Source organism: Filicampus tigris, chromosome 14 (genome assembly GCF_054856515.1).
Source record: "Filicampus tigris isolate MCC_2025a chromosome 14, RoL_Ftig_1.0, whole genome shotgun sequence".
Taxonomy (NCBI): Eukaryota; Metazoa; Chordata; class Actinopteri; order Syngnathiformes; family Syngnathidae; genus Filicampus; species Filicampus tigris.
Window position 1 is genome coordinate 15,350,588 of NC_141230.1, and position 102,434 is coordinate 15,453,021.

General features: G+C 40.8%; 7 protein-coding genes and 1 long non-coding RNA gene across 15 annotated transcripts; 3 read left to right on the plus strand and 5 right to left on the minus strand.

The window, feature by feature from the left end:
* Nucleotides 1-294: 294 nt before the first annotated feature.
* On the plus strand, nt 295-26,702 carry LOC147136512 (general transcription factor IIF subunit 2-like). Its single transcript, XM_086051298.1, has 8 exons — nt 295-440; nt 642-715; nt 828-846; nt 1,623-1,767; nt 22,746-22,827; nt 24,359-24,458; nt 24,549-24,692; nt 26,410-26,702. Exons 1-8 carry the CDS (start codon nt 366-368, stop codon nt 26,545-26,547), a joined length of 777 nt encoding a protein of 258 aa, XP_085907424.1. The 5' UTR covers nt 295-365; the 3' UTR covers nt 26,548-26,702.
* Nucleotides 13,847-14,934, minus strand: kctd4 (potassium channel tetramerization domain containing 4). The gene has a single exon (XM_086051299.1). It carries the CDS (start codon nt 14,673-14,675, stop codon nt 13,899-13,901), a length of 777 nt encoding a protein of 258 aa, XP_085907425.1. The 5' UTR covers nt 14,676-14,934; the 3' UTR covers nt 13,847-13,898.
* Nucleotides 26,703-28,712: 2,010 nt separating the features above from the next.
* Nucleotides 28,713-34,176, minus strand: tpt1 (tumor protein, translationally-controlled 1). Its single transcript, XM_086050717.1, has 6 exons — nt 34,016-34,176; nt 32,125-32,192; nt 30,924-31,108; nt 30,719-30,824; nt 29,109-29,225; nt 28,713-29,014 (listed from the first exon to the last, which is right to left on the minus strand). The coding sequence occupies exons 1-6, from the start codon at nt 34,140-34,142 to the stop codon at nt 29,012-29,014; spliced, it is 606 nt and encodes a 201-aa protein (XP_085906843.1). The 5' UTR covers nt 34,143-34,176; the 3' UTR covers nt 28,713-29,011.
* Nucleotides 34,177-34,813: 637 nt separating this feature from the next.
* Nucleotides 34,814-54,170, minus strand: ranbp2 (RAN binding protein 2). 3 transcript variants are annotated; one of them, XM_086050715.1, is made up of 30 exons: nt 53,961-54,170; nt 52,335-52,402; nt 52,144-52,255; nt 51,844-51,996; nt 50,325-50,555; nt 49,642-49,784; nt 49,214-49,409; nt 48,782-48,916; nt 48,488-48,647; nt 47,828-48,009; nt 47,519-47,715; nt 47,187-47,310; nt 46,904-47,065; nt 46,619-46,756; nt 46,205-46,336; nt 45,899-46,111; nt 45,722-45,805; nt 45,333-45,474; nt 45,121-45,215; nt 40,781-45,041; nt 40,312-40,389; nt 39,107-39,268; nt 38,687-38,773; nt 38,440-38,615; nt 37,434-37,686; nt 36,984-37,073; nt 36,745-36,902; nt 36,231-36,504; nt 35,734-36,083; nt 34,814-35,594 (listed from the first exon to the last, which is right to left on the minus strand). In XM_086050715.1, the coding sequence occupies exons 1-30, from the start codon at nt 54,030-54,032 to the stop codon at nt 35,289-35,291; spliced, it is 8,934 nt and encodes a 2,977-aa protein (XP_085906841.1). In that variant the 5' UTR covers nt 54,033-54,170; the 3' UTR covers nt 34,814-35,288. The 3 variants fall into 3 exon arrangements, with proteins under 3 accessions (XP_085906841.1, XP_085906840.1, XP_085906839.1); XM_086050714.1 differs by lacking the exon at nt 40,312-40,389 and having other exon boundaries at nt 45,121-45,203; XM_086050713.1 differs by lacking the exon at nt 40,312-40,389.
* Nucleotides 54,171-54,567: 397 nt separating this feature from the next.
* On the minus strand, nt 54,568-74,750 carry lims2 (LIM and senescent cell antigen-like domains 2). Of its 6 annotated transcripts, none has more exons than XM_086052068.1 (11): nt 74,596-74,750; nt 62,141-62,300; nt 61,262-61,328; nt 60,990-61,110; nt 60,748-60,897; nt 60,398-60,548; nt 59,174-59,266; nt 58,050-58,098; nt 57,864-57,939; nt 57,430-57,618; nt 54,568-55,794 (listed from the first exon to the last, which is right to left on the minus strand). In XM_086052068.1, exons 1-10 carry the CDS (start codon nt 74,622-74,624, stop codon nt 57,474-57,476), a joined length of 1,041 nt encoding a protein of 346 aa, XP_085908194.1. In that variant the 5' UTR covers nt 74,625-74,750; the 3' UTR covers nt 54,568-55,794; nt 57,430-57,473. The 6 variants fall into 6 exon arrangements, with proteins under 6 accessions (XP_085908194.1, XP_085908195.1, XP_085908192.1 ...); XM_086052069.1 differs by lacking the exon at nt 74,596-74,750 and adding an exon at nt 72,380-72,627; XM_086052066.1 differs by lacking the exon at nt 74,596-74,750 and adding an exon at nt 70,164-70,504.
* A 1,125-nt stretch (nt 74,751-75,875) lies between these two features.
* gcc2 (GRIP and coiled-coil domain containing 2) lies at nt 75,876-93,762 on the minus strand. Its single transcript, XM_086051873.1, has 24 exons — nt 93,531-93,762; nt 91,750-91,812; nt 91,540-91,624; nt 91,388-91,467; nt 91,189-91,293; nt 90,530-91,022; nt 87,340-89,153; nt 87,169-87,229; nt 86,427-86,527; nt 86,193-86,291; nt 85,125-85,244; nt 84,098-84,262; nt 83,637-83,741; nt 83,105-83,267; nt 82,851-82,951; nt 82,427-82,504; nt 82,209-82,346; nt 81,673-81,794; nt 81,340-81,516; nt 80,977-81,185; nt 79,605-79,820; nt 79,228-79,367; nt 77,251-77,452; nt 75,876-77,153 (listed from the first exon to the last, which is right to left on the minus strand). The coding sequence occupies exons 1-24, from the start codon at nt 93,534-93,536 to the stop codon at nt 77,080-77,082; spliced, it is 4,917 nt and encodes a 1,638-aa protein (XP_085907999.1). The 5' UTR covers nt 93,537-93,762; the 3' UTR covers nt 75,876-77,079.
* On the plus strand, nt 77,800-78,825 carry tmem223 (transmembrane protein 223). The gene has a single exon (XM_086051874.1). It carries the CDS (start codon nt 77,992-77,994, stop codon nt 78,733-78,735), a length of 744 nt encoding a protein of 247 aa, XP_085908000.1. The 5' UTR covers nt 77,800-77,991; the 3' UTR covers nt 78,736-78,825.
* A 6,844-nt stretch (nt 93,763-100,606) lies between the features above and the next one.
* On the plus strand, nt 100,607-101,684 carry LOC147136519 (uncharacterized). The gene is made up of 3 exons (XR_015089447.1): nt 100,607-100,741; nt 100,848-101,261; nt 101,340-101,684. It is a non-coding gene; the product is annotated as an uncharacterized LOC147136519 (long non-coding RNA).
* Nucleotides 101,685-102,434: the final 750 nt, after the last annotated feature.

Genomic DNA, 102,434 nt, shown 5'->3' on the forward strand with positions numbered 1-102,434 from the left:
TGACACTATAGACACGGAGACCTAGTTGCAAGTCAAGTGTCCAATGATTCATTGGTATGTGCATGTTTGTGTTTGTTTATTTTGTTGTTGAATTTCTGTAGTGTTTTCTATTTTCTAATATTTTATGATTCGGAATTACGCGAGTTGAGCAAATTAATATATTCTAGCACTTTATAAAGATTTTTTTAATGTGAATGATTTGGAAATGTATTATCATTAAAAAAAAAAATTCTAGTCGATATTCGGGAAACACTTGTTATCTTTTATTTTGAAAGAAACAACCGGTTATTTTAAATTGCAAGTTCCGGTTAGATTAAAACCCACCTGTATGGTATATTTTTCTTTCACCGAATTGTTGATATTACATGACAAATATGTCCGAAAAGGGGGAAGTTAATCTCACAGGAGCTAAACAAAGTAAAGGCGTGTGGCTTGTCAAGGTTTGTTTACCTGCATATTATCACAATAGTAAAAGGTTCTCTACTTCACATACTGAACCATCATTAGGCTACAGTTAGCAAACTGTCGATACCTAAGCCAATATACAGGTATAAGTAGCTGTACAATTAATGTATTGGTAGGCATGTTTTAAAATGATCAAAACTGACTTGAAGGGGGAGCTGAATACTATGTCTTTCTAGGTTCCAAAGTATTTAGCTCAACAGTGGGACAAAGCAACAGAGAAGGGAGAGGTGGGGAAGATTACCATTGGAAAGTATGGAAGGCTTAATTGAGTCATTATTTTATTTGCATTGTTTTTATTCATTATTATCATCTGTCTTTGTTCTCCACTGACTCTTGTCTGTTTCTCCTTGTCACCTTTCTAGGAAGCAAGGCAAAACTCAGGTGAGACATATCCAGTGAAAGTACTGGGCTCAAATTCAATTTTTACAATATTCACACATATTATTAAGAAATAAATAAGACTTTTTAGTATGTAGCATAATACTCAATGTTTTTTTCAATTGGATTTATATGCTGCAGTGCCAATTTGAGCAGGTTTAGGCCAGGCTTTTGGCACAAAAAGTAGACCCAGATTAGTCAGCACGTGGCCGACAAAGACAAGGAGAAACTCTGGAGGACACCAGACACAACACTAAAGGGTGCTTTCGGAAATTCAGTCTTGACGCCCTAAATGCCAATACCATGAGAGTGCAGTGTTCTAAGAGGCAAGAGTGTGATTCTTTTCTTTGGATTCACGAATGCCTGCCTTGCTGGAATGACTTGCTTGAACAGCTTCCATGCTTGTCCTGCTTGACACACTGTCTCGCCATTCAGAACGGCCAGAGTGCACTTGGGCACTGCCATTGTCTGAATATGTGAACAGCACATTCCAACAACGCTCTCAATTTCCGAAGGTCCAGACTGTAGCAGAGGGTGCTCCGAGTGGATTCCAAACACACCCCCTCTCTGTGAGGCGGCTATTTGCCTCGACTATTTCTTATGTGGCACCTGAGCACAAATGTTTGCCCACCGTTGCCCTGCTCTGTATTTGAACCCCCCATAATGTGTTGTTTTGTACCAAACTAAAAATGTATGCATTGCAGCTGCATTTTTTTCCATGCTGGTGAATTTCATATTCTCATATTTTACTTATGTATGTATTTTGTTGTTTTGGTCAGGTTTGTTTCAGCCTGAATGAAGAACTTACAGCTATCGGTGCTGTTGGGGAAAGTGAGTCTCCTCTACAGGTCCCCAGAGAGCATCCCTTCACCATGAACTCATTGGGTGGACAGACCATAGCTGTTTTCAGCCAGGGTGATAAAGGTCAGATTTGGTTTTGGGAACAGATGTTACATGACCCCAAAGTCAACCCCCAACTTTCCTTGACAATAATATGTTTTATGTGCCTCCACTAGTCTAAACACAGATTAATATTGCATTTGTGGAATATGAGTTAAGCAGCAAAATCCACCTGTTTTTCGTCATTTCAGGGGGTGGCCCTTTTTGCCACTATCTGTCAACTGAAGATGACATCACAGTTGCTCAGGGCTGAGCTAACAACCAATCACGGCTCACCTGTTTTCTGAAGCTGAGCCAATCATAGCAGGTGACTGTGATTGGTTGTTACCTGAGCCCTGAGCAACTGTGATGTCCTTTTCAGTCAGAAAGCAAGTAACAAAATGGCCGTCCCCAGAGATGGACAAAACCAGGTGGATTTTACGACTTAACTCATATTCCACAAACACAATATCAATCTGAATGCTATGTTTAGACTAGTGGGGTTATTGTAAAGATTTTGGGGGGGTTAACTTCATCTTTAAATGTTTCATGAACACTTTTTAAAATCTTTTTACACACATAAGACGAGACACACAATAGAGAAATGTCTGTTTTGAAACATTGTAATTGACTCATGTTTTTTTTCTCCTGTTGAATCTGTTGGTGATACGAAGTATACACAATCTCGAATCTGGTTCACTTACGAAAAGTGTTTGTTTTAGATAATTAGTTATTTATTTTTAGAGAAAACTACTTAACATATTCAGCTGTGATTTCACTGTAAAATCAATGAGAAAACTGTGAGGGTATTCTGATTTACATTTGTAGGCTGCTTGCTGGCAGGCGTATTGTGTCCTACTGCTGAGAGATTGGCAGGAATTTGCATCTGAGCATTAAAATAGCTGCAATTATATTGTGAGGTTTTAGGTTATTTCGATGAGTCACTACATTTTCTTGTTTTGTTTGACCACTTATAAGATACATTTTTAAAACACCTTTATTTGGAAATAGGCATTTTTTATGACACTATTTTCTTGGCAATTTGACAACACCAGGTAACACAAACACATTTTATTAGGTTTACTTTACAAATCTCAATTATGTTTTTACAAATTGCATAATATAATGTAACAAACAACTGTCTGAGCCTTTCGAAAATACATTAGAATAATTTCAAAATTTGTAGGATTTGTTGCTGACTCACAATAAAGGTTTTGGGGTGGTAATTTTTTTTTTTTATCTTAAAGGAATGCTGATGGGTTTCAGATAATAATTGAATTTCTGGTAGGCTACACTACCAGGTAGAAAACAGAACAGAATCCTTGTTATGCTTGTAAAGCTTTTTCATCTGTAGGAGCATGGTTGTTGATACATGACCTTATAAATAACCAAGCAGATTAAATTTAAATAAACTGAGTGAAAGTGGAAGACATTTCTATAATTTCCTCATTTAGCCGCAGCGCAGATGGGAAGAAGAAGTTAGAGACAAACAAAGGCCCTTGTAAATTAAATTATGTTCTGTGCTCTGCTAGAAGACACAGCAAGAGATACGCTAACCCAGGCGTAAAGTGCAGCATAGACTTGTTTTGCTCAAGAATGAGGCTCCCATCTGTATTTTCACTACAGCTCAGTCCAGATGGCCATTAAACTGCCACCAAATTTTGAAGCACTGAATATTAGAAAACCAAAACAACAAATCATTAAAATGATTACGAAAAAGAAAATTAAACATAGGGTGATTATGCTTGAGACTTTCAAATCCACCATTTATGAGATTAAATGAGAGCAAACAGTAACAGTAAAACACACAGAAAGCAGACACCCAAGAGCTTATGTCAATTTCTGTACGCGACTGCCTTCATTCCTCTTCAGTCCTATTTCTGCCCAACTCGCCAAATGTTACCGCTAAACTGCTGAAAATTGAATTAAAGCCTTCACCAGGAAGCATTATGCGCCAGAAGATTTATGCTTTCAGCGCCCCCAAGCACTTTAAATGCACCCACATGCTGCATTAATACCACCTACATGTGATAATGGATCGCTGTTCCTGTTTTGCAAGTTTTTTTCGACACTTACTAATTTGTATGATGTTGATTAACACATTAAAAAACATTACACAGGCCATTTAAAACAAAAAAACAATCCAACACAGACTTATGCAGATATGTGTCTCTGAATGTGTAAAAAAAAAAGTCTTTTCAAGTCGTCACAGGATTGTGAGTATACAACTTGGATTATTTCCTCTGAGATGTAATTTTTTTTTAGCGTTTTCCTAGCCACTGTTTAGCTACGACATCACTCGCCTCAAGTAAAGTATGCAGTATGTCACTGCTCTCCCACTCACTTTACAAGTCTCGCTCTTGTTCTCTTTCTCGCACACATACTCACCTCTTACACCATGCACCTTACTCGTGTTTAACTGATTCTTCATATCTTTGTCAAAGTGGATACATATATTTTGTTTAAGTCCTGATTTGCTCCAATTTCCATTCCACTCGAGAGCCATTGCTATTTTTTTGTCAGTACCGACGCTGTAGGCCAGGGGTCTGCAATCCTATTCCTCGAGGGCCGGTTTCCTGGATGTTTTCCAACTCTGCCTGATGCAACACACCTGATCAGGATTATCTAGCTTCCAGCTTCTGCAGACCTTGCTGATTATCTGAGCATTTGAATCAGGTGTGTTGCAACAGGCAGAAATGGAAAATCGACAGGAAACTGGAGGAACAGGATTGAAGACCCCTCCTGTAGGCTATAATTTAAGAAGGCTTTTTTCATGTGAATGTTGTGGGCTTTTCAATGCTTGTCACCAACAATATTTTTTGGGGGGTGGATGATACTCTTGTCACGATACCAAAATTCCATCATCATTACATCAAAAGACTTTGAGAACACAAGTTATTGATTATTTTTTTAGGAACAGCCTAGTCTCAGACTGAGATTTTACAAATACTGTGAATTTTGCAGCGTCACTACTATTTATAAGACGACAAAAGGATTTAAATCTTTTTTTTTTTCCCCACAATGCAAACTTTTCCCATCATGATCAGTCGCATTTTCGCCAATGTTTCCCCTTCGTCCATGCCGCTCTCGTGATTGTTTACAGTTTCCTTTTTCTGGTTTTGTGAGAGCTCATCTATTGATCGTTGGTTTTGTCATGTCACTGTGGTGACTGAAAGCCACTAGCAACCCCCAAATTATTTGTTTCAATGTACATAAACACCAATCTGGCAAATGTACGTGTAGCTCACTGTCACTATGACAGCAACCTGAGTTGGACGTGCGCCGGTGACACTACGTTTAAAGGCTGAAATTTCACTCGGTCATAGGCACGATTCAATGCCTGTTCCACAGTGTGAGCATCCATCAAACTTATGACATCATTACATTTCCATTCACCATAGCCTAGAGGAAATGTTTTAATATAAAATTGACATTTTAAAACAGTAAAGCAAGAGTTACTGGTTTGATGGGAAGGCATGTTTTGCCTGGAAATTTCTCTCAAATGCCAAATTCTCTGACCATCTGATTTCTCAGTGGTTTTGTGGCCCCATTGTACGCATATATGTGATATGCTGGCATGTGGTCAGCAAATATTTGCAGACGAAAATGCTGACTTGAAACCTAGATGTTACCTGCTTTGATATTGAAGCCTAACAAATGACACTTTTACCCCTTTCTTCCCAACTCGAACCCAATGCCTGTTATCTCCAAGCCTAGAACATTCAGTCAACCTCATGCCTTTGCACAATAATCCCCACATTTCACACTGCACGCCACCGCCCTTGTAATGCAAGTGTTCAGTCAGGCAACAATGGCGAGAGGTTGCCAACGACAACCATCAGTGACGGATAAATACATGTTTGGTTTCTGACTTGGCTTTTGTACTTTTTGTGCCAAATTGAACTTCATTGTTTCCCTCTCTTTCTCTTGTTTTGTTCCGGCGAGGAGCAGGTATTGATCAAGAAGTTGCTAAGCAACAGGCTTGGCTGCCACAGAAGTGTGCAGAGAAAAGAAAGGCAGCTGAAAAGCAATGCTCTGTTACTTAAGGCTAAGACTGTACTAACCTGTTATAACGGGGCAAAACCTTGAAGTCTGTTTATCCTGATGTGCTTACAGGCTATTTAGATATTTATGTTTTTCCACATTTTCTCACGTTTGGGAGATTGTGCTGTGGTCCAGTGAAATCAAAGTTCAACTTTTTGGGCCATAATTCGAAAAGGTGTGTTTGGCAAAAGCACAGAACTGTGCATCACCAAAAGAAAAACATACCTGGAGAGATGCATGGTTTTTGGCAGCATTATTTTTTGGGCGCCACACACAGCGGAAGTGAACCCAAACATATTTTTTTCAAAAATATGTTGTATGCAGGCCCATTAGTTGAAACAAGTCATTCTGATTAATATTGCATTTGTGGAATATGATTTAAGCAGAAAAATCCACCCGTTTTTAGCCATCTCAGGGGGCGGCCATTTTGTCACTTTTGTCGACTGAAAATGACATCCCAGATGCTCAGGGCTCACATAACGACCAATCATGGCTCAGCTTCAGAAAACACGTGAGCTCTGATTGGTCGTTACCTGAGCCCTGAGCGACCGTGATGTCATTTTCAGTCGACAGAAGTGGCAAAATGGCCGCCCCTAGAGATGGCAAAAAACAGGTGGATTAACTCTTGTTCCACAAACGCAATATTTATCATAATGCCTTGTTTCAACTAGTGGGCCTGCATAGAACTTTGAAAAAATGTTAATATGTTTGAGTTGACTTCTTTAAAGATTTCATCCAGGGTTCAAATGCCTTTAGCATTTTAACTTTCTGTTCTTATAATTTGCTTCCTTTTATCTTTGGGTTTCACTGCTAAGTGCAGCTAATGAATTACTGTTTAGTTGGTAGTGTGACAGAATTGCATTTTCACTTGATGAAGCAGCACCTGAATTGCATGAATTAGAGTCAAAAGGCACCATAAATCTACACCCAGGTAGGCACTTAAGTCTTGCCTTTCATTGCTGATGTACGGAACTGAGATTTTTGCCACCCCAGTAACTTCCTTCTTTTGGACAGCATGTTAATTATTTCCATAAATTTGCTTGGAAATGTACTGCAGCATGCTTAGCTTTTAGTATAATTCATATGGCAGAGGAAGCTGCTCAGTGTGATGATAAAGTCTCTTCAAGTTTTCTTCTTTCCCAGAGTCTGTGGTCTTGTGCACATTTCATTTCCATATTTATAATGGTTAAAATCCATCTGGAGGACGCATTGAATTCATATGCCTCCATTTTCGGAGCACAGCTTACAATTTTATTTGCATGTTCAAACTCGGTTTGTTAATACTTGAGCTCTTCACCATGGGCGCAAAACTGTCTCTCATCAATTTTGATAGCTTTGAAATTTGATGTAATTGATCGTTAGTTAATTAACACATTCACAGTTAAATTTTCATTGGTATATGGATGCAGAGATTTGTTTTTTTTGGTGTGTTGTCTGACAGCCGTGTGAATGAGGGGGCTGAGTTTACTGAGAATGAGGTACTTAATCTTCGCCATGGTTGTTTTGTCCAAGGTGAACATAGGATTGTGACTCAGCCAGCGTTTAAGTGGCCAAATTTAATATGTATTGTCATTTACGCACAAACGCTTTGCCTCCCACTTGCTGCGCTCCCACACAGGAGGCCTGTCAGGTGAAAATAACAAAAAAGTTACCAAAGGTGTAACAATGTCTGTAGATCTTGACAGGTTTTGATACAAGTCTTTCTTAATCTTAATGTTTTTTGGGGGCAGGGGGTATCTGTGAGGCCAAAGTATGAGATAATGAAGTGTACACCATAGTTATAATAGTTTGGGATTTTTCATTATATTTAGTTTTGACTAGTGTTTATTAAATTGAGTTGTTTTTATTAGTTTTTAGAGCAGGTTTGTTAATTTTTTGTTTTTTATTTTCTAGAAAATGCTTCATTTCAGAATTTGAGTTTTTTTTAATATGGAGTACCTGTCAAGTGCAAGATAAAAAGAAAAGGTCACTAAGTATTGCATAATAAGGTAAACCACAATTATGAAATGACTTTTTGACCTTCCTTCCAGCAATATCTAAATCAATACTTTTAAAATGAACCCCAAAAGCTCATGTATGTTATTGACAAAGACTAAAAGAAAGGACATCTTTGCTATAATTACTGTTGTACTTAGTTTTATTAACCTAAGATGTTGTTAGTTTTTTTGGAAGCATTTTCATTTTTTAGTTTATTTTGTTAATGAAAATGTTTTTTCAGTTTTAGTTGGAAAAAACATTTTCATCAACAATTTAGTCATCTGTTTGTACAATACTAAATGGCTGATCACTATTGCATGGCGTCAGAGTATAATTGTTCTTTTCTATTACATAATTGGCATAGCTTAATTTATACAGTATTGTGAATGTATCAGCTTCAGATCCCTATTACTGCAATGATCTTTGTCAAGATGATTTGTCTTGCTGTGGCAAGAGTTGGTTTTATAATCATCCTTTTATTTCTTTACAAACGATCCCATGCTTTTATAATTTTATAATTCAAAGGCTCACGGACACATTCCATTGAATTTATTGTCATAATTGCCTCCATAACTGCAATTGCAAACTGGAGTTGCTTTCATACTGTGTTCCTGGCAAATTAGTGCGCCAGAGACATAACAGTAAACGTGGGATTCATTTTGACATTGCAAGCACTGTTCACACACACCCATTCAAGTTTCCCCATGTGGCCATGTCGGCGCAACAGTGATGATTGCTTTCAACACAAATGGGTGTGGACTGAGCGTCTCGGCTGTTAAATTCCACTGTTGTCACGACTCACGATGCTATGCCTCTGATACTGGCGAACTCCCGCTTTGACTTCAACCTCGCCATCCTGCATCGATCCCCAGGACAGCAAGCTGGGGAAAATCTGTGAAAATGCTTGTGGAGACGATCAGTGGCAAAGAGGCAACTGAGTTTTCCTCCCCTCTAACACATTTAAAATTCAGTAGGTAAACTGATCGATCCCACTAGATTGAAAGCTAAATTAGACTTGGAATAGTGACTCGAAAACTAAATGTAGCTCATTATAGTATACGCTCTTGGTTATGAACATGCGGTCTTCAATTCAAAATATAAGAAAAATAGTGACCATATGTTTTTTTTTTGTGTGAGTGTGAGCGATGCTTCAGTGGGGTAATCATTGTGTTGTGTAGGAGGACTTCAAAAAGGAAAAAAAGGCATCTCTCAACCTTGTCTTAGTCTTATTAGTCAGGTTTTCTGTCGAGTTTCTGTCTTCCTTTGGTCGTTACTAGTCTAAGCCAGGCCTGATCTGGATTGACAATTCAACACTGTCTGATGCTCAAACATCTTCAATGGAGCCATTGAATCTGCAACAGGCTGTATGAATCATCCTGCATACTGCTTTGTTCATCGGTTGAGTGTAAGACAGCAGCCTCCAGTTAGTCATAGTTCAGGCAAAAAGGTGGGAGACTTTTATTTGTCGATGATTAACTCATTCACTGCCAGGCATTTTCAGACCCTCTTTTACCCTACCGTTTGAAAAAAAAAAAAATAGAAAAAAAATATAAATAAATTCCTGGGATTGAATGGCTGGACTGTGAAAAGACAAATACATTCGTCAATGGCAGTGAATGGGTTAAGAAAACCACGAATGGTTACAAAAGTGAAATAAGTGCAATTGTATGTAATTGCACCAACTGGATGAATGAAGTTATTGTTGGCTGCAAGTAACAATTTGGATGTGAAAGTTTGATTTTCTGCCTGCTCTTCACTGTACAATATTTGCAGTCTAAGATAAACGCAAGCCATACTGCATTGAATTGGTAGATCATTGACTAATTGTTTACACTGTGCGATGGAACATGCATTGAAGCGTGGTTGCGATGGCACTAATTTAATTGCGTTATTAGCATGTTCACGTCAGGTTGTTGTCGTGGCAACAGTTAGCTTGCGATAGAGGTGTTTCTGTACATTGAAAAGAAATACAATCATAGAATAGGGAAGGGGAAAAAGTATTTATAGTGTTCCAAAAATTCAATTCAATTTTAATGGGCTTATGACGTCATGCATATTTGTCCCCCCCCCCCCCTTTGCATCCATTGACCCATTATTGACATATACGATATACGTCTTACAACTGCGAAATGGGTGGAAAACCCCCGAGACTCCTGACGATTTGATTTGATTACCAATGAATGGATGGATCCTTTTACAGGCATCCTTCCTTGTGTCTCCGATCTGAAGGTGGAATGTCCTTGGCATCCTCACTTCTGCTACTTCATTACCGTGTCCCCTGATCCCCCTTTGCCATGGTTTCTTTTTCTGGACCTGTAGGATAAGAATCAGAGGTATGTTAGTCATTTTCTAGCTGAAAGTCGGTACTGACTGAGGCCTGATGACAAGGACGGGGGGGTGTATTTGAGAGGATGCTGACGGAAATGTATGAATTGAGCTTGGCCAGCAACAGGTGAAAAGCCTGAGTTTATTTGCTTGATGAGATCATTTATCCGGCCACTTCTTTACTCACTTCATCCTTTTGATGATGAATGATGTGACCTTGCAATTAGTAAGTTTAGCATAACCACCATGAAATATGCATGAAGGACAAATGCAATTATAATGGCTTGTTGGCGAAATAAGAACATTCCAGATTCACCAAGCTGTTATTAAAGAATGTCCATGTTTAATCAACCACCAACAATATTTGACGTTCGATATCTGTGGATGTTTTTTATTTGAAGTTCAAATGAGTCATAGTGCAATGTTCAACGATGTGGCAGTATGAGTCATGGAAGCCTTTGGCTGTTGGCTTTGCATGGTTTCAGTCACCATAGATGTGCAAGTGGGGTAGGGGGTTGTCACTATAGGATGGGCAGGTGCAAAGGCTGTTCACTCATTCACTGCCAGACATTTTCAGACCCTCTTTTACCCTAATATTTGAAAAAAATATAAATAAGATCCTGGGATTGAATGGCTCGACTGTGAAAAGACAAGTAAATTCATCTATGGCAGTGAATGAGTTTTGTTTGAGTGTTTGTTTACATGTTACAATTTTTTTTAGAATATTATACGATACTGTAGTCATATTTTGCCAATGATAACAGTCCAGCCACGATGTGCTTGTCGATAAATTGGGGAGAAAAATACGGAAGTCAAAAAACGTTGCAGAACCTCAATCATACGCATGAAAATGATTTCATTTTTGAAAATTACATCTATTTATCATGGAATATCAAAAGCTAAAGCAAAATACTATGATGTTTAGTCGTTTGTTTTTCTTTGTTTTTATACACCGACTGCAAAAATAACAATCAGTAGCAAATAAAAAGCATTGTGCTCAACATTTCTCTGGTCCGAGTTGCAAAAGGGAGAACGCCACAAGTCTTACATTTTGAACCACTTAACCTTTTTTTGAAAACTGAAATGGACGATAATTTTCAAAGCTTTATTGATACTTCTTTTGTTCCTTTCTGAGTCCTCTAGCCAGACATCTTTTGCAACTTTTAATGATGTGGGACATCATTTTCATGCAGTTTGAAGGCTGCAATAGTGTGCAATAGCCAATACTGCCAGATTACAGCCACTAGCAAGTCATAATGTGACCACAGTCTCGAGGCATATCAATAATAAATTATGTGTGTAATAATCTGTGGTTCAGTAGCCCATATCATCTAAGAGAAGGGCCTACTCAAATTATGTGTAATGGTGCAATTTGCCAGGTATATTTTCCAATGGCACTGCAATACTTAGTACATAGGGTAATTGTGTGCCATTTTCATGTTAATAGTGCCCGATAGTGACGTGCAGTCAGACAAAAAGTGTTTCTCCTTGAGGGAAGAGGATGATTGGCCTATTTTCCCAATACCACATCTTCTCTCCCCAGGGACCGCTACAGGTTGAGTTGCACTATTATGGTAGCAAGCCTGACTTGAAAATGAGTTTTTTTAAGAGCACTTAATGTGTTCTTGATGATTGTTTCAAGAAATGTGTAATGGTCTAATGCACAATTAAAAATATGATCATGTACTTTGATTGATAACCTTTGGCACCAATGTTTGTGGACACACCTGACCTCACACTAAAGCTATCTTGTCATTTTTGAGAAGCTGAAGCATATAAAAGTGCTATGTAAGACAATAAAACTCTTTGAATGGTAATACTAAAGGAAGCCTCATGAGTAACTCTTAAATTATTTTGGAGACCATTTTAACTCATTCACTGCCAAAGACGAATGCATTCGTCTTTTCACAGTCCAGCCATCCAATCCCAGGAATTTATTTATATATTTTTTGTAATTTGTTTCAAACTTTAGGGTAAAAGAGGGGCTGAAAATGTCTTGGCAGTGAATGAGTTAAGAACCTTTAGGCCATGTGACCGTTTGACTTGCTAAAACAACTTGAAAAATGTTGATGCTACACTATAAAGAGAACAGTGTCTCTGTTTTCACCTTGTCAGCCCCGAATGCCTGCTTGTGTGTTTAATATCTACAGACCAGCCCAGGCCTCATACATTATGCTGTTTGTAGCAATATTGTTTTGAGTCGGGTGGAGTGTTTGATGACACTACAATTAAGAGGGCTACAATTTGATTCCATCACTGATTATCTGTGCACGTCCGTGCAACACGGCGGATTTGACATGACAGAGTTGACATGGCTTCTTCTTCAGTTTCTGGCCAGTCTGACCAGTGTTGCGTATCAAATACATCACTGTTCTTAACCACACTGTTAAAAAAATACAGTAGCTTAAAAAATACATTGTTACAAATATCAGCAAGACTAGAGCAAATCTTTTTCAAGATGATTAGGACAGAAGCCATTAAAACAAATTGAAGCTCTGTGTGTTGTTTTTGCCTAATGTGGCGTTCACAAGGATGCAAAAACTTCCACTTGCCACAGAGGGTTTCAGTATAGTTTTATTCATAAAATATTCACAGTCATGATTGATGCACTGACTACACAGAGGCTCACAGCACCAACACCAAATTTATTGAGTGCACATATGTATCATGCTCGATTCAAAGCCCTTACAACAGTCACAGTAGTTTGCGCTAAACTCATCTTAATGCAAGGAAAAGAGAAATAAGTGCTGGTTATGATTAGGGCGTCAACCTCTTTGTGCATAATGAGCTATTAAACCAAGTACACACGCCGAATTGTAACACACACACTGTAGTAAACGCTGAATGGCACGACGGTGCACGTCACGATTAGAGTTGAGAGCTGCCGCTATTGCAAAAGCAGCAGAAGCAGTAAATGTGCAAAGAAAGCACTGGTGAAGCTACCTGTTGTTGAGAATCTCACTTTTTTCACTTTTATACTGAAGGGGTCACCCTGCCATCTTGCGGGAACAAAACTAATACTATTTCAAGGGGAAGTCAACCCAAACATATTTTTTTCAAGAATATGATCTATGCAAGCCCATTAGTTGAAACAAGGCATTCTGATAAATATTGCATTTGTGGAATAAGAGTTAATCCACTCATTTTTAGTCATCTCAGGGGGCGGCCATTTTGTCACTTTTGTCGACTGAAAATGACATCCCAGATGCTCAGGGCTCACATAACGACCAATCACGGCTCAGCTTCAGAAAACACGTCAGCCGTGATTGGTCGTTACCTGAGCCCTGAGTAGTCGTGATGTTATTTTCAGTCCACAGAAGTAACAAAATAGCCGTCCCCTGAGATGGCTAAAAAGGGGTGGATTTTGCTCCTTAACTCATTTTCCACAAATGCAATATTAATCAGAATGTTGTGTTTCAACTAGTGGGCCTGCTGGGAACATATTCTTGAAAAAATGTGTTTGGGTAGAGTTCCACTTTTAGTATAGCCAAAGTCAAATTCTCCTAGAGCCAATAAATGTAATTGGACCGGCAGTATAAAGATTGATAAGAAAATAGCATTCCTGCAGATAATGGCATTCAAATTATTCCGACCAGATTAAATGCAATGTTGTGCAATGGATTTTGAATATACAGTATAAACCACGTGAAAGCGCGCTCTTCTTGTCCTTTTCTTTTTCCACTATCACAGCTCAACACATATTACAAGACCTTCACGCCAAAACTAAATGTTGGAGGGGTGGATTTGGAATCAGGCACTGCTTCTTTTTTTTGTTTCCCCCCCCCTGTCGGCGTCACACCTCTCCTCTTTCTTCCAATCTCCCCCTCTGCCTATTTGACAAAATGCAGGGCTTCAGCTGCCACAACAGAGCCTTTGCTGCTGTCCAGGTTGGTGACCAACCTGAAGCCGGACCTCAAGGCTAGCATCACCGTCTCTAGTTTCAGGCAGTCAAGCGTGCACAAGAACGTGCTGTCCTCCTTCAGCACGAGCCGCGAGCCCGGTTCCGACTTGATGAAATGTCTGAACTGGATCACATTGGACGACACCTCAAATTCTTCCGGAAACCCATCCAGGCGACTCTTGGAGATCTGCACCAGCCGGCTTTTGACTTTGTCGATGAAGGAGGCGTCGCTGCAATACACCTTGAGGCCCTGTGACCTCTCGTGGCTATCGGTCATCTCCAAAAAGGCAGGCTCCCGCTGGGCAGCCCTGTGACTTTCCCACTCCGCCACGGCTTCTACCAGTTCAACCAGGCGGTAAAAATCGGCCTCTTTTCGGAGGAGCCCCGCCTCCCGGAAGTCGTCAGGTAGCTGCAGCTCTCCAGTTCGGAGGTAGTTGAGCACATGCCGGAAAACCGGGCCGTCTCTGTCGATGAACGGGTTTCCCATGGAATCCATGTGCTGGACGGGTTTCTTACCATTGGCCAGCTCTTCCAGAAAGGTACCCTGGTGCTTACCGAGGGTGGTCCGGTGAGCGGTGTACAGGAAGCCCCCGACGTTGATCGTGATGGTGCCTGACGTGGGCTTCTTGAAGCTCTTGCTGGGCTGCAGCAGGTCTGGGTTGATGTGTCTCAGTTCACTTTCCATTCTTCTGAGGTTCCATTCCATTCTCAGTTAGCTTCTCCAGCTTGGACCCAGCCCTCTCAGAGCTGGCGTGTACGCATGTGTGCGTGACGCACTAATTGGATTAGTTGTCGTCTTTTTCTTTTGAGACGAGGGAATGAGTCTCTGGTACCGTGATGTTAATTCGACTCTTATGGAGCGAGAGCACGAATGTTTAAAAGTGTGTAAGAGTGGGCGGCTGAGTCCTGTCAGGCAGACGAGCTGCTGTGGACTGATCGCTGAAAAGAGAGAGACTCTCTATACTGGTCTCCCTCCCTCCTGCTTTTTCTCTCTCTCTCTCTCTTGCTCGCACTCTCTCACTGTCTCCCTCCCCATGAGTGGGTGGGCAGACGGCATCACATTCAGTGAGGGTAAAAAAGGAGTATGGGAGTAAATAGCAGAGGGGTATGAACTCCAGTCTTTTTTTTTTCCCATACTAGGTACAGAACTAAGCTCCAGCCATTAGTGCGCACACATACACACACTTACATATTCACACCCTTTCACCAAATGAAATTGGGAGTCTGTATATAAAAGGCCATCCAGACTTGTTTTTCCTCTGCTTGTGTTATGCCACTTTATCCACGGCTAATTGCAAAGCAACAAAGTGTTTTTATGTTAATGCGTGTATTCTTTTTTTTTTTTTGCACCCTATCACTCAAGGTTTTTCTTTGGCAGCATCTCGTGCGTGTGTGCGTTGGCCTGACGGTGGCGAAAAATAAATGTGAATTGAAGTCTAGCTATGAAAAGCCTCTTTTGAAGGTATTAGTGGTACCCACTTCTTCGCACAAGATGGATTAGATGGATGGTTTTCTCTCATATTTTCTCCTTGTCACAACTGAATGGCTACTAAGTACAAATTGTTACATTTGGAAATGCAGATGGCCAGTGATGCCTTATTGACGATGATGTGCTGATGATGTATAGTAAACATTTCAATACAGTGACTGAAGATATGATTAGTGATCAAATGCTGCAATGTCCACACATCTGTGCTTGTGTGAGTGTCTGCCACTGTGGTGGTTTTCTAATCATAAGCAATTAGTGGAGTCGTTATCAACCACACTCAGTCAGAATTGCAAACAAGCCAAATGTGGCCAGGTGAACTGTGGTTAGTTAGACTTGCTTTCTGCCTCCTTTTCATGAAGATGGCCTGTCGAGGATGCTCATTATTTGCAAGAAAAAAAATGTCAGCGGTGTTTTGCACAGCTGTTGGAGCTGAATGAATTAAATTTCCCCAAATGTTGCTGCTGCTGCAAAAAAAATAGCTCCTTCCCTCTTTAAGGCGGTGAATAATTCATTAAGGAGCGGTAAGAGCTCTTGGTGAAACATGGAGTCACTTGACTGCTGTGAAGCTGGCATGGCAACCACTTAAAATAGGGTCCTCTATGAGCTCAGAGTTGTCAGTCCCGTCTTTATTCAGTGCAGATTTCAGTCGGCATCTGTAGATCATTTCATAGATGCAACTTACCGGGTGTTAGGAAGGTAAATAAGAAACTCATCAAAACATCATTAGCAATTGACATTCCCTCCTTGATGTCGTACTCTTTTGATCAACATGGCCAACCATTCTGCTTGTCACCCACATCCAAAATGCAGACATTCTATGTTTACCTACTTAAACATTGTGGAATTTAAAATGCGCCACCTTTTGTGTTGTTTTTCGTCTTGTCAAGCTACACTGAACAAAATGTTGGAAAATTATATGCATGGTAGTGAATGGGATTAATGCATTTCCTTAATGAAGCAGCCTCTGGGCTGTGCAGATGAGCTTTGAATAGAAAATTATATTTATATATATCATTTGCTTCCTTGTTGTCATCATTAACAGGCGACACTTTATCAGCAGTGTGTGTGCGTGTTATGTGTACATTGGCTGGCGTCAGGCGGAATCCTCGCATCTCCAGAAGCACTTTTCAGGGGACAAAAACGCAACGTTTGTTGAGCTATTAACATTGCATCGTTTAAGGGAGCAAGCCATTTTCCACACTTTAAATTGGTCAATAATTTGTGAAAATAACAGACCCTCGTGGGGACTGACCAACACGATCAATTTGTGAAAAAAAATAAGAAATTGACCAAAATTGGACATACGAGGTTTCCACATGACAGTGATGACATGAAATGTGCTAATAGTCTTTATTTATTACTTTTGTTTAATTTGTAAATGAGTAAGGGTGTTGCCTCATTCACAAATTTCACATTGCTATATTTTTGTCTTTTTTTTTATTTTTTATGTTGTGCTATACCTTGTGACGAAAGTAAGTATGAGCTGTCAGTAACAAAAACAGCAAATAAATAATGCACTCATCAATTTGCATTCCAACAAGTCCAGCGCGTCTGCCATCAGGCATGGCTGTGGCTATTTAAAGCAACCACATGATTAAGTCTTCTCATGTACATGGAGATGTGTCCTGGTAGATTACGGAGGGAACGGTGAGTTGACTTTGCCTAACGCGAGTACTGGGAGGAGAGCGACAATGAAATGATCACGGGCAGAAGGAAATGTGCCTCCAGGGTAAATAACGACGCCACGGAAGTCATCTATTTTGATTACCACTATATTGATTGCGTGTCTTTTGGGCTTTGTACAGAAAACTAATTGCTACACATCTCATGCAGCTAGCACTGCTTTAAACTGTAGAGACTCTACGTGGCAATTAACGAATGGGGGGTGGTGGGGGGCGGGGGAATGAACAGATGCTTTCTGTCAGCTGTTTTTAGACATGCATCTATGTAGAATGTCGGGAGCCATCTATCCCGTGTATTTATCAGATCGTGTTGTATACGATGGATGAGGAGAGGAAGGTTAGACACTGTTGCTGGATGGAGGCTTGGTGGGCGGCTTGCTGTTTGTTGTGTGAAACATTAGTAAGGTCAGAGCTGCAAGCATAGGGCCTTGAAACAGATGGAGGTATGAGCTGAGTGCGAGGGGGTGGACGGGTAACCTCGCCCTCGCATCCGTCTCTCTGTTGTCTTCGCTCCTCTCATCCTCTATTCAACGAAACCCTTCAAGAATGTGTAAATAGTCTCTTTTTATCTACCGAAATGCAGCCATAAAAGCATACAAAATGTCAAGAGTGGGATGACATTCTACAACTTTATGTTTTCAAGGGTAGCCATTGGGGGGAAGGATGGATTCTTCGGAAGAGGCAATTGTTGTAAATGACTTATTATCGCTGCATTTTGTGGCAGCAGAGTTTGCATCAGGCACCTCGTTGGGCAGCTAAGGGGTCCTCAAAGTCCGCGCATTTGTCCGTGGCAATTATTTTTGTTTTGATATTGTCTTCATTTACAGTCATTATTTTCTGCTACAGAAACGCAAATGTTTGGTTAGCTTTTTACAAATGTCACCGGTCCACACGAAATCTGTCATATTTTCTTGGGTGAAACTATTTTTCCATTTTCCTATGAGCAGTGGTTAACGTATTTGTTTTGACTTTAGAGGTACCACCGTACCAAGTTTCTGCTTAACTGTGTTGGCCAAAGCGTGGATTTATCACTGGAGATTTTTATAGTGAAGCCTACATGCTGGACTCTTTGTAAATCTCAAGAGTTCCTCCCCCACACTGAAGCCTTGCGATCCTCTCTATGTGGCCCCTCCACCTATCAAATATTTTCAGTCGTTTACTCGCGTCCGCACGTATGTTGGACGTGGGTGTCGTTTTAGCTTCCGTTTGCTGGCGTGACTGTCAGCCAATCATTAATTTCCTTGAATTGTCTGCCTTGAGCAAAAAAAAAAAAAAAAAAAAAAAAAATCAAATATAAAAGCAGATCATTCCTTTGATGACTTCTACTTCGAGCCAAGTGTCAATGGCTTCAATATTCAGAAACCACCGACTGTGATTTGATTGAACTTAATGTGACACATGAAGTTGGGCAGCATGTGGTGGTCGCTATGGTGACCACAGCTGTTGCACCTGCGCTAAATGATTCAAGGCTGTTTTAAATCAAATGACACTGCTGGCAAGCTACAATCATTTTTCAGTTGACTAACAAACATGAACTCAACAAAGGTGTGTACTGCACATATGTATGCATGCTCATGATTATACACTTGTCACTACAGCAGCTAGGTACAGCTATTTTTAATCCAAACAGTAACCATCTTTTTGGCTGAGGAGTAGCAGGGAAGTCAGAGGGTGTTTAGACACATTCATAAATGCTTTATTATGGACTTTTTATGAGGACAGCATTGGACCTGCACTTTAAAACTCATAGTCTACCTTATGCCTATAGTTGGTCTGTATTATCTTTTAGCGTTTTGCTTTCTGTTGTTTGCTTGCTCACTTGAACAGTTAAGATGAGTATTTGTTTGCCAAGCGGGAAATGGAAGGAGAAGGAGAAGAAGAAGCAGTTGTCATGGGCATGGCAACAAAACGTGTGATGTAACGGCAGTTGAACTTGCGGCTACCTTGCGCCACAACAAGGATTAACGGCAGCAAAAAGGCCTAATAACAGATCAGGATTTGGTCTCGGATTTTGTCAAATAAATTCACCCCAAAAATGCGAAATACACTCTGGAGCAAGGTTGTTGTTTTTTTTTTTTCCTTCTTCGTGATGCTTTTTTTTTTTTACCTGCTACAACTTCTACTCAATTCAATGAAAAATACTTTTGAATTATCTGCAGGCAGCCACACTGAAGAACTTCTTTTGCCTGAGGGAGATTTCAGTGTAATCTCTCCCCTTTATTGATTACACTTGCAGTCGTTCATCCATTTCACCTTCCCTTCCTGAATAATGAGGATCGGTGGCCTTCACAATCGATCAATAGTTTTACTCAGTCTACAAAGCAGTGTCAAATAGTAAATAGTACTTTAAATCCTAAATGTAAGTATCTTCATCAAATGGATTCAATAAAAAAATATAAATGTCACAAGTTTTTGGATGAAAAGCGCGGATCAACTTAATTGAGAATACACTGGAAATGTGAGTTATGCCACATGAATGAAAAATGGGCAAATGCTGGTCGAGCAATTATCAGATGCATATAAGAATTGAAAATATACTAACAAAATCTAACACAGTAACGGTAAACGAGAGGAACTGATTTTTGATTCCCTTTTACGACCATTAAAAAGAGTATTGATGAATAACAAACAAAACGTCCTTGGATCTTGGATCCTGGAATTCTAAACACCACATCATTTTACGCTTCGGGTGACCATATGTCCCGATTTGCGCAGGACTGTCCCGCATTTTAATGATTTTTGATGCGTCCAGCAAATGGACTCGCTTTCCCGCACGTCCGATCGGCAGGCACCAATTTTCAAACGTCGTCTAAAATCTTGGGTATGCTGTCAATCAAACAGCCGGCGCACATGCAGGCAATAAAAAGATACGCCGACCAAAAACCATCATTTTAGCGACGCGTTCCATACATTTGTGCTGAATTAATGAAAATGGAGGACTCTAAGGAAAGGAAGAAGACTGCAAAGAAAATGAAATGAAGTTACAACAAGGTCTGGGAACTCATTGTCCGTGGGCCAGATCAAGTCAGATAAAGGAGCGGAGCTATGGGTGGGCCTGGGTGTGCACAGGCCCACTCAGATTGACAGACTGCCCACCCAGTGAGATTCATGAAAAAAATATATACTTTTAAATTTTTGGTATATTATTATGAAATTATTTTTGAATTTGTGTTTCGTTGTGTTTTTTTTTTTTATTGTATTGACAATTAAGAATGGCATAATTGTGGTTGTCTAAGGAGGATCTGAACTTCACATTATTCCGTTTGTCATTTTATTTGAATATACGATGTGTCGGGATAGGAGAATTGTGCTCAGTGAGAGAATCGGGCCCACCCTGATTTTTCCAGGCCCACCCATTAGCCACGTTCTGGCTCCGCCCCTGTCCCATTGATATTAATGTCTCAGAGATTTACCTTTTTACTAGCAGTTTGTGTTGTATTTTTGTAACTGCAGATAATTTCGACTGCAATTCTGTGTTCTGTGTTTTTATTTGTAGATCTATAATTGTTATTTTGTTACAGTTTATTTTATTATATGTTACTGAACAGTTGACAATCCGTGTCATATGCATTTTTGGTGTCCGTCGCCAGCGTCAGCTGCGTCCCACATTGTCCCCCACAAGCATACTCCCTGTCCCACATCTGGTGAGTTTGGATCTGGTCACTCTATTTACGCTTCATCATGCCATTTATTTAAACATCTGACTTTTAGACCATCATTTGAATGTATGATAGTCGAGATAATTAACTATTGATTTTACTGGTACATGTGCATTCATGCTTGACAAAATGAAGTCTGAATTAGGATCTGTTTTTTGCAGAACCAAAAAATACTCTACACTCATAAAATGTGAATTATAGTTATTTGTACACAGCTTGGCATAATCAGTCACGAACACAAAAGAACAATCGCGACGAGTGGTAACAGTTGGCATGCTCCGACAGGGGATCCTGCTGTGCCACTATCGTCACAGAATGTCGTCACTCCGAGAAGACGTCATGTTTCACACTTTTTTTTTTTTTTTTTTTTGGCTCACTTGCCCACACATTTGAAATGCGGAGACAAGGTGACGTTGGCACGTATCCCTGCGTAGTCAACTCATTCACACATCAGAGGATTCCGTCTCCTCCACAGGTCATCTGGACCTCCTGCGGCCCTTTGTGCATCTCACTCAACTGAGTGTAAAACGTCGCGGCTTCTCACAAATGGCGCATGTCCACATACAAACAATGACTAATAAAACAAGAGCGCATTAATCACCAAGCAGTTGTCAATACAACGACAGGACTACCAATTGGGTTTATTCTGAAGAAGATATTTCATTCCATGTGACCTATTGAGAAAAAAATAAATAATAAAAATAAAACGCATTTAGCTCGCAATGTTTGCGTGGAAGCAGATAGCTGTTGTTCGACTTTGAGTCTGAAGTTGGATTCTGTGAAATATTTCATAAGCAACCTACTGAAGGCAGAATCAGCGTTTGATGCTCAAACTAGTCAGCAGTAAAACTGCCTTGAGTAATGATACGGTTTGAAATGAAATCTAATAAGCACACGTTTAACAGCATTAACGCCTCCGGTGTTCAACATAAAAAAAAATTAGCAGCACATAAACATGACTTGTGGTCACTTGCAATCTGTCAGTGTGATAGCTACAGGTCTTTTAAGCAGAGGGCCAATACCGATGAATAGTAGTCAAGAAGGCCGATATTTGGAGCAAATATTCATTTTCAGTATAAAGACAGACATCCCATCAACATGAATATTTTAATAACATAAATTATATACATACGTGTTTTTCACAGGACAAGACGGCGACGATAAATCTATTGAACAATTTTTCAGATTTGCATAATGTTTATTTTTGTATTATTGTTATTGCTATACATTTTTGACAATATCCACATATTTGGTTTAAAATGTTAACAAAATGTTCAGGGAGCACCCATGGTCATTAGCATGTCTTAAAAAGTTAAATGAAAACTTAAACAACCATTCCATATATTTTTCTACAGTAAATGAAGTCCTCCAAAATTTCAAAATGACAGAAACGTTCAACTTTCACATATCTTTAGTTTGATTTCAACACATTTTCAAATCGATTTATTATCGGCCATCAGATTAAAAAAAAAAAAAAATCTTTTAAAAAATGCATACATCCGTCAAAACGCAGAATATCGGCGCCGATAATCGGCCCGGCCAATAATCAGTCTATCCGTGCTTGCATGTTCTCACTCCTGTAACGTAAAAATCATTCCGATTTGCACACAGTACCGTATTTTGGATGAAAATGTGTAAGCAGTAACCTTTAATTGCATCATCCTAATTTGTATGGCCACCCAGCTCACTGCACTGCTCTAGAGCGCGTGCTGTTAAACCGTTGCCTTATTGTACCGTGGTAATTATTTTCTCATGATGAATGCACCTGGTGACTGATTGTAATGTTCCGAAATCAATGCTATCAGCAAATTAAAGAGTAAGTGACGTGTATTTGCTCAAGCCAAGGTTTTGTGGCAAATTGACAAGCACACTATTTCGTAATGACATGTTCACGCTTGTGCGAGTCAGGAGGCACCAGCTAACCTTGCGCATTTTGTTTGTTGTAGATGAAATCAGTCTGGAGGGGATGGTGGTGCACAGGGCTGAATGCAGACCCGTCGTCACTGACAACTACATGAAGCTAAAGAAGTAAGTGAGCTGTGAAATGTTGTAGAGGGACACAACTGATGTGGACAAACAAATATGATGAAAGAATATGCAGTGACGGGGGGGGGGGGGAAACTGACGAGCTAGTTGCAGTGATCGGCCGTGATATTGACACCAAAATAGAACACAGTAAAGCAACTGTGTATACTTGTATGTACTGTACATCCATTTTAACCACTTAGTCACATTTGTCTGCTTTTCATTGGAATCTGCTATTGAGGGCAGCTTAGTGGATGGTATCACTATAGCAACTATCGCTGGCAGATGCGCCACTGCAATACTGTACAGACTAATGCAAACACAACGCGTTTTGTTGTTTCGGACCATTTCTGTGTCTGCCATTAATTAACATTCAAAGTGACAAAGTGCATTGCAAGAGCACACTTGCTGATAAGAATGGTCCTGTTGGGGGCGGTGGGGAGGGAACGAGTGTGTTCAAAGTCTGCACTGATCATTTGGTCTGGATGCTGGTCAGACATTACAGATGGCCACATATTAGAACACAGTGATCTGTCCCAACAAATGTCCCTCCATTAAGGCAAATGAGGAACAAGAAAGGCTTGTCACGTTTCCTTACTCATGATTACGCTTGGATTATCTTTACTGGAGATAAATATGTGAATATATAAAAAAAAAAATGACCTTATATAGTAAGGCATTTTTAGGCAAAAAACGACCATGTATATTAAAGCGTTTTTTTCCGGAAAAAATGATCATTTTTGAGGAAAAAAAACGACCATGTATAGTAAGGCGTTTTTTGGGGGGCAAAAAAACGACCATGTATAGTAAGGTGTTTTGGGGGGAAAAAACGACCATGTATAGTAAGGCGGTTTTGGGTAAAAAATGACCATGCATAGTAAGCCGTTTTTTTGGGGACAAAAAGGACCATGTATAGTATGGCGTTTTTTGGGACAAAACGACCATGGTATATTAAGGCGTTTTTTGGGGGGTAAAAAACGACCATGTATAGTAAGGCGTTTTCGGGGGAAAAAAAACTACCATGTATAGTAAGGCGCTTTGGGGGTGGGGGGTGGGGGGTGATGGGGGGGAATGACCATGTATAGTAAGGCGTTTTTTGGGGGAAAAAACTACCTTGTGCAGTAAGGCGTTTTTTGGGGGAAAAAAACGACCATGTTTAAGTAAGCCGTTTTGGGGGAAAAAATGACCTTGTGTAGTATGGCGTTTTTTTTGGGACAAAACGACCATGGTATAGTAAGACGTTTTTTGAGGTGCAAAAAACGACCATGTATAGTAAGGTGTTTCGTGGGGTGGGGCAGGGGCAATGTATAGTAAGGCGCTTTGGGGGGAAAAAACAACCATGTATAGCAAGGCTTTTTTTGGGGGAAAAAACCGACCATGTACCTATAGTAAGGCTTTTTGGGGGAAAAAAAACGACCATGTATAGTAAGGCCTTTTTTTCTGGGGAAAAACGATTTTGTCATCAGGACCGTTCATCGATGTTTCTTTTCATGAATTGAAATTGAAAGTGTATTTGTGTGCCTGTGCGTGTCAGGGTTCAGATGAAGGAGTCCTTGAAGCCTCAGCGTTTGTCACAGCAGCTGGAGAGAGCCATCACGACCGTCTTCAAGCCTGTGGCCAACCACGACTTCAACGTTAGAGCTCCATTTCTCCCACGCCTGTCAAATGCCAGCATTCGTACGCCTCAGCGCGGCTTTAGCGGTGACCTCCGCTGTGTTCACCAGGTGGAATATGAGAAAAAGAAGAAATCCGAGGGGAAGATGGTGAGAGCTGAGCGACAGGTGGTGCTGGATATGCTCTTCTCTGCCTTTGAGAAGCACCAGTACTACAACATAAAAGATCTGGTGGACATCACCAAGCAACCTGTGGTGAGCAAAACACACACACGCACGCACAAATGGTGCCGACGGGGAAAGAGCAACAAACAAACAATACACCTGCCCACTATCCACCTTGCTTTGTTCCATTTGCACCAAGCGCCCACAGCATGACGTTTGCGCGCGTTCACACTATCTGCTGTGGCTACAATTTGGGCCGGTTCTCTTTGTCTTGCTCACACACAGGCGCGCGCGCACACACGCACACACGCATGCACATATGGGCTGCATCGATACCAGTGGATTTGTTTCTGCGAGCGCAGAACAGCAACGTGTAGGTGCTGATGAGACCTTGAGGTCCTCCGCTCCCTCTGATTGCATCTGATTGCGTAACCATCGCTTGAGTGGGAGACAAACGCCGCGATGCACTCCACGCCACCGTTCCTCTCCCAAAGCACTTGGCTAGCACTCCAATTAACTGAACTGAAGTAACCCAAATGCCCATTGTCAAAAGTCTTGCTGTTCATCAGTGTGCAGACGCGAGGCACGGCTCTCTTAGCACCACAGTGACACCCTGTGGCTGTTTATTGACTAGGCCGGTGTGGCCAACATTTATTAAAGCAACTCACAAATAATATGGTTCAGGATATTGGGCTTTTAAGTGACATTTTGGAATGAACTTTTATCCTCACAGAAGACATTTTGTGAAAAAGCATTTCATTTTTCTGCCACCATACAATGCATTCGGAAAGTATTCATAACGCTTCACTTTTTCCATATTTTGCTGCCAGCCTCTTTACAAAATGGAATAGATTAATTTGTACTCCAAATTCTACACGCAACACCCCATAATGACAATGTAAAAAGGTTTTGGAGATTTTTTTTTTTTTTTTTTTTTACAAATTTATAACAAATACATTAAGAAACCTTTGCCACAAAGTTCAAAATGGAGAGCCTTGAGAGGTTCCTACATCTTAATTTGAGTCCACATGTGATAAGTTCAATTGTTGGACATGCACCTGTCTGCTAAACATATTTTTTCCAAGAATATGTTCTATGCAAGCCCACTATTTAAAACAAGGCATTCTGATAAATATTGCGTTTGTGGAATAAGAGTTAATCCACCCGTTCTTAGCCATCTCTGGGGCGGCCATTTTGTCACCTCTGTTGACTGAAAATGACATCACAGTTGTGCAGAGCTCAGATAACGACCAATCACGGCTCATCTGTTTTCTGAAGCTCAGCCGTGATGAGCAGTTGTGATATCATTTTCAGTTGACAGAAGCGACAAAATGGCCGCCCCCTCAGATGGCTAAAAAGGAGTGTGTTTTACTTCTAAACTCATATTCCACAAACGCATTATTACCGGTAATCAGAATTCCGCGTTTCAACTATAGTGGGCATGCTGGAAACATTCTTGAAAAAAAAAATGTTTGGGTTGATTTCCCCTTTAAGGTTGCACCGGTGACAGTGTATGCCGGCAGCCCACCTGGAATTTACCAAAAGGCACCTGAAGGACTCCCAGACCATAAGAAAGACAATTCTCTGGTCTGATGAGACAAAGATTGAAGTGTGAACGGGGAGACTAGTCAGTATTTGGGGAAAGAAAGACAAATGCAGCAACCTATATAGAATGGAATGAGTGTGTAACAAAACAAAATGTGGAAAAAGTGAAGCGCTGTCCATACTTCCGGATGCACCGTTGGACTCCTCAGCCAAGCAGTGACGAGATCCTAAAAGAAAGGCATGTTTATGCAATGTCACGTAGACCTACCTGAAAGAGATCATGAGGGAAATTGGTACGTACAACAGCAAAGGTGCTCACAAAAGCACGTGGGAGCTCAAAGCAGAGTACAGACACTACCAGTCAGCTGAGGAGGTGGAAGAGGAGATGCAGACGGCCTAACTTCCAGTTACAAGTAACATTTTTTGTTTTTCCTGCCGGGACTGACACACTCTTGTGACTTCAGTTATGCTGATTTGTTACTGTTTATCAGAATAATTGTTTGTTTTCTTTTTGCCTCCATATCGGTCAGTCCAGTAAAGTTAATTTTCAATCTTGCTGTGTCTTTCTTTCACTGTTGCTATGGCAATCGTGGACTCCCATAAGCCATGTTTACAGAACGCCATGTGAGGTGGAAGCATGCCGCTTTGGATTTTCAAAATTAAAATGCCTGACCGCACCCAAAAACAGCCACGTGCATTTGTTAAGCAAATGTAATGCCTGTGGTATGTGGTAATCACCTTAACTCTTGTTGTTATCCTATTTTTACTACAAAAAATGGTCCCGAATTTGATGTGTGATAACTCAGTCATTTATGATTTTTTTTTTTACTTTCAACCACCCAAAATGTTCAGTGGGACCTTAGCTATCCATACAAATATAGTTGTTTTTTTTAATGCCCTCTATGGACAATAACAGAAGTGTTATGACCATAACTCTTAATTTGTCCTATATGTGAAAAATGCAAACACAACATAAATAGAACCTTGTAAAGGTAAAAAAAAAAAAAAAAGTCACAACAACGTTGATCACAGAATTTATGAATAAGAATTTAGAAAAAAATGAATTTAGAGTGTTGAGAAGTTTCTGAAATTGATTGACGCGCATCTTCCAGTGAAATGTGTCTTCGCTGCAGGTACTAGTCAGTGTTGGGAAAAAACTGAGAAAAAAAAAAACCTAAACTGAGCAGTCTGAGCCCTATAAACTCGCCCGAAAATGCCCTGAACCAATAGGATTGAAAAAAAAAACTTCAAACACCCAACCAATTAAGATTCAAACAAGTGCTTTTTTCGGGCTGATCTCTCAACCAATGAAAGAGCAGGATTTTTAAAAAAAAGGGGGAAGTTCCAAAGAACTTCAGCCGGCAATGCTGACTTTTACACAGGTGCACAAGCACGCGTGCATGTGCCTTAACAGTTGGCAAGCGCAAAAGGGGTTGACATTCAAACAATAAGTGCATGTTTTTTATCTGTGGGCAGCCCTTTGTTCGTCACGTGCACGCACTCGTCCACACGCCCTTGCTGCACACACACGTGCGCACAAAAATACAGTCATGTCTGCACAAAAACATTTGCTGTAGCCTACTAGTATTTTGGGGGAGCACCGTTTGTCACGATTGTTTGATTGATCAGCGCGCACACACACACACACTCCCTCCGCTGACAATTTTTATGGTATGATTGAAATTGTAGTTATGTGTAATCGTTGCTATCCAAGCAAAATCATTAGTCTCTGGCGTCCCCTGGTGTTTTAGGGGTGTTAAAACGCTCAACACACATTTTTGAGTCGCCACTGAGGGTTGATTCAGTAATCACGGGAAAAGCATTGTAACACACCAGGTTTACAGAACATTAAAAATGGTGATTTATAATGGGAGACAAAGGACAAAAAAAAAAACATTCAACCTAGTGTAAAAATACCTCTTAGAAACTGCAGCATGGTGCCATTTTGAACTTCTGCATGTTTTAACAAACGGTAAACTATCAGCACCCTAGTGTTTTTTTTTTCCAATGCTTTCTTTTTGATGTAAATTTGAACGGTGGGTGCAAGTGGTCCATGAAAAGCAGTTGGGTTATGTGCATTTACTGAACTGAACTACCCCACCCCAAGACCACTGTGTGTTATACAGTGGACCCCCCGCTTTATTTACTGTAATTCAATTGTAAACCAGAGAGCATGTTTTTGTTGGCCTGCACATTTACCCTTTTAGGATGAATTTCATAAGTAGGTTCAGACTTGAGGCATCGTATGAGTGTTTTCTATTTTATTACTGATTTGCTTAAGCCTTTTCAGGGTGAACTGGGATGTTTTCCTTTGATCTAGTACATTATTTTGCATACATGTGACGCAGTTGGAAAATCGGGTTTTGAGGCGTGGCGTCAAAATGAACAGCACAAAAAAACTACACATCTATTTTTGACTGTGACCTTAACCTTGAAGTCAAGTCCTAACACAATATGTGAGAATTTGCTGTGAAAGACTAAATTCAAATGAATCCAGACAATATCCCAAATAGTCACACGAGTTGATTCCAATATCACACATCCCACTTAAAAAACAAAACAGAAGATGGTACTCAGATTTTATTTTCAATTTAAAGCAATAATGCAGATGAAATTTCAAATGGAACCACAAACCCAGAGCGCGAAGGAAAGCAGAGTTGTCTTTGCTAAACATCCAAAAAGTCCAAATCTGGGGTGCCTTGAAGACATTTCTTCAGTTTTACTGACAAAAAAGTTAAACAGTGATTAGGGATGGGGAACTTTTTTTTTTTTTTTAAACTATTGTCTCGTTGGCCATGATGTCAATATGGTGCATTTAGGGTGAAGCAGCAGCAGCCGGTTGACAAACAGGTTTGTCCGTGTAGTTACTGCAAGAACAACAATCAATGATTGATAAATGGTATGCAACATTTGGAGCAATGCATTTCACTTTTGTCCTTGCATAACGCATTATATACTTACGCATTTCTCAGTCTCGAGGCCATCTTTAAAGAAGACCATGTATGGTGTGACATTGTCCTCACGGTAGTCCAGAACTGCAACCATGCCATCAGGGTTCATGGACTCGCCTGTGTAAAACTGACATGAAGACAAACGGGATTAACTCATCTGTCAATTACATCCTGACATAGATGAACTAAAGAAAAACAAGTGAGCGAGCAGTCGAGCGAGCAGCCTTTTTTTGGGGGCTGGAGTGTAAATCGTCAAAATAAGATGACATTTATAGTATCCAATCGAAACCAATCTTTACTGCTCTATTAGTTGTTAAATTTATTTTATTCTGAAGCCCTCCTTTTGTTAGACAATTTTCTGCAAAATGGAGGAAGTTAGTTCCCGTCCAAGTAGTGCTTGTCCTGTAAAGGCGACTGCAATAGCACAGGGTAGAAGAATGCTTCATGAGGGGAAAAAGAGAATCCTAAAGTGTCAGCCGAAAACCTGGAGAAATCATTGGCACACGCCAACATCTGTTGACAAATCTACCAAACCTTTTCACGGCAGGAGCGTGAGCAATTCAGAGGCGACCTGCAGGCAAAAACAGTTGCGCGGCTAGCAAGTTGACAACTTCAAAAATAATTCTCACACTAAATCGACGGAACTACCATAACCTCAGCATAGGCTACAAAGATCTGACGTTCAACCCCTAACCGCGACATAGCTTGCCCTCAATTAGAGCTCCACCAATTATAGGCGCCAATATTTAGAGTTTTGAAGCTTTATCGGCATCATCTTTTTAAAAACATTCTGACGGCCAATAAGAGTTTAATTTAAAACAGGGTTATTTGGCGCTGCATCAGAGCCCAAAGGCTGGGAACTTCCTAAAAGGAAGTTGGACATCCAGGTTAAGAGGCAAAGAGGAAGAACAGAGGAGATTTTGGGACATGAGGAAAGACTTGCAAGACATCTGAAGTGAAATAAATCGGAAGATGCAGAGGATGGTGAGGCAAAGGAGGGTTAGATGTAGGGCTGTCCCGAACAATTATTTTTCTCCCGATTAATCTATCGACTATTTTTTCCGATTAGTCTAACAATATTTTTTTTCAACCAATCCAGCAATTTTGGGGTTGACGATTCTGACGTTCCAAAACCACTTCTGAAAACCTTTTTTTTTTCAAATTCTTTGTTTATTAAAGTTACAAAAAAAATTGAAATTGAATGAACACTCACATTTCTTTTAGGCAAGCATCATGACGTGTGTACATGAATGAGGTATTTTTTCTGTCCATGCATTACAGTGAAACAATGTGTGAGCTCATGTTAAGCAGCCCGAGTACAACTAAAAAATAAATAACTCAAAGTCCAATGAGGAACGCCCTTCACAAAAGCAATGGGCCTCATGTTCTGGACAATCATTTTAAGGATACTTTGTGTGATTTGAGATACTCTTTCTGGTGTGCATTCCTCTTTTATTCTGGGGTACGTATTTACGTCATCGGCGACGTCGACTATGTCGACTAGCCGGCCGGGACAGCCCTAGTTAGATGTGAGCCTTCGAATAAGCTTAATCCAAAAGGGAAATAATTAAGAAGCAGACTCTTGTATGTTTTGCATTGAGTGCGTCTGTGTGGAATTACCCGCAAATCCTTGAAATTTGAGAGGAGCCTCTTGACCTCATCGGGGGCGTCAGCCTCAAACTGTGCTACTCTGTCAGGATTGCTTTCTTTCACGTGGTTCTTTATTCTGAAGAAGAAAAGAAATGCTTGAAACCACGTTCCAAAATACCCTTAAAGTACGTCAATCAACCTAGAAAGCCAGAAGGCGAAGCAATTGATGACATACCTCTTGACATAACTCTTGATGTGGGCGACAAAGCTCTTCTTGTCGAAAGTCGTCTCCACCAGTTTGCTGAAGAGAATGATGTTCACGCCAGACTCCACATGCGCATCTGTGGTCTCCAACTGCTCCTCAGCCGATGGGTTGCCGCCGATTAAAGAGTCGTCGATGTGCGTTGAATTGGTGATGACCTGAAACAGAAATGGCACAACTCAGTAGGCATCACCATTTGTTGGACTTTTCTTTCCAAATGGTTCAATACTTGTGCATGATGGAGCGAAACTAAAGATTTTTGATACAGTTGGAGGACGATTTCGGCACAAGTCACCCAAGGTCGGAGTTTCATTATTTTTCAGGGTTTCTTCAGGTGTCAGCAGATATAATTGATTATTTTAATGCACTTTTTAATGCAACGTAAAACTAATTCATTGCCCACATCCTACCACACACATACGCTGTATGGCTGTCAGTCGAATAAAGTTTGTAATCCCAATTGCATAATTTCCAGTTAACATGCCCCCCCCCCCTTTTTTATTTTTTATTTTTAATCTGTTCTAAATGTACAATAAAATGTACAAGTTTTTCTCTTGTACATACTCCTGGACAAATAGGTTTACCTAATACAATTATGTTTGTATCTTTTCATTCAGTGATACAGTAATTCAAAAATAATTTCTAATATGTTACTCGGAAGTTAAAAGGATATACTAAACAGTTATAAGGGACTGTAACACATTCGAGTCAGATTTGCATTATGTTCATTTTTCTGCCACTAGGTGTTCATAACTCTTTTTTTTTTCTCCACGTTTTATGCCTTTATTTAGTTAAGTCTTATACTGAGGCCCGTTGTCATTAGTGACACATCTTACAGGAGCTATCACCAGAAGGTTAGATGAAATTAAGGTTAAATCGAAAGAGCAAGTGACAAGCCGGTCATATACTTATCTTATACCGCAACGACAGACAGCGACGCTGAGCATGAAAGTACTATTAAAGTATTTTCTGACCCCGTTTTCCCCTAACGTTTGAAAAGATGTGAAAAAGAATATAAATAAATTCCTGGGATTGAATGGCTGGACTGTGAAAAGACATAAATATGTCTTTGGGATTGAATGAGTTTTAATAATGCAGCCATAAAACTAGGTTGGTCATGCGACATTTCAGCAGTGGATGACTAACAAACAATTACGTGAGTCTTACTGCTTACCTTTCCTTCCACTTCATAGAAGATTGGAGTCTCCTTAATCGGGAAGGTGTCTGTGAACATCTCATCATCTAGGGGAGAAAGGCAATAAACATTTATGAGTGGAAACATGGATATGTAACGTCGCTACAGAGGAGACGTGACTACTGTTGTTACACGCAAGACAAACTTGCTGTTTCTCGCTTGATTTAGACGGCCGAAATATATAAACATGGTGAACCGTAGCTATGTTAGGAGGTGCAGTAGTGCCACCCACGATCGCAAAGGAAGAAAATTTAACGGACTGAGTTTTTATAGGGTTCCTGCTTGGCGAAAGATCAAAGTTAGGTAAAGTCAGCAACAGATTGGCACATTTGGAGTTGTTCGTAACTCCAAAATGCAACGCAAACGATGGCTTTGTCCACTCTCTGTAAGGTAGCCGAAGAGCTACCACTTGAATTTCAGCAACACAAATTGTGTACTTGTGCTTTTTCAACAGGCTAAGCTGAGACGTGTGCGCAGGAGCTGTCAACAAATAGCAAGCACCAACATGAAAACGAACTATTAAAAAAAACAACACGTTTTTTTTTTATTCATTGTCTTGTTTCCAGCTAGTTACAACAAAACCAATTTTATAAAACCCAATTTTTGGGGAAAAAAAGATTTTAGAAGGGAGTTTGGCACAACATTCAACTCCATGAGTGTTCATAATTAGGTCTCAAAAGTCACATCACATATCGATAGGGACTACCTGGTTATTACTACAATTCTTCCTAAAATGAGGGCTGTACTGTAACGATCAGATGATCTATGTGTGTAATTAAAGAACACAAAAATGAATAATGATTACGTTTTTTATTTTTAATTGTTAGTTTTCTTGTTGATGGTTGCTATTTGTTGACGGTGCATCGGCACTGCCTCCGCGTCGCTCTTGAGAAACAACGGCATATTCCTCGCTTCGATGACAAGCAGATGTGTTAAAAATCAACTCATATAAGCTTGTAGCTCGTTGGCTATGTCACTGTGGTTGTAAAGCCCCGTCATTTTCTTGCATTTTAACATGTTTTGGAATCGGCAAATACACTGCCTTTAACCATGCACTCATTCACCGCCCCAAACATGGCGGATGGTGACGTCGTGATGACGCTATGCACGGGCCCTGTTAGTTTCAAGCGCACTAATACAATGGCAGTTTTACTAATAACGTTTTACCACTACTGTTAGTGATATTTGGCTTGACAGTGGGATTAACGCGACAACTGCATGTTACTAGTGAGGCAAACATTGGAACTCCGGGACATCTGCACAATACTAGTAGTAGTACTAGTGAGACACTTTGCAAACTAGTGCGCATTTGGGCCCAACTAGTAACATGTTTTCCTACGACTGTTTCCGGAAAGACTTGCGTTCATTTAGTGCGCCGAATTGACCCAAGACAAATACGGTATAGTACATGCTGTAGACTCAAGTTGGATTTCGATTAAATGACCAAACGTCTTCCTGACAGACATTCGCCATTAAAGAAGCGGGGCGATGGTTCTCGTGGACGTGATGCTAACGCTAACTTTAGATCGGTCAGGAAGGCTGTCTTCCTTCACCGTTTCAACAACAAGCGAGGGGACACATGACTCAGGATTGCCATCGACGTCAAAAACACGCCGGCTTGGCCATTACACGTAATGTTTTTTTTTCCTTATAACGTAACTGCAAACCTTGAACAATGGTCGCCGTAATGGCGTCATCTTATTAGCATTAGCATTAGGAACGCGACGGCAACGAGTTAGCTGGGCGGCGAGTTAGCAAACGTTGACTGAAAACTATTTTTAAACATTTTATTAACCACTCACAAAATAACTTCCGCGACAACGAGCGTGAAAGGAATATGCGAAGAGGTTGACTAAGGGGAAGTCCTTACTGGTAATGATACACTTGTAGATGATCATTTTTGCCGAGTTGGTGTTCAATCTTCCCGAGAAAGAAACCCTGCCACCCCAAACCAAGCTGGAGAGAAAAAGGCCGAACAAGGCCACGATGCAGACCATTTACATCCTGTCGACGTCATCAAAGGGGTGGGCTCTGCTAGCCTTCTAGCCGCGGACTTTGCTGCCACACTCACTTGGCGGCCAAGACCGGTACTACACAACCCTTTTACTTAAAAAAAAAAAAAAAAACTGAAATCCCTTTTTATATGCCGACACGTTTGTGCCACAATCACGTCAGCATAATGTCAGATACCGCGTACAAGAATTTTAGTGCGTATGTATTGTGAAATATCGTGTACAAAAATGTGTGCGTTCAAAGATGGGTTTCGCGTGTACAAAATAGTTCGCACGCATATGCACTTGACATACAATGGGACTGTTACTTGAAATAATCAGATTTCAAATTAAAATCACTGTAGCGTTCTGCACACGTTAAAAATATTTAGTAAATCAACATCTCTGGATCCCCGTCCCCCCTGCCATGTTTTTGTTGTCGATGTTAAGACTGTTCCAGATTATGCACTTAACACAATTTGTGCTGTATGATTTTTTTTTTTTGCTACCTATAGTTGGGACGTGATAGTGGTGATAAGAGGTTGGGTAAGTGTTTAATTTCACGTTATTGCAACCCAACTACCAGACATTAAAATGCAGCAGAATAATAAATTCACCAAGCACATCCACAAAATTACAATGGATTGTCCCTGTGACTCCCCAAATATGGACATGTATTACTCAAAACATTTTTATTTCTTGCTCATATTAATCTTGAACCGAACTGCAACTGATTTCCATGAAGTTAGCCCCCCGCCACCCCATCACGTTTTATGTGGGCAACAATGAAGATTGGGCAGGAGACAATGGGCAGGAGACAAATAGCACTAACAGGCAGTCTACAAGCAACAGTGCTTTAAAATAACATTCCATTTCTTTAAAATTAATTTTTTTTTTTTAGCTTGGTCAAAAAGGGAAGCGTATGTGTAAGGAATACCAATATATTCAAATTGAACACATGCAAGACAAAAAAAAAAGTTAATGTACAATTATATAGACAACATATATGGATGAAATTTTCACATCGGACAGTGATATAGATAAAGGCGTTACCTACAAAATATTTGTGGCTCTTGACCAGTAGTGTTGTGGTCAGTCTGTAATTCTTTGACACAACTAGAATGCGTGAGCTTCAAATAAAGTCCATAAAGTCTAAATCTGTCCACAGTCAGCGATAAGAAGCTTCTTGGTGGGGATGCCTCCCTTTGTGCCAAGCTCCCCCATGTGTTGCACCACCTCCATACCCTGTCGAACCCAGCCAAAAGCCACGTGCTTGAAGTCCAGGTGTTCGGCCTTTTTCAGTGTGATGAAAAACTGCGAATTGTTAGTATCGCGACCGCGGTTGGCCATGGACAGGATGCCCGGACCCGTGTGGCGGACGTCGAAGTTCTCATCCTCGAACTTTGTGCCATAGATGGACTTTCCGCCCGTGCCGTCACTGTTGGTTATGTCGCCGCCCTACGGGAGCCACGGAGAACATTAGTCAGCGGTATTACCTTGGACCCTTGGAAGCATTTCTGAACCCAGAAAGTTTGTGACGCATCAATCCAAAATGATTGACATGAACCACTGATATCATCACTGTACTTCTCCTCACCTGACACATGAAGCCCGGGATGACCCTGTGGAAGATGGAGCCCCTCAGGCCGAAACCTTTCTCGCCCGTACAGAGCGCCCTGAAGTTTTCCGCCGTCTTGGGAACGAGGTGAGAGAAGAGCTCGACGGTGAGGGTGCCAAGCGATTGGCCGTCCGCCTCCACAGCAAGGAACACCTGCGGGTTCGAGTCTCTGGAGTGCTCCTGAATTCTGGACATGGGCACGGGGCTGTACGAAGCGTCAATTTGGCTGATGAGGCTCTGACATTCGCAGAAGGTCTTCTTGAAGGACGCGGCGATCTCCGGGGTTTTGAACTTGGCCGCGAGCTGCTCCACGACACCCTCGGCGCAGTCTGGAAATACAAGAAAAAGAAGTGGCGACCGTTAGTTACAAAAGCACCAACTTCCTTCACGCGTCGATGCTGGACGGCTGTCGTTGTGCCCGTTCTCTCATCTGCGGCGCATATAGAAAAGTGACACCGCCTGATGTCTGTGTGTACCTGAGTAGTCCGTGGCGGTCCAGATGAGAGCGTTAGCCGAGGTGCTCATGGGCTTCAGCTCCATGGTCTGGGAGATGTTGTGGTTGGCGCAAACCCGGAACACCTGCTCCCTCCTCATGAGGATCCGGTAGAAACGCTTGGCCGGGTGGTAGAGGATCTTGATGTCGCCGACGCCGCGCTCCTTCCACTGGCCGAGGTCCCGGTCCCATCGGTACAGCTTGGCTCGCTCCTTGAACAGGATCTCTTCGTCCTCCTCTCCAGACTTGGTTTCCACCTAAGGGGATGGAGTTATGACAGCAACAATTCATTCAATAACGCAAAAACCCCACATGTGTGGCTAAGACTCTCTGCAACTTCTGCTAACAACACATGCTAAACACTTTCTCCCTCCCTGACATTAAAACGTGGCTAACTTCAACATATCTCCTTGATCAATCACTACTTTTCTATAAGCCAGGCTTTGGCTTCATCTACCATGATCCAGATTGTTTGCATGACTGCGTGAAGAAAGTACCTCTGGTAGCGAAACGATCGGTTCAAAGTGTATGTCAACATTTTTCGGAGAGTCCTCTTCGTCACTTGCACCCTCCTCATCATTCTTCTTGTCGGACGATGTAGGGACTGAGCAAGCAAACACGGCCGCGCCTGCGTTTGCCCAAGAGAAGTTGGAATCTACACGCGCACACACACATTTAAAACAAATTAAAAATGTCAGTGGAGACGACAGAAAATAAATAATACAGCCAAACTAACCTTGAGTTCCAAATGCAAAGCCTTCTGTATTTTGGGCCAGATCAGCAAAAGAGAAGCCCTCAACTGCGGTGAAGCCAAAGCTAGGAGTATCTGAAAAGAGAACATTCTCATCTATGTACAGAATATACACATATGATCATGGAATACAATATCCCGTGGGTCTTGAAACTGTCAAAATGCTTTCAAGTGGCTGGCAGTGAATGAGTTAAGAAGCTAAATGAACAGTGTCCTTTCACATTAGCATGTATGGCGTCAACACACAGATGGTTGGACACAAACTATCGTATCCTGTTTTCAATAACAAGCATCCATTTTTGACCGTTGATCCTTTTCAAGATCGCAGGCCTACCAACACCTATGCACGCTACACCTTGGAGACAGCCAACCATTCACACTAATAGTGTCATACACGTACACTTGATTCGGGCCCATTATCTTAGACGTACAAACCTGTACTAGTAACAGCAGGAGGGGCAGCAGAGGGGGCGGGGGCGGGGGCAGGGGCGGTCTCTGGCTCCGGCTTAGCTGACAGGTCAATCGGGGAGCTGTTGTTGCTGTTGCTGCTTGGAGATTGTGTCTGCACCTTTGCTGGCTGCTCTGACTCGTCTTCCTCTGTGCTGGACTTGAAGCTCGGGGACGACTCCGTTGTCGGATTTTCAGCAGGGCTACTTGGCACCTTCTCGGCCGTGTTTAATTGGGCATCCTGTATCACAAGACCACAGTGTCCTCTAGTTTCAAGAAAGGTCCAATATAAATCAATTAAAAAAAAATAAAACAGTTAATTTATCATTACACGTTGACATCGTTTTGAAACCTCTTGGCCATAAAATCTGGAACAATCGTAATAAGTTCAGCAGTAACTGAGCATGCTTTCGATGTACTCTTACGCCGCTACGCAAACTAGTTCATTGCGCGTTTGTAGCCTCGAAACCTTGTATGTCATAGCTATTTGAAACAGACAACCTTTGTACAGTTGAATTAACTAGACTTGTGTATATTGTCATATTAAATTATCTTTGCAAAGTGGCTCAATACAGTTGACTGTTCCCTAGTCACAAATTCAAGACTTAGATTCCCCCCATCCTCAGCTATTCGTAATAAAACTCCTCTTTTTCAGAATGTGTATATTTTAGGCTCTTTCGGGAATACAGCTTCAAAGCCGTGGCTGATAGTAATTGGTAACAAGGAAGTATGTGGAATTGACATGCTAAGTTTAACTTTGCTTGTTAATGGAAGGTACGGAGATTCTTCACCACACATATGTTTTTTATCTGCCAAGTTGCATAAAACAGTATTGTTTATGGGTAACGCAAGATGGGTTTGAAACTATATTTCACTGTAGTTTGTAATACGTACCTTTATTCATACAGGCAATTATAAGTGCTTGGTTAGCCCATGAATCTTAAATGAGACCACACACTAACACCTTCTTTCAACACTTTCACCCTTTTCCTACCAGTTCCTGTTGGGCCTTTTGGACTTCAGTCTCAAAGTCCTCTGCCTTGTCAGGATCCAGGTCGCTGTCAGTGGTGCTCAGTCCACAAAAGAAGGTAGGTGGAAGCTGAAGGCTTTTGGCCTTCTCCTCCTCCTCGGGCGTTGGCTTTTTCTCCCAAACGACCTGGCAGTCGGGTTCTGAATGGATCAGATGCAAAATGTCAGTGAAATGATGAGTAATAAAAACTCGTGACTCAGAATTCCCATACCGTGACCAGATGCAGTGTCTTTTCTTTCAGGAGGATCAGGGTAAAGTTTTCCATTCAAGGATTTCACTGCCGACTCATAGTCCTCATCTACACAAAACAATTCAAGAAAGAACTTAATTAGTTATACGTGGAATAAGATAATTCTAATATTATAAAATACATAGCCAATAGTCACAATAATCACAATCAAACAAGGTATGAGAAGTAAAGGACATGTAATTTGCATTTCTAACACCTCAAAAATCCCTCAAATCAAACATTCTAAAATTAAAATCAAATTTTTTTATCCTGACTATTTAAACTACAGTACGGCTGTACTGAGACACGCCGACCCTGTTGACATTATGTCTGTGTTTGACCCATGCATGCGGAGTCATCATTGTTCAAATCTTGCTGTCCAAACTGAAACTGCGGTCTCACCATCGGGTTGATTGTCGCTGGTGTAGCCTGGTTCATTCTGGTAGCAAAAAAACGTGAGCGGCAGTAATAATTTCCTGGCTAAAGCAGCTTGTTCAGTGGTGGGTTCCCTGACATATACAATCTCCACCTCAGAGTCCTCATCTGGCCCAGCATTGCTGACTCCTGTGACGAATTAAGGGACATCTGCATCAGTGAGTGATATTTACAGGAAATAAATCAGTTTTGTTTACTATTGAGGCATTAGTTTTGCACACAAAAACAGTATGCACGGCAAAAACAAACATGCATCCAAATTGATGTGACGGGTTATATGATTACAACATTTACATACTGTATGCATGCAAATCACATTACAGACAAGACTCAAAAGTGTGAAATGCTACACTGCCGCATTGGACAATATAAATACCTGGAACTATAATTAGTATTTGCTAGCATCTTCATTGCAATGGTCACACTAGACTGGGAATTGCATTTCACACTGTTGCCACTTCTTCCTGCACTAAATTTGGAGTGTGAGATGTTGATGCATTCCTCTGAGGAAAAGAGCCACTCAGCTCACCATTTTGGCAACATTGGATTTTAAAGAAAAATTTCCTGTTGGCACTATTGCTTCCCGATAAAATTTGAGCCCATAAATGATAAGTAAAAAAAAAAAAAAAAAAAAAAAAAAAAAAAAAAAAAAAGGTGTTTTTTCAGAGCCTTGAAACTCTAAATTACAGCGCAAGTCAACTAAAAAATGTTCTTAACAAGTATGTTCTAAACGCCTTTACTACTCCAAACACAACATTCTGATTAATATTGCATTTGTGGAATCTGGGTAGAACAGCAAAATTCACCTGTGTTCAGCCATTTCAGGGGATGGCCATTTTGTCAGTCGCTGTCGAGTGAAAATGACATCACAGGTGCTCAGGGCTCACGTAAGAACCAATCACGGCTCACCGGTTTTCTGAAGCTTAGCCATGATTGGTTGTTACTTGATCCCTGAGCAACTGTGATGTCATTTTCAGTTGACAGCAACTAACAAACTGGCCACCCCGAGATGGACAAAAACAGTTGGATTTTACTACTCAACCTTTTGTACATAGACATGCAGACACATTACGGTTTTCCACTCCGTGCATCTGGGTTATTCCTTTCTAATTGCATCTACCACCCATGTGACAGCTGAGAAGTGTTAAGCCACACTGCGGTCATTAGAGTACCTGGACTTTCAAACCGAGCGCTCGATGTGCTTGTCCAAAAGGCCATTGGGTTATCTTTGAAAAGCCTAAAATCCAGTCCTAAAGGATGATGGGTTGTTGTGTTAAAAGGAACTAAATGGCCATCAACATTGCCATTTTAGAAAAGGCCCAAATAGTGAAGATTAATGTTTCTGGTTTTCAATTGCTAAAAGGTAGAAATTTATTTTAACTCATTCACTGCCAGACATTTTCAGACCCTCTTTTACCCTGCTTGAGAAAAACTTGAAAAAACATATAACCGAGTTCCTGGGATTGAATAGCTGCACTGTGAAAAGGCAAGTAAATTTGTCAATGGCAGTGAATGAGTTAAGGATATTTTCTGTCCAAGAAAGTATATGATCAATTTAGATTTTTTAAAAAAATTTTGTGAGGGAACTAAATGTTTCCGTTCCAAACCGAACATTTGAAAAACATTGTAAATGTTGCTTACCTTTCTGTGGAATTTTGAAGGCAGGTGGTACAGATGAGCCCCTGTTTGGATGTGGAGAATCTCTAGCCTTCAAACTGGCCTCACAGTCACCACTGTCAGAGTTTGATTTTGGACTGCCAAATATCTTCTGAAGACTGTCAGAGCCGAACACAAACTTAGGGGGCGACATCACTGACTTGGTGGGGTTGACTGGACTTTGAGAACCAGATGTTTTATTATCAATGAAGAGTTCCGTGCGTTCCTTTGTGGTGTCTTCCAAAATGTCAATTGCTGCCTTCCCACAGACAGTTTTTGAAGAGTCTCCACTGTCCTGAGAAACGATACATGCCACGGGGGTCATAAGTTCCAGTTTCTCCTGAGCAATCTTGGCCTCATCGAAAACCTGCTTAAACGTGTTTGCCGTTTCCTGCAATTTGAATCTCACAGCCAGCTGCTCCACTTTACCCTCTCCTTCTTCAGCAAAGTCCAGTGCACTCCAGACCCACGCCTTCTCCGCACCCTTCATCGGTTCCAGTTTCATGGCTACTGTGATCCATTGGTTAGCACAGATCTTAAGTACCTGGTCTCGCCTCATAATCAACCTTACCCGTTTTGTGTTATAATTTTGTAAGATTTTGAGATCTCCAATACCTCTCTCCTTCCATTGACTCACTTCTTTATCATAACGGTAAAGTTTGGCTCTGTGACTGAAGACGACTTGTTCATTTTCTTCACCTGTGGAAATCTCAACCAGGTCAGGCAGGGGAACTACAGGTTCAAAGTATAGACCGTCTCGCTCCTCATCCTGGGTAACATCTTGCTCATCGTCTGTGCCCACTGAGGATCGGCTCTGGTTCAGTTTAGCAGGAGACTTCGAGGGGCTTATGCCAGGTTGGAAGCTAAAGCTGAAACCACCCATGGACTCCCCAAAGCGGAAAAGGTTCTTTCTTAGTGGGCTGCTGGCGAGTGGAGAGGCATAGACCGATGAATCAGCGGTATCATCCAAAGCCTCTTCTCTTAAGTCATAGTTATCCCACTCTAAGGTAGGACCAGTGGTTTCATTGTGAGGCTTGATGAGAAGACTTGATATTGACTTGACAGAGGATGGAAACTGGCTCTCATCATCGTTGATCTTTGTTTTGTCGTCCGTTAGAAAAGATTTCAGGTCTTTCAAACCAGTCTTCATTTCTTCAGCTTTCTGAATCAGATGAGCAGTTCTGCCCGTGTCAACCAGTTTGTGTGGAGTTTGCAGGGGGATGTCCAAGAGGAGTCGCTGACATTCCTCAAACTTAGCCTTGAATTCCTCAGCGAGTTCTGGAGTTTTAAACTTGGCAGCCAATTGTTCAGGTCTGGCATCACCGTCGGAAAAATCATTCGCCATCCAGATCCATGCCTTATCCGAGCCTGCTAGAGGCTTAAGATTCATGGTGGTAGTGATCCAATGGTTGGCACACACCTTCAGAACTTGCTCTCTTCTCATCAAAACCCGAAGTCTGCCATTAGAGCTGTTTTTCAAAAATTTGAGGATTCCCACCCCACGTTCTTTCCACTGACTGGTATTTGCATCAAACCGGAAGAGTTTCACACGCTGGGAATAAAGCACCTGTTCATCCTCCTCCCCCGTGACAAGCTCAACTTTCTCGGGCATTTGAACCACTGGTTCAAACTGGATTTCATCGTTTTCTTCAGTTTTATACATGTCGTCTTCCCCCTGCTCATTTGTGGCATTCATCTTGGGGGGTGTTGATGAGAACAATTGTTCGCCAGCACCAGAGAAACCTTTGAAATTGGGGTCCTTCTGGCCAAACTGGAAGTCTCCTCCGGATGACTTTGCCAGGTCTGCAAAACTAAAAGCATTAGTTTTACCAGATATTAACGGATTTGTCTCAAACTCTTGATTGACTTCTGGGGGGGTAAAATCATTTTCTTCCACCTTGTGTTTATTAGCTATACTTTTAAGAAAGCTGGAGGCTGAACCTGAAGCCATCTGATCACATGGGGTAGACTTGTCAGTTTCATCTTTTTCAGTACTTGGAATTCCAAATGTAAAGCCACCTGTAGGCATGGGCATTGAGAAAGAGAATCCAGAAGAATTTGTTGTCCTAGGGGCAGACTGGGAAGCTTCAAAGTTGAAAGCAGCAGGAGAAGTTTCAACTTTTTGTCCAAACTGAAATGAACTGGCAGCACCAAAAGGTGCAGTGAAGCCAGTCCCAGACGTCTGGCCCGATGATGTTTTCACTCCAAAGTTGAAACTGAAGGCAGAAGCTGAAGCTGATGAAGTCATGCCACTTGTGCTTTTCACGTTGGGATTTGGTGCCGAACAGGCAACACATTTACTGCTCATGGATTCATTTCTCAACAAACAGACGTCACAATCCCACTGACAGTCCTTCTTGGAAAATATGGCTTGTAAAGTTGATGTACTCCCCTGCCTATCCTCCTTTGCTGAAACAGCTCCAAAACCTGAAAATGGTGCTGTAGATGGATTTGCAACCACAGGAGCCCGCCCATTTGAATCACTGCTGTGCTTGGGATTTGTACAGCTAGCACAATTCTCTGCATCATTTTCATTTTTTACCCAACATACAGCACACTCCCACTGCCCTGGTTTCTTTGTAAATTGGGTGCCAAACCCAGAAGTCACAATGGATTCTGAGTTCTTGCTTGTAGGCGCACTTTGCTTTTCTACTGCATCAGCAGGTTTACTAGAATTTGTGCCAAATGTAAAAGATGAAGTCCCAGAAGCACTAAATTCAGGAAAAGTGGAGGCAGAACTGCCGGTTTTTAATTCACTTGTCCCAAACTTGAAAGTATCACTTGTCCCAAATTTGAAAGTAAAGGGGGCACTATTTGATTCATTTTCAGGGCCCATGTCTGGTGCTGTGGTGGAATTGGGATTGGCACTTTGACAAGAAACGCACCTCACACTCTCGGGTTTATTTCTCACAAAGCATTCAGTGCAATTCCATTCGCCTTCTTTTAATGCAAACTTTGCTGTCAAAGTTTCCGGTGCTTTCGGAGTTTTTACGTCGTCTTCTTTCTTCTCTTCTTGTTGTTGCTTCACGACGATGCTCTGGGCTTCTTCAAAGTTAGTCTTAAACTGCAATGCCTCATCAATTGTTTTGAAGCGGATGGCTAGTTGCTCAGACTTGGGCTTTTCATCTGCATAATCAATGGCATTCCATACCCATGATTTATCTGAACCAGCATTAGGTTTCAGTTTCATATCAGTGGTTATGTAGTGATTAGCACATATCTTCAGGACTTGCTCCCGTCTCATTAAGAGTCGAATCTTCGCCGTAGTGAAATGTTTCAAGATCTTAACATTGCCAATGCCTCGTTCCTTCCACTCTTTTGTCTCGGTGTCAAATCTATACAGCTTTGCTCTATTGCAAAACAACTCCTCTTCATCTTCCTCACCCGTTCTCACATCAACCTTATCAGGAAGTGGCACAATAGGTTCAAAGTGAGGACCATCGTCGTCATCCTCCTCCTCCTCCTCACCGTGGGTGCTATCATTGTCACTATCTGCTGCATTTTCATCTTCGGATACAGACTTGGCATTACCAAATACTGGCTGAGGAATATCCCCAAACTTAAATGGCTGCTCCACCTTTCCAAACAGAGACAGAGGGGCTGTGCTTTGTGCTGTATTACCAAATGAAAAGCCGGATGAGTTTGTATTGCTAAAAGTGAAAGTACTCGCTTGGCCCGATGTCTGCTCTTGAGCAGGAGGCTTCTCTGTCGAAGTGTCTGTCTTACTGGGGATGTCAGATGTAAGAAGACCGAGCAAATTTTCACTGTGCTTAGCTTTGGATGCTGAGAAAGTGAAATCTCCATCGTTGGATTTAAAGTTAGAGTTGAATTTAAAGGCAGCTGTTGGTGTTGAATGGGAAACTGTGCTTGTTCCAAAACTAGGGACTTTGGGTACTTCAGCAGGTGCCTGCTGTCCAAAGGAGATCTTGCCAAAATCCATAGGTTTCCCCTCAATGTTCTTTGGTGGCTGAGCTGGGATTGCAGATGGTTTAGTGAAATAACCGGGTTCGGGTAAAGGAGGATTGGTGGTTTGGTGAGTTACACTCTGTCCATAATAGTCTTCGCTATACGGCGACAGGAGGCTGGTTGCTGGCGATTCAAATCGAAGCGGGGCAGCGAAAGTCTGTTCTTGAGGGGGATATACGCAAGCAGGGGCGGTTTGCATTGGAGGAGTATGGGTTGGTGGCGGCTGATAGGCATACATATGTTGCTGAGGTGGCATACGGTTCATACCGTACATTGGCCCCTGTGTAAAAAGGAGGGGGAAATCATTTTCAGCATGATGAGATTTTTCTTGCAAACAAGGGACACAATGCTTAGTTTACCTTTGTGGGAGTTACATTTGTAGCTGTACGCAGGAGATACTGAGAGTTATATGCAGGAGACTGATTGTAGTACCCAGAGGGACCTGTAGTGGAAACTTGACCACCAAAGCACAAACATGAAGAACGTATCTTCCGTCAACTAGCTTCCTATTGTTGTTATCAATAGCCAATCATAAATAATGTTTGTTTTGTGTTCCAAAAAGTACACTGACCTGTCAAGGGGGCCCCATGGTAGGACTGGCCAGGGGGAAAAGACTCCTGCAGCCCTTCAGCTCCATAGCACTCAGCATACATTTTGTGATGAGGAGAGCTCACGTTTGCTGAAGAGTTGTGTCTCAGGTCATGGACCTCGTTCTGCAACAAGAAATGCCTTGTGACTTAATTTGATGCATCTCAGGCTCTCCTTAGATAACCTCTTTGAATACTGGATAACAAAAGGATTGTTAGGCCTTAGACTGGACATCTTCACACAAGGTTTTTAATAAGAAGTAAGAGCAGACTCATGCTTCACCTGTATTGAATGTGCATTACAGTAAATAATGAATAAAGTAAATTATGTCAATTAAAATAATGCTGTATACATTGTGATTCATTGGCTGACCTTAAGGGCTTCAACTTGCTGACACAGCATTTGGAGGAGACTTTTCTGGTCCTCCACCCAGTAAGGTGGTGTCTTTGGTGAAATCTGGAATAGGAAGTCAATAGTTGTACAACATTTAATCATGAAACAAGTCCAGATGGTTATCCAGTAAGGAGTTATGAAGTAACTGGAGCCTACCAGGTGTCGTTTAGAAGGGGAAACAATAGTTTTGTTAGGGGAGGGAGTGGAAAACTTGATGTGGGATATGGTGTCTGCGGGATAAGCTGGGCTTGAATGGGCTGGTCCCCGACAACCATTATTCTTCTCCTCGTCATCGTCCTCTCCACTCTCGCCAAGTTGCTGATTCACATCATTTAGAAGGTCCAGCACTTCCTCCATGGACACAGGAAGCTGGAATACAATACACAGGCAATAGTTTTAAAGCTTTCAGAGGTTATGAACACTCAGCTGGCTAAGAAAGAAAGAAAAAAAAAAAAACATTACTTTTTCAACCTCATCCGCATTGGCATTGTAGATCTTTAAGAGATAAATCCTGAATTTCTTAAGAAAAGTGATGCACCGGTCCTGTGTTTCCTCAACTCCATTGCTGGCCTCCTCAGACAGCCGCTGGTAGATCTTTAAAAAAAAACATGGTAGCCATGTAAACAACAGGCATGCAAAAGATGATTGATCATTCACACATCCAAATTAAATGTGAGGGATCCCTAACAGAACAGCTAATTACAAAAATGGAAGAGTGGACTGTGTCATTAGAATTGTAACAATGTACTGTATATGATGTGGTCAAGTGGTATGTTAATGAAATGAATTAACCTAAAATGTATGTTTTTAAATTATCAAAATAAATTCTACACATTATTTTGTCATATACGCCATCAATAAAATCGGACGACCAACCTGAGCTAAGTGCCAGACAGATGACATGTTATTGATTGATTCCAATGTTGCAATGGCCTCCTCTGTCTTGCCTTCAATGTCAAGCAGAGTTGCATGTGCGATTTTGGCTTCTTCTTCAAAGCCCTTCACAGAGGAGACCTGGTCAGGAGAAAAGTTACATGCATTTACGTATGATATACTGGCAAACCTAACACAATGTGATCTTTTGTCTCAAGGTTAGACAGTCATAGGGTTTCAATAAGATCAAAATAGCAGTGACGGCGGAGGACAACTATGAGTACTAACCCGAATATCTTTGGATGGAAAGTGTATGTAGAGGGGGTCGAGGGGTTCTGGTATGCTTCGTCTGTTTTTGATCTTGTCCAACAGTGGAAGCACAACTTTCCAGTAGTGGACACTGCGGCTGATGTACTCCTTCTGGTCATAGTACGAGTTAACGCCATCACCCTTTCATTTCACAAAAAGTGGACACCAAAATGAGCAGATGACCCCACCCGCTGCAGCTTAATAGGCCAGCAGTTCTTCAAACGGGCATAAATCTAAAAAGTGTGCATAGACACGTACTTACCGTCTGGCTGAGACATTGAGCCCAGTAGATACCCAGTGCTGGATGCAGCCCATGTTTTTCTCCGGCTCTCAATGTGTTCAGTCCATGTTGTACTATCATTCGCAATTTGGCTGACATGCCAGGACTTATAGAAAAGAAAGGCATATGTATCATTAACAAACCATCAAATATTGCACAGGGTATTTTGAGTCAACATATTAACACAGCACAGATTTAACAGTGGGCTAGAGATGTTACAAGGTTGAGTATAAATGTTCAGATGGGGTTGGCGTCCGATATCAGCTGTATTCGTTGCAACAGTTTGAACCAAGTGAGGTAGGGGGGGCACTCACACAGCTCGTTTGTGAATAAGACTATAGACGGCATCCCACCACTCCCTCTGTCTCTCTGTGGTCAAGAGGCGAAGGAGGGAAAGAGGGAGGCAACGAGGCTCATAAAGCTGCTGTTGCTGCTGGTTTATTCCACTGTTTAACTTTGCCGTCTCCTGCAGCTGACAATGGCTGCAGAACACCACACCGTGTATGAATACCTGCAAGACAAGAAAGATGTTAGTGTGTTATAGAATGGTGCAGGTGAGTGCTAATTATGTGACTTGTTTATAGACTAAATATGTGAAATAAGCAGGGATTGCTTCCACCGACCTCCAAATCCAGAAGGCAGATGGACTCTGGTGCATTTGTGTCCAGTTTGGAAGTTTCTAGGTTTAGTCTGGGGAAAAGCTGCTGTAGCCAGGACCGCAAGGACGGTCTTTGGCCTAAAAGGGCCCACTGCAATCCTAACCAGCTCAAATGTTGCAAGTCTCCGCAATACAACAGGATAGCACCTACAGAGGACGCATAAAATTGAATGCACTGTACTGTGTTTGGATTTTTAAACCTAGGAAAATACTATGTTGATAAATCCTGCTAGTGTAATTGAGCTGTTATAATGGCCTTTGCACACTAACGTGAAGGTTTGACTTGTGTAAAATACCTCACCCATGCTTCCCCATAGACAACATAACGATCTAAATGTAATGTTTCATCAAGACTAGTGATACGAAAATGAAGCTTCAAGATGCTTCGTAAACCAGTTGCTACATTTTTTGACTCCTCTAGATGGCACAGTTGGTTTAAAGAAAAGGGTTTAAGAAATGGCAAGTTAGTATGCTTTCAGCTCAGCTATAGAAGTAAAAAAAAAAAAAAAAAATACAACTGGTTCATGAAGCATCTTGAAGCTTCATTTTTTCATCACTTATCAATATCCTTCACAAAACTAAATGTTTCAATTAATATTTGCCATCAGTCTCTGTTGTTCCGCACCTGCATCCCACTTGGCTAGCTGAGAGATTTCTGGAGCTTGTGCTCTAATAGAACGGATGTCATCATTTGCAATGAACGAGGATCCAGTCGAGGCCTGTGGTCCTAAAAGTAGTTCAACGAGAGAGTCTTGACCGCTACGGTTCCCAAATGCCTCCACCACCTACATATACAAAAAATACATAAATAAAAATTTTAAAATACAACGCGGTCACCGGTCATTATACACATTAGCAGCACAAACATTGTACAGTACACTGAATGTTCACACAGATAATCATCAAAAAGCATGCGTACCTCTCTGATCAAGCTGCACGGATCAGTGCTGAGATTGAGCAGCATGTGGCCAGCTTGACTCTGTCTGTCGTTAGCCAGCAGCTCGAGAAGATGCGGGGTAGACTGATCTCGCTTGGTCGCCTTTGGCTTGGGAACCTAGTGGGAAGTGAAAATGGATTTTTATGCGATCAAACTGTTTGCAAACTTTACATTGTTAATATAGTGACAATACTGATCACATTTTTTTTTTTTTTTAAATCACAGAAAAAAAGCAACACGCACCTATGCACTGAAACAAGTGATTCTTTGAATACAACAGACTCAGCAACTACAATGTAATGTTGCACACTGGAAACTGTACTCTAACATCTTCGTCATCTGATTCATCTCTTTTTCACCGTTACTAACAATTTAGAAATGGTATTGGAGTTTATCGTAACAAGGGCTCAGTACCTGTAGGGCCACCAAATAGCAGAGCACCGCCAGGTCTATGACTGCCCTCCATGTCTGTAGGCGTTCCTGTGCCAGCTTTAGAAGCAGTGTGCCAGAATGCAGGTAGAGGTGAGCTCGCATCTCCACAAACACCTCGCTAAGGTCATCTGTGTGCCGGCTTGCAACACTGCTCAGCTTCTGCATAGTGCTGTCAAAACTGCGTGCATGCAGGAAGATGGCAAAAATGTACGACTTAGGTACATGTCAGTTTGCAAACAGCAATTATAGAGTGTCACAGTCAGCATAAAGAAAAAAAGTTGGGTTCCTTCAAACCACCTCACACAACAAATTCTAGTTGAAACCCATCTTAGCGAAACAATTTCCCAGCATCCGCGTGCAATTATATAGGCAACTGCAATCTCACTTCCGCAAGTCACACACACACTTACCATTTGAGAGCGTCAAGGCAGGACTGCACAGCGCTTCCAGACAGTGTGATTCTCACAAGGTTGCAGTGGGCCAAGAGCAGCTCTCTCTCAAGACGTCGACACATCTTGTCAATGGTGGCCACGCTGGGCTGAGTCAGGTAATCCTGAAAGTAGTTGGTTCAAATGGGTTTCGGTCAATCGGCAATGGGAATTGACAGCAAACCAATAAGGACAGTTTGGAGAGAGCGTTCTGGTTCCAGTTAAGGCTTCCAAAATTGAACTCCACACTACCAAATTTGTTTGTGCTGTGTTCCATCGTTTCGTCTGAGCGAGCACTCATTCCCTTTCTTCAGTGGTCTCCTACTGCAGTATTCCACACATTCACAAGCCTGTGGCGAATGGCTGCTACTTCGCTGTGTGCGTCAAACGAACTTGCCGTGGCTCTACACTCTAGTTCGGCACAGAGCAACTCTCATTATCATTAGCTATTTTTGTCTGCCAAAACAAGGACAAAATCGATCGATCGAAGTCTATCAGCTACATCTCATATGTCTATCGAGAAAAGGTTATTTCACGAATACCTATTATCCTTTTAGATAAAGGCCTAAACGTACAAAGCAGTTCAAAAGCAATCTCTTCTTGACACACCAAAAACGACATCCCGATGCAGCTTTCTGAAATCCTCCATTTGAAGCCATGCTGACCTGAAGCGTGTGCACCACCACAGTGTACCAGTCCAGACTGTGGCGAAGCAAGCCCCTTCTCTCAGTGGCCAAGCAGTGCTTAACAGCCTCCTCCAGACGGCCGTCCTGACAAAAGAGCTGGACCAGCTTCACGTTGACATGCGCATCTCCTGGTCGTGCTGCAAGCTCAGCCTGAAGGAGGTCAAAAAGTCGGTTCCAGCCCTGCTGACCTTGACGACTTAACAGACGCTCCTACACAAATGAAAAGAGAAAACAGCTACTATGACATACTCTTCCAATGTCACATACAAGAAGTTAGGACTGAACGATTATAGAAAATAATCTAATTGCTATTTTTTTTTTTTTTTCAAATATTTGCGATCTGAGTTGCTATTTTTTTCCCCAAGGTATTTTCTAATGTATTTTTCAACAGTTAATGTTTATTAAGGCATAAAGGCAAATGAAGCATTAACGGATATGAAAGACAGTTTATCTACTACAATTAGAGGTATATAGTCACTGAATATTTTGATGTGCAGTTTGGTAAGCGTTCAACACAACTTAATTTTGCCACACAGCTATGGTGTAAACATAATTGATACTGTACTGTAAAGACACAAAGTCAAGTGCAGATTACAACAATCGTGTAAACAAGTCGTTTTGTCACTTCCTACATATCACTTGTAAACGTGAATTGCACTTCTTAATCACTCAACTTCATATATAGAAAAACAATAGTCCAGTGTCCCTACCACTTCCTACACGTCACTTCATTTCATTTTGTGAAACGTGTTATGTAAACGTGGACTGCACTTCTAAAATCACTCATTCAACTTAACATATAGATGGATAAATCAAGAAATCATACACATAAAATTAACGCTTAACCAATCTTCCATTTCGTAACATCACACACGCACGCCACCTTGTAGGAAAAGATAATGCCTACTTATGATGCCAGCGGGTATTACCTCTCAGCGGCGTCTCAACAGCTTTTCGTCTGTCTTTTAGTTCGGAACACACGGCCAAATTCATCCTCTTAATATTTGACCGCTTGACAACTGTGCATGGATGTGTTTTTATTTGTCGTGGCTTGAGGAGCCTCACACTCACATCTGCGTGTGTGCGCTCAAACTTTGAACACACTTAAAGCAAAGACAACACACGTATACGGTGAGTTTTTTTCCCCACACGTGGGAAGTTTTCACCATGCGAGATGAAACGGATCAAGCATGCTGTAGCTGCGGCACTGTTAGCTTAGCGTTCGGTGAATCTCGCTCCCCCCTCCGCTGTCAATAAAGTAATGACCATTTAAACCGCAGCCTTCGCAATTACGTAAACGCATTCTCAAATCACGATTATATTGCAAATGCAATTAATAAGTATACGTTAACTTTGGTGTATTACATTGCATAAAATGTGATTCACTACTATATCTGTTGGAATATTTTGGGCACTTCCATGTGATTTTAAATGTATTGCATACCTTTAGTTGCAAAGGCCAGTAAAACCAGTTCCCTGGAAAAAAAAACAACCTCACCTTCAGGTTGAAGACTGCTGGGTTCCCTGGCAACAACTTGGCAGCCTTGTCCACCCAAAACTCGGCTCTGCTGTCGCTTTCCTCTTTGGCGACCAGCAACTCAGCCACCTTCAGCACCAGGTCTCTCTGGACTGGGTTCAAATCCACAGAGCGCTGCATACACAGGGCATTGAATGTTTAGGCACACATTGACCCCGTATATGCAAAATACTGATTCATGACAGCCTGACAATAACAGTTATTGAGGACAGAATCGCAGACATTCAGTGAGGTAACTAGCAACCAAAATGCCCGTCTTACCTTGTAACATCCTACAGCTTTGTTCACGTCTCCCTCTCGCTCATAGAGCTGTCCAAGGAATTTGTGTGCTTTGGGATCTCTCTCTTGGACTTTAAGATATTCTGATACATGTCTAAGAATATAGAAGACATCATCAATATGTTAAAGACAGCACGGCATAATGCTGAAAGTTTTTTCGTCCTCATGCTTACCTTTTAGCCATCTCATACTCCTTGGCTTCAAAGTATAGTTTAGCGAATAAAAATCCTTTGACAGGCCTCTGTAAAGGACAAGCATTCAAACAGATCTTGATTCAGCAACAGTCACAACCACATTTAATAGATAAAATCTTTTCACTTGGATTGTTCAGCTATGACAGATATCACAGCAGCTATGGTAGGATTTCAAGTAATGAACACAGGGTGTCCACAAGACCTCCGTTAACAAATAACCCGCTAAAATAAGGGTGCAATTCTTGTACTGTGTTTGAACACCAACGACAAAAAAATGGAATGAATGACCAGGAGGTCATTCCATCCATAGTTGGGAAAACTTCAGGTTTTAGGATTCTATAGGCGCCCTTGGGTTTTGGGGAGCCGTTGATCCAGGCGCTTTAGGCCTTAATGGGTTAAGTTGAGTATGTCAGACTGGACAGAGTTCAAAAGTGCCTGGGGTAACAGAAATCTCTCTAGTTAAATGTTAATCAACTATTAAACTGGAAATTAAATTGTCAATAAAAACTGTGAAACAAATGTGTCTTCATTGAACGACAATGACATTTTACTATTGCAAAACATGAGCCAGCACTCTTATGTTGAGCAAAAACGTTTTATTTTAAATGAATTGAATTTTGGGGGAATTGTTTTTGATCTCTTACACAATGTGCATTTCTATTTATTTCTTAGTCAAACAATGCCATCTAAGCAAATGCGGTGACATTTTGCATTGTAATCGGCATAGTAATTAGTACTACAATTAATGGCGATTTTATTAACTCCATTTTGAACCGCACACAAAGACAATCACCTTCGATTCGTTTGAGCCAAGATTGTATGTATTTACTTTTGCCAATCATCTGCTCAAATCGTGGACCCAGTTGGACAGCAATTTCATGGACACATGAAAAATGTTCACTATGATGATCATGAAAATAAAATACACACTATCAAACTAATTCATTTATTCAAACACCTTAACGTGGACATTAAAAACATATTTTGTTTATATGTATCATTTAACCACTTGTTACACAATCTGTGTGGAACGTGCCTAAACCACGTATAACCAATGAAAATGTCGTATAAAATGCAGTAAACGCAAGAGGTTCAAGAAGAAATGTTGACCCGCTTATAGTTTGATTTCAGTGTCATTATTCTGCTTCACTTTCATGAGAACTGAGTACTTCTTAAAAGGCCACCAAAGGCACATCAATGTGATATTGACCCGCTTACTTGTATATCCCCCAAACAACAAACACGTGTAAATTGGACACACTTGATCAAAACGGATCATGTTGAAATGTTTTCGTCTTGTCAAGACATGCTAGCTAGCAGTGCTCAGTAGCTTAGCTTCCGTGGCCAGCCCACGCCGCGCGCTTTCTGGGCATTCAAGCGGAGGACATGGTTAGCGTCATCATGCCGGTTAGCTAAAGCCACTGGATCGCGAGGGCCAGCTGGGCTTCGCCGACCACAAGTTTCCGCGTCGATGGCCGTCATCGTCAAACTAACGCTAACCTTTTTGTTCATGACTTATTCGGGCTCTCCAGTTGACTTGAGATTCAGGTGAAGCAGCGACGGTGGTTAGCAACGCTAACATTAGCCGCCACCGGCTCCACTTACCTCTTTGAGTGAGGGCGACGACGTCTGTACGGAGGCCACATACCGGTCGACTTCAGTCTTAGTTCGCCTCATGTCGCTCGAATAAAGGGCACTAAATAGGCTGGTAACGTTGCATAGAATGTGATTCGTCACTAATTACAAAGCGAACATGAAAAGAGTGATCACGCCGTCACATAACCCGCTCGTGATATTATTGCGCAGGCTCGCTAACGTCAAATGTAGGGACGTCACGTGGGTGGAGCCCTAGCTCGAATCGGCCTCCTTGTCCAATCAGAGCTGATCATTCGCGTGACGCACATGACGCACTTTCAGTTTGGAGAAGGGGCGGGGTGGGGCTCCCCACGTCGTGAGACCTGAACTGAACGCTGCAAGTTGGCGACTGTTGAATAACACTGACGTTGAAATGACAAATAGAGAATATTTCTTTGCGTTTAAGAGCTCCACAAGACATTGTGAGCTTTCTTGAGATTATTTAGATGGTTCAGGTTCACATCGCATGATTTTACAGCAAAGTATTTTAGTGATTATATTTATATGACGTAATCAGGTCATTTAAATGTACACAGACACATCGACAAAAACAAAACAAAAATTACGACATCACACATAATTTAAAAGCATGTTTATTTTGTTGAGGTGACAGAACTTTTCATCAAAAGAATAACTGCATTGTGGTTTACGGCCAATGGCCATACATTTTTGTATGTTTGTGCGATTGCCAAGCAATGTGAAAGAAAACAGTATTAAAGAACACCACAGCGCCTCTTTTAAGTGTGGCAGAATTACAGATATATGAACGTATTTTAACATAGAATAACTGAAATGATCTGGCATCAAGTGTGAAATTCAGAACAAAAACACATGGCCCATGTTTTTGCTACACTATGGAATGTGTAATTAATAATTATAGTGAATAGAAGATACTTGCTTTTTAGGGCAAAATACAGTTCAGGTTAAACAATATTGGATAAGCAGATTGGACAGTCGGCTTTGTTTTCGAGACTGGAGGAAGTTGGGGTAAGAGGATAATTTTGCCTGGATTACAAACAGCGGCGACACATATTTTCTACCTCACGAAAATGCCACCATTCATCAAGTTGTACTGTAACATAAGAGTTGCTCTGAAATACAGCTGGCCACAATGAAGCCTTTTTTTCCGGTCCAAAATTTGAACCAAACTTATGATTTAATGTCAGGCATGCATTGATTGTATACTAGACAGTACAGATGAACCAAATGGAGCAGAAACACACTTTAAATAGACAACTGCACCAGTAAATTCTCCATTCAATGCATAGCACATAAGAACAATCCAACAAACTTGAAATGATAGTCAATTGTGTCTATTACAGACACACGAAGGCCACTGAAGCAACTACTTGATATATATTAGCGAAAATACACATTTACAATACATAAAATAATGATAATAACAAAAAGTAAATATCTCATACATAAGCAAAACATTTTCTTCATTTTACTTTGGGCTTGCTCTTTAATATGCCAGAGCATCAGTAACGCAGTCAATCCATTGCAATGTGTTTGAGTTAAATAGCAGTGTAAAAAAGCAAGTTGAGTGAAAGGTTCTTTTGAGCCGCAAATGACACAGACAGCACACCTGCTGACAGAGTTTGGCCCATTACATGACACTCAAAGCCCTGCAGTTCTACATGAAAAGACTCATTGTAGACATGTCGGGTATTTACGTTAACGTCGTGTTTACTTCCGCGCGACAGTTTCCGACAGCTTCTTCAGTCTCTTCTTCAGCTCCAGTGGAAATTTCTCATAGCACTTCTTGCACACCGGCTTCATATCAAACTCCACAAACTTGTTCCTGTGAGGGAAACAAAACAATGGCAATTACTTTTGTTACTTATAATATAACATACTGTACGTATAGGCAGATTTGATTGATGGTAGTTTTTTTTGTACTACATACAGTGGTTAAAAAAGTCTACACACCCCTGCTGAAATGCCTTTTTTTTTTGTGATATACTGTACAAAAACCTGGACCAAGATTGATTGAAATTAACTTTTTCTCGCCCCACCATGAATGTGACCTATAACCTGTACAACTCAATTGGAAAAAAAAAATCATTTCCAGAGGGAAAGTAAAAAATAAACAACTGAGATAATGTGGTTGTAAATACACACACCCTCTTTTGACAGGATATGTGTGTGTTCAGAATTAACCAAATACATTCAAATTCAGGCCCTTCAAATTCCCTCAGGATGCAGGAACTTATAAAAAAAAGTTAAAAATGTGAAAGAGGCCATCGAAACAGGAAAGCTCTTTCACACGTCTGTAAGAATAACTGGCTTACACGTGTGCAAACTGGCTCTTTTCGGTGTCAAATGCCTTTAATTCGATTAACTCTGGGGTTCCTCCCACACAGAGCAGATAATCGCTGGCTGGACAAGGCACGTGTCAAACCGCGCGGCACTCCTCTAGCATTTCCACAGCGTACGCAAAAAAAGCTGCCGGAAGTGATTAAAGCTTTACCCTCTGGACTCAGACAAAACAAGAGCCCCCATTAAACAAAGCTGTCCCTTCTTCAGCATGTGACTGATCCGACTTCCCTGTATGCATAGCATAGACGTTTTCCAAGAACCTAAATCTCTATTTGCGTTTGTGGCATTGAAATGGTCAAATGTTGAAACACGTCAGAGTAAGGAAATTACTTTATCTGTGCCTCTGGGCATGCATAATTGCACATCACTGCAACTCCAGAAGTATGTCAAAAGCGTTTGAGCATTTATCCTTGACATCCATGTAAAGGTCCATGAAGTAGTTTTTTTGTCCTTACTAGGAATACAATTATGTAGTAGAATGACAACGGTGGACAAGTAGAATGAATGCGTCTTACTATTTTGTGTCTACTATTGCCTTCCACTACAATCTCTGCACACTAGAAGTACAAACTTTGGCATACTAGTAGATAACTGTGCACTAATTGACATCTGTGAGCCACTAGTAGTACAAGTCAAGTACCGGATTCTAACTAGTATAATTTTATAAAGTCAGTTTTATAAAGTAATGTAGTTGCCCTAATAGTATGCCAAAGTTGCCCTACTAGTGAAGACAAAGATCATACTAGTACATGGACATTAAGATGGATATTAAGGATATAGAATACATTCTCAAAAGGCTTTGCATAAAGCCGTCCGAGCCTTTATTTGCAGTGTACTAGTTTTCATTTATAATTCAGCGCTCTAGCGGATATTGAATAAATGCTCAAACCGTGAGCGAGCTGTATGAGAGCATTCATTCTATATCTAAGTAGTGCACTGAATTGTCTTACTAGTGAGGATAAATTGCACACTAGTACATGGGCATTAATGGATATCAGTGATACTGAACAAATGCTCTAAAGTTTTTTTTCTTTTTTGAGCAGGTAAGAGAGGTGAGTGGCATGACCGGCATAAAAGCAACTAAACATAAAAGACAGAAGGAGGGAAGAGAACTGACCAAGAGAAGAACAGCTGAAGTGTGGAGAAGGAAATGAGAGAGGATCACAGACACATGGGTATCAATGGTTTCTTCTTTTTCTCTTTTGAGTCGCGTTCCCGTTTCGACAACTGGCGTTTCATGTCGTCTGGCAGACGTTCATAGCAGTGCTTACACACCGGCTTCAGATCCACTTCCACAAATTTATCCCTGACAGCACGGGCGAGGAGGTTCCCAAAAGACGGGCAGAACAGGAAGACAGGAGCGGCATGGAGGAAGAGAGAGAAGAAGGAAAAGAAACAGAGGTACAATAATCCTGGATAAAAGAATTAAAAAATAGGAGTAAGGTGGTGTGAAAAGCCCACACAAAGGTAAGAAAAAGGAAAAAAGGCTCACTGTAAATAGTAACAAGTAAACAAGTTGTGGCAGTACACATGTTATTGTTTGTTACTTACTTGAGGGTGAGCTTGGTGTTGCAAGTGGAGCAAGCAAAACAGTTGACGCACCAAGCCTTGTTGAGGGCTGACACCACTGAAAACACGAGAGAAGCACCGTGAAACAATGATCGCATCAAGAAGCAACTTTCTGCACTTACACCCACACCAACGTACACACATTTTAAACCCAAAAAGTTATCTCACCGTCTCCTTCTATAACGCGATTGCAGTGGTAGCAAACATCTCCAAACAGCTAGAAGTGGCAGAAAGGAAGGAAAACAATGTTAGCAATACTGCAGCAACACGTCTTCATAAAAATAATGACAAAACATAGTTAGGCAGCTGGGCACGGGCCTGTTTTACAAAACACACAGCATTCGTATCCCATGCCGCCTTAACCTTCGGCTTTAAAGATGTGTTTTGGTAAAGACTTCGACTGCGCAATGCTACCTTGACCTACAGGTGCCCCTATGTACGGGTTTTCGCGTTTGACCGATTTTTTGCCTCATGCCGCTAGCCAAAATTTGAATTAAGAGTGTGCTTTAGATACTCTCCCGCTTGAGTAAAGTGAAAAAAAGGTAGCGATTGTCATCAATGCACATTCAGCCGTTTATCGAACGGTATACAGCAATTATATCATAGTTAATAAAAACTAACAAAATAACAGAAACTGACAAAAAATTCTTTTAAAAAAAAACAAACTAACTGAAACTACATCTTACATTAGTTAAACTAACTGCAAAGTTGTTCAATTAATATACATGAACTTTCAGGGTTCATTTTAAACGTTTTATTTTGGTATTGCTGGGCATCTGGACATCCGTACAGAAGTAGGAAAATCAAATAGTCATTTGAGAGTTGTAGTTTACTTCACTTTATGCATCTCTCCTGTGAAGGGCGATTTGATACACGGGCCGCGATAAAACTCAAGGATGGTACTTTTTAAAGTGGAGCAATTAGGTTTGATTCGATGCACTTACATCTTTTAGATCTAAACCAAATTTGCGATTCAAATCAGTTTCCTTTTACCCTCCCCCCCCAAAAAAAATAAAAGTAGAAAACCCACAAGTAGCATATTACACAGATAAATCAAAGGTAATTACAGCCACCTAGTGGCACTACCTGTTTTTTTGCCTAAGAGGAAAAAGTAGGAGTCTGCTGTTTGCTTTTTGAAGTGGACAGAGTGCGCACGGCCATTAATCACTGAACGTCTCCTACAAAGGAGGTAGGCCAATATTTAAACCAAGGCAAACACATGTCAAATCTTCACTACATGTGGCCGCCTAATAAACTGCCGTGACAGTTTGCGTTCCATCACATTATATTACCTGGTTGTAGTGTGTTTCACAGTAGGCCAGGCCCTTGCGTTCGTAGTGTCGGTGTCCCAGGAAGGGTTTCTCACACTTAGCACACACAAAATGCTGCAAACATGGCCAAGGGCAAGCACACGCGGTTAGCTCTGCAACAAAAGTCAGCTCAAGACTTCATTTCACCACAATTCAGATCAGTCCACCTGTCCTGGTGTTGTTTCACAATAGTAAGTCGAAATAGAGAATGGTTGGATGGATGTTGGGAGTTAATGGAGGGGCTCCATAGCTAACACCATGTCATGTGTTTGCTGATGAGGACAGCGTGGCTGAGTAGCAGACAAAAAGCAGGGTAAAGCCGACAAAGCGTTTTAAGAGCAAATGGAAAAGTGATCATTTCCATTTGTTATACATAAAACACCTAATAATGTATTCATTATCAACTATATTAGCGCAGCCCTTTTACAGAGGCCAGGCAAAGCTCCTCGCTGCAGCAGAAACATCAGGCCGAGTGTTAGAACCCTCACCATGTCAAAGTGTGTCTCGCAATAAGCTCGACCATCCCGCTCATAAAACGGATGGCCCTGAAAAGGGCGCTCGCACAAAGTGCAGACGTGGTGCTAAGTGTGGAAGAGGGAAGACAGCAAAATGGCCAGAAAGAGTTAAAAGAGGATGACTGTTATGTAGAGGGGAAAAACAGAGCAGACATTGGCGATAAAGGAGCGATGATCCGATCAAATGAGATAAAGTGCACCTAACTGAGGAAATAACACAAAATCAATTCAATTTATCTTAAAAAAAAACATTCGCTGTAGACTGTAGACTGCGTTTACATGATTTAGAATCATTGAATATGACTGGAGAACAACGTTACGTTGCTACTTAACTCCGAATATACAGGGTGTCAAAAAAAAAAATGGCATCATTTCATAGTCTAATAACATTGCCAATTCTCACTTAAAATTCTCAATTTAACGACATGAAAAAAGGAACCAAGTTAACGAAGTTTGCAGGGTGAAAGCAGAAAATCACAAAACAAAATTACAATAAATCAACATGCGTTTGAATATGTTGATGAAATGATGAGAAATAAATAATTTATTTATCAACCTGAAGCCTTCTTCAGTTGCTTTGCCTCGGACATGCAGTTACTGCATATTTCAAATAATGTCGTTTTTTTTTGTTGTTGTTTTTTTCGGTGGCACCCTGTATTACAAATGAATATGTTTTTGAAAGAGGTCCGACCTCCACATGCCACTGCTTGCCCATTGCATTGACCACTCGGCCCTCAATGGGTCTCCTGCAGGCCCCGCAGATGGGGACGCCCATTTTGTCATGGCAGGGCAAACAGTAAAGCTCCCCCTTCAGCTCCCTGGCATCAGCGGTCAGTTCCTTTCTGCAGACAAGGAGGAAAAAGTTTACTGAATGAGCAAGTCAAGCATTCATTTTTATTTGCACTTTATGCAAAGATGAACAGGATTCAAAACAGCAGTTAGTTAAAACAGACAAATGAGATCAACAAAATATTAGTATTATTAGCTTTTTAAAGGCATATTTTATGATGAAGCTGTTGCACTGTGTTACTGGAGCCTTACCCACAGTTGTTACAGTTGAAGTGATCAGGGTGGTAGGGGTCATTCTTGAACAGAAGGGGCTGCTCTTCAATGATGGCGTGACACTTTTGGCAGATGTACTTGCCGAGGCCACGCGCTTTCTCTCTGTTGTGGCACGGGCGGCACAGATGCCTGATAGCGGGGAACGTTGGGACAGGTTCAACATTAATCTTCGGAAGTGCAACGTTCATTAGTACCGTATCACTATTTAAGGTAAAACCGACCTGCCGGCATTCTTAACAAATCCAACATCGGCAAGCACGGCCTGGCAGATGTCACAGCAGAAACATTCAGGGTGCCAGCTGTTGTTCATGGCCTTGATGACGCGGCCAATGATGAACTCCCCTGAGACAGGAGCACACCACTATGATGAGTTTGTTCGAAAGAAACAGGTCTCTTGGATGGTTACTTTTCTTTCTTTTTCTTTTTTACTTCAGGATCCAGCATCCTTTTTTTGCTCAATAGTGTTTCCTTTGAGTTCAGTTTGTAAACTTACCACACTGGTGGCAGCAGGGAGCAAAGAGCATCTGGAAGTCATGTTCACAGTATTTCCTATCTTCAAACTGTAAACACATTTTAAGGTTACTTACAGCTATCACATAGTGTAAGAAGTATACCATTCATTGAAAAAAAAAAGTATCCAAAAAGACCTTCAGTTTCCTATTGCAGAGGTCACCAACCTATTTTAAACTGACAGCTACTTCATGGGACCTGATAAATGCAAAAGTATACCGGTTTGGAAAACACTTCAGAAATAACACATTTGCTCAAATTACCTTTACATTATACGTCATTACTCCCAAAAATTGATGATCATGCAGTTTTTTTTTTTTTAAACAATGATTTAACAAGGTAGGAAACGCATGTTAATAAGCAACACTTTACTTATATAAATATCTGCAAGTGTTTCCATTTGAAATTATCACATCAACAGCATTCTTGGGAAATCACTATGTATCATCGCTGGTGAAGTACTTTTTCGAACAGACCTGGAGGCTACATGGTGTCCAAAAATACCATAAGTGGTTTTCACTTTATTCACAGTAGGAGGAATAATAGGATGGGCTAATAGTTTAGCTTCAACACTCTTACAGACCAGATAAAAATAAAATAAAACAAGACCCATTTACTGTCAGTAGAAAACTCAATACTGCACTAAGGATATACTTGCATCAATATCCTTCAGTTATATTTGGATTTGGGTGAATGTAACATTATAGCTTCAACTGGCAGATACTGCTCATGCGGAAGCTACAGCATGTTTTTAGAATGACATTTTATTGACCAAGAGGAGCATGAAGTTAATTGAAGTTTATCAAGGACAACATCATACACTTGTTTAAATGATACATGATGAACCAAACAGCAGCTTTACCTCATAGAAGAGTCCCTCTGGGAACTGCTGGAAACACTGGGCACACACAAAGCACTGTTCATGGTAAAGTTCTCCGTTGCTGTTCACTATCTTCTCTGCCGGGGCAAAGCCACTTTTGCAGCGCTCGCACATGGCGTTGGCCAGGGCGTTGGCCATGTTGCTAAAAGATTCAACAAAATTGGGATCATTAGTGCCAGGGAGTAAAGTGATAGCGGTGACCGGAACAGGTAATTATGCACTTGGTAGAAAGCATTGTGTAATTTCATGACAGAAAAGTAGTGCACCGAAGCCCACTCATAAGTCTTTATGGGATTTGTGAAAAAATATGTCAGATAAATCAGAGAAAAGATGAGAACTTGTTATAATGTTGTGAAAAAGAAAATCAATCAGGCACTGAAGAGAACCAAAGCTAACTAGACAAATAATTAACCGCAATGAAAACATGACCTCGTTGACAGGAGTCATAACATTTTATCACTGGAATATGAAAACTAGGTGAGGCCTACTCATTGCTGTCACATTTTGGGTGGAGCAGATTTGATTGGGATGAGAAAACCTAAGTGAGAAAACCTAAGTGAGAGTGAAAATTTGCTGATGTAATCTATATTATTGTTCTTTTGTAGTAATACATACAGTATATTAACACATACCACAAATTGATTAGTTGATTTGTGTTTTTAAGTAATGAAGGAAAATCACCTGGGAAATGTTGGATTCTTTTTTTCTTTTTAAGAGGTATTTATGGATTGTGTCCTATTAATGGCTCCTAAAAATCAAATCTCAATATGCTGTTGACAAAGTATAAAAATGAAATACGACAACCAGAAGAGAAGAAGCAATAAGCACAAATTCTCTCTATATTTGCTTTATAACCGGTAGATTCAGACCTATTGTAACATGCACCGTCAGCCCTGCCTTGCACGATTAGTGGCAGGAAGTGATGCGTGACTTTGGCATTTCCACCCTGTATTTTGCCACTGCCTCATCGGAGAATAGACTTTCTTCAGTAGACACAGTCGAATGGTCAACTTTGCTGCCAATAACTAATGTTTGAAGTAGAGGGCATCATCCTTGTTGTTCCAATTCCACAGCTGTGCACAGTCAGATGTAAGACCTCTATAATAAGCAATCAATTCAGAAATGTACAAAAATGTCATTCGGTATGTGACATGTTTCTAAAGCTTTGTTATGTAGAAGAACGTGCTCATAAGTGTAGAGCAGGGATTGGCAACTTAAATAATGGAGGGGCCCACAATTTTTCATCGGTACTCCTGGGGGGGCCCACGTAAGACCACACACTTCCCAATGAGATGTATGACAAAAATGCCATGTTAAATATGGACAAATATGTGCATATGTCTGTTTTTTTATTGAACCAATGTACATCAATGTATGTTTTTTTTTCACAAAAATCAACTCACTGAAAATTGTAATATTATTCAGGTATTATGTTTATCCTGCGTGTCAATCCAAATCCACGAAAAAATTATTAGGCCTACTCATGTAGTTTAAGTATAAGACCCCATGCAAGCGCAATTAAGCCACTTATTATCAACTTCGCCACATGCAGCCGGAGGGCCACCAGTTGCCCATCCCTAGCGTTGAGGGTCTTTATGGCACAATAAAAACCCGTTTTATAACTCTGGGTGTCAATTTTAACCAGCATTTTTCCAAAGGCAACCTCAAAACTAGAATGACTCTCAGTAGAGTGCGATAAGGCTGAACAATCTTAAAATGACTCATCCACTTCATTTAATAAGAAAAAAAACACCCATCTCCCATTTGTCTGATGTTATGAAGATTAACCGTTGTCAATGACCTAGTTTACTTGGACTATGACGTAAATGGTCAGTCAGTTTTTTGTTTGAATCTGTATAGACAAATTTGGGGCATGAAACCCCAAATCAGTCGGAAAAAGCGGCTTGGAACTGACCAGTCCAGGTTCTACACCGCCCCCATCTAAAGTCTTCAGGCTTAAACAACAAGATTTTAGAATATTTCAGTGCCTTTCCAAAAGTATTAGTTTCGGTTTCAACAACATTTTCTCTCAATGTATCATATGCAGTTACCATAAATTTGATAACGATCAAATCAAAATGTATGGTAGGTTTTCTGCCAAATCCCAAAGAGAAAACCATAAAGATGAAACCTTTTGCTCTAACAGATCAGCTGATGACTACATGTCCTCAGTCAGTAAATATAGCATTTATATTTAGCCTTCATGTCATTCATGGACACATACTCAGGATACCAGCTGGCATTTTCTATTTTGCATAATCACTCCTCCCCTTGGCACAAAAATAGATTACTCTCTGTGTTAGTTCATGCAGAATTTGGCACTATGACTGCACAAATAACCTAAAAAAAAAAAAAATACAACCAGTCGGTAAATCCCAGTTTCTGTATAATATCAAAATTCTTCACATTCTGTAAAACCTCAAGGTCGCATCACCGTATCAGATTATGTGAAGATAGAATGTCCTAACGTATCCACCTCCATCGAGCCATACATTGTTTCAGCACTGTTATCATGGTCAGCAGCATGTCAGTCAACAAAATGTAATATTTGCTACTCATGATTACAAATTCAGAGTAGGAAATCACTTTGACGATAACATTATCAAAGATGCAATCAACCAATATCTTCCACTATACGTTATGAATTCCTATATCAAAGCTTGATTCGGTATTAGGAACCGCATACTATTGCGCAACAATAACATCTATAACACGCTGTACCTTATCTTTCAATGATGAAGAGGTAAACTCCACTATAGCCAATGTTTCTATTGGAAAACTGCCATTAACTGTAATGTCAACAAGTAATCCTTTTTGTACTTACAAGCGTGCATAAAAATCACAAAACTCCTTATAGACTTTGACATCGCTCTTCCGCCTCTGGGACTTGGACACCAGGACTTCTGCTTCTCCTCCATCCCCATCCCGAAACCTTTGGTGGTAACCGTTCATCTCCCCATGTGGATTATAGTCCAAGACCTCCACATCCTCAGGTATGGAGGGCGGTAAAGCACGGCCGTTCATCTCTTTGAGACTTTGAGGTTTCAAAGTTCCCAGCTACTCCAATCCAGCGATCAATTGGGGCAGTAATCCGAAAAGCAAGTGGGAGACTGACCCACTCATCAGACTGTGATGGGTGTAGTCTCTCCCTCTGCTGCATGTAAGTACACACACCCACTCACTCCGTCTTTCCCACATCAACACGCGCTCTTTTTTCAGGTCGGACACACACACACGCGCACGCACACACACAAAGAGTCTCCTGACTGTCGAACTTGCTGTCTATTCTTGGACCGACTACTGAAATAAAGAGCCAACCCTGACGCCTGCCTGCTGAGCGGTCGAACATTCATGCACACCTATGCACACGTGCACTAACACACAAACTTGCAATTACCAAATAGGGTTGCAACTATCAAACATTCTACTTATGTATTATACTTATTTTCCATCAATCGGATAAAAATTGATTTTGCATTATTAAACGCAGTAACATGCATGTGCGGACAGTAGGGATGTCACAATATCGGCAATATCGTGATATCGCGATATTAAAATCGCCACAATATATCATTGTTATCATATCACGATAATAACAGTTAAAAGCCCAAGTTGTTTTCCATTTGTGCAGTTCCAGTACCCTTTGATGGTTAGTTTATCAGTGCAGTTTAATTTGATGCCACCTATGTTTAAGACCCACGCTAATATCCAGTAGGAGCCCATGACTGGCCAAGCCTATTTCTTTGTGAATGCTGTTCTTATGTAGAAAAACGGACTATTTCCTTTTTTTTTCTTTCTTTTTTAAACAATATCGGGAGCTTTTATACAGCATCGTGGGCTTTTTATATATCGCCAACCTCCCCACAATATCGTGATATTTATCTTATCATGAGTTTCATATCGTGATATTATCGTATCGTGACATTTGGATATTGTGACATCCCTAGAGGACAGGGAGTATTTTTGTCCACTTTGGGTCACCATCCTCACTTTCTACTTTCGCATCTCTGACTTTAAATGTATATGGCTTTAAAAGGAAGGGCCTGGCCTGGTGAGTGACGTGGGCGTCAGCGAATGAAAGTGTAGAGATGGTTCACTGTTGCATGTTGAGTGACTCAGCATGAGTTGTGGCCATCGGCAGCTAGTGAATGAATGTGCCTATATCTATATGTTTATTTTCTCATGCTAAATGAAAGCTATGGCTAACCATGACAACTTGTGGGGGCATAACAATACATTATAACAATTGAAAAATAACAGAAAAATCACCCCTGTGTAGCTTTGATACAGTGGCTTCGCTTTGACATTTTATTTGTACCTTTATATAGCCTAAAGCTGCTTGTGAATCCCAAACATCTTCAGATTTAGGCAAAGGGTACACACACTAAAGTTGTGTGTGGGGGCGTGTGTGCGTGTGTGCGTCAGCATGATCTAATGACACTTCAATAAAAAGATGCATTTAACTCATTCACTGGCAGACATTTTCAGACCCACCTTTACCCTAAGGTTTGAAGAAATTGGAAAAAAATATCTAAATAAATTCCAGGGATTGAATGGCTGGACTGTGAAAAGACAAATAAATATGTCAATGGCAGCGAATGAGTTATGGAGAATATTGCACTCATATTTATTTTTAAGCGTCTATTCCAATTCCACTGTACAATTCCTACAAACTGAAGTTCAACAAATTCATTTAATTTTGTACAAAATCCATAAAGATATGTGTATATTTTATGGATGCAAGCAGCATACCATACTAGCTGTATGTGCATTTTTGTTGTTTTTAAACTGTGGCTCGTCGTCCTCCAGTCTTTAACATGACTCCATCTTTCTACAAATAGACACCCAGTGAAACCTCATATCCAAAATAGGCGCTGGCAGCTGCTTTTGTGCATTGGTGTGTGAGTGGGGGGGGGGCGCACTGTATACACATAATATATGGTTTCACAGCTGTATTTGTTTCCACTAGCCAGACTCAATGCCATCTATTCAGAGGAGTGCTTTGACACTCGTGTAACATGAATGAATTGTAAACCCTGTACAGTATAGTAAACTACTTCAGCATCAAAGGATTGTGCACGTATGGGCTGTAATAATGACTCAAGTAGGGAAAGAGTATATCTGGCAAAACACAAACTTATCAAAGTGCCTTCCCAAGACAGAATAATGAATGCAGAAAAGTCACCTTTCCCAGTTTGGGCGACGGAAGATGGGAAAATGTAATCAGCGAGAGGAGGAAACACACACAACCCTCCCTCCTGATTACAGCCACTGGCACAATGATGCAAAGTGTACCACACTCTTACAAGGAAAATTAGTATTGTAAGAGCCTGCAGTCACAAAGTTTCCAAACTGTGTCTCCACAGTACAAACTATAAAATGTAAAGTCTTAAAATGCCGATCTTTAAGTATCCATCGAACCATCGGTCAGTCTATTACAGCTGAATTTGTGTTATGTGCAGTTATGTCTGAAGTTGCCTGTCAACAGGATTAGGCAGCTGGGACAAGGGAAATAATGACAAGCCAGTTTTCCATTTATTAATTCTAAAAATAATGTTCACAATATCTCTAGAATAGCCACACCTCAACCTAGTCAAGTTCTGTGACTGACTGGTACTATTTTTATATTATATTTATTTTCTCAAAGAGCTGTTTTCTTCATACTGCCCCATAGTAAGCTGATGATACAATAGTTGTGCTAATTGTAATAAAAATAAAAATGCATCTGATTGAGTAGCGTAACCAAGTTCTCCTCTGCTGGTAGTACCTTACCTACCTTGCCCAGACGGTCTAGCTGAGCCGTACAACAACAAAAGGAGCCCAACAGGCTGATAAGAGCACAGGCAAGGCATTATCAGCGTACCCTTTATAATGTGTTAGGTGGCAAGAGACTACTGAACTGATAAGCCACCCCATGATTGTCACCAGATGTGTACTTGTCGTAGGAGGGAAAGTCTGGGGACAAGAATTTTGGTTATGTTGTGGTTTATATAACTGGATAACTATAATGTACTTTATTTTGAAGTCAGCCAATCCTCCACCAAGTGTCAGCAGTTGGTCCAAAATGCTGCTGCTCGCCTCCTAACTGGCGCTCAGAGGAGTGAGGACATAACTACAACTCTGCCTTCCCTTCACTGGCTCCCTGTACATTTTAGAGTTTGTTTTCTCTATACTAAATAAAGTTGAGTTAAGGTTGGTCTAAGACACGGTGGAGGTGCAGCTTCAAAAGGGGAAGTCAACTCAGAATTGTTGTTAAGAATATGTTCTATGCGGCCCCACCAGTCTAAACACAGTATTCTGGGTAATGTAGTGTTTGTGCAATATATATACATATATATATATATATATATATATATATATATACATATATATATATATATATATATATATATATATATATATATATATACATATATATATATATATATATATATATATATATATACATATATATATATATATATATATATATATATATATATATATATACATATATATATATATATATATATATATATATATACATATATATATATATATATATATATATATATATATATATATATATATATATATATATATATATATATATATATATATATATATATTTTCCATAACCATAACATTACAACAAATCCTAATCTTGCAATCAATATTTTGTAAAAGGGAACTATTTTGAAATAACTCTTGAACTACTGCCATGCAAGCAGACACAGGCTGAAAAATGTACCGCGCGCCTTGCTAACATAAACATGTACAGTGTCAACAGAAACCATGGCAACAAAGACTGGAGGGGAGCTTGGGAAGAGCACAAGTGGATGCACACGCCCACCCAAACAAACACACACACATTCAAGTCACGGCGCCCATTTTGACCTGCACTCTCTCAAGTCCCACTTGAGTCCCCACGGCAACAAAGAACACAAATAGGGTGGTATAATCTTTTAGTAGCTCAAAGTAAATCAGCAATACAGAGGTATCAAATACAAGTGCTCATTGATTTTTGTTACAGTACTACCTTCGCCTTTCTGATGTCCTCACTCCTATCATGACAAGAAATGACACCAAGTTTAGGTTAATTCATAGCTTTGGGGTCTTTCCTTTGCACAACTATATCACCGACTTAATAATGAGATCCAGTGTAAGCGCTGTAGTAATAAAATAATCCTCAGTATTATTTGACAGTCACAGACAGGTATTATTTAATAACATGATTGTGGTCGAAGCTTGTTGCAGTGCGTCAAAGCTATTAGATACCATTAGATGGTGCGAGTATTGCATTTTGTACAACGGGCACAAATCAAAGTTTGTTTAACTTGACCGGGGACACCTCTCAAGACAGAGCCCCCACTTTGTGTCTACATTCTTCACATTGCAACATTCCTGCAACCACTCGAGGAGGGGAAGGACTTGTGTTGATGTATGGTCAATTGGTCACACCGCAATTCCACATGCTGCGCACGTACTACTCATCTCTTAAAGGAATGAAATGCACTACTTTGCAAAGGTCTTGCCTAATCAATGTATGTCAATAGTTTTTCTCTGAAAGACAACAAAAACAAATCCCAGTCCGACACAAAATGTAAGTAAAGTCCAAAGGCTCGGATAATTTCATATTGATCGGGACAAAGGACCACTAAACCCTTTACGAAATCCCCTCAAAAATTGGGGCAGTGTGAATGGAAAAATGAATCCCCTATTGTCCAAGGCAATCACCATCGAGATTAATCTGTTAATTCTCGTGACACGGCAAAGTAACCTCATGAAGTGTTCAAAGAAGAGAAACTATGAGATTGTGAGAACATGACGAGATTGGACAGTCAAACATAATCACTGCTGCGTAGCCCTTCCGTCATTCTTATGCGTCTCTGATTGCACAACAATGGTTACCAACCTACAACTACAACACAGAACTCATTTCCTAAAAATGATTCATGCATGAGGAGACTAACTGTAACCGTAGCCTGATAGCAAGTAAAAACGCTTCACAAAAAGCTCGACGCACCTGAACCCATCCCCGAGCACGCCGTAGCTGTCTGGTCTCTCTTGTCTTCGCCTGTACAAGCCCGAATTTGACAACGCCTTGAGTCTCAAGGAGTTCATCTCCCCGCCGACCTCCGTCGTTCCTTTCCTCGCCAGCGCGCGACCCACAGGGCCAGAAATGTGCCGGAGAAAATGTGTGTTCAGGGTTGCTCCAAATAAAAAGATTAGGCTCGTGTGGCTCTAGCTCCTTATCGGACTGACACACCTCCAGGGCACACGGGCTCGAGGAAGGACGTGCCGAGGTGTGGTCACACCGTTTGCACACCTATCAAGTGCCTCTTTGACTGCCTTCTGCAGGTAGAAGGGAAGTGTCTGAGTGGAGAAGAGAAGGAGGAGAAAGGCATTTTGGCCTTCGCCTACATTGTCTGTTTGCCGCCTACTACTCACGAGCTCACTCTTGGGAAAATAAGACTCCAAGGATGCCAGCGGAGTAACACAATAGTGACAAACAGATACTTTACAGCATTCTATTGAAAGGTTTGTCATAAATCTAACCTTGGACAAAGTTTGCTTGGTAATTAAAATCGCATTTGTTTTAAAAGTAAGTGTTTTGACGCCTATGACGTACTAAGGACATTATTGCTGCCTGGAGGAGTTATGAACAAGCAATAAATTGATTATCATTACGCCCACTTGCACATTAAAAAATGTCTTGGTATGATGGATCATTAGGAATCACAGAGGGGTAAGTGATACAAGGATTAATTTGAGGTATCAAATCATTACAAAGGACATCAAGCATTCATCAAATAGGAGGCATAAAACTGCCATTTGTATCCAAACGTTGCTTTTTGTAAAGTTCAGTTAAAATTGAAACAAGTCCTGCCTTATCGCAGGACTTAATGACAAATTTAGATAGTTGGATAAAGACAAACCAAGAGCCAAGAGGTAGAACTAATTCAGAACTATGTTCACCAACGTTATTGAGCCAAGGCACCCATTTACATTTGAAACATCTCACGGCAGTTAATTACATTTCATGACCTTCACCTTCAGTCAGAGGATCACTGTTAGATGATCTACGAGCCACCAGGAATAAAGAAGATTAAAATAATACATTCCAGGACACGTGACAAACGGAATTACTTTTTCAGTCCACTAGATGGAGCTGACGAATCATTTGAAAATAAGCAGGGGGCGTGAAGGACTCGGTCGAACCCAAAACAAACACGGCAACACAGGAAGGAGAACATAAATCCCCCACAAATGCTTATATTGAGCAACAGCTTGCAAAGAAACGTTTAGGGCAAATCAAAATGCTGCCTCACAAATAGACTTGCAGTTTTTTGTTCCCCATTTGAATGTATTATCATCATGATCAAAATTGAACTTGTTTTTTTCTCAGCAGTCACAATAAGCTATTGAAAGACGAGAATGCCAACCATTGAATAATTCATGACAGTTTTGACTGTGAACTAGAAACTTTCTCTAAAGAAGGCGATAGGACAATTGAAAAAAAAAAAGAAGACAATGTGATGTTATGAAAACAAATAACAACAACAACAAAAAACATCAAATAATGGGGGAAAAAACTGATGTAAAGAGTTGCGGTTGAAAATTAAATACAATATAGCCATTATGATTCCATACCACAGGAGTATTCATTTTTCAAGTATTCAACAAGAAACAATCCTTCATTTATCTCAGCTGTTGGCACAGCTGTTGTCTCAACTTGTTGGAACATTTGAACAGCCACACAAAGCTACACATTGTCATCATTTTAACATCCTCTTCATGTCTTTTGAATTCACTGTTGATTCAGTAAATAAAGCGATGTAATTAATTACAGTATATCTGGGATTTGGATAAACAAGCTGAGTGGATCATTCCAAACAACCTCACTGCCACTGTGTGGACAACGGAGGTAACAACAGCGCTTCTGCTTGAATGCCTACTTGAAAAACAGTTTTTGTCCCAAAACGTCTTTCAAATCAGGTTGAGAGCAAAAATGCACAAAAACGATTTGTCCTTCTAAAAAATAACTCCTGCAATGCCTCACTCATATGAGGAAGTACGCAAAGTAGATCATAGACAGATTGTAAAGCTATACAGTAGAATCATATACAATTTTTAAAAATGGCACTAAGGTTACAACTGGAAGGAAGGAAGACCCTAATGAAACAAGGCGGTTAATCTAACAACATAATAACATAATAATGTACAGTATCTGCGTCTTACCAGTGTGGTATGTCAGATAGAAATGAGGATCATTTCGGTGTTGCTAAAGTTCCTTTAGCTGTCACTGCAAACACTACCGCTTCTATCTCATGGCCACATCACTTCCTGCGTGTGTGTGTGCCTGATGGGGGTGGGTGTCAATGTGTGTGTGTGTGTCCATTTGTGGTTATATGCCAGCATGTCTTTGTGAGAAAAGGGGTGAGAAAGCACAGAAGAAAGAGATGGAGAGAAGCTGCAATGAGGATGAGCAGAAGGAGGGTAATCAAGATGTTTGTTTGTGGTGTTGGGAGGTGTGAAGAGGCTACTGAAATCAGACTGAAAGTAAGCCAAGCCGTTATAGCATGCTGGCTGAAAAAAGTGGAACAAAATATGCAAAACCATGATCATGAATAGACAACCTCAGATTGACATGATGATCATCATTGTTCAAAAGTGCTGCACTTCTTGCAAATTATTTTTTGCACAATACCGTATTTTCCGGACTATAAGCCGCGCCCACTCTATTTAAAAAAAATAATAATAATGAAAAAACGATATATAAGCCTCACCTTTATATAAGCTGCTCGTATCTATGTTGAAAAATTGTATATTTACTGCATTTACATAACGATTTTGAACTGTAAATGTACATATATGTACCTGAACAGATTATTTCCTAACAGTGCCTTTTAACACAGCAACAACTTTCCTGATTACAACCGAACAGAACTAAGGGAAAATAGGGGGTCTCTAGTCCTTTTAGACCCAAAAAGTCTTAAGTGCACAGATTAGAATGCTATCATAAAACATGGGATGAACTGTAAGAGGTGCTGACAAATAAAGACAAATAAAAAAAGGATATCCTAAGAATATAAGATACATTGAATGTACATCTAACAATAACAATGTAATGGTTTATCCATTACTTCATCTCACAAAAGCAGCGCTCTTCCAAACAAGGTCACGTTCAGGCTGGAGACTGGGACGAGCTCAAGTTGTATCAACAAAGTGTAGAGTCACGGAGGCAAATGTAAAACACCCACAAGCAGAATGCTTACTTCGTACAAGTGTAGCCGGCTTTAAAAAACAGATTTATGCCAGACTGTCAGCATTGAGAGAGCAGTGCACAGAGAATCAAACAGTCCCCGGGGGCGTGGACGGACAGGAAGTGGTGCAGAAAGCACTAAGTACTGTCAGGGAGTCTGTGTGGACATTTTTGGCCACGGAGGAGGCTGATCTGCACTACATGCGGGAACATCCTTTTTACAATTGCTTATATACTATTACAACAAAGACTTTGCATTCCCTTATCAACTGAAAAAATGTCTATAATTTCACAGATATGGACATAAAGAATGTAAAAATATGTATCATGATGCAACAACAAGATAGCATTAGAGCAAGGAGATGAGTCAACTACATGGTAGCTTTGAACATTTTTTTCTTTTGTAAAAACCGCATTTTATGTTGACTAGGGTTATCTTCGTCTGATACACTTGTTTGATTATCTTAAACATTAAAGTGGGGAAACTGCAAAAAAGAAAGGATTTGAGAATACTTTTCACAGCACCTGAAAACATTGCTTCCTGATAAGTACTGATGGACTTATGAAGCACTCGTGCTAATTTTTTTTTTGTACTCCTATAGATGTCACTCTTGGCTTAAAAATGTAATACATTTCCATTACATTACTTTATCTTTACAACAAGAAAACCATCACAAGTGCTTCATGAAGTTTCATTTTCCCATCACTACTTTGACAGCTCCTTGGTGCGAAGCCTTTACGTTGAAGTGAAGGAAGGAGTTGTATTTCGTCAGATCACCATGTCTATTAGGGGAGAAAAGTGCAGGACAAGCCGCGTAGAAATTGGATGCATGTTATGTTTGAGTGAATTCGACTTTCAAAAATCGAGGGCGCATGTTTCCAGCATCAAGTCCTTGCATCAAGGGGACAGTGGCGGGCCCTAGCGAGCAAGCCGATGGAGTGACGATGGTGAGATTGTTATTACATTGACAAACTAAAAGATGCACAGTGCAAAGTTTGGTCAACACACACTTCTCACGGGTATTTAAACTACATTATCAGCGCTAAATGCAACTTTAGCCAGTTGGATGGGAGAAAAAAAATGCCGGTACTAATCCCCCCCCCCCCCCCCCCCGCTTCCCCAACGAGGGAAAAAAGCTGTCAACTTCACAACTTTTCAAGAAATTGGGAAATATGTGAACCTTTGACTCACCCGTTTGTCATTTCAGAAATAGCGAGCATCTTTTGTCTTTTTCCCGGACCGGAGTTGTTTCTGCGTTCGAGCTGACAGATGTTGAAGGTCTCGGGTGGAACGCGAGTCGTGAGCGGTGGTCTTGACTCAACGATGGTAAGAGGAGGCCTCCTCTTCGCGAGTCTGACGCCTTCAAGCTAGCCATAATTGGACACAATACTTCCGCTTTAAAAAATTTCAAAGTAAACTAATTGTGCAGTTGAATTGTTAAAAAATATATTCGCACGATATAACTATTTAAACTATTCGGCTAATTGAATGGTTTTGCCAGTCGTACAAATCATGTAATTGTATTTTTTATTAGTGTGACTCTTCATTGTCACTTGTAGTTAACTTTTATTTTGTAAAAGGGAACCATTATTGAGGTTTAGTCTGACTTTACCAAATAAAGATTTACAATCGGTAATCTCCACCGCTGTATTGCATTTTTCTGCTGAAATCGTCCCACCCTTCAAACTTTTTTCCCGATATTATATGCTCTTATATCAACACTATATTTAGGACCCAAAGTGGTCAATGTAACTGACAAAAGTCAATGCCGGGCGTTTTTTTCCCATATAAAAATGTAAGTGCGTCCAGTCCAGTAACTTTTTTTTTTTTTTAACAATAGTGTTCTTGTTTTCTTCCCCTCAGTATTTTCCAAACATGCGTACTCTTAGTTCCAACACTGATATTTTGAATTAATATGTTAAATATATTAAAAAATATATACTTTTAATTACCACACTCGCTTGCACCTCTGCAATAAAAAAAATGGTGGATGCTAATTTGGAAGATTTGGAGAATAAACACAGACATACAGGATAACAGCAAATGCATCTAATGGTAAGCAAAATCGTTGTTGCATGTCTTTCCTTCAGCAGATACAGCGATACAGAAGCCATTTGTTGTTTCCTCCAGTGGCTACATCATTATAGTAGAAGCGCCACATTTATTCCCTTAAAAGGAAATCCTCAGAGCCCCGCCTCCTGCCTATGGGAGGGAATGGATATTCTGACAGCAACAGACTGTTTTTCCTGGAAACAGAATAACTCTGCTTTAAAATCAACTGGGGAAACTTCACGTTGTTGACCTAGATATGCATACTGAAACATCTAGCCATAAATAGTCAAAGCAGTGGTCATGGCAGCTCATTATTGGCATTTTCATTCTAAATTTAAGGTTTACCATCAGGTTGTTGCATAAATGTATGTTTTTAATAAATATTATTTGTAGAGGGTTGAATGAACAGCAAGTGAATGTAAGTTCCAAGTTGAATCTTTATTGTATCATAGTTTACAGAACTTAATCTTTGTGATATGTACTCATCAACGCACAGAGGCAAGCAGAATTAATTTACACTAAGATGATTAACTTGCTGTGCTGAATCACTTCTATAAAGATCATCATTGATAATTGCTTGAATTGGCAAGGTCCAGATGATGCAAATCATATAAACTATTGAAAAAATAGCCTTATTAATAATTCACATTCATTTATGCGGGAGGACTCACAATCAGCTACCAATGAGATGAGAAAGTAAGTTAATTCCAATAATCCCATTTTGTGTAAACCTTGATCATGATTAAGTAGCAAATAATGTTTAATACAATAAAGCGCAACTGCAAAAATAAATAAGAGGCCAAATCATTCAACAATCAATAAAACAGGAAACCATTAATCTCATCGTAATGGTTGAAACTCACAGATGTTCATTTTCAGAGTTTAAGGTAAAAGTAGCACCTTCAAAATCACTCATCAAACAAGTAATTTCTGTCAGCCATACTGGTCAGGGAAGCCTGCGAAAAACAAGCCCAGTTCATTCCGAGTTGATTTGATTCTATAGACTCAACCCCATTTACCTGATTCTTAATTAAGAACACTCAAACACCAAATGCAGAACACATTTGAAAATACATAAATGGAATGAAAGAAATGTTAAGTGGATGGAAAATTATAATGTAATAGACCTTTAACTGGACTCATTACAAACACTACTTCAATTTAATCTGGCAAATGTTTTTATCAAATTTGGAATACGTTTAAATAAGAAACAACGGGGTTAAAGTCTAGAAAATGACAGAACAAACAAATCTCAAGCAAAGGGCAACACAAAAATTGAAGTACACTCCAGCTTCAGTTTTTATAATGCCTCGTGACCGCCACCTCCTGGAAGAGCCCTTCGCTGCGTTATGATTCTTATGAATAATAAATACGTATTGTCATTACCAATATCACTGTCTGCGGATTGTGTCTATCAACATGCAAATCGATCTACTATCAATTCTGACAATGGGAGAAAAAATAAATAAATCACATTTTGGTTTTCATGTTCTGTAAAATGTTTGTCAATATATAATATCAATATACATTCCTTTGTCACCTTTTGCCCTTCAAATTATTGTGACTTCAAGTCATATATGTCCATGTTTCCAGACCTCTGCTGATGGCTGATGCTGCATTGGTCTATCTGATCCCAGACCAGCTGTGGAGATAAGATCCCCAGCCTGAGCCCACAGTCCCTGACGCCTCCACCTCGCCTGCACACCACACAGCAGAGAGCACACGAGAACCTCTGTATACTGTATTATTGCCTACAAGTGTCAAGACACTAAAATATAATGTGTATTACTATACCTTGTGCAATGGCAGCCAGTTTGCTTTTCTCATCTGGGCTGAGCTGCAACATGGTGTGAATGACAGGAAGCAGTGCCTGCCTCTCGCTGCCTGACCGCAAGAAGATGAACTGCAGCAAAACATTCTTCAGGTACTCCAGGTTGGCCACACTCTTCTCCCGTTCCTGGTTACGCTCCAACCGACGTACCTCACTCTTCAACAACTGGAAGATTTGAAGATATCGGCAACATTTTATATACTCATCAAGTTTACAACTACTCATTCTCTCAATTAAATATTTGTTTGTGACACTATCCTTCCATGATATGTACCTTTTCACCATGAATGAATGCACATCATTCATAAAACCACTGGTGCGAATTTTGCTTTTTAGCTCATTGTTAGATAAAAGAAAGCTGTGGAAAAACCACTGAAACACTAAAAAAAAATTGATTTGCATTTAAAAAACTAAATAGTTACATTAAGTTAACCTGTCAAGTTTGATAGCTAATTTTAAGTTCACCCTGCAATCTCACCCAAACCGAGTAACAAAATAATACAAGTTTTGGTCAAAGGCGGTAGCCGTCGTTACACGCGATGACGTCACAACTAAAAATGGCTGCCCGCTGTATGTCGGAGGATTCGTGTTTGCAAAAATAGATTTAGTAAACAGACGCGACCATCTATATTATTCGGACTCCTCGCCGCTCTCAACACTTTTATTGTTATATCCTATACCAAATACATCCATTATCAAACAAAATGAGTTTACTTCGAATTTGCGGCGCACTATATCCGCTACGGCCGATATACATCCAGCAAAAAGACGCGTTACTGCGGTCAAAGCTTCCAGTGGGCGGCATGTCTACCCGGCTTGCCCATGTGTGTTTTGCCGGTTTGGGCAAACGTGTTTTCGCACACCGCGGCCTCTGCACCACCACGCAGCCCTCCAGAGATGTCACCTTGTTCCGACACGACAGAACGGGCTTCTTCCGCCTCCTGTCTGTCTTCTGCGGGGGCCAGTTTGTCTTCTGGACGTACCTGGCTCACTTCGCCTACACCGGCCTCAGAGACACTGGGGCCGCCCGGGAGCAGGAGAAAAGAAAAGCTCCCACCAGCACTGCTTTGGCTGGGATGTGGAGTTTTGAAATGAACCTGGGGTCCAGCACCTGGAGGTACGGCTTCACCCTGGGGTGTGTGACTGTAGGCGCGGTCATACTGGGACTGGGAATTCTGTTTTGTCGGCGGTCTGTCAGTCAGGTGGTTTTGCACCAAGGTGGAAGGATGGTGTCAGTTTCCACACAGTCACCTCTGGGAATGGGCCGCGGCCGGAGAATAACGGTCCCGTTGTCCCAGGTCGCCTGTCACGCCCACAGACAAGAGTCCCCCTCATTCATCCCCCTCAAAATCAAGGGACACAAGTTCTACTTTCTGCTGGACAAAGAGGGCACCCTGAACAATGTTAAACTTTTTGATGTAACTGTTGGGGCATACCGTCCTCTATAAGTTCATTCTTGGATACATTAATGCCAAGTGGTGAAAAATCCTACTATTTGTGTGAAAATGACAAATAAACAATTTACTGTACTGCCTCAAGTAGTGGGAATGTTTATTTACTTGTTAACTGGTAAGGCGTTTACCCAAATGGAGGCCTTTGTCCATACAAATGTATTTTAATGTTTTTTAAATTTTTTTAAATTTTATTTTCTCCAAAAGTAAACAAGTTAATCAATGGCACTGATGTCTACACGTACAAGCCCATTTACTTTGCGGTTGAATTGTTCCATTCTGGAAAGATGTCAGGTTTAAGAACGAGGAAAATTAAAAGACAACTGAACACAAACAAAAAGAAAATCCAAGAAAAGTGAGTGAGCTTTTGTGTTTATGTTCTCCCAATCTCCCAAGGAAGATTGCTTTTCTCCCCACTGTGGGTCAGTGCTGTTTAAGTGACTCCAAAACAGGTGAAAACATGCATTGTGAAAGTGTTAGCTCACTTACATTGATCTGCTCCATGAGTACAGCATTGGTAGCCTCAGTTTCATGCAGGAGGCTGTTCATGTGCTCCAGACTGCGTGTGGCTGTGTTTAGCTTGTGAGTCAGCTCGTCTTTGGTGGGCTCTACAGTCCACACGAAGGGCTCTGGAGATCAAACCCATGACACAATAATTAAAATAATGATAATGAAAAATGAGATCTTTTTAGTCACCAGAAGAGGCTGCTGTAATAGCATGTGAGAACTTTTGAGTTCCAGTTATTTGATTTTTGTCTCTCTCAATGGACGTCTCAAAAATCCCTAAAGTCTTACAATGCTGTGGAAGTGAACAAGTGCATTTACAAGGTAAATGTTATGACTGCAAATCTTGGGTTTGAACCCACCTTGCTTGGGGTCTGGTGACATGAGAAGGTGCTCCAGAGAGAGTGGTGATGCAGGGGAGGTGCTTTCATTCTCTGTGGTCTCCATGCCCTCACACTCCTCCCTGGCCATAGACTGGAGGTCACCCGGGGCAACTGGTCCCACCCCTGCCTGATTCTGTTCTGTAGTTCTGCGCTGAGTATCAAGGGACTTACGGCTGGACTGGACCAACACAGAGCCTGAGGAGCGGCCATGGAACACATTTTTAATGTATGGAAATCTGGCATTAACTGTAAAGCCTTATGCTGCAATCCTTTCACCAGATAAGTCTGTTTTTTTTGTAGTTTTTTTAAAGAGCTGTAGACCCCGTTAATTCTCTGTTCAATGTCATGTCCATTCTCTTGTTTTATTTAATTACAACATAATGGGGCAGCACACACAGATTCAGCTGGTCCACACTGTGACACCTGGTCAGAGAAAGGAGGAGGGGGGCTTAAGAGTTGGTGAACAACAGAGACTATTGTGATGAATGAACCAGGATGACGAGCTCAGTCAACAAACCAAGGCCGTCACCTCTCAACCTCTAGTTTTAGTCTCTTCTGCCTAAATGAGTATGATCAGAGCAGTCGAAAGGTATTTACTAAGTAGATTTAGCACTCACAGAAGATCCAGTGCAGTCTTGTATAAAAAAAAAAATATCAATCCAAAACCACATTGTCCTCTTTAAAGTACATTTTCCTGTGCACCTAATGTTGTGGCTGGTGAATTAAATAAAAATAAATGCCGCAGTATTAAAAAGAACACATAAGCAGGACATCCCTTCTCCCTGCCATAAAATTCAAACATGGTGGCAGATTGAAATCTGACTTTGGTTTGGACTAACATTGGGCCCATCTTCACAGCCTGGCATGCATGTGCGAGCCACTAATGATGCGTCTGTCCAGATGCCACTGTGAGCCGCTCGCCACACTGAGAGGCGGGATCGGAGCAGAGCAGTCGCCAACGCCTGACGTTTTCCAAGCCCTTTCTGCGTGTGTGTGTGTTTGCCGTTTGACTCCACGCGGCAGCTGTGTGGGAAGTGATGAATGAACTTCCAAGCGATAAACACAGCAACGACCTGCCATCGTTACTTCCTTCTTGCATCATTTCTTCCACGGAGTTGACAAGATAGAAAACTTCAAACTCGTGAAGATTTCGTTGGGACCTGTGTTGTCTTTTACAGCAGATGGTCCTGTTTTGCTCGTACTGTTGTCAAGGATCTTTTTTTAGGACTACTTTCAGTAGATTTTTTTTTTGTCTACCAAATTACTTCAGGTAATGCAATGCTCCTTTTCCCACCCATTTATATAGAAATAAATATAATGGATCAGGTTGAAATTTCTCCCGCATACTCACTGTTCTGACTCTGCAGGTTGAAGAGCTGCTCCTCAACACGAGTCAGCTGACCCTGCAACGTCTCAACCGTGGCGCGGTGGTCGTCCTGCAGCTTCCTCAGCTGCTCCCTGTGCGTCTGTCGCTGGGCCTCCATCTGGGAAGATGAGTCAGCCTGAGCCTGCGCCAACTCTGACCGCAGATCGCCGTTTTCAGACTGCACCGACAGCAGTCTGGCGGAGGAGAGGGAGCAGGAATATGAAAGAACGCTTTAGTATTCTGGAGTAGCCGGCCAGGTTAAGAGTGGCAAACGGAAAAAAAAGAAAAGAAAAAAAAAAAACAGCAGTATTATGTCACTAAACGAGAAAGAGGTTGAAAAGAGCTAACCTCTCTCTGAGGTCGGCCTCCTTGCTAATGTTTTCCTGCAGAATTTTATTGTGTCGCTCTAACAGAGTGTCATGCTCAGTTTGGAGCTGCTGCAGCTCTGCGGTGCTGCTTTGGAGACTCTGCTGGCTCTCTCCCAGTCTGGACCTCAGCTGGTCCACCTGAGTCAACAACTGCTCTCTGGCAAGACAACACAATTCATGTCAGTCATCAAACTCGACTTATTACTGAAGCGCCTTTCAGGTGCAGGTCAAATCCCAGGTGCATCTCATGGCAGGATGTTCTTATAATTGACCATGTTATTGTTGTGGTCAATTCCGCCCCCAGACTTCCTACCTTTCTAGCTTGCTGGCGTCGCTTTCACCCTGCCCATTGAGCTTGCTCTTTTGCTGTTTTAGCACATTGTGTACTCGAACCTTATAACTCTCGAACTCCTCAGCAGTTGCCACAAGTTCAGCCTATAAGGTCAAATAAGTGGTAAATAAGACAATTGATTGCTTTCATAAGAACATGTCGGTTAGCATGGTCATTTCTATTTTGATGTGAATTTGTGTCTGTGCGTGCGGGCGGGGGGCATCGTTAAGAGCTTTAAAGACTGGTGATAGGGATGAAATGGTTAATTGAAGTATTAATGAAAGCAAGTTTGCAGCAGTGTATAAAGTCATCACAACTTTTCTTTTTGAGGTTTGTCTGTCGAAAAGTAGTGAAGTGAGAGACTAAATTACAACCTCTCCTGAAGTAATTTGAGAGTGCTGTATTGTACCAAAGCGGGGGAAAACCAGTGAGTTGTTCTGTAGAAATTGAAGATGGGCCTTTATAGAGAATACACTGAAACCAAATATGTCAAATAGCTTGTATGAATGTGTTTGCACCTTAGCAATGTCTCTCTCCTGCTGCAGGCTATTAATTCTTTGCTGCAGAGAGCTGCTGGTCCTTTGCTGTTGTTCCAATGCAGACCTGAGCTGATCCTGCAGACGATGGCGCTCAGCGGTCAGGTCACACACCTCGATCTCACATGAAAACAACCACACCGCGTTATGTGTTATATTTGACGCCAAACTGCCAATTGATGATATTACAGACGCCTTACTTTGGTGCTTTCTAACTGTTGCTGGTTGGCCTCTAGCTCCCCTCTTAACGAGGCCTGCAACAGCGCTAGGGAGTTTTCCTGTTTGTGTGAAAATGTAAATAATAATATAAGATCGGTGTATCGTTCAACAGTTGGATTTTACTGGAAAAGAATCGTAATTCAAGGAACAAAGTAAGCTATTAGAAAAGCCTTGAATCGAAATGTACTTTTATTTTTTTCTCCACATGAATTCCAAGATTTTAATCAAGTAAATATCTGTTCCAAGCTTCGTATTCGTAAAAAAATTGTAGTTGAAAAATACGATTAATCGCGATACATTTTGGAAAATTCTGCAATTAATTACCGGTATTTAAAACATTTTAATTGCTTGACAGCACTAATTATAACTATTCATCAGAGGCAAAAAAGTGCCAGTGAAACAGACCTGCTTCTTGGCGTCCGCCAGCTCTTTTTTAGATTTCACCAGCAACTGTTTAATTTTGGAAGCTTTCTCTTCCCCTTGGTCCAACTGCGATTTCAAAGTTTCTGGGCACAGAAACAAACAAACAAAAGGTGACCGACTAAAGCCATCACACACCCATTATGGCGGAATTGAATTCAAATCTACATCGCAATTAGTTCAGTGCTTAAGAAGTGCAGTCCACGTTTACTGAAATGACACGAAAGCATCAAACATACCGATTTCTTGTTTGAACGTTTCCTCCTTCTCAGTCAGTTTGGTTATTTGAGCCTTTAACTCCTCAGAACACTCATCTTTTTCTGAGAGCTTGGCGTTGAGTTCTTTGACCAGACGCTCATAGTCGGCCATCTCCATGTCTAACAGAGAGTTCTGCTGCGCCTCCTAGTCAGAGAACAGAAGCAGAGATGGTAAATTATCACTGAAATGTTTTGTATTTGTGGCGCTTATATTCCACTGATGTTGTGGTGCAGTCGGGTTCGGCATCAAACGTCCCAACAGCACTAACAATGAACACATTGAAAAGTGAGCCCTTCCCGCGGCCTTCGTGTAAACTTCTGTTCTGTCAACGTCTCAGCTAATGGAAAAGCAGCAGCACTTTCCTTAGCTGTGGGCTAACATTTGCTCTCTTTCTCTCTCTCGAGCGCTACTGCTGTAGCTGCAGGCCGGCCATCACCGGTCACTGCACTTGACTGGAGATCTCCGCAGAGACAGCACAGTCTAAAAGCTGTGTGTCTTAGTGAATTGTTGTACCTTGCGTAGCTGCTCCAGCTCCTGGGCAGTGCGCTGCGACTGCTGCTGCTGCTTGCTGAGCTGGGCTTTCAGCTCATCCACATACTTGGTGGCCCTTGACAGCTCCTTAAAGACACACATGGAGGTTTATACGTATATGTGCATTGTTTTTTGTTGTTGTTTTTATCTTTAATCAACTTCAGTAAATCTTAAGTGTACATGGCAATTGTATAAGGTTCGTTGTAAAAAGTTACGCAATGGAAGAAAAATAAGACTGTTTGATGAAATGGGATTTGTGAAAATGAACTCGAGAACAGAATAAAGATTTGCAAAAATGTGATTCTTCAATTTTTTTTCTTTTCTCTGATTTTTCGGTCAATCATGTGTCATCTCACACACCTCAACGAACTCACTTTGACATTTAAAGTAAGCAATAAAAGTTGCAAATGTTTGACATGCTCAATCATGATCATCGTTTCTACCTTCATCTTTTGTTCTTTCATTGCCTTCTCAGCCACAAGGTCTCTGTCTAGACTGGCTGCCTGCTTTTGTAGCTCTTGAATCTGAGCTTCTATCTGCTTCACCGTGCTCCTAGAGGTCTCCAAAGCAGCCACAAGGTCCTCCTTCTCACTGCTGATCAAATCAACCTGGAAATCAAAACATATTCCCAGTCATGAAGGTATGCCATAACACAGGTTTGTTATAAACTTTCATCTTCTTGCAAAGGTTTACAGTCATGAGCTTTTTTGCATTGAACCGTGGTGATTAGTCAGTTTAATGTTCCCGTTTTTTTTGTGTGTGTGTGTTTTGCTTTCATATTTCTTCTGAAATCCACTGAGACGCTAAATGCTGAAAAACAACAACAAATTGAAATGGTTCAGATGGAAAATGCTAATGAGCGTATATTTTCTACATTTACACAACATTTGAAAATCGCTCATGCAAATCTGACAGCAGCAGACTCTGAGGGCTCCCTCTGCAAGGAACACTGAATCAGCAAGCGCCGTCTACTCATCATCTGTCAGCCAAACATTGACACTACGCTTGGTAAACAGAGATGTCCAGATGTACTCTAAATTCCCTCACTGGCTTCCAGTCTGCCTTCTCCCCCTAGAGACCAATGAGCGCACGCAAAAAGTAACCACCTCCTTAGAAAAAGGCGCTGCACTGCCGGGCGGCAGATGGAAGCTTTACTGTGCTCCATTTACCTGACTGTGGTTCTTACTGAAAACAGACAGTTATGAGTTTGGGCGAGAGGAGCATTCAGTCTATATAAACCAAACTCCTCCCGGGCTCACCCACTCAAATCTGATGGGCCATTTGTGAGTGCCGCACTGCCAAGCATAACTGGGCGAAGTGTCGCCGGCTGTAAATAGGAGGGAAAGTGACATATGTGAGAGGTATTGCAGAAGGAGCAGGATGACGGAGCACTCCCTTACTAGTGTGAGCAGTTTGTTATTTGTCCACAGTAGCGTGTATGTTTGTGATTTAACATGTATTTCTGTTTACCTGTGCGACAGCACTGTTGAGGTGTTTGGTCAGGTCAGCGATCTGTCTCTCTGCTGCCTGAGCCTTCTCTCTCTCTTTATCCAGTTGCTCCGTCTGCTTGTCGTAATCGATCTGCAGGTTCTACACACACACACACACACACAAATACACACATACACACGACACAGGCAGAAGAGCTCATTGAGGGAAAATGATAAGCATCTCGGATATTACCTGCATTTACGTTTGGGTCGGGGACATGGTGGTCATTAGATGCGACTCAGTGGTTTTGTTTATACTGAAAGGAGCTTCAGGAAGGGGGCTGGGTATGAAAATCGCTGAGATTACTCAGTTTGTTTTTGACAGAAAATGCTTTTTTCAAACCAGTTACAAACATAATGAATGAAAATGGTTTTATGAGCTGAGATAAAGATACTGGTTTAAACAGTGTTGTTTAATCCGGCTACATGTTTTCATCACATTAATTTAAAAAAACAAAAAAAAACATTTAACAGATAAAAAAAAAATCCATCCTTTTTATATTCTTTTCCTTCCACATCCTCCTTTCTAACACCAACTGCCGGTCTCGCATGCCTCATGTCTTCCCTGTTCCCTCACTATAGCCATCAATCTTCTTGTGGGTCTTCCTCTAAATCTCTCATCTGGCAGCTCCATCCTCCTCCTCCTCCTCCTACCAATACACTTACTATCTCTCCTCTGGATATGCTCAAACCATCTAAATCTGCTCTCGCTAACGTTGTCCCCCAAACATCTAAGCTTGGCTGTCCTTGAATGTTCCCCCACCCGCTCCCTGCTTTCACTGCAGATCACAATGTAATCTGCAAACATCCATCGGAACTCCATCCAAAATCCCTTTTTAATATTCTTTGTTAATAATAATAATAATAATAACAACAATGATAATACATCAGATTAGTACTCTCCATCTAAACTTAACAATAATGGGGTCCTGGACAGTAAACTTGGTCATAGGCAAAGGTCCGTAGGTCTGCTGGATCAATGATGAAAAATAACTCACAATGTGAGTTACATGTTGCTTTTGCAGTTTGGTGCAACCTTAGACAATACCTTGTAGCCTTCAGCACCAAGGATGATGTCCTTCATTGAGATGTTCACTTTCTCTCGCTCTGCTTTTAAAGATGCTATTTCTTCCTTGAGGGTTGAAACCTGCACAAGAAAATTGGACAAATCATTTTTTGGGCATAAATATTGAGGTAAAAGTACACTACAGGAAACCTGGGGGTATAATTTTGAATGGAGTTTAAGTGAATTTCTTCAAGTCATAGAATTTATTCATTGTACCTCTTTTTTAGTGGTGTCCAGCTCCTTCTTTGCTTTGACAGCCACTGCCTTGATTTTGTTCATCATCTCATCCTTCTCTTTATTGTCCTTCTCCAATTCACCTGAAAGAAGAATTCTCAAAGGTCTTTTTTTTTAATCAAAAATGAAAAGCATATCCAAGATGATGAAGTGTGATGGATTCATACACTAAAAAGCTGGGCCGCAATTCTATTTTTATTAACATTCAGGAGAAATGGCTAAAAACTAATTAAATATTAATGAATAAAGAAAATATGCAAAATAATAATAGAACATTAAATGTTGTAATATAAATAACACTAGAACGCCCAGGGGTTTTTACAACCTTTGAACTATTACAACGATTGAACGACAAATCTGGGTGATATTTGACAAACAACTCTGCTGGCTACAAGTAGATAACTTTAATTTGTTAATTGGCCATTCCCTGCCAAAATAGCAGGTGATGTGGCGGGGTGACATCGTCAAATGAAAAGCATAAGTAGTCAAATGACCGCTTTCTGGGCGTTCTAGTTATCACCACTTATGCGGATGTCTGACTGTTCAATGAAAAGCATCTAAATCTCCAAAATTTAAGTTTTGTTTTTCACATGAAAAGAAAATAGAAAATGTGTGACTATTGGGTCAATACAGCATTTAGTCAACACAAAAGATGATTTTATTTTTTGCATAAGCCTCAACGGATGCAACAAAAATAAGTGTCAAATCAAAGACAAGACCATACCTATTTTCTGTGCAATTTCTGTGGATTTATTTTCTTCGGAGGCAGACTTGACAGCAGAATCCTGACACAATAAGAGAGTAAAGAGATTAAAAAGAAAATGACATAATAAAACCTTTGTCCCAAATGCAGCTCATACAAGCACATAGCGGAAACAGGAGAATCTACACTGACCTGCAGCGCAGCCATCTCGGCCCTTAAAAGTGCTATTTGTGAGTCCTTATCCACCAGCTGCTCTTTGAATTCTGTACGCTCTCTCTCGAGAACGTCAATGTCGGCCTGTACCTCTTCTTCCTTCTCTTGGGACATCAGATTGATTTGTTCTTGTAACATCTGATTCTCAGCACACACCTTCTCATTGATTGACTTCATATCGTGCAGGTCTTTCAGCAGCCCTGCGGTATCCCTCGTCGTCTCCTCCGGGTTGGCTCTCAGCATGTCCCCCTCCAGCTGCAGAGACTGGAGCTCGTTTGGCGTCGTCGCCTCAGAATGTCTTTTCTCCCCTCGAGCCTCTTCAAGACTGCTCCTCAACAGGGTTCTCTCTTTCTCCAGCTCTTCTAAGCGTATTTGGAGTTCTGCCATTTCTTCCTTTGTGTTTGTCAGTACTTCACGCTGAGCTTCAAGCTCTCTCCCAACATTGTGAGCAAGTGCCGCTTCTTCTGTCAGAGAATTCACCGTTGCTTCAAGGTCACTTTTTTGGGAAGACTGCTGCTCAAGTTGAGCTTCTACAGTGGCCAACTTGGAGCCCAAAAGTTCTTTATCGTTCTGGGTTTGGGTAAGTGTGTTTAACGCCCCTGAGGAGATGTCTTGAATGGTCATCTCTGAAGAGGTTACAGCCTCCTGCAATCTGCGCACTTCCTCTTTCAGGCTTGCCTCCATTTTGTCCCTCTCCTCCTTTAAAACCTGCATTTCACTCTCCTTCTCCATTTTCAACATTTTTAACTCCCTTTCGGTCTCTTCTTTCAGTAGTTGTGCTGCCTGCTTCTCTTTCTGCAGGCTCTCAATGTCTTTGGCATTTTCCTTTTTGAGCTCTTGTATCTCCTCCTCGCGAAGTTGAAGCAGGGATTGCATTCGGTCCCGCTTTTCAGTCAGTGTATTCACCATCTCACTGAGCTCTTCAGTCATATTTTCTTTGATTTGCAGTTGAGAGAGGATCTCTTCATTCTGCCTGGTGAGCATTTCCACAGACTGATTGAGCTCCTGTGCTAATAAGGCTGTTTGTTTCTCTGCTGACGACTGGCGCTTCTGCTCGTCAACAGAGTGACTCTCAAGTTTGAGCTTGAGGTCTTCCACGGTCTCCGTTAGAATATTTCTCTCTTCTGTAATCTCTCTGACTTTTTCTGTCAATTCTTCATTCTCTTGGCTGAGTTGCTCCGTCTTGTATTGGTGGTTCTTCACAGCGTTTGCCGCTTGTTCCTTCATGGCTTTGTACTGGAGAACAAAATCGTTTGTCTTCTGACCTAGTTCTGTTTCCAGGTTTTGCAGTATGCCCTTCATGTGGTGGAAGTCAGCCAGAGCAGAGTCCCTCTCTTGCGTCAAGGCCTCACAGAGGGATCTGAGCTTCTCTTGCTCATCTTGTTGAAAAGAGTTTTGGTCTTGGACTGGCTCTTTGGAGTCACCTGACGCATTCATCTCAGGCTCAACAGTCGTGACATTTCGGGTTGTTGGGTCACTCTCGCGATTCATCTGCAGCTCATTGATTTTAAAGTCCAGCTCCTCTCTCTCCATCTGGAATTCGTCCTTGATTCTCTCCAGCTCTGCTTCCAGCTCACTCTTCACGTTACTCAGCAGGGTGAGCTCATCTTGTAACATTGTGTTCTGAGCGTTGAGATCTTCCAGGGCCGCTTTCAGTCTTCCACCTTGTGTCACCTCGCCGTCAACATGGCTGGAGTCAGCCTGACTGCATGCAGACAGCGCCAGCATCTTGGCGATCCCTGAACTGCGACCGGGTTCTTCGTCTTCTTCTTGGACATCCTGGAGGTAGCTATCTGGATTAAAAAAAGGTGATGTTAATTGGACACATCAGTTTCTTTCACATTGGCATTTTAAGCCTGGTTCTCCACATCGTTTTTCCCGACTCACTATCCTCGCCTGTAAAGGTACCAGTAGGAAAAGGGGAGCTGAAGTTTACCAGCAATTTTCCACATTTCTCAGTTATATCAGAGGCATTTATCTTAAATCTAGGCTGACTTTTGGTTAAAGTAACTTAATAATAATAATTATATTAATGCTGTCAAGCAATTACATTTTTCACGTGATTAATCACACCTTTTTCAAGAATTACCGGTAATCACACTATTCAGACTATCACTACTATTTTCTACAAAGCTTGGAACAGATATTTATTCAAGTAAAGTACCGCGCGAGGCATATACAGTATTACAAGACGCAAACTCCACACACACAGCGGACAATGCTATGTTCACACCAACTGCGGTGGTCGGAATATTTGATCAAAGCCTTTTATTGCCGATCAAAGCATCCCATCACCCGCAGCTCATGCTTAGCAGCCTTGTGTTGCATCCCTCCCCTCTGCTCGCAGCGGAGGCGCGGCTGCGTTAGGGAGCCTGTCTGGCGGCGCGTTTCAATTGGAGTCAATGTAGCTCGCGTGGGCAAGCGCGAGTGATGCTTTTGGACGGAGGGACGTCGTCGCGTATTAAACAAATCAACTTTTTTGCCATTTCATCTCGCGGCAGTGATCGGATGTTTTGATCGGCAATAAAAGGCTTTGATCGAATATTCCGATGACGTACTTTTTCACAAAAATCGGCCGATCATGATCGGTGCCCGATCGATCGGCGCATCCCTAGAATTAATGTATCATCAAATACAATGTACAGTGGATATAGATTCATGGACTATTTCATTGGCTTTTTTTGATCCTTCAATACAATTCTTCACCTGTGAAATACAATTTAGCGTTGATTGGCGAGGTCCCGTGGAGGTAAATTCAGCAGGGTGATTTGCTCTGAGACGATACGCCTAAGACATACAACTAATAAGGCATTTGAATTTGGCTTGGTAAAGCGCACAAATTATTTCAGATTTCACCAATGAGCCATCGAGCAACTTTTTAAAGTAAAATTACATAAAAGTCAGTCTTTGTTTGTCTCCGTGCGACTCTCCTCTGAGTTTGGCTGCTAAGCAAGCAGACGACACGTTTGTGACTTAAGAATATCACAATTTACGGTTTCAATACTGTGTGTTAGCACTTTCTGCAACAAAAAATGAACAGCGTTAAACTGTGTATAACATGCCACGAAAGAAACATTTACGTGTCCAATTTTCAAGTAAATTGCTCATACAAAACCAATCAAACTACTTTGCGAACAAGAAGTTGATTTTAAATGGACATTTGTTGTACCTTTGAGGGCCAACTGCTCAGTCAGCTCTTCCTGGAGCAGCAGAAGACGCTCCCTCTCAATCTCACAGTCCTCCTCCAAAGCCCTCAACTCCTCCTCGTGCTGCATACTCCTCTGAGATAACTCCTCTTTCAGGTTCTCTATCTCTTGCTGGGCTTCAGTCAGCTCGTTCTGGTGACTCTCCTGCAGCTCGGCGATCTCCTTGGAGTTTCTCTCTTGGATTGCTTCCAGTTCAGCTTGAAGAGTCTTCAGACAAACTTCCAGGGAGCTTTTGTCCTCTTCTGGGTGACATTTCCCACTGGCTTCCTCAGTGAGGTTCTGTTTCTCTCGTTCACTGTCTACCTCCCTATCGTTGTCTTCTCGCTCTTTCAGTAATTTCTGAAAATATGCCACTTCATCTTGGTGTTTACTGTTGGATTCCTCAATGCTCGTCTTTAGGAGAGCAATCGTCTTTTTATGGTCTTCTATGACACGTCCTAGTTCTGTGACATCGTCCTGCAAAGAACAAAGTGTGACTGTAGGTTTCAGTTCTACGCATGTTTTGCACCAATCCTTTGATCTTTCAACTGAACGCAAGCATGTGCAACACGTAGCAATTAGCACATCAGATTAGAGTATATAACTAAAACTGCAATTTTTATAACTCAGCATTTCAGTTGACCTCGGCAAGATGCTTGGTGCGCTCCAGTTCTTTCCGAGACAATGCAAGGCTTTGATGAGTTTCTGCTTTCTCCAGTAATAATGCATCCATCCGCTCAGTCAGCTCCTGTCACACATAGTTCATGTACAGTACAAGATTCATTAATTATATTATATTGGTAGGTTTACAGTAATGACATTCTGATATGAAACATGCAAACCTGTATTAATGTGGCGTCATCTGAAATGTTGGTAATGTTTTTGGAATGTTCTTTGAGGGCTTCAACTTCTTTCTCTAAATCTGAAAATGCATATCAGGTCAAATGCTGTCCGAACCTCATTATCTCCAGCCCGAAAATAATCATGTGATCACCTGCACATCTGCTCTTCATCTTTTGGAAAGCAGCCATCTGCTTTTTGGTAAATTTAATAAGATCATCTTTGGACAATGTATCCAGCTAAGTGTTCAGCAAGAAGAAGCAAGAGGACCATTAAGCAAAATGAGTGTATCATTGTATGCACACATTAAGTAAAAAAAAGTTACATTTATTTGGGTCTTTACACATTACAAATGCACAATAACCTTTGACTTGGGTGCACCAGCTGGCGGTGAAGCCACAGACTCGGGTACTGCTCCACCAGGGTCCTGTGAAAAAGCAGTGTCACACAGAGTAAAACAAAGTTACAAATTGCAGAAAGTGACACATGCATGTCAACTTTTTGGATAAGCTGTACTTGTCAGAGAAGATTTAATGCAACATGCAAATTAGTTTTGAACATTTTTGTTTAAAAAAAAATGCTACTTTGACTCATTGAGCAACATTCAACTCACTACTTTTCTTTGTATTAGAAACCTGACAAGATTTCCCAAAAATGAATGATAAGTCTGTCAAAATGCTGAGTCTGGTCGGAATGGCCACTTCAACCTGAGGACAACGCATGAAGAATTTTGAAAATTCAATGATGGGTTGTGAAAAAATTGGGGGTTTTTGTGTTGGAAAAAAAAAAAAACTTTTTGAAGAATGCCTATGAAAATTCTGAGCAAAAACCATCACATTAAAATAAAATGTTGCAATTCATTATTTCTCAACGTTCTTTTCAACCTTTTTGTTTCATTTACTACTCGTGGAACCCCCGAGGACACCATCAATTGCTTGGACAGGTCAAAATTCAGAGATGTTAATGGTTCAGAATTAGGGTGATGTTTCAAACGCCGACATTTGGTCTAAAAACTGAACTAGCTAGCGTAAGATTATTAGTGAGAAGAGCAGTGTGAGCAGTACAATAGGCAATGTTCTTCAGCGCTAAATTGTTTTTTTGGGGGGTGAATTTATTTGTAAGTGAGGAATTTACAGAAATTTGACTCATTACATTTTTTTTTTTTTTTAGAAAATTTCACCTGACATGTTGCTGCTATTTGTATGTAAATGTTATTGCTTGGGTGTTCTTTTTTTGTTGTTAGAGAGACTTCTTTCACATCACTAGTGACATTTGACCAATCAAAGAGAGACAGGCAGTTACATGATGATGAGACTCATTTACTTAACTATAAAAACTATAAAAAAATAAAATAAAAGGAGAAAACAATGGTGTGCCACTCGCAGTAGAAGGAGGCTCAATAGCCCTGGCCTCACAACCTGTTTACACACTACAAAAACAAGCTGTCTTCCGCTGTCATCTGTCTGCCTAAAAAAAAAAAAAACAACTAACAGCCTACAAGGACTTGACTTGTAACTTGTAAAAACATTTTATAGTTTTTGATGTAATCAAAGTTAATTTAAGACCATTGGTTGTGCCTTATTTACATTTAATTAGACTTACAAGTATTGTCTTCTAAGGTTATAGATATTTCATATTTTTGTCTAGTTGACGTTCATGCTTCATTAAAAGAAACAAATCAGAAGTTAATCACCATTTTTTAGCACTGAATAACTGGTGGGAAAGGTCTCATTATTTGAAGGAGTGTTTTTTACTTTTACTTCAATCGTATTATTCTAAAGTAACACTACTTTTACTCAGTATGTTTTTAAGATACAGTACTGGTTGGGAACACTTCAAATTTATGGAACATAACGAGAATATTTGTTCAGAATTCGTGGTTTAAAAAATAAAACAAAATAAAATAAACACGAAATACCTGCTATGCTTGAACACCACATTTGCTTTTCTTGACTATTTCAACATATAAGCTTGGCTTTCAGCATGAGCAAACTTAAGATAACACAAAGTCTGCTTCCAGACCAGGTTATCCTACTTCACCTTTATTGTAGCATTCGCTCAGATAAGACTCTCTTCGACGAACATCTTTAGTATTTCAATCACAAGTGCTGTAGCTCTAAAGCTAATTCCAGGTCGTTCACTTACCTCCATTTCAGTCTACGAATTCTTTAATATCCTCTAAATCGCCTCGCAGTCACAACGTGATCACAATAAAGCTGACCAGACGCGGTCAATGAAGTATATTAAATAATGTCCGAGTTCTTTCAGATTTACTGCGACACAAAATGTTGCTGATTTGGGTTAGGGTTAGTAGCGCTCCATTCTGTTAGTGGATTACTTCCGCAATCGTCAGACAAGTGACGTCAACACGTCCTTCGTCACACCCCTCAGGAGGACGAATAAAGGAGCGTCTGTTGATTTAGGAATTTATTTGTTCATTTTGCAAATCATTATTAATATCAATTTGATCAAACTAACACTAATACATGTATATTACTTATCTGTTACATCTCTTGTATCATGAAAAATATATTAATTTGAATTTCAACTTTTACACTGCTGTGTAGTGTGTAGTGTACATTTACATTACAAACCACTCAAAGAACCAGTGAGACTCGATCACACACACGTATGCATGCAAAGAAAGATGGCAGAGGTGTGCATTGTTGCGCCACTGGAGCTGGATTGGTGGGTCGGTTTGTTGGTGTCTGTGGATGCATCTCGGGAGGAGCCAGGAAGCAGACTCGCATTTCTCCAACTGCTATTTTTCTTTTTGTCTGCAAAGACGGGACTTGGACACCACGACCTTTCAAAATCCAAGTCCTTATTCGAAAACACTCGCAATTGTTCGTCGCTCAGTGGGATACAAATACAGTGGGCTTTACAGATCAATCTTTTGGTGTGTTTTATTATTGTTTGACATAATATTTGAATTGCTTAATTGTTTAACTGCATTTTTATGGGGTGTCTGTTTATCCAGGCTCTGGAGCAAAAGTGTTTGAACCCTACCACCAATGTGTACAATACACATAATTTAATCCATGGTTGTAAATGAATTAAAAGGTCAGACTCTTATATGAAACCACAGCAAATTTTCTCACCAAAATGTGACTTTTGTGTACACAATTAAATGCAAGGACAGGAAAGATGTTGAATGCTGTCATTAACAAGACTGAAAAGGAAGGAGAGTTTACGTGCCCTGATGCTACAAACCTGGTGGGTGCTGTAGCTGTGCCTCAGTATTCCCATCACGTAAGCGCAAATTTCATCTACTGAATATGGAGACTGTTTTGACATGACTGATAGAAGAACTGACAGAGGGAGCTTAGCAAGATGCCTCTCATCCTGACAAGTATTGGATGCAGTGGGCAGAGGGGCAGGCGCTCTGCTGACTCCCTGTCTCTTCTGGAAGAGACCATCTCTGTAGCTACGCCTCTACCCCCCTCCCGGGTCAGACCCATCAATCACAGCCCGCTGTGTTTCCTCTGGGTATCCAGCAGCATTTTGCTGTCGTGTTTTTTCCCTCCACTCCAAAGTTGTCAGTCTGGGATGGCTTTGTGGTAATATCTGACATTCGCAATAAATGGCCTGGTCACCTTTATGTGTTGAAGGAACAGCTATCCTCTTATTTTCTCTTTTCCTTGCGTCAAACACTGGAGTGGTGTAGAACTGCATTGAGTCTTACTGAAGCAAATAGCCAAAGAAAGAGCTAACCTTCTGCAATCCCATGACATTTACTAAACAGCTGCCGTGGATATGTTTATGTCTCACAAGATACTGTATACTCAAGCGTTTTGAGATACTTCCCCAAATTTCATTTTATTTGTTTAAAAGGAGAAAAAATGATTTTGTGATCAACCCACTCAGAGTCTCAGTCAAGAGTGTACAACAGTGAATTTGTCATCCCCTCTTGACCTCTTTTAGGCCTACTTCTCATTTTGCCTCTCCACTCTAATGCACTCCACTTCCTTCCAATCAGTGAAAGGTGACTTTAGGGTGGGTGGGGGCATGTTGGTGTTTGGTTATGTCACTGACCCCCTTGAGTGTGATTGAAGCCCTTCAGAAGGACTCTTCAGCTGAACGAAGATGAAATCATTAATTGCCTCAGTAAACAGCAACAAACACAGAAGCCATTTAAGTTTAAAGAAATGACTGCTCATAATAAGTTGAAAGTGAAGGATCGCGACAACATTGTGCTCAGTATTTGCATTTCGTCGCTGTCCTGTGAAAAACACGTGTTCATTTTTTTATTTCTTCTCTCACCAGTTATGTAGTAAAAATAAGAAAAATGAAAAAAATGGACCTAAGTGTTTTTCACAGAACAGCGACGATATGTTTCAAGGACTTCACATTTTCCTTCACCGCCGCCTGCATTTGTTTTCTTCCTGACATTTTTCGCCCATAGACTGGCAGCGCCATTAATGGAGCTGACATTTTAACATATAGCTTTGACATTTCGCTGTGTTATTGTGGAACTGAACCCTTGATTGTTCTTTTCAGTTTAGACTCGAGAGAGTGTGTTTCCTAAATAAGGATCAATGCTTAAACTCCCCAAAGATGAATGATATGCCACGTCCTGGGCTGTTTGTTAACGATGTTGGCTTGTTGCATAATAGGCTAATGGTTAATAAAGCCTCTGTGTTGTGATATAAGTCGCCTTTCATGGCTGGGTATGATGTTAGAAGCTGTGACTACAACCACACAGCTGGGTTGTTATCATTTTAAATATGTATACAGACTAGCCTTTTTTTTAAAAACAGTAAATTGCTCACATTATAGTGAACTACGTCTGGTACAGATAGGTTTTCAAGCAATGCAGTAACAAACAAAAAGAAACATGCAGCCTCGATACCTACACATGATTAGAATACAGAACATGAAATATGAATACCAGAGATACAAGACTATGATGTAATGTATAATGCAGTTAACTTGACACAACACAAGGCTTGATTAAAAAAAAAAAAAAAAAAAAAAAGACACCTAATCTTCCTCGGTCTGGTTCCTCACACTGAAAAAAAAATGAAATGTTGACCTTATTAATATTGATTATGAACTATATGAAATAACTACCAACTTATCATTGTTCTGTTACAAAACAGCAAACAATAAAGTGAAAGTGGAACTGCTTGTGTGACCATAACTCTGAATGTACTAACATTTAATTGGAATCCTAAAATGTCCAACAATCAGCGTCATATTGGGATTTCTGGTGTCAAGAGTTTCCTTCCCAGTGTAGGCCTGGCGTCTGTCTATTATTGATGATGCCAGCATGTGAGCTGGGCATCTGACCCAGCAACTCCAAAGAGTGTAGCTGACATTTAGGTCCATGGTCAACGACTACAGAAAAGGTGACGGTGTTAAATGTCTGTTTCGTGTTACACTAGTGAAATCACGTTTCAATTGTTGCTTTTCTTCTGTATTTATTCTATACTCTGGTTTCACCCTGACATTGTGTTAAGATGGCATGAGGAACATAGTGGAAAAGAAAGAACGAACAGCATGTGCGGCGGTTTTCTCTTCCTTGCCTGTAGGCTGCCAGTTTGTCAATTATAAATAGTTTGGTGCCTCAGCAGGAGAGCAACACTTCATCAAGAACAACCAGCACAACCTGCATCCGTCTTTAAGCAAACATCTCTGTCTTGATTACCAGTGCTCTGCGCTCACCCAGTCAGTGGCCTTGCATCTACCTGTTTGCACAACTGTACAAATCCTGTACAAATGTTTGATGAACTGTTTTATATGTTTCCTGCACAAAAGTTACATGTTTACACAGAAGGCATATTCCCGGAAGTCTGCATAAACACCGATGAATCAGGCAGGCCATGATGTTGTACTGCCACAAATTCCTACAATGGAAATGTACTTACCATATATACAGTAACAGTGTAGTGTTTAAAGCCATGCTGCTGCCACGTTAGGGCACAGCAGTACATTGGACTTGAGTAATATATTCTATATTATGATATCAGTGATTACATTTACATTTAAGAAAAGTAAAATTACTAAAAGAACTAGCAGCGTATTAACAAGATTTTGTCAAAAAATATTTTAGAACATATTTATGTTTTATGCCAAACACTTAACAGAACACTGGGATACACACATTTAAGTATGCCGTGCTAAAAAGAGAAATGAACCCAAACATATTTTTTTCAAGAATATGTTCTATGCAAGCCCACTAGTTGAAACAAGGCATACTGATAAATATTGTGTTTGTGGAATAATTGTTAATCCACTCCTTTTTTAGCCATCTCTGGGAGCGGCCATTTTGTCACTTCTGCCGACTGAAAATGACATCACAATTGCTCAGGGCTCAGGTAACGACCAATCACGACTGACCTGTTTTGTGAAGCTGAGCCATGATTGGCCGTTACCTGAGCCCTGAGCAATTGTGATGTCATTTTCAGTTGACAGAAGTGACAAAATGGCCGCTCCCTGAGATGGCTAAAAACGGGTGGCTTAACTCTTTTTCCACAAATGCAATATTTATCGGAATGCCTTGTTTCAACTAATGGGCCTGCTGGGAACATATTCTTGAAAAAATTATTAAGCACAACTATTATATTTTTTGTAATTCTACATTACAATCTTCTATTCCAAATCTTCCAGTGTTTAGGTGACTTTAAGGTCACCGGAGAGTCTGTTATTCATCAGTGTCATTGTGTCGCCGTAAAAGCGATTTAATGTGCATGTTTTACTCACTCAGCTTACCAGGGGCAGCCTTGAAGTGACAGCCCAGTTGAATACATGAACCTCTTACAAGACATACGCACTCACATTTAAAAACCAACACACACACAAGAAGCCCCATGCTGGTGTTATTAACAATGGTGGATGCAATACAGTGATTGGGTTCACCGAGTACAACCATTCACTAAGTCACTGAAAGAACACTTCCTCCTTCACTCTTCTTCTTTCTCTCTATTGTCTATCTCTCCAGCTGTCAGCCTAGTTGAGAATCTAACCGCTGGCCTGCAGCTGTGGGCATGTGTGTGAAGAATCAGAACTTGAATGAATTTCACGCGTAATGTTTCACTTTCAATCAGAGCTAATGGAAGTGTTGGCTCAAGGTCAGCCCGTCGCTCAGCACAAATCGTATTGCAACATCACCACAAAGACTGGGCCAGCCACTTCCGCATTAAATGCTTCTACGTTATGAATACATTTGACCGTGGAAGAATGGCCATTTATGGTGTTAGTTCCATCCTAAAGTAACATGTAGCTTTTATTTGTTTGAGTTGATAACACATATGTATTTCAAAATATGTTTGGCTTGTATTTATGCTATAATACAGGTTCATAAAGGTTAAAGAGAAAAGTCAACCCAAACATATTTTTTTCAAGAATATGTTATATGCAGGCCCACTATTTGAAACACGGCATTCTGATTAAGTTTGTGGAATATGAGTTAAGCAGCAAAATTCACCCCTTTTTAGCTATCTCAGGGTGCGGCCATTTTGTGACTTCTGTCGACTGAAAATGACATCACAGACTCTCAGGGCTAAGATAACGATCAATCACGGCTCAGCTTCAGAAAACAGGTGAGCCGTGATTGGTCGTTACAACTGAACAACTGTGATGTCATTTTCAGTCGACAGAAGTGACAAAATGGCTGCCCCCTGAGATGGCTAAAAACGGGTGGATTAACGCAATATTTATCAGAATGCCTTGTTTCACCTAGTGGGACTGCCTAGAACATATTCTTAAAAAAAAAACATTATGTGTGGGTTGACTTCCCCTTTAAGATGAACACATTTCATTCATCATTTAATGGAAAAATGTTTTTGATGTGCATTCCCTATGTATCTCTGGTCCTGCAAAGAAATGGTACCGCATTTGGCCCAGCAGAAATGAAAAGACCTGATTTAGCACGAATGTGCAAACCTAATCATTATGACCCCCTCATGATCTGCACTACCAAGAGTTATACAATTATGCTGTAGAAGGCAATAGATTGGGAACCATATGCAATTGTTTCAGCAATTAAGCCACATCAGTCACTGTCAGAATGTCGAAGCTGAACAGTATATAGGCGCTCCATTAGTGGAATTACAGCAGCCTCATACAGCCTCATAGTACTCTAAAGAGAGACGGGGAAACTAGGGAAGTTAATGATCCCCATACGCTAATTTAGCACTTATGTCAGCCAAGAAATGCACCAATGGTGCAATGAGGTACATGCATGCTGAGAGACACACATTCCCATTAATGATGCAGTGTGTGGATGTATGTGCATGTGCTTTTGCAAGTGTGTGGTTCACGTCAAGGTGTTACGTTTATTTCTAGAATTCAAGGTGGTGTTTATCATCAAAATGTAGTGAAAGGAAAGATCACATTAGAATGCCCTTGTGTGCATTTGTGTATGGGCAAATGTGCTTTGCCCAGGTGCAAGTGTAACTAACATGCTTGAGTGCAGTATGGGGTGCGCATACTAGTTGTTTTTTTTTCAATTTCCCAATGTGATATCTGCCTTCTGCTTATTTTGAATTGTTCATAAAACAGTTGAACAGTTTAAAATTGAAGCTAACAACAATCTCTATAAATCGGAATAAAAGGGAAAGAAACACTCATATTTGTTTGAATTTTACTGCATATTAAATACTTAGGGCACCAAAAATGATGTGTGGGATGTGTATAAGGACAGACCAAAAACAGAGCCAGATATTGGGACTTTAAAGGCTCCAAAAGCTACCATGATGCTCTGCTCACTTGTTCCAAATGGATCTGGACAAAGTTGTTTAATGGTGGTGGAGCTGAATTATGAATCATTTTATGTACGAGTCAAAACATTACAAAATTGTGTTATTGGATGTCACTGTGGCGATTTTAGGGTGTTAAGAATTTGATTAAGAGTGTAATCTGAGAGGATTTTCAAACAACATCTAAAGTATATACCAAGTAACATAATAGCAATTGTGAATTAATATAAGGGGCCAACTACAAAGGTCTTGTCTGCGTGACTTTGCCGCACATTACTGCAGTGCATTTCGTGATACTTGGCAATTACAGTAACAAACAAAAGTAGATTGTCTTGAGTGATACCTGATATTAAAATCAACAATTTATTTCTAGAAATATACTGTAATTGTGCTTTATTAGATAGTTTTTTTCTAGCTAGAATCTTCAAAGGATCTCTTTGTTACATCGCTCCTGCACTCTGTCTAGATTATACATAACAATTTGATTTCTCTTTCATCCAACATCACAAGCTGGGAAATGGGAAATTAGCACAGTCGCCGAACATCTCTCACCGCAACAGTTTTAGGTCCAAATAATGATGGCATTTCAGGCTTTGGCATTTCCGCACATGCGCTCGACATGCCATGGATGGAAATGTCAACATAACAAGCGAGGTAACATTTGATTTACTTTCAATTAGTTTAGTTGGTGTTCAAGGTCAGTTGTTTTAATAGAAAGTAGTGATTTTATCTTTTGTGTGTTGTTGTGACTTTCATATAGACATGCCATGTGGGACCTAAATTCTGAAAAGGCAGCTTCTGTCAGTCAGAACCCTGACCCGAATGCCAGCGTGAGGGCTCTCATGGAGGACTGGTCTAACACAAAGGAGAGGTTGTTTCACTAAGGAGGCTCAATAAAGGCCTGTGGGAGTGGATCAGCCTCCTGGAGACCAGCCACTCTCAAGTCTGTCAGCTCCAAGGAGATTTGAGTGAGGAGGACAAGTCCACAGAGGAGGACACTTGGAAATTGCATCCAACTTTGGCAGAGGAAAACCAAGAAGAGTTGAGTTGGCCGGAGCAGGAAGCCATGAAAAATGGAACAAGGCAGCGACAAGACACTGAGGAGTTGAAGACGAGTGTGAGCCAGGAAGAAAATGAGAATCAAATCCTCATCTCTGAAATCCGACGCCTTCAGGTATGCTGCCTCAGCTGATTATTCTACCGCAGACTAATTATATGAATGCAATTACAGTATGTCCTGTCTTTGTTTTAGCAACTGCTTGCCTTTCGAAGAGAAGGATGGGAGGGGCAGGAGAGGGAGCAATGCAGAGAAGAGCAAGTGGCAAAAACAAGAAACAAAAATAAAAATGAGGGAGTGAAAAAAGGAAGAAAAGGTGATTTGAAATTGCTTTTGGAAGTGGGATAGTGTATATCATTAAATGTTTAGCCAACCATCATCAGTTTCCTAGGTAATGGTGGAAGCTAGAATAAGAAGCTAAAAAAAGAAAAACAATTCAGTAGCAAAATCTAATTTAAATAAAAGTGAAAGAGAAACTGAACTGTGTATGCATTTCACTTGACATGAAATGGCTTCATTCATGAGGATCGAATGAGGACAGGGACCCATTTTCTTTACAGTGAACAAATGAAAAAGTCAAAAAAACAAGTTTGATTACAAATTGATTATTTGATAATTGTACAAATTGACAAAATGTAAACATTTGAGAATAGTTTGTAGACATAATGCTTTTGGGGGGGTGGCAACAAAGATACTTTACTATGCAAAACCATTGTAAATAACACTGAATAAATTATGTAAACTGCAACAAATAATGCTATATTTTGATCAAAATTTTCAGAGTGTAATTCAACAACATGTTTGTCAATGTGGTTGCTGTTTGTAAAACGACTCCAATGTAACTTCATTGCATTGTGCTGGTAAATCTGAATCAAAATCTTTGTCATAGTACAACTATGTATGGCGTCCCATTACTGTGAATAAAACAGAAAGATTGCCTTGCTAATACTATATATAAAAGTAAAGACTACCTATAAACCCATTTACATCCTAATGACGTGCCCAGTGTACGTATGTTAATGATGTTCTGCTGAAACATCAAGGTCATTTCTACAAATTAAAAACAAAGATTAAGTGCAAGTCACCATATTAGCGATAACTTGCACTAAGTTAAGTGGCTGCTTAGTGATAAATACCGCAGTTCACCTTAGGTCTGCGTATAATCATTCAAACTGAACCCCATATTCTTCATCTCAGCTCTCTGGTCCAGTCAGAGTCTGTAAGTCCCATCATTACTCAACTTGAATGTTCCTTGTACTTTTAATACCTTTTTGTTTGCTCTGCTGTATT

Excerpts from the sequence above, each read along its gene's own strand:
- LOC147136512 (XM_086051298.1), top strand. The coding sequence starts at position 366 with ATGACAAATATGTCCGAAAAGGGGGAAGTTAATCTCACAGGAGCTAAA. Across the intron at positions 22,828-24,358 it reads AACTACATGAAGCTAAAGAA|GGTTCAGATGAAGGAGTCCT; the intron begins GTAAGTGAGCTG and ends TGTGCGTGTCAG. Across the intron at positions 24,693-26,409 it reads ACATCACCAAGCAACCTGTG|ACCTACCTGAAAGAGATCAT; the intron begins GTGAGCAAAACA and ends AATGTCACGTAG.
- gcc2 (XM_086051873.1), bottom strand. Across the intron at positions 89,154-90,529 it reads TGAGCAGTTGGCCCTCAAAG|ATAGCTACCTCCAGGATGTC; the intron begins GTACAACAAATG and ends TTTTTAATCCAG. Across the intron at positions 86,292-86,426 it reads TGGACACCACTAAAAAAGAG|GTTTCAACCCTCAAGGAAGA; the intron begins GTACAATGAATA and ends TTTCTTGTGCAG.
- kctd4 (XM_086051299.1), bottom strand. The coding sequence starts at position 14,675 with ATGGAATGGAACCTCAGAAGAATGGAAAGTGAACTGAGACACATCAAC.
- tmem223 (XM_086051874.1), top strand. The coding sequence starts at position 77,992 with ATGAGTTTACTTCGAATTTGCGGCGCACTATATCCGCTACGGCCGATA.
- tpt1 (XM_086050717.1), bottom strand. The coding sequence starts at position 34,142 with ATGGTCTGCATCGTGGCCTTGTTCGGCCTTTTTCTCTCCAGCTTGGTT. Across the intron at positions 31,109-32,124 it reads TCTATGAAGTGGAAGGAAAG|GTCATCACCAATTCAACGCA; the intron begins GTAAGCAGTAAG and ends TTTCTGTTTCAG. Across the intron at positions 30,825-30,923 it reads ATCAAGAGTTATGTCAAGAG|AATAAAGAACCACGTGAAAG; the intron begins GTATGTCATCAA and ends TTTCTTCTTCAG.
- lims2 (XM_086052064.1), bottom strand. The coding sequence starts at position 65,182 with ATGAACGGCCGTGCTTTACCGCCCTCCATACCTGAGGATGTGGAGGTC. Across the intron at positions 60,549-60,747 it reads TTCAACTGTAACAACTGTGG|AAAGGAACTGACCGCTGATG; the intron begins GTAAGGCTCCAG and ends CCTTGTCTGCAG. Across the intron at positions 57,940-58,049 it reads TCGCGTTATAGAAGGAGACG|TGGTGTCAGCCCTCAACAAG; the intron begins GTGAGATAACTT and ends TCGTGTTTTCAG.
- ranbp2 (XM_086050715.1), bottom strand. The coding sequence starts at position 54,032 with ATGAGGCGAACTAAGACTGAAGTCGACCGGTATGTGGCCTCCGTACAG. Across the intron at positions 49,785-50,324 it reads TGGTGGTGCACACGCTTCAG|GATTACCTGACTCAGCCCAG; the intron begins GTCAGCATGGCT and ends AACTACTTTCAG. Across the intron at positions 45,475-45,721 it reads AGCAAGTTGAAGCCCTTAAG|AACGAGGTCCATGACCTGAG; the intron begins GTCAGCCAATGA and ends TTCTTGTTGCAG.